The sequence below is a fragment of the Thermobia domestica genome, chromosome 17, assembly GCF_964235325.1.
Source record: "Thermobia domestica chromosome 17, izTheDome1.hap1.1, whole genome shotgun sequence".
NCBI classification, from domain to species: domain Eukaryota; kingdom Metazoa; phylum Arthropoda; class Insecta; order Zygentoma; family Lepismatidae; genus Thermobia; species Thermobia domestica.
Window position 1 is genome coordinate 180,612,872 of NC_137470.1, and position 144,179 is coordinate 180,757,050.

At 36.6% G+C, this 144,179-nt stretch overlaps 2 protein-coding genes across 2 annotated transcripts; one reads left to right on the forward strand and one right to left on the reverse strand.

The window, feature by feature from the left end:
* Positions 1-607: 607 nt before the first annotated feature.
* Positions 608-57,519, reverse strand: LOC145674526 (transmembrane protein 208). The gene is made up of 6 exons (XM_081744682.1): positions 57,287-57,519; positions 35,085-35,240; positions 28,907-29,043; positions 20,203-20,287; positions 16,210-16,376; positions 608-9,327 (listed from the first exon to the last, which is right to left on the reverse strand). Exons 1-5 carry the CDS (start codon positions 57,290-57,292, stop codon positions 16,248-16,250), a joined length of 513 nt encoding a protein of 170 aa, XP_081600808.1. The 5' UTR covers positions 57,293-57,519; the 3' UTR covers positions 608-9,327; positions 16,210-16,247.
* A 5,581-nt stretch (positions 57,520-63,100) lies between these two features.
* On the forward strand, positions 63,101-121,474 carry LOC145674528 (palmitoyltransferase ZDHHC3). Its single transcript, XM_081744684.1, has 7 exons — positions 63,101-63,255; positions 73,462-73,644; positions 88,239-88,424; positions 93,920-94,056; positions 96,598-96,682; positions 104,632-104,844; positions 110,916-121,474. Exons 2-7 carry the CDS (start codon positions 73,552-73,554, stop codon positions 111,072-111,074), a joined length of 873 nt encoding a protein of 290 aa, XP_081600810.1. The 5' UTR covers positions 63,101-63,255; positions 73,462-73,551; the 3' UTR covers positions 111,075-121,474.
* Positions 121,475-144,179: the final 22,705 nt, after the last annotated feature.

Consider the following 144,179-nt stretch of genomic DNA (forward strand, 5'->3'; position numbering starts at 1 on the left):
GGTATTGGCTTGTTTTCTTTATTCACAAAAGCATACGTGATCCTAATATTGAAATGGACGTTGTTATCTGCATATGCTTGTTTAACATTCATATGACTTGTTACCGCCTGCCGTTTTATGTTCCTCAGCGAAAAAGGCAAATGTTGCAGGGAGCAAAAATTTGTCAACTAGTACTTCCGAAATCCATGATAAATAATCATCTAACAACCAGGAAAGATTGAACTTGGTCTTGAAATACTTAGAAATTGACATGCTTGTTTTGGTAGCTAAATAGGAACACTGGATAGAACGAACTCCCGACACCACAACTGCAATACCTCTCCACTTTCGATCTTTGCTCTGTAACGCGAACAACCACGCTAAATCAGCAGGAAATTTACTACGCACTCTGCCACTCTACTGGCCAAGCGTAAAACAAATTTGGATTCGTCTCAAACTGGAATTTCAGTTGAACAGCCAAATATAGTTTACTACTACTTCTAATCAACATAAGTAACCACAACATGAGTTGAAAATATGTTTCCACGTATCCTTGAATGTACCGAATGACTACTACATTAAACTTCATGGAGAGGAAGGAAATCTGCAAACAATAAAATAAGAAAAATAACCAAATCAATATCCTTTATTTCAGCTTTTCTCTTTACATCAAACAGACGAAAAACTTTAGTTTAGAAATTCTTAAATTTTCTACAACAAGGTAATAATTTAGTCCCTATATACAACATGGGTTATTTAAAATGATTTTTATACTTTCAGTACACAGAGTGATTAAGAACATTTTTTTTTAAATATATTTACATATGAAATAATTTTAGTTGAACTACTCGTGAAGTAAATCAATTATTCACAGAGTATAGTGCAGTGACCTTAGCATATTCAATGAATATTCAAGTAGGAAATTGAAACAGAAACTGATACGCTACATAATTTATTACTGTATTTACTTATTTATTTTCGTTCTTAGTGTTACATCTCCAATAAATTCAAATTATCACACTGTCAACCTGTCGTGATTGACCACCCTGAGATTCTAAATCTCATATTATGCAGCATTTGACCAAAGTCGTTACGTCGTAACAAGTAAATAGGTCTAAAACAAAAAATATTATAACAGCAACAAAATAGACTTATTTCAACTTTTTCAACAATCAAACAACTTATCATTTTCTCTGCATACTATTCCAAACATTATGCGATGTAAATTGACCAAATAACATATAATCGTAAATACAGGTAAGCTTGTATGATTTGAGTAGCAAAGAATTTGCTAATAGCCAAACTATCAAAAAATTCAGGAACTCCCACGACGCTTTTGACACTACATATACGCAGAAATCTCGAAAAGAAAAGTGCAAATTCCCAGCGTAGATCAAAATCCATAAATGCGTAATTACAAGAAAGCTATACATTTCTAAATTCTACGTAAAGGGTATATACGTGCACTGTTAAACTACTGTACGACTACAAAAATTAATACTGTTCTGTTTAACTAATATTGAAAATTTCTCTATTAATTTACCTTCGATACTTTGTCCCCTTCCCGTGGCAATGGAATTTTCATCACGTTAGGGATTAAACGCAGTATTAAGCCACATATCAACCCCAGCGATAATTCACGATGCCCAAATACAGAGAACTTGTTGTAAGTACTAACACCGTATGAAAATTGAAAATTAAGGCGTAAAACACTAAAAATAGAAAATAATTAACAGTAATCCGTATCCAAATTATACGTAGTCATCCATATAAATGTAATCAATTTCTTTTAATAAAAAAATTGACGAGACAAAAACTGGATTTCAATTATAGGTGTTTTTATAAAACGTAGGAGACAAGCCAAAGGTTTAGTTACTGCAAAATCTGATTCCAAGCAATAGAGTAAGAGGAAGACTACAAATGCTATGGGACGCGCCCTGTGTATAATTATTGATCAATCTTTTAATAAGTTTTTACACTTCGGACTGTGTAATTCTTCTACGTCAAGCTATATTAGTCTTCCTCTGTATGTGTTTTCCGTAACATGCCAATTGACAATACTAAAACTTCGAAACTAGTATTGAATGCTTTTGACGAACGGATGATGAGTATCGTATTTTGTTATTTGGCGAACAGGAATCCATATTCAAGAAAAAGAAACAGGTTTAGATAGATCATTTATTAGAAGTATTTAATGCAGAGATGGATGATGTCACGTGATAAGAAGTGACACCAGAAAGTTCGTAAGGTTGAGCAGGGTTTGGAGGAAAAATGCCCAGGGAACATCAGATGCCCATATAAGAGGTATTTTGGGAGTACGACAGTCTCAAACTCCTTTTACCTTAAACTCATTAGCCCTGACTTCACTACTGATAACAGCCAAAGAAAACTCACCGCGGTCAGCAACAGGCTAAACAAGTTGATAATATTGCAAATTCGCCTTCAAGAATTAACCACTTCGGTAGGAGGAAAAGTAATTGTGGACGGTCTAGAGTTGCCGAAGAGTTTGCAGGCAGGAACTCGAACCCTTTCATTAAATAACACGCAGAATTCTTTAAAAAGTCAAAACAATATCGAACATTGGTAGCTGCACGTGAAACTTACCTAGTTATATTTTTCTTGTATACACAATTATTTTAACAGTTTCTGTGCGAAAGCGAAGTTTCTAAAAAACATTTCTGAAAGGATAAAAATCATTTGAACTAACCTTCGTATCACATTTGCACTAAATTTCAATCACCTTTAGTCATACGTACTTGAATATATACATACATACACACACACACACACACACACACAAATATATTCAAGCGCCCTTGCGCTTTCATCCACCTTGCAATGTAATGAATTTTATTAGAGAAAACAGAAAAAAGGAATGATTACATATACGTACATGTGTCAAAAGTATTGCATAACTGTCTCTCGATTGACTGTAGGTGGAAGAAATTGATAACTAGTGGAATCGAGCTACGATCTTCAAGGTAGTGTTTCTCATCTATGCATTCAGTTTTAATTAACCGAAAGAAATAATTATCAGGCAACATAATATAGTAACCACAGCAAGATTTTGTTAACAATATACGTTTATTTAGCCATACTTTTCTTATTCCGTCAGACAGTAATTTAGAGATGGAAGATATAAGTGGAAGTATGTTACATTGTAGGTGTTCCTGAACATTTCAAAAAAATGCTGCTGAATATCTCATAGTTTATCAAGATAAGTATGGGCTTTCGTTCGAATCTTTTTTAGTTTTAAGAACAATTAGTAAAGTAAAACTAGTAGATTCATCTATCAACTTTGGCAAGAATGATCATATGCAAGCAATCATTAACACAGTAACGGTACCTAATATATATACACCGGGTGTTAATGAACCCAGTGTCATACATCTAGAAGATGGTTCTTTAACTAATATAAATAAAATACAGAATTTGTGTCTGTCTGTCTGTGTCTGTGTGCGACCTGGGGACCAGGCGAGTGGACGAAGAGTTACCAAATTTTGGTAACGGATACCTTGATCTAGACCTGAACGAAGAGATTAAAAAAAAAATCGAAACAGTGGTGTCTCGGGGGGGGGGGGGGAGCATTTGCCGGGACATGTAAAAGTAGTAGAAAATGACCGATATTAGTGTCAAATCCATAGTTTTCGCGGTCGCTGAGATCAATTGCAACACTTCCATTAGCGGTAACTTTCAAATTCAGTTACCACTGTATGTGGTCCAGAGGTCACCTGCGGGGGAGGGGTTACCAAGACATGTAAAAATAATCCAAAATGTTCGATATTAGTGTCAAATCATAGTTTTCGCGATCGCTGAGATGAATGGTGATATTTACACTTTCGTTGACTTCCAAATATAGCCCCTATCGGCTGGGGGTCAGAGGCGTTTTTTTTTTTTATTTATTCGAACCAGGGGATCTCAGGGACGTTTACCGGAATATGTAAAAGTAGTACAAAATGACCGATATCTTTTCTTTCGTTGTTCAGTTTGTTTACATAGATATTTTATCTCACCCATGCGAAGAATGGATATTTCAGATACTGTCAAATAAATGGGAAAAGTTCTTTAAAAAAGCATGTGCTGGAAAACACCACTTTTCCAAGTTATAAACCGCCGAGAATGCGAAACATCACGAATTACAACGCCCTGGTTTGAAAATTACGAGAATTCTCGCAAGCAGTTCAAAGAATTATATAATAACTATATACGCTCCATCTAAAAATCCATGTTTCACAATCCTACGGTATCGACGCAAACGAATTGTATTAAGTAAGCTGGGGAACGGGGGATACACTTTTTAAGTACTAATTGAGTACCCGTTGCGAGGGTATCAGAGGATTATGAAGCATGAATACAGTAGAATCCTTAAACTTGGCATTCGATAAACCGACAGTCAGGCTAACTCGGTCACAACCTGGCAAGGCGATAAAACCCCGCGCAGACTCGTTTTAAGGTAATTGCCGGGTACTTTTCTGAGGCCTGTCTTATAAGATAAATTACTCTACACTGTGTATCCATTAATTTTCATTTTCACGTATAGTAAAGGCTTTATGGCTTCATAAAGTACGCACTTTTCTTTTGTTTAAGGGTAATTGGGCAGTTTATTCTCTGTTCTATTCTCAAACAACCAATGCATATACAAGTACAGTACTGTATTTTCTGAGGAAATACTCGTACTTATTCTTTTTTAACCCTATTCCCGATAACCTGGCATTTTCACAAACTCGGCTACCCTTCGGTTCACATTAGGCCGAGCTTTCAGTACCCAACTGTATTTAGATAGAGAGAATACTAATAACAGTGTAATTCCTTTAACTGTTTTTTAGAAGTTCCACAATTTTTAAGCAAGGGTGTTTTAAAAGGTGATGTTTCGCATTTTCGGCGATTAATGATTCTAAAACGAGGAATTTTCCGACCGATGTTTATTAAAATTCTTTTCTTTCATTAGATAAAGGAATCACTCTTAAATTTATGACACAGTTCATGAACACCAAGTATACATATACATATTAAAGAAACCATAGAAAATTTGTACTTGAAGTACAAAGCATACTTGGCAAGAAGCAAGAAATTCTTGAGGTTCTACATAGAAATTAAATGGAAATCTTGTAAGAAAATTTGTCATTGGCTACATTAATTTTAATAATAATTGAAATGAAATCTTTAGCTTTACGTCCCACGATTATGCAGGCTAGGCTAAAGAAGACGCTGATGATGAGAAATGAATGAAATGAAGAAAGTGGCAGGAAACGAGAGAATCCGTGTAGACGACGTTTGTTCACCGCAAAACTCACTTGACGCGAGCCCGGATCGAACCAGAGACCCCAGAGGTGAACGCTCTACCACTGAGCCAGCGCAGCCCTTTTAATAATTGATTTATGTACACGAATTAACTCACATGTGTCGAAGTATTTTTTCATCCTCTCAAGGAATTTAGTTCTCCCTATTTAACAAGACTGTTACAGACGTTTAACTTGAAAGACGAACCACAGATTACAAGCGTAAATTTACTGTCATAGCTACGTTTCCTAGTCATAAATATTAATTCTCTTAAACAGCTCCTTAAATAACACTAAGAACAGTACAATTCAACTTGTATAGATGCCCTTGCTCTAAGTCTGATTAGTTACACTTCGACTGAAACATAAATTGTAACACAAGTTAATAGTACGTGTACTGGAAGTTACTTCTAGGTATCACAGCACACGTAAACCTCCCATCTCTTTGTGCGTGTGTACCTGTCTATAACTGACTTGTTTTTATACGATATACAGTTACTTATACGACTTATTATATATTTATTGCAATTTATCAATCTCTGTAACTTCAATAGGTTTTCTGTGCAACAAATAAGCACATTCTCCCTACAATATTCGTATGGAAGCAAGGCAATCCGGTTTAACTTTTCTACCGACAAAACTTTACACACTGGGCGTGTGAGAATTGTTTAAATTACTTCAGTTGCTGAACTGCTGTAGGAAAACAAAGGTTAATTTGCCACTTTTCAAACCAGAACGTTAGAATTTTGCAAGTGTAGCGCAAATTAGTCTTCACAGTTCATTTTTGCTGTTGTCGACATAACTGAGTCAACAGAATTCACACTTGAGCCTTAAGATGTAGCCAAAGGTCAAATATTCTCTTTCAGAAGTATACGAAAATATTGCACGCCTTTAGTTCAAAACATGTTACCAACGAATTCTGAGATGACTAAAACGTTGCTTAACTGAATTGTTAAAGACTAACAGAATACTTAAGTAGTTTCATTGCCAATAAGGCTTCAAAGAACCAAAAATGGCTTAATTATGCATGATCTTTTGATCAGGTAATACTGGTTTACAGTGTTCTTAACATTAATGCGAAAACTACTGCTCGCTCCGTTATTTGTGCTAATTACCAGCCAATCGAGAGACTAATTCTTAACAATAATACCCAGCACCATTAAAGATAAATTTGTCTTTTACAGGTCAGTAGAACGTCGAAAATCCGAACCGTTTCAAATGTATTTACATCAGCGAACATTTTGATGTATTTTATAAGGATCAGAAGAGGAGTCCAGCTATACGAAGACACACAATATAATCTAAGAAAATGCAGTACTGTATTAAACAAGTGAATCTCAAAATAAAAAATGATTCATCGACTAAAAATGATGCTACTTTAAAGCAGTACCGTAATAATAAAATTGAGCGTGCTTCTAAGATTTTATGGATCTTGTTTTCGTTTAGATATTTACAATGACTGACTTGGGATTTTCGACGCGCCGTATTTAGACGTCCAGGTTTTCGATGCTCTACTGTCTAATAATATTGCTTGGTCGCAAGTACTGGAAAGCAAATACATCCATTTGCCATTTTCTTACAGTGTAGTCTTAGTTCCGTGTGCGGATTGTTTCAATTAGGAAAACAACAAAAATACAATAGTGTTTCAATTTAACAACAAAAACTGTATACAACTTAAAAATTTGTATCACACTTTCTACAATGTTTAGTTTTATTTATTTATTTATTATGAAGAGAGCCTCCTTACTTTTTAAGTATGTAAAAGTGACCCAAAATAGCAGTTTAATTGTATGTGAAAAAAGTTTAATATTTACTTAGCATTTTGTTTTCAAAATTCACCTCCTGTTTGGCATATAGATCTCAATATCTTACAATGATGAAATTTCACTTTCACAAATCTTGATTCTTCTACCGTGCACTAAAAATTAATTTCGATGTTTCAACCTGTGTTTTCTTCAAGGCAGTGACATACGGAAGGGGAACCGCCCCTTCAATACCTGAGAAGTTATTAAGAAACTTCAGCATTAACAATTAATTCATTATTATCAAGTTAAAATTAAAAAATACGGTTTATGCATTCCATAAAACAAAATATATGATATTACATCAATATCATATATAATCCAATGATCAACAAATATCAGTGCACGGTACAAAAGCAATGACTCAAGATATTAAAAATCAAGTCCGCAGCCAAGAAATTGCAATTAGCACGATTTCGTATGCTTCACTTTCAATGATACTGTCAAAAATTAAAACACATTGTTTGGAATTTTTATTTATAATGATAATAATATAAAAACTGATGAACACAAAGACCGTATTTAACATCTTACATGTTTCATTATTTTGTTTTATACAAAGGAGAGGCCTTCAACCAAAGGAAGGGCTGAGAGATGCTTAATGAATATTGTTTGAGAATTACTGCTGCAAGTTACTCAATTTAACTTTGTGAAGAGTGTTTCGTTGCTTTGCCAATTTATGGGAAACCAACTAGAGTACTGTTTCACAACTTTCTTTTCATCCTCTAACAATTTCTTACCATGTAGCTAAAGGAATTTTGTTTAACTAGTATAGAAAATTTCGCCATATAAAAATAGTCGGGTAACGTCATTTAAGCCATACAATCCAACCAAAATTTTACGTCTGGTTCCGGACCTATCTCTAATTATCTAGCCCTTATTGATACATTTGATATACAGGGTGTTTCAAAAGTCCCTTAGCACCCCTTTTAAAATCTGTACGGATGTATTTACATTGAACTTGATGTAGCAAATCTACAATAGAGCTAGAGGCACACCTTTTGGATGATGATTCGTGGACGGACGCCATCTTGAATTTCAATTTTTCATTTAAAACGATAGGTCGGTCATGTGAAACATGACTTCAGGCTAGAATTTGCTCAGGATGTTAAATCTGAAATCAGATTTCATGTATCTTTATTTAGTCAGAAGTTATTCCTCTTTAGTTGGTGATTATTTCTCTTTTTGCAGGCGGTAGACAATGCCGTTATCAACTGAGGAACGCATCCAGATCGTCAAACCGTGGGGTGCGAGAAGTGCCCGTCCAGTAGCAGCCGATTTCAATCAGCGTCATCCACAACGTCACCCTGTGCCACATGTGGAGCACAATGTGTAACAGATAAACAATTGTCGTTGTCCATAACTTATCACGAAATGAAGATACATGAAATCCGATTTCAGATTCGGAATCCTGAGCAAATTCCAGCCTAAGGTCATGTATCACATGACCCACCTATCGTTTGAAATAATAAAAAATTCAAGATGGCGGCCGTCCGCGAATCATCATCCACAAGGTGTGCCCCTAGCCCTGTTGTATATTTCCTAGATTTCCTAAATTCAAGGTATTCAATATAAATACTTCCGTACGGATTTTGAAAGGTGTGGTAAGGGACTTTTGAAACACCCTGTATTTGCATTAACAGAGGTATTTGTTTAACGCGAGTACCTTGCATAATCCCTTACTATCACAGCTCAATTCTGATAGTTGACAGAATTTTATGAAGAACAAACGAAATATTTATATTTCTTACAAAGAATAATGATTGAGTACATCTACTACTTAAAGCAAGGAAGATGTTACACCTTATGTAGACTGCAACAAGCGTATAACTGAAATAGATGCTTAACACAGGACTCACATATCTGTATTTCTTCTATTATTACAACAAAAACAATGAAATAATTACAGCTTTTTACATTTTTTTACCTTTATAACTCTGAAGTTACAACCTTATAAACAAAAATATTGCGGACTAGATTATTTTTCAATATTCATCTAAACCTTTAACACCTGTTCTGTAATAATTACTGACAACTGCTTCACTGGGATAAGGAGGCGCTGAATAAGCTTTTATTTCAAGCATACTCTAAATATATTACAAACTTGGATTGGGCAAGTCCTGATTCTTTTTTCTATATCAGACAATATTCTTCCGAATTGGAACGAAGAATGCAAGCGATTTTCTTCTGCTTTGCTTCGACGATGGAAGCTCTTAAAATCACACGTTAATCTCTTGAACACTTATATAATAGTCACAGCATACGATCTGCAAAATTCAAAAGATATCTGTTTTATTTTAAGTATTAGAGAATACATAAAAACTCACACTTATGTTAATAAATAAATATATAGTGGAACTGTGTATGTTGGCCACCATTAGTTCCATTGCAAAGTGGCCAACTAACAGAAAATGTATTATTTTTAAAACTAAAGCTATTATAAACAGTATCTCAAAAAGAACGCCGGATTCGAAAAGCCCGTTATTTTTAGTTTTAGTTGTTGGTAACACTATTTTTTCATGATATCTTATCAGTGATCATTGAGGTTATGTTTTGATACTGTGTTTTTGCTTTCCAGGTCAGTGTTTGTCGAGTATCGTCCTGGAAAGATACAATGCAGAACAGAGAGTGTTGATTGTTAAAACTCACTACAAGAATGGTTAAAGTTTCGCGGAAACTGTTCGGAAACTCCGTACGATTCTTGAACAAAACAATTCACCAAATGAATCCTATGTTCGTTGGTTGATCAAGAAATTTAAACAAACCGATTCAACAGTAGATATCAAAAGCCCTGGACTCCTTCGAAGTGGCCGGAGTGAGACAAATGTTGTTGCTGTGCGTGATTGTTACTGTGAACCCGGGAAAATCATGTCGCCGGTGTGCTCAAGAAATGCGCATGTGTCCAGCAACAATGCACAGAACCTTAACAAAAGATTTGCACTTACACCCGCACAGAGTTCAGTTAACACAGGAACTTAAACCAGCAGATCATGGAAAACGGCGGCAGTTTGTGCAATGGATCCTGGAAAAGGGACGAGAGGGCTATGGTGTCACAACGCGTATCATTTTCTCAGATGAAGCTCTCTTCCATTCAAACGGCTTTGTTGAACAAGCATAACTGCAGAATATGGAGAGAAGAGAACCCAGGAGTAATTCACGAAAAAGACACACATTTTCGGCGAGTTACGGCTTGGTGTAGGATTTGGAGTGACGGCTTAATCGGTCCTTACTTTTTTGAAGATGAACAAGGAGAGGCTGTCACACTGAATGGAGTTCATTTTCGAACGATGCTCACTGCTTCCCTTTTGGCCCGGTTTGGATCAAAATGAACATTGACAATTTATGGTTCCAACAAGACAGTGCAATTGCCACACTTCAGGAGAGACAATCGCTTTGCTGCGTGAAAAGTTCCCGGACAGATTAATCTCGTAACGAGGAGGCCAAACTTACCCACTTCGTTTTTGTGACTTCCTATGGGTACGCTAAATCACGAGTTAACCAGAACAGACCCTGTAATCTGTTGGAACTGAAACAAGAAATTCGACGTGTCCTCGACGAAGTTGATGGGGAAATGTGTGAGCGGGTGGTGGTTAATTTCATGGACTGAGCGATCGCATGCAAAGCGAACTGGTGTCATATGCCCGATATTGTCTTTTAAGTTTAAGCCTGGACATCTCCTGAAGAGAATGGCGTGTTTTGTTTCCTTCTTTCAAATAAATAAATTCGACTTATAAGAGTTTCAAATCCAGTGTTTTTTAAGACAACCTTTACGTGCGCTTTTATTACAACATCTAAATTATTACTAATTATTATTATTATTTATAAGTTAGGTTATATTTTATAAACAATATATGGTAAATTATTTCCAAAATATAATTGTTTCGAATACTCGAATAACGAATGTTCGAAGAATCCAATTTTAACAACACTAGTCTAAACCGATACGAGAAAGCATAACTTTATTCATCACTAATGCCAATTACCCGCTTCGCTGGGTTAAAATAAGTAAAGCCTACATAAATAAAAATGAAAGTGAAGTGGAACTCTATATATATTGTAAAACTTTGTCCCATATAGGTATAGGTATAGCGTTAATAAAAAAGAGTGTCCGGAATCGAGTCCCACTACCGGCTTTTATTATAAAATTTACACTACAAAAAGTATTTTTACAAAATAATGTACAAACAATCTCTTCAAGTTGCAAGGTTAGTTACAGGTAGTCTTTGACCGTAAGGTCGCAGACAGGATCTCTACAGAGCCTCGTGGCAAGCAGAGGGATGGTTAAGTGGCCAACAGAGTTTCGTAACAGGCTAAGCGGCTGAGGTTAGGATTCCCAGACAAAGCCTCGTAGCAGGCTAAGCCAGGAGATGGGACAGGCGTAGTCCCGTAGCAGACTAGAGGCCTTGAGTTAGGTTACTCCTATTGTTCCGTGGCAAACAGTAGGAGGGACACCAGAGGACTGGTATAGAATTGCCGTCGTCCAGCTAATTTATAGAGTTCCTTGGGTGGCGGTGGCGCTGCTGCTTCGTTGTTATCGTCTGCTCCACGGGAGGGGACAGAAGCCCGTCGTCTGCAGGTGATAGAAAATCCATCTGGGGTGTGGAATACTCTTGCTAAACCATGTGGTGGTGTTTGTAAACAGTGGCGTGAAGAGTTGTTTACACACATCATCACGTGGGACATTACAATATTATATAATATTCCTCTCCTCATCCTTCCCAAGTTACGGGGATGAGTTTGAATTTAAACGGCATCGGAAGTGTCACTGTTCCCACCGACCCCTAATCTATGGATTCGATACTAACATCGGTCATTTTCGATCATTTTTAAATATCTCCACCTCCCCTACGTTGCACCGTCAAAGTGAACAGATAAAAACACTTCAAGGCGCGAACCTCATCTGTGTTGAAAATTTGATTGAGATCGGACGGGCGGTTTAACAGTTAAGTCAAAAACACAGTCACTTCCATTTTTATTTATATAGATTGGAAGAAACCAATTCAAAAAAGGCTAGTCTTTTCAAATTCACGGAAGTGTTGACCTTCCAGTCAACATACTAGGAGGCAAGGGCACCGATCCTGGGGTGGCCGAGGGGGCCCGGGTCCCCCTAAAGCTCATGTGGGCCCCCTATTCTATATTTCAATATACAATATTTGGCATAATTTAAGTGCAATTTGTTTTTAAATCTTCATACATATACCTTCTGCATCTGAATGCTCCCCCCCTCCCAAATTTAAAGACTTCGGCGCCCTTGCTAGGAAGATGATCTAAAGGATCGCTGCAAGTCAACACGACTTATGAAACGCTTAAAATACAGATTTTGTTTCCTAGAAGCATCTTTGTAATTTTTACAGAATAAACAACGTCGCTTGATGACACCAATCTTTGTAATGTGGTAGCTCAGCATCAGGTGTTGAATTTGTATTTCGCACCCACTTCATAATCTTTTTATCTCTGTATTTTCCAGGTTCACCTAAACATAATACAAGAATATTAACACCCACCACGTGCTGAATGTTAGCCATCTTTGCCACCGTTTAGAACGATACACCCGAATTCATCGGGAGCCACCGATTGGATCAATATAAGGAGACGGTCAACCAATACAGCAATGCTGGAAGAAGGTCGAATTCTGCAACTTTGTGAGAAGACACTGTGAACATCCTGTAGTCACCCCATGGACTGACATTGACCCGGAAAGAGGAGATCATGAAGATGACTTTGCACCAACGAGTTAATCCAAGGCTCTCGCAGACCGACTTCTAGCGGGAAAACGAAACGGAGGACCGACGGGGAGCTTTGGAGAGGAGCAAGCGTTTTAGGACTTAGACATATTCATATCACGAACTTTAAATGTGCTAGACTTGGTGCGAGTGAGCTGTCTGATGTGAACGTACTGTTACGGGATGCGAACCAAGGATCACCTGGGACAGTTTTTTTTTATTCATGCTGGGAGTTCAATCTTTATATGGCAGAAGCCAAGCATTCACTTACTGGGAGCCTAGCAGCCGCAGAGTTCGTCGCCTCTGGATGTCATTAACATAGTTCATTTACTCATTGTAGCCTCAACGTTATAGAAAGTCAACGTTTGCTTTTCTGTTTGTTTAGCACAAGAAAGCTATCGTAATTAGTCAACATTTTGTAATAAACATTGGTAGTTACCTTCCCTCAACCTTTGTCCAAACTTCGCTTTCGTGAACACACTCACATACGTCAAGTCAATGTTTGTTTTTGATAACTTCAGTCACTTCTCCAAGTTTTGTGTCTTGCTAGCTCTCACAGTCGTGTCAACGTCTGGGCAATTATCCGTTGCGTACAGCCACCTTATGGTTATTGACGTATCTAGGAAGTACCGACCCAGGAAATGTTTGTTTCCTAACAAATTGAGCTTTGCCTTTCTCCTGATTTTCGAGATGGATTTGCAGCTATCGTCAGCTCTAACTGCATCAGGAAATACGGACTTTGTCTATTCTGGGTTCATGACCACCACCAGATGATGTAGTGGGTGTGATGATATACTATCAATTGAGGTCAAAGGGATAGCCGGAACAAAACGGGTCGAGAAGTGACGAACACGGTCTTTTGCTTTTGGTCGTGTGTTGGGTCCTGTTAGAAGACGCTTCGCTATTATTGCAGGATAAGTCTGCCGTCGCTATCAGTGAAAGTGAGAAAGACGACCATGTATCTTCATCGTATGGGGTAAGACTGATCCACGATAAGTTGTAATCCTAGTACTTTCATCTCCTCTTAATATCTGTTTGCTACCAATAGTATCTATTACAAATCATGAGTCTCATTTCTAGTACTCATTGCTAAAAACCTATATAAAATTTGGTTATAACTTCATCTCTTATTTGATGCTTTTGTGACGCCCAGTAGCACCCACTGACACTCTGTGTACCTTTACACTACTAATACAGTGAAGGAATATGGGCTACTATAACCTACACCTCCCCTGCTGTCAGCGAATTGTAGTATATCAAGAACGAGCAATGTTTCATATAAAAATAGGTTAAATACGCTACACTATCCATTTTTTACGATTAACCTTGATTTAGTGGTACATTTATTATTTGAAATTTCTCAATCTGTGTGTTTATTTTGATGCATTTATGATTGATGACATATCAATATTTAGTAGCTTTTCATAAACATAGAGTCGCTTTACAATGGATGTCATTCTTTATAACCTTGGTGTTGCATAAAGACGAAGAAAGAAACTAATCGGATGACAGTGAGATTCTTTTGAGAACATCACTCGTTGCCATTAGTTATCTCCCCATCCGACATGTTCCTATCGCCATATATATCATTTACGTTTCTGGCGAGCAGTTACAAACATCACAAATATCATCAGCTTTCTGGTATAGTCTCGCTTTGTTTACTCGTCTGTAAACAGATTCACAGGTAACTGCCCTCCTGTGGGATACAAAAGATAGTTTAGTTTTAGAGAGTACGAGTGACGACAGTTATAAGATAGAAACGGGTCATGTGCTGCTAATGCCTTCCTCCGAAGGCCTCTCTGCATAACGTCTACTAACAATAGGAACTGAATGAGTTGAGTTGAGTTGATTTTAGTTTAGCGTCCCTTCCAGCAGCGAGGCTATATGAGACGTGGACCTACTGATTAACGTGGAATCCAAACCACATGAGCTCCCGCCGGGAATCGAACCCGGGTCTCCCACGCCAAGGGCGCGTACGCTAACCGCTTAGCCACGGAGGAGCTGAATGAGAATTGAATAAAATTGAAGAGTAGGAATTGAATAAAACACGAATTGAACTAGTATCGAACACGTTAGTTTTAGTAATACTATAAAACTATTGTTCATTGTTAATAGAATACTCAACAAGCAAAACTTATATTGCATTATAAAAAGAGTAACAATTTGTGATTTCATATATGCAAATAAGAAAGTAGCGTATTCTTAAGAGTTATAGCCTGCAGATAATTACAAGTAGTCCAAAAAGTAACATGTTGCCCAGTTTGAAATTTTGGTGCCAAAGGCACTTACAAAGCTGCCCAACCGGCCACACTGGCTGGAGGTGCAATTTCTATAGTTTTTCACCACATTGTAATAGATTTAGTCTGATGTTTGTGATTGCTTCAAGAAAAACAGGTTATCTGTTTGAAATGAATCTTGGAACAGAGTTCCAGCCTCAAGGTTTTTATAATGATTAACGGGCATACCTAAGGAGGCAGGGCACTTCGAAATTTATACCAAATATAGAGTATGTTATGGGTTTTTTAAAATTATACTTTCATATTATAATTTTAAGATGTGTACTAGCTGAACCTGCGCTCTCTATACTGTCCATCATTCACATATGAGCATGAATCTTCTTGTCACTCTTCACAACATCTGTACATGTCCCTTTACAGACACAAGTGAAACATGTCTTGATAAAAATCGGGGAAGGATACCATTAAAGGCGAGATTTTTTTCGATTATTTTTTCAATATTTCGCACCGTTTGCAAGATTGAGCCTACTTCCTGTTGGAGTTTCTAATTCATGTATAATCAGTGTTTTCTTTCTTCTTGTATGCAGTATGTAGTAAGCAAATACATTACACACAAACTATTTGCTGAGCAAAACAATATATTAACATAAAAAAACTACATACGTGTGACAGTTTAGCCAACTAACAGTTTGGCTTCTCGAGATAGTGTCTGATGAAGCCAAAGTGTTAGTTGGCTAAACTGTCACACGTATGTAGTTTTTTAATGTTAATATATTGTTTTGCTCAGCAAATAGTTTGTGTTTAATTATATACCAAGCAAAGCTTCTACTTATGGAAAATACATTACATACACAATTAATTATAATGTCAGTGATATAAGGTGTTCATTGAGCGAACACTCCAAATAATAAAGATTCATCTTAGACTGGAGAAATGCTTATCCTTCATTTTTCATTATTATTTGGCCATGAAACAAACGCCTGAGAGACATGCAATTATGTGGTATTGTACTATACAACCCGTAGGATATGATGCTTTACTTTAAAAATAAATAAATAAAAGTAGTACCTACTTGAAAAAGAAATTACAAATCCAGAGAAGGAACTCTTCGACAGGGAGAACGTGGGAGTAAATTTAAAGTTTCGATAATGTCTATTGATGATGGAACATAAAATGCAAATTGACTCACCTTTCACGCACGCATAAAAACCCTGAGAAAAAATAGAGTCAAAGTTGAGACTTCCTCATTTTCCTCTCCATTTTCTTCTGTTTCTTTTCATCTACTTCTGGGGCCGGCTGGAATATCCACGGCGCTAACAGGTTTACCCACAGCAACCAGAATCCTCGAATAGGAGCCTAATTAGGATAAAAAATAGTTACAACAGTTCAGATTGTCTAAAACGTATTGAGCTTTTGGAGATCAAAAGTTAGAACACATTTACTGTAACTTGAAAATACCATCTACAAGTTTTTTTTTTTTTTTTTTTTTTTTTTTTTTTTTTTTTTTATGTCCCAATACTTATGCGCTCACAGAGAGGAAACGAAACGACGCACGTGCCGGACAAGCAATGAGAGTTAGTCTGATCATTGACCTTCAGTAATACAGGCACGTTACGCACACACCACAGTCATGGGTCGTCCAGTGTCGAAAAGAAATGTGAGGTATCGAAGCAGTTTGTTCGCGTGTGTTTGTTGTATGTCTTTAAAGTGGGTCTGTCAGCTGCCATATCAAGTCACCGCGTATGCCAAGTATTTGGGGAGAATGCCGTGAACGAAGTCACCGCTAAGCATTGGTTCCAGAAATTCCGTTCGGAAGATGCGAGTCTTTCAGATGAACCTCGTAGTGGACGACCACATGTGTTCAATAATGAGGACCTGAAAGCAGCAATCGAGGAGGGCAGCAGTCTAACCTGTGATAACGTGCAGAAAGGTTCCATGTTTCCCCGAAACAGTCAGACTGCACCTACACGGAATAGGAAAGTCATACAAGTTAAGCAAGTGGGTACCCTACATATTGTCAGCGGCAACATATAGGGATAACGAGTAACAGCCTGTTTGTTCTTGTTCACTCGGCACCTGAACACATTATCTTTGAACGCCTGCTCACTGGTGACAAAAAGTGGGTCCTCTATGACACTCCTAAGCATACCAGACATTAGCTGTCTGCACGTAACCCTGTTCCTCATACCTCAAGACCACCTCTGCACCCGCGAAAGGTTATGCTCTCTGTATGGTGGAATTGTCGTCAAGTGGTGCATTATGAGCTCCTTCCACCTTGTCAGACCATCAATGCTGACCTTTAGTCCCAGAAGTTGTAAACGTTTCGCCATGAATTGCGGCAGAATATGTCGGCATTGGTAAATGCAAGGGTGTGCTGTTCCTGCACGACAATGCGAAGCTACATGTAACAAAGAGGATCCGGGAGACACTTCAGCAAGTTGCCTGGGAGAGAGTGTGCCATACACCATATTCATCGAACCTGGCACCAGAAAATTAACACCTGTTTTATTCCCTTAACGATCACCTACGTGGGAGATTGCAGCTTCAGGAACGTTGCCAAAAGGTATTGGATGCTGATGCAGATAACTTCGAAATCTAAAAGTACATACTGTCCACTGTATTGCTCTTTGTTTATCACTGCTCTAGAACGGCAAGAACTTTTTTGGTTACCTTGTAGAAACAGCATTGCATGACCTGCTAGTTTACAACACCAGCATATTTCTGTCGCTATAGAACTACGACACTTTCTGCTCAAATAATTGTGACACGCGGCTTTCACACTTGTATTCTGAAACTAACAACATAATTCAAGGAGTTCTTCAGAGATCGAAACATGTGATAATTTTGACAGTACCAGGTCCGAGAGATACGGCGGATGCACTAAAACTTCCCAGCTAAATTTTTTCCATTTCTGACAGCTCGCTAAACACGTATACGGTCTGGCGTTGTCAGTGTAATATATTACACCCTTTCTGTTGAGCAGCTCTGGTCATTTGAGTTACTAGGTGTGTTCACGCTATTGTCAATAGTACATGTCTAAGTCTATTGTTCTGTCCGGCTGCAGCAGCTTCTGGTGCACTATGCTCTTCCAATTCCAACGAGCACACAGCGTAACATTACTGGCCGTCAGTCAGGCCTTTCTTTTAGCTTCGACCGCGATCTATTTCTCACATTGTTCTCGTAACTTATCCACTTTTGATCAACTGTTTCAGAAATGGCTCGAGTTTGTTACGATTCAGCAGAGATTCGCAGTTAGAAATTCGAACGAGTAAATATTTGGGAGTCAGATCATGTGGTACCCAATCACCGAGCTTCTTTCTGTAGCCAGCTTTCTTTAAATTGTTTAACACTGTTTCGCGATATCACAACTGTTTATATGCAGGTCTTGTTCGACTTCTGCAAGAATATCATCATCTTTTGCTGTGATTCGTCGCTTACTACCATGAGCATCTTGAACATCAAAACTTCCAGAACGAAAGCGACTGACCCACCTTTTGGCTGTTACTTTTGATAACGCGCTTTGCCCATAGACAGCACACATTTCTTTACGGATTTGCGTCTTTATAGAATTAAAATTGTAAAATGTACCAGAATTTTGCAGAAAATTCATTCATCTTCACCATGCAATACCTAATTATACACAATTTCAACACTTTTGAACATTTTCTAGCTCCAACTCTCATCTGTCAAATGACGTTACATCTGACCGCTGCGACACAAGTACCCTGAAATTTTGGACACTAACCCCATCTCATACGCACAAGGCTCAATAATTTTAGACTACATAATATTTCTTAAGAATACACGAATACTGAAAATCTTGTTACATTATCACATTTCCAAATATACGAGGAAAGTTCAAAAAGTTCCGTTTGGAAATTATCCTAGTTGACCCCAAACTCGTATTTGTGACGCATAGTATCAAAAGCCTTCAAATCCATCTTTCTTTAAATACCGAAATTGAGTTATATGTCATTTGTTATATGTTTGATCTAAAGGAATTTCATGCAAACAATATTTTGTTTGAAAGCTCGGTATATTATACTAAAAAACTAGCTCAAATATGGGACTTTGTACGTGTATATTATGGAGATTCAGTACACGTTTTGCAAATTACTCGATACTAAGCTAAATGTATCGGATTTTGATAATAAGCGCCTCACTTATTCTTTACAGTATTCATTCCATATTACTTAGTCTTCAAATAAATTTTGCAACATTTCCTTTGATTTTTTTTTCCAACAATGACTGTATAACAAAAGCAAAATAAGATTTAGGCCTTCCTCGCTGGTCTAGTACCTAACGTGCATGTCGGGTTCAATTTCTGGTGGGAGAGTATCGAATACACTACAGTGATTTTACTTTAACTTATGTAGAACTCACTAACGTCAAAGGAGGTAAATACAAATAAACTACCAATCAGGTAAAATTTGGAAATGCAATGATTATGTCACGAATCTGAAGTAGTCTGTCATATCTTAAAGCTGAAAACTCATGATTATGTCACGAGTCTGACAGCCACTGTATATCTTTGATCTTGCTCTAAGTGACTTTCATGTCTTCTTACACCTCAAAGAATTCCTGTTTGGTAGATAGTGATGAGCAACTGCAAGCCGTTGTCATACATTGGTATGACATCGAATACGAAAGTTGGTCCCATCATGTCACAAGTGTCTGAGTTCCGGTGGTGAATAATAGGTTGAAAAATAGTGTATTATTATTATTATTATTATTATTATTATTATTATTATTATTATTATTATTAACAGGTGCACATTCAATGCAAATTCAGAGAGTGAATAAATGCGACTGGGGCTGGAATCAACTGCTTTGACAACACGGCATTTATTTGAAGGAATACCTAATAGGAATAACGGAAAACAGGTAATAAAACATGCACCACATTTTCGACACTATTTATCATTTATCACAGTATCAGCAGTACAGTCTACAAATTTTAAGAATTTTAGCATGACTAATAAAAACTCACCAATAACCATAAAAACAGATCATTTATCAGTTTCAGCGGTACACAGTCTACAATTTTTTTTTAAAGTAGCACGACTAGTAAATACTCACCAACAACTATAAAAAACAGATCATTTATCACAGTTTCAGCGGTACGCAGTCTACAAATTAAAAAAAAAAAAAAAAAAAAATAGCATGACTAGTAAATACTCACCAATAACCATAAAAACCAGAAGTAGTTGGAAATAAGCGACAAAAGTTGGCAGCCAGCAGTAAGAATAATTAGATCTTTAACGTGTCTGAAAGAAAGGATAAAAGTATCAATTAAAATTCCTAAAGTAAGAACTAATATATATATAAAGTATAACAAACATAGATGAGGGCTCTGGTCACATTACACGTTAGATATTCAACATTTCGCAGCGCCGCACAGTGTGTTATTTTATCAATCCAAGGGCATTTAACTGGAAAAATTGAAGTCCGTGAAAAAACGTGATATTTAGTAGATTATAAAACAAGGTTCCTATGACGAAGAATATCAATAAGAATTGTTATTATCTGCGACAGGGAAGTCGCATAACGGCCGCAAATTCAACCAAAGTAACTCGTGGTGTGTAGCGTTGAAAATGACAGTCAGAAACTAAAGGTATTATCTCCAAATATTGCACTGTGTTTGAAGTGTCATTGTTTTGTGTTTTTGAACTAAGTTCCATACGTACGTCTATCAGTGTCTTGCGTCTGTGAACCTTCAGTAATAACATCTGACCGATAACAATGTCATCATGTCTTATTTAACATTCTCATTAATGTAGTGTAGATTGGAAGTCTCTTATACAGTCGTATACAGACGTCAGACTGATTTTAGTCCATGCACTAGGATGTGTACTAAAATAATATGAAGAAAAATTCTGCGCATATTTGCGCTTCTAATAATTATATATTTTATTTAAAACTGGTGTCTTCAATCTCCCGGCAAGCAATATTTGATGTTTGGTCGCGTCACCGGAAAACTGAGCGTTTTGAGGGTTATGAACTTGTTTCGAAAATAGTCAGTGTGAAACACCTTTCTGACGATGCTGAAAATAATTTAAAGGTATTTGTAAGAAGCCTATGTCAGAAAGTTGAGTACAGGCGGGACAAATCTTATCGTCATCGTGAACGATTCCTTACATCAAATGCAGACTGGTTATGTGGAAACATAAGTTTACCAGACACTGTTCTAAAGCTACTAGCTTTTCCATCCACTGACAAACCATCTGCTACGTCCGGAAGGCCATCCAAGGCATTCAGTGAGTGTTGCGAGAAAACCAAAAAAAGGAAGTTCACAGACTTCATCGCAACAAATAGCTTATAGCAGATATCCACTACTGCGGAAATGAAGCTTCACGAAGAGGACAAAAAGGATTCTGCAACCATAGTGAAAGAACTATCAGAAGCGTCACCTCGTCGAGGAACCAGTATAAAAAAGATGCGTAGTTCAATGTCTAATGAGGAAAATAAAAGAAGAGTATATCTGCATATCAAGCTCTGGCACTCATTGTTGATGCAAATATTTCAACTCAACAATGCATTATGTTAGGAGGTTCATGGAATGCATACAGCACATTGCATATAGATTAGATGTAAAAGTGTGGTGAGTAATAGTTCCCGAAATGAAAAATAAATTAGCCAGTAGGAAAAAGTGTATTCAAAAGAAAGATTTCGAAATGAGATGGGCCTTTTGGTTGATATGCCTACACAACAGGAAGGACATATCAATGAAGGTAATACAGCGCGAAGGTTTTTGAGAAATGCTGAACTGTCTGCTGACATTACAGGTGTTAATGTTGATCCCATTGAACATTTTCATGTAACTTTAGAATGCATCAATTGCAGTTTTCCCATTAACGCAGATGCTTTCGAGAAGTATGCAGCAGCAACTAGACATTTGTACTTACTAGAGTATGCATAGTATCACATACCAAGTAGCATGCATAAGATTTTGTGGCATGGGAAAATTGTTATTGCCTCTTGTATTTTTCCGATTCTCCAACTTTCGGAAGAAGCACAAGACGCAAGGAACAAAGACACTAGAAAATATCGAGAAAACTTTACACGAAAAAGCTCACGTGTGGATACCAACACAGATCTCATTCATGGACTCTTGATATCCTCTGATCCGTTAACAGCTAGTTTCAGACGCAAGCTTCGAAAGAAGGCCGGCCATATAACGCGTGAAGTTCTTTCGTTACTTTCATTGCCTGCTTTGAATACCGATGACGTTTCCTTAGATAATGTGATTCTGAGGGCACATAAGCATACTTTGTTTCTGACTATTTCCTAACAGCCATTTTAGTGCTTTTTTTTTGTTTATATTCCTTGTTGTGAATACATTATATGTTGTTTTGTGCATTGTAGGACAGAACTGTCAATAATTGAGATGCCAATATTGCAGTTATCTTTACTTATGTTAAATCATTATGTATAGGCTTTTGTTTCACATTCTAATAAATGTCGATAAGGCGTGTCAGTTTACATTTTGTCAGGTATATATACCTAAGATATATCATTCTCAATTCCTTTGAGCATATTTTATTAACGTGTGCTGCAGAATAGAGGGAGAGGGTGCAAAAGTCACATAACATAAGCTAAGGCAATCTTCTAATTTTGTATTCTCTTGATTCGTTAGGTGACAATGATCCCTCAAAACATCAGCTTCAATTCTTGCAAATATTTAGTATCTTTACATGTGTTTGGTAACTTTTTAACATTTTACATTCTAACTGTGTATGCTAATATGTTGGTATTCACAAATGTAGTTCATACGTTTTTATTAACAAAACCCGATCATTCAAACACGTTTATGTTTCGAGTTGAAAATTGCCCCCTCCCCCTACTAGCCTCTCACATGACACCCCTGATGTCAATAGTTACTGGTTTATATTCTCCGACCAAGAAATCGCCCACCAATCACATTTCACGCATATTGGTTCCGCAACTAGCTCTTCAACAATTTCATCCCGCTAGAATGGATATTTATCACACTGTGCGCCGGGCCCGTGGTGACTCAGTGGTTGAGCGGTCAGCTCAGGTGCTTTGGGTGTATGGATGAATCTCAGCTCCCAGCAAGTGGGCTTTCTGGTGGGAAAACACAGTGTGCGTGGAAGTTCTGTGGGTTATGCAGTTTCCTCCCACTTTCGTCACTGCACCATTATCATCCGTCTCATCATCATCATTTCTCTTAGTCACGGTGCATGATGTGCAGCGTTAAACTACCGTACAGATACAAATAAAATTCAACACTAACCTTAAATTACTTCTGACCGCAGAACCTCATGCATTTACATTGACTCTCTCGGGACTTTTTATGGTAGTCCACATACATTGTACCATATAATGGTGCTTTTCTTTAGTTTTAAAATCTTACTGCTATTTTCTTGTAAAAGGGTCGACTAAGAGTCGTTGTTTGCTCACCAAGTGAAAGAACGTCAAAGATATACTAAAGCTCAAGAGTAAAAATTTGCGGCTGCCCGGAGATTGAACAGGAGTCATGCCGGTTTCTAATGAATTTGCTACCGCTATATCCTTTCACCTCCAACATTACACACGTCTTCACTGTTTGTGTTGGGATTCAGCTATTCAGACCACATGGACTGAAGCACAACTTGTGTTTGGACAACCATGTGTCTATATTACCCTTGTTGCTTTTTAACATTGTGACCGTATGAATACACTACCTAAAGTGTAATTCAAGCCACTGCTGAATGGAACGCAGGACTAAGCATAAAGAAGGCAGATTCGTTAGCCAGTTGACAACAAAAGATGCAATATATGTATTAATTGATACCTATAATGAGTGTGAAATATGAGTAGACTAAATAACCGCATTTTCCAACAATATATTCTACAAGTGCACATTCAATGTAGTTCAAGTGGTTAAGAAAATGCGGCAGGTATGAAGAACTGTATAGAAAAATGGTTACTACACCGGCATCATTGATGGTTTGTTGATTTAGGGGTTAGTGTCCCGTTCAGCAGCGAGGATATGAGACGCGGGCCTACACCTTAACGTGGGGTCCGCCGCCGGGAACTGAACCTGGGACTTCCGCGCCGATACATCAGTATAGTAAGCTGAACGCTTGGTTCGTTATTCCGTTCAGGCTTTAAGATTTCACTCTGTATTTTATTTGAAATCTGATTTGCTGTTAAAATATCTTCCCGTTAAAATATATTTGCATCCCTTACTATAAATATAGCTGTGGTAATATAGCTGGTGGGGTGTCTACTTAGCAACAAGACGATCTGGGTTCAATTCCTGATGGGGTCGCTTGACGGGATTTATTTCTCATTCTATGATTGTTCTAATGCGGTCCAGTGGTTCAACCAGCCTTTATGAAATGCGTATCAGGGGAACCTTCAGAAGTAAAGGCAGGCTAAGTATGATGATGAATGCCAGTACGTACCGAAGTCAAGGAAGCCTTGTCCCGAACAGATGGTACAAATTCAACTTTATTACATAATAGAATCACGTGATTCAGTAGGAATACCACAAATTTTTTAAACACTTCCTTATTCTAATCTCACTTTTCCACCAACATATCTCTTCCCTTTTCTATCTACAGTAGCTGTGTGAGAACAAATAAGAGCATATTCGTGAGCTTGGAAAACTTCTATCCTCGTATTTGTTAACATTTAAATATCACTCCTCGATCAGAATTACTCCACGAGCCGCCATTATTGCTATTCTGAATCGTCTCCGTATTTTGTTCCAGATACCTACTTCTGTGTTAAAAACTTGAACCTGAGCTCTTTTGGTAGATAAGCGGTTAATGTACCTGCCTTTGGCGTGGGAGATCCAGGTTCGATTCTCGGCGGGAGGTCATGTAGTTCAAATTCCACGTTAATCAGTAGGTCCACGTCTCATATAGCATCGCTGCTGAAAGGAACGTTAAACTCAAAACTTCACTTCAAAACTTGAACATCAAAATCTCTGTTGAATTGCGATTTTCTTTTTATTCAAATAACAGTGAAGAAATTAAAATTGCTGAGCCAAATCCTTTACAAAGTTACTTTTGCTACACTCTTTTGATGAAAAAAAAAGGGGGGGAGAAAAGAATGAATGGTAGACTGATCTTTCGATTCTCAATAATAAAAACTAACTAACTAACTCTACGGCCTATGGAACCCGGAGGTTCAATGCCGCGTTCACAAACACTGTCCATTGACTTCTGTTCTTAGCCAACTGGATCCAGTTTCTACTTTGTATTCCTATCTCTGCGACATCCATCTTAATATTGTCCTCCCATCTACGCCTAGGTCTTCCTAATGGTCGTTTTCCGATTGGTCTTCCAGTCAAGACTTTGAAAGCGTTTCTACTTTCTTCCATTCTAGCTACATGACCTGCCCACCTAAGCCTCCTAGACTTGACGACCCTAACAATGTTCGGTAAACCATATAAATTATGTAGTTCCTCGTTATGAAGTTTCCGCCATTCCCCATTCCCGTTCCTCTTGGGTCCGAATATTTGCCTCAGGATCTTGTTCTCAAATACTTTCTGTCTATGTTCTTCTCTCAGAGTAAGCGAACCTGTTACGCAACCATACAGAACAACAGGCATGATTATCGTTTTATATATTTTAATCTTCAGATTCCTCGACGACACGAGATTTAGAACTGAATAATAACACGAATTCCCTGCTTTCAGTCGACATTTAATTTCTTCGTGAATATGGTTTTTGTCTGTTAATCTTGATCCCAGATATTTGAAAATATCTACTCTATCAAAAGTGTTATTTGATATTTTAACGCATCCATAATTTCGATTCTCGATTGTAATATTTTTAACTATCCATGGGTAACCTATTACACGCCTTGTGACTTAAGGTTAGTAACCCCTTTCCGGATCTGCCCCTTGCTGTCCCGCCAACGAGTACTTTCAAGAGATCTGAACTTACCCACTGGTTAAGACATTAAAGAACTTTTCCCGGATCGCTCTCTGGTCTCACTAATGAAATGAGCATAAAGTACCGCGAGGTTCGGATGTCTCGTCTCGAAATTCTCTCGGACATTCAGATGATCGCTCAGACCACGACACACAAAAATGTCATTCACACATGCAACGAAAACACATTAAATAAAATAATACTATGCTTATTTATTAAATGCACTATGTGTAAAAAAATTATGAAGAGGAAAAGCAATCACAACACTATACACTGATATGGAGGTAGACACTTAGCTATCTCCACAAACATAAAACCACACTTCACATTTTACAATGTTATAGGCCTATATATATATATATATATATATAGATATATATATATATATATATGAAATATATTTGAAGGTTCATCACAAATACTTTTCTCACACCACTAACTAATGCATATGGGGGTTAGCACTGTGGGATAACACTAAGGGTAATCCCACGACGTAAGTTCCTGACTACTGCGAGAAGAATCCGCAAAACGCTGACAGTAGTATCCAGCAGAAGAAACACAGGTAGTCGCAATGTATAATTTAGAGCATTGGTAGGACCCGTTTACTAATTATACGCACTGGGTCAGTGGACCTGAGACTTCACTAAATGGGGGCTAGCCGCTGTGCAAGTCCTTGGGCGGCTACTAGACGTATGCCCCTTTACTTAATTCTATAGCGAATCCAACGAACATGTTGGCTGTATCGACACGCGGAGAAAACTCTTATAGTTGAGGTGGTCCAGGTGCGAACTGGATTGACCGACTGGTCAATTTTGGAAGTTCATTTCAAAATGTGATCAAGTTAAACCAATTGTGTGGAGATGAAAATTAAATGTTGAAAGAATTTATTTAATTGACAGTTCACTGGCCACAATGTAGAAGGAAAGTACGATAACTTTTTCGTGAGAACTTCTAGAAAAAAAGCGGCTCAACAATATTGATAGGCGAGTCTGGCTAGATTGCAGCTGTCCATGCTAGTATGTTCATAAGTAATTGAAGAAAACACTTAATTTAATTCCAAATAACTATAGAGCGTAGTCTTTGCATATTAATGAGTAAGGAAGAAACGCTATAGTATCCACGTAGTAGAAATACGAGTTTCACACATATAGCACACCAAATGAATGTGGTCTTTGTTACTCACCTAAATCTTCTCACCGCAAAGCAACGTTTCATATATATGTATTGGTGAACGATGAAAGACTCTTTTTTTCTAATTCGCGGGAAAGAAATCGGTTTGTTAGCAGTTCAGGTCCTGGTATCCAATTTCTTTCCATCGAATAAAGAAATTATTTGCGTCGCACAAATAAAGTATAAATCGAAGAATGGTTTCTCTTTCCAAAATATACAGAGCGTCCACAAAAATTACTTATATAACCTGGTGACGGTTATAGGTTGACAGACCTGAAGTTAGTGTTATACATAATTTGAGCTTAGTATGGATGGGATTGGGATTAGGTATTTCCTTTGGCACCAAGGCTATATAAGACGTGGATCCACAGCTTAACATGGGATTCGACCACATGATCTCCAGACGAGAATCGAATCCGGATCTCCCTAATCAAAAACGCTGAGCTTGGTATGGGAATTCCCTTCATCACTTCTATATATTGCTCATGGCAAGTACTGTAATCTCATCTCTGAAGGCGCGTGATGTATTGGTTAAGAAATTTGTTATGCACGACGTAACCCGATGTAACAAATTTTGTAAAATGCTTTCCCTGTTAAGTGTTAATTTTGGTTATGAATAATAAAAATTTTATTTCTGCCTGCTGGTGCAACTTTTTTGCGCATTTTACTACTCTGAACAAGAAAATTTTCCCAATGATTCTCTTTGTTCGCTGCTACTGCCCGAGCGTGAAAGTACCCTGGGATAAGTGTTACTTCATGGTTAAGTATCTAACGCCAATGCTGTCTGGTGTTCGATCCTCATTGGAGTGCCTACGTTTATACAGGGGCTGGAAGAAGGACCTGATAGCTTACAAATTGGAATTCTGACTATACTTGATTATTTCACAAAATGATACATTTTGATACGTTCTTAGGTCTGTGAGCTGTATTTAAGCACTGTAAGGATTGGTTCTCCTTTTCTTTAAATCACTACTGCGCAGATATGATTGCTGAGATTGACTGTAATATCGTAGTTAGCTCAAATCATTTCAGTTGCCATGAAGCGTTGGTAAGGAGATCATCAGTCATTTATTTTGGGGACATTTCTTTATCAATAATAATGATAATAATAATAAATGTGATAGTGATTGTTACTTAGCGTGCATCGCAAGCAATTCGACACTTATTTGAATCACAGTGTTTCAAGCCAAAATGCATTCTTGTTGTGAGTTAAGAACATTCGGGAAACAGCTCGCGCCGTAAAGAAGAGACTTTCAGAACAAGAGCGTACCGTTAGACAATGGAAAAGAATGTATTAACAAAAGGGGGAAATCATTTGAAAGTGAAATGACATTTTTCAGTTTAACATCCTACGCGTATGCCCTTTAGGCTAAGGAAGACGAATGACTAAGGCAAGTGAATGATGATGAAAGAGTTAGTGGAATGAGAATGTGGGAGGAAAACGGGAGTACACCGAGAAAACTCAAGGATACGATATTGTCCAGCACAAAGTAACTGGCCAGGGATCAAACCAAGGACCCAACGCACCAGAGGTAAGCGCTTTACCACTGAGCCACGGTGATCCCAGAGAAATCATTTGAAAAATATAATTTATAAAAAAGTAGGAGCGGTATGTCTGATGAAGCCAAAGTGGATAGTTGGCGAAACTGTTACACGCTAATATATATATATTTTACAGCAAACGTATTGTTTTGTTCAGCGGGTAGCTTAAATCAAATTTACGTACACTACAAACAAAGCTTGGGCAATGGATATCATGTTTTGCATTTTACAGACGATATTTCTCTTTATTTTACTGAATGGAAGCAATATATTAAAGATACTTACTCGGCAATCCCTCCTTCCATATTCAGGTCCACTCCGCTGTCAAAAAGCTGCCCTGAATCTGTATATGTGGCTTTTGCCATATACGCCATAAACTGATAACTTCCTATATACGCTGCTGAAGACAGGATGAACAAGATCTGAAAATAAGCAACACTTATCATCAATATATCCAATAAAATTACAGACAACAACATTTACATGAGCAGAACGACAATGTCTTATACAGGTAATAGATAAATAAAAATACATATTCACCACTCCATACGTCTGTGCGGAAGAAACAAAGAAAGACAACCACGAAAATTGTTAAAAATTATTCAGTAGTATTCTTCTGAAGTGCTGCCAAAATGTCTTGAGCCGTGGCAAAAATGCGAACTAAAGCTCGCCCTCGACACATCCACACGTTGAGCCAATAAAGGTTCAGCTGTTGCTAAGCGAGAGAGCTTTAGCGAAAGGGAGTGGAATTCCTTCAGTCGATAGCAGCGCTCGGAACGGAAGACTAGATGTCAAGTCAATGTGGTACATTTATAGCTGCTCAGAACGCGCCTCGTGATTGATCAATCTGCACTGTGAGTGGACTATGACTTTTTAAGTCTTGTTTCCGTTCACAAATTTGAAACATGTTTGATCTTATCTATGATTTAAATTTCCACTATCTGAATTTAGGTGTTTTTTTTTTTTTTTTAATTTTAATACTATAGCTAAAAAAAAAACTTTCTAAATTGTTTTCTGTTTCGTGTAACACTTGACGTTTAATATCGAGCTGATTTTCTTTAAAACGTTTTGATAGTTCTGGGGCGCTTAACATCTCCGATATACACTTTTAATCTAATTCATTTTTTTTTAAACAATGGTAATTTTTTCACAATTATCAATAAACTCGTAAACGTCACTATGATCTCAAGCTTCATTAAAATAGTTTTATTTTTTTATATAGTAAGCTAAATAATTCGCTATGTTCCTCCCGGATTTACAAGGTCCGTTAACACTACATGAATTAGAAACACATTTGTCTTCATTTCTACTAGTTTATAGTAATCACAAGCACCTATCCTAATTTGGTTATTAAATTTCTTTCCAAATTTGGTTTAATTTGGTATATATACTATACAAGGGGAAGTCAAAGTTGTAACTATATACTACTACAATATAGGTACACATTTAGTCAATCGCCCTCAAAGTTGGCACATTCGAAACACACACACACACACTTTCTCCATTGCACCTGGCATAGATGGGAACACCGCGGAAATCCTTCTTTCGGTATCTACCGAAGTTCAGACGTTGCGTTGGTTTTTGATCTCTTCTACGGTGGCGAAACGGGTACCTTCCAGGTCTATTTTTTAGCTTTGGGAAAACACAAACATCAGAGAAAGCTAAACTGTTTTTTAGGCTATCAAAGTCTCTGAAGCAGATTTCCCCAATTTGCACATCAACTTGATGTTTGTGTTGTTGTTCGAACTGCGACATTGTTGGCAACTGATCGCCACATATTACACTGGTCAACAAATTTTCACTTTTTATTTTTTACAGAAACGAAAGTAGACAATCTTTATAGATTTCGAGGCGCTGAACACGAATATTACACTTAAAATTAGCTGGTAGCTCAGGGTTGCCAGTAAATGTGGAATTTACCTAAAAAATTCATGTTTTTCACATTTATTTTGTTAGGTTTTACTCAGGAACGCATAATTACGTCCCTATTTATCGTTGCGGAATGTGTTATACCTCTTTCTATTCGCCAATGACCGTACGTTCTGAAAATTTAACAATCGTTCCGGTAACCGGTACCGTTGGGAAATTATATACCCATATATTCGAAAATACCCCTTTTTCCGAGGAAAATCCGATTTTATTTTTTTACTGGCAACCCTGCAATAGTAAAATTATAATTTATATTTGAAAAGTAACCTGTCAATATTAGGAATGTTTTCTGCAAATGTCGTCATGATCGAAGCGAGCCGAACTGTGAAAAAAATATTATCCCTTCTACCGAAATGCCGAAATTTTTTATACCTTTACATGTACATTAAAAATGTAATATTGACTTCCGTATGCCGAACAGAACTATAGAACAATACATTCAGACAATGTAACTATCATTTCGGTAGTCTGTACTGGGGTGGGGGATTTTATGTACTGAAATATTGCACGAAGAATTCCCTTTCTGCAAAATTCCGACTTCTTTCTGCGTACAGCTGGCAATCCTGCAATAAATAACTGCACTGGCAATCCTCGGATAAATATAATCATAAATATATGTTGATAGCAACAATTTATTTTCTATTCACACCCACACAAAAAAATGTTGTTCCCATGGAATGACCGTATTGTCAAGAAATTTCGAAGGGGTAAATGTCACACGTACTTAGGGAACAAATGAATTGCGTTGTTGTTATAATAGCAATATACAAAGAAGTGTAACAACGGTTTTGCTGCCGTCGTTAAGCAAGTTGTACTTGTTGGATCTGGCAAAAATGCGTAACGCTCACTCATGTGCCCACGATCCAATCACCTGATCATTCGACAGGCTGAAACTTGTTGGCGGCGTGCGTGTGTGTGTCCGCGCTCTCTTTTACTGTACTGTAATGTGTCTTGGTTGAGAGGTGGTTCGTGGTGAATGTATATACAGTAAAGTATTTGAATTAAACTGTGAGTGTTTGTGTTATTTGAACGAGTGTCGGTTTTCATGAAAATGCCCCGCACCTGCAAGAACAATCCTAATAACTTTTGTTACATTTGTGCAGACGCTATTTGTGGTAATAGAAGGCGACCACTTACTGATGCAGTAAGGAAAGCCTATTCATTGTATTTCGGTTGTCGAGTGGGAGACCAAGACAAATCTTGGGCTCCACACGTGTGTTGTACTTCGTGTTCTTCCGTATTAAATGCTTGGATGCATGGGAAAAACGTCTGCATGAAGTTTGGCGTGCCTGCTATTTAGCGTGAACCCACAAATCATGTGTCTGATTGCTATTTTTGTATGACACCGCCCTTGAAGAAAGGAATCAATACCAAAAGGAAGAGAAATATCGAATACCCTGACATCCCATCTGTAATTCGCCCTGTGCCTCATGGACAAGGACTGCCAGTTTCTGTTCCCCCAAACGCAACAACATCAAGCAGTGATAGCGAGAATGGTGATCCTAGACATACAGCCGAAGAAGTGCATCCATCCACCAGTGTTGTTGATCCTTCATTTACGCCATCTTCATCCAGCGAAACACACAAAATCACACAACGTGAACTCAGTGATCTGATTAGAGATTTAGACCTCCCGAAGTGTAAAGCTGAAGTGTTAGCCTCACGACTGCAGCAGTGGAATCTTCTAGCTGAAACAGTGCGAGTGTCAGTTTTTCAGGATCGCCAGAAAGAACTTGAGAACTATTTCAGTACTGAAGGTGATATTACATTCTGCAGTGATGTTGAAGGTTTGTTTCATGACCTACATATTTAACACAAACCGGATGAGTGGAGACTATTCATAGATGGTTCCAAAACAAGCCTGAAGGGTGTACTGTTACATAATAATAACGAAAGACCGTCCATCCCTGTCGCATATGCTGCTTTAGCGAAAGAAACGTACACTACGTTGAAATCTGTTCTACGCGTCATTAGTTACAATCAGCATGAATGGCTAGTATGTGGAGATTTCAAAGTAATTTCGATTTTGTTTGGTTTGCAAGGAGGTTATACTAAGTATTGTTGTTATATATGTGAGTGGGACAGTCGCGCAAGAGATAAATACTATACACAAAACGAGTGGCCTTTAAGAACAGCTCCGATTCCTGGCTCAAAAATTATTGTCAATGAACCTCTAGTAAACCCTCAGAAAATTGTTCTCCCACCACTGCATATTAAGTTGGGACTTATGACAGCGTTTGTAAAGGCGGTGAACACGAATGAAGCAGCATTCGGATAGTTGTGCATGAAGTTTCCACGATTAAGTACAGAGAAGATCAAACAGGGAATATTCATTGGTCCACAGATACGCCAGCTCCTAAATGACCCTGACTTTGAGGCCACTCTAACCCCTGATCAGCTGCATGCGTTGCGTTGTTTCCGTAATTTGACCACATTGTTCTTGGGGAAACAAGAGAGCCGACAATTACAGGGACCTTGTGGATGAATTAATTCATGCTTATCAAAACATTGGCTGCAACACGACACTGAAAATGCACTTTCTTCACTCACACCTCGATGTCTTCCCAGAGAACTGTGGTGCTTTCAGTGATGAACACGGCGAGTGATTTCACTGGGATATTTCTCTCATGGAACATCGATACACGGGTCGGTGGACAGCTGCAATGTTGGCTGACTTTTGCTGGACGCTACAGAGGGATGCTTCAGACACAACCTACAAGAGAAAGGCAAAGAAACGGCGCAATTCATTGAAGGTGAGTGCATTCATTTATCCTAGGCCATAAATTTGTGTACAATTTACTTTTGTGCAGCAATAACGAAGGTCCGAGGACCAATTTATTTTTTTTGGCAAAAATGTAGTAGACCAATTTATTTTTTTGGCCAAAAATGTAATAGACAGGGGAAATTTGCGGTATTTCAGTTCAAAGGATAATATTTATTCTCAGTTCGGTCTTCTTGATGGCACATAATGTTATCAGTCTTAGAATAACTTTTCCAGCATTCTTTCCAGTTATTTATTGCAGCATTACCAGCTGTAGGCAGAAAAAAGTCGGAACTTTGCAGAAGGGGAATTTTTTGTGCAATATTTCAGTACATAAAATCCCCCACCCCAGTACAGACTACCGAAATGATAGTTACATTGTCTGAATGTATTGTCCTATAGTTCTGTTCGGCATACGGAAGTCAATATTACATTTTTAATGTACATGTTGTAAAGGTATGTAAAATTTTGGCATTTCGGTAGAAGGGATAATATTTTTTTTCACAGTTCGGCTCGCTTCGATCATGACGACATTTGCAGAAAACATTCCCAATATTGACAGGTTACTTTTCAAATATAAATTATAATTTTACTATTGCAGGGTTGCCAGTAAAAAAAAATAAAAAAATCGGATTTTCCTCTTAAAAAAAGGGATATTTTCGAATATATGGGTATACAATTTCCCAACGGTACCGGTTACCGGAATGATTGTTAAATTTTCAGAAAGTACGGTCATCGACGAATAGAAAGAGGTATAACACATTCCGCAACGATAAATAGGGACGTAATTATACGTTCCTGAGTAAAACCTAACAAAATAAATGTGAAAAACATGAATTTTTAGGTATATTCCACATTTACTGGCAACCCTGAACTACCAGCTAATTTTAAGTGTGATATTCGTGTTCAGCGCTTCGAAATCTATAAAGATTGGCTACTTTCGTTTCTGTAAAAATCCACTGTAGACCAGTGTTATTAAAAGAAAAATCTTTTGTGAAGTCCAGGATTAACTATACCTATGATAAAAAATAAAATAAGCAATCAGCAACACCAGGCACGTACGCAGAAATTTATTTCAGGAGGTTTCCGAAGCTTTTTGGGAGGCTGAAATCAAATATGAACATACATTATATTAAAATATGTAAAATCATACGTAAAATTAGACTAAATTTAGAGAAAAGTTGGGATTTCCTGGGAAGTCTGGACCCCAAGAACCCACACCCTGCGTCCGTCCCTGACAGAGACATTATGAAACATTTCATTGATGTTGTTTGCTTTCTGGGCAAACAAGAGAGGCTTTCAAGGGGTCATAATAAGAGTACAGATTCTTCAAACAAAGGAAATTAACTGTTAATTTGTAAATTATAGCTTTGGACAATTGATCAAAGCACAAAGTTTATTAATATCACTCATGTAACTATTTCGGTAATGTAACATCGTCTTCATAAGACACGTTATGGAAGCTGGACTAGCTGATGTCAAGAACTGTTACATGTTGTTATAATTTAGATAAAAGAGACTAAGAAGTTTTATACCATTCCGAGGCGGCTCGTGAAGGAAGTCACACTAACGCTTGAAACTATGGGAATAAAGATTTACCTATTACATTACTTCTTGTATGCAACAATTAGTACATAAATGAAGTTTTCTTGTCTTGGTTTCAAGAAAGAAAAAAAACTAATTTTTACCGCTGTGACGTTTTTCACGAGATGCCTCTGATACCATTGCTTACCCAAAGTAAAATTTTACCACATGCCACAGGAAAATACTTACTACATTTTGCATATTAAACGTATCGGACAGCAAGCACATGATGGCCAAGAAAATTCCGTTTGCCCCTAAGATCATGTTTCGATAGAAGCTTAACGTTGCATTGTTCTCCTCAACAATTTGTTTTTGTCCTTTCGTTAATTGTTTTCCCTTTTGTGGCTGAAACAAAAAAGACAGTATAAAACAATATGATTACAATAATCACTGTAAAGGTTAAATAAAAAAAAAAAAAAATACAAAGAAACAAAGTAAGAACAGGTATCATTAAATATGCCTTTCAACAGGTTCTAAGACTAATGATTTTTTGAAGGTTTGAGCCTGGAAATGTTTCTTCCATGTTTTCTCGAGCTTCACCTTTCTCTGTTAACCACTTAACGTAAAGGACGAGTATACTCGTCCTTTTTATTTTTATCGAAAACTTAAGACGACGACTATACTCGTCTGAGCTTCTGTTGACCCGTTCTCCTTTTAAAAGGTTGAATATACACGTTTTCTAATGTTTCTTTATGTTTCCACCAGATAATGCTGCTGAAGAAATCATTTACTCATCTCATTGTTGAGTCGTCAACAATGAACCCTATCACCACCATTTATAATGTTCTTATGTGAATAATGTAATAAAGTAATAAAAAAATTACATTAAAAATGGAACAACTTTTGGTTGAAAATCTGTACGTTAAGAGGTTAACTCCCAACATTTTCTTCTATTTTTCAAATTATCGATCAGTTGTTGTTCTTCCTATTCCTCGCTTTCCTTCCATCTTTCCTTCTATAGTAGTATGAAGAACACAATTTCTTCGTAACATCTGTCCAATCCAATTGGTCTTCCTACGAAAGTTGCTGGCTAAAACCGTTTTCTTCTCTCCTATCCTTTTTAAAACATCTTCGTTTGTTGCTCTCTCTCTCTGTCCACTTTGTCTTCTCCATCTTTCCCCAACACGACATTTTGAAACTCTCTAAATATTCCTTCTAAGAACTCGTATAGAACAAAATCTCGTGTCTGAAACATCGTTGCCCAAAATCGCGCGGGACATAATCCCGTTTGGGTAAAATCTCGCTGGCTGAAATCTCGGTAGGATATTACGTGATCATAGCCATTTATTCAGTGCAAAATGTTCAACACAGAACTTTTAAAGAAGGATGACGGGATTAACCCCGTTAACCTCCACATACTTTAACCCAACACACTGAGGTTGATTGGGAAGAACCAACTATACATATATATGGATCGTATTGTATTAAAATCCAATATAACTTTTAAGTTCGGGTGGGATTGAGGTTATTTCATTCTTCTCAGAGTTCACGCCTTTAAGAAGAGCCTGAAAGAAAATATACTCCCTGTTGCGAGAAAATCCAATAATCAATAAATTTAGTCTGGATTTCAAGAAATCTTCCCTTTTTCAACCCCTTTGACTGATTTCAGTTGCGAGGAATGGAGATGATATAGAAGCCCTAAATAAAAATATACACTACATCGTATCAAAATATAAGATATTTTACGTGTACTATGCTTCAAAATTGTATTTATTGGATCAAAAGATCCAATATATTTCAGGCAAAAATTTTCTTGTAGACTTTATATCTGGAGAACTACGATAGTATAGCCAAACCCAAACTAACAATTTTACTCAGCATGATGTGCTTATTCCGCAAAAAGATACGAAAACTAGAGGCCGTTCAAAAAAAATTGTGGGCCCTGATCCAAAAAAATTAATATATTTCATCCAATCAAACATTTTCTTGTACGCCCTATATTTTGAGAACTACATATAGTGTAGCCAAACTAAGACTAACAATTTACACAGTATGAAGTGCTTATTCCGTAAAAAAAGAAGAAAACTCGATTTAGGAGCCGTTACTAACTTTTGTGGCCCCTGATCCAAAAACTAATTATTGGCCAAGATCGCAATCTTTTGATGCGTTTTTTTTTTTTTTTTCATCATTCCTAAAATTCTTGTTATACTATGTATATTTCTAAATTGCAACATGGGGTGTATTTTCGCCTTATAACCCTATATTCTTGAAGGATATGATCAATAAACACTAACCTTTAAGACTGGAAGAGAACACATACCAAATTTTAATTAAAACGAATACATCGAAACTTTATTCGACTCCTGTTTAATCGACTTTGGCGTTCGTTTGTCCGAATATTCCTGCGAGAATCCTAAACCGTTCGTAAACAAATTTGACATGGTGATTTGAGAATGCGGTTGTAATGCCCCACACGTTATGTGATGGCATTCCAACTCTGATCGTTTATTTATTCATTATTCTTATGATTTTGTTGTTCTTATTCAAAAATGAAATCTTTGAAGTTTTACGTCCCACGGTTATGCCGTTTAGGCTAAAGGAGACGGTGATGATAAGTAATGAATGAAATGGTGGAATCAAGAAAGTGGGAGGAAACGGGAGAACCCCGAGAAAACCCACGCACACGGTGTTTGTCCACCACAAAGCTCACTTGGCGGGGGCTGGGATCGAACCCGGGACCCCAAGCACCGGAGGTGAACGCTCTACCACTGAGCCACCGCGGCCCTTGTTCTTATTCATTCTGTTAATTATTCAATAATTTGTCGTCAATTTTATTTTGCATTTCAACGCAAAACATATATTGGCTAAATGGTACAATTTCTGCACCTCTAAATTTCTTCGTGAAAAGAAAAGGAAGTCATCTTATATACTAAAAAATGGTTGCTAAGTGAGAAGTTAAATGATATTCTTAAGAGTGTTAATTATGAGAAATATGGAGTTTAAAACTATGCAGCGTTAATTTTTCGAACCCACTCCGGGTTCTCATAAGTAATGTATCTTCCGATATTCGTATCAATAGTCTAAATTAATTATAGCCTCGTCAAAATTCCCTGTTAACTTATACTATGTTGTTTGTGCATTGGCTATTCAAATGGTATCAGTTCCAATGGAAGAAGGAAGTCGTTAATGTAATGTTGCAAAAGAGTGGTTTTCGTACTACATACTATTTCGAAGGTTGCATGTCGATTGGGGATTACGTCGGAAGGAGACTTATTTACATACTTCTGCTTGGAATAGGTTGACGTGGTATTACATACGTATTTGATTTATTAGAAATATGGAGTTTAAAACTATGCAGCGTTAATTAGTAGACCCCCTCCGGGTTCTCACACGCAATTTTCGATGACCGTCTTTATGTACTAAAACTGTTGAAGCATAATCAAAATTTCTAGTGGAAACAATGTTATCTACTCTTTGAATATCTGATGGCTGTTTACAACATTTAGGATCTGGACTGTTGATTAGGGTGGGCCGAAAACGGCCGAAAAAAATTTTTTTTAGAAAATTAATATTGAGTACCGTGCAAAAGTTGTATAATGTTATATTATGTTTCCTCACCAAAACAGAGCCGGATTAAAATATATTTAACCGGGCCCCGGGGGCCCCAAAGAACGTTAATTTTGAAAAAAAAAAAAAGTAGCCAGCAATGAAAACATTACTAAAATATATTTTTTGGAAAGTTAAGTTTGAGTACCATGCAAAAGTTGTATAATATTACGTTATGTTTCTTCACCAAAATAGAGCCGGATAAAAAGATATTTAACCGGGCCCCGGGGGCCCGAAAGAACGCTAATTTTGAAAAAAAAAAGTAGCCAGCAATGAAAATATTATTAAAATATATTTTTAGAAAGTTAAGTTTCAGTACCGTGCAAAAGTTGTATAATGTTATATTATGTTTCCTCACCAAAACAGCCGGGATAAAAGATATTTAACCGGGCCCCGGGGGCCCTAAAGAACGTTAATTTTGAAAAAAAAGTTGTGAATAGTGAAAATATTATTGAAATATATTTTTTTAGAAAGTTAAGTTTGAGTACCGTGCAAAATTTATAATGTCATGTTTCCTCACCAAAACAGAGCCGGATAAAAAGATATTTAACCGGGCCCCGGGAGCCCAAAAGAACGTTAATGCTGAAAAAATATGGTTGTGAGTAGTGAAAATATTGAAATATTTGTTTTCAGGAAATTAAGTTTGAGTACCGTGCAAAAGTTGTATAATGCTATGTTTCTTCCCCAAAACAGAGGCAGAAAAAATATTTCAGCAGGCCCTGCGGGTCCGAAAAGTGTTATTATTATTATTTTAAATATAAACACCATTATTTTAAGTATGTATAGAAAATTGGTTAAGATTCCTAATACTTTAACTTGACCCCAGGATTTTAAATGTTCTGATCTGATGTGCAGCTCTTCGCCTGATTGGTGTTTAGTAGATATAATAGTACGGACAAAATACATAAGGTAAGGTTGAAAAATTGACCAACAAACACCAAACCAGCGCAGAACTCACCACGTGGAGGTGGCTACACAGCGAGTTCCTCCCACCCACCCTCCTCTTACTTAAAGCTCCTTAGTGGAATCTTGGAACAAAATATTGAGATTTATGTTCGAAGCTTGGTAGATACAGTTTTGCTCGAATATAACCGTCTCGTGCAACACTCCCGCATACTTCTGAAGAAGATTCTGTTACTACCTTTACACACCTCTCCAAAGCCTGTGTGTGGAAGGGGAACGTGACAAACTGAAACCTCCTCTTGTCCACAATCATTTCGGTTGGTTCTTCTATTGATACGATAGCCGAAATTGGAGGTTTCGTTACTATTACTTCTGACCAATCGGTCAAATCGATACAATCCGCATATTCTTGAGTGCTTTGCCTATTGCAATTGTCAATTAGAACCATAGTTTGGTATTTTCGGCCATCAAAATAGAGACCCTTAAAATTAGTAGCTTTAAACTGTAGACGGTTTCTTTTTTCTTTTTTGCTAGTTTCGTACGGATTTTGTTTTTATCTACTACCTTGTCTTAGTTTTGTTCAGTAAATTCATATCTTCTAAAACAGCGGATACAATTTTAGCAGCCGACCTATTCGATATACCTGTTAAATCTTTTGCGGTACTCATTTGTTTAGGGCTCACTATTGTTTATTTAGGTTTACTTTAGATTTTATTCTCCAAATGATTGCTCCATGCGAACTCTTCATCCTCTGAATTCGGGGTGGAAGCGCTTAATGTATGTTCCAAGTACGGGATTGAGGCTAACGATTGTAACCCTCTTGTAATTGGTACCGTAGCATCATAATCGATCTGTGTGTCATGCTTTCTTTTGAGCCTATGGGTTTCTGCTTCATTTACATTCAACTCGTCATTTGTCTCTGATTTCTCTGATCTAATATGAGCTCCCAGTCCAAAAGCGGTATATAATTTGATTTACCACACTTACAGGTTAATCTATCGCAGCATTTGCAAGAGAAAATATCACATAACTTCTGAGCACCGTTCTTAAATTTCTTTAATTTGACTCTTAATGGGGGATATCTCATTTCTTAATGGGGTTAATGATCGTTTTGCATTTTGAGTTGTAATTCAAAATCATATGCTTAATTCGAAGTCAAGACAATACAGGAAGAGAGACTCGCAGCTATATTGTTTCTAGTTTATTTGAATTCAGCAATGTAAGCGCCGCCTTTGGAAAGCCAGTGTTATGTATTTTGCATCCAGATGCGAGAAAGTGATATTCTCTTAAAGTTTGAGAGTTCTGAGCTGGGCTCAACACAAAGGTTTTTCGTGTGTTAATATGGTAGTTATGAAAGTTAGTTAAGCTCTTAATAGTTATTTGCGTATATTGAAACCATGTATTTCATGTTTTATGTATTAATAGTATTGTCTGGTAAAATGTTATTACCGGTATTACCTAAAACCATTTTATTTGATCAAAAAATTGGAAACTTTAGGGCCACGGGGGCCCGGTTAAATATTGTTTTAAAATCAACATATTTGATATGGCTTCATTTCGTACCAATGCACAACTTTTGATAACTACTCAATCCTGAATATCTGAAAAAAAATTTTTCGGCCCACCCTACTGTTGATGCCACACAAAGCTATGAATATTTTACTAGGATATGGGATATATGTAAGTCTAATATTAATAATCATGTTTGAGAAATTAAAATCCGTAGAATGATTTGGATTACAAGGTTTATTGAAATGTGGAACTAGGCGTATTCCAAGTATGTTATACATGTGAAGAATATAGAAACGTAGAGAAATTGAATTATTAAAGAAGAAATAAGAAAAATAAATGCACATTTATTATTGATATAATAGTACAAAGTATATTTCATTTTAGTAAAGATAAAATATTTAATTAAATACAAATATAAAGAAGTATAGTTATAAAAGCTCGAAATACGCCTAAGAAACTAAAAGATGCAAAAGAGTACTGTTTATCCACATATTTCCTATTGCAATTAGGAATCATTCTTCAGGATAGTCAACACACACAAAAGTTAACTATGGAATACCTTCAGATAATAAACTATATTTAAAACTCCAATTATTAATAATACTAACATATACCTAGAGATACTTGCTTAAAACATCTAAGAATATATCAACTTGAATTAGACCGTCGTCCAGTTACATTATAATTTAGATGGATCATTGGAAAACAGCTACATCCTGAAGGAAAAGGAAATAAGTTCAATATGTAAACGCAGATAATATATGTCTTGATAATATCTTTGCATGTGATTTTATGTATGTATTATTTATGTGAATGTTCTGTACTCATTTGTTTTGTTTCAGATTATTGTTTTGTAATAATATCTTGAATTGTGAACTGTTTGTTGGTCATTGTAATATTATAATTGTATCTAGGCATATTCTGATTATTCCTTGTTCGATTTTTTGGGTACAGACTCTCCCCATTCCGCATCTGGAAGCGTTTGTGTTTTCTTGCTTGGGGTGTCATCCTAAGCTGGCGACTCGGGTCGTTCACGTCGCCTTCGTGAGTGCTTCCGTGTTCACACAGGGTGACGTGTTCTATTCTTTTCCGTTGCGTTGATTTGACTACTTAGCCCACTCTTCATCTTCTGCTGCTGTGAAGAAAGTCTGTTCTTTAATGATAATAGAAGATGCATCGAAAGAAGAACATGTGACTACATCGCAGTGGTGGTGACGAAGGAGAGGAGCGTGTCACGGTCTGAGTGTAATCAGGTGTCCGAGATCCCGACCGGACTTACCATTGAGGAATAATCACCAGAAAACAAGATGCCCATAGACTTAATCTTGGAAAAGCATCTGGCGCGCAAATTCTCATTACAAACAATGGAAAATAGAATTGTCAGCATTAGAAATAGGGCGAAGTCCTTTTCGTTTTGTTCTGCGAACACAATTTTTCAAAGCCGTTAGGCTTTTTTGCTGATATGCCACATTCAACTATTTACATGTCGTGTTCGTTCACGAAAACAATTGATACTCTAAAAAATATTATGAATAATCAATAACGGTCAATCGCTGAGCTTCAAATTTGTAATTATTTAATATTTATTTATGTATTTATTTTAAGCTTTCAAGCGATAATAGGAGAGAAAGTACGATGATCGTGAAAAAAAAGTCGAATTCAACGGATTTACACGGTTCATGATTCTTACAAACCGAAAAACTGTTTTTTCGAGGTCTGTTCGCTTTGATGTATGTTCACCTAAAGACCATACTGTTCAACGTATCCACATTAAATTTTCAACTTAAGTTATTAATATTATTATTATTATTATTATTATTATTATTATTATTATTATTATTATTATTATTATTATTATTATTATTATGGGATTCTCCAGAGAACTTTTTCGAATTTTCTTTCTACCTCTAAAAATAAGGGTAATTTACTGATGGATAAAAATAAAAGAAATTGCAATTTTCTCGGAAATGGCTCTAATGATTTTTTTTTTTCATAAATCAATATTTTATGAACAGCCCTTGAGAGAAATCCTGAAAGGGTAGCTTACTTTTGGATGTGGCTTTTCCTCAGAAAATTTTCGCCAAAACGACCAAGACAATTCTGCTCGTATTTCATTGATAAATCAGGGCCGGCCTTACGAGGTGCGGCGCCCGATTAGAAACATTCTGCGGGGCTCCAGGTTCACAACTAACTTGCACCAAGGACTGTAGAACCGTATATATATATCAGGGCGCAAAATTTCAAAGTCAGACGCACTCGCCAATCCAAAAATGACAGACGCCAATATCTCTCACGTACAAATTATAATAAGTCCTCTATCCTTCCCCCCCCCCCCCCCCGGCTTGCTTTTGGTTTGACAAGGAAAAAGATTACATCAGGGCATAACCTTTCAAAACCAGACAAATAGTGTCAGTGTAATCAATTTTGAATTGGACAATTCACACACATATTAAAAAATTATCTTACCTTAAGACTACAGGTTTGTGTAACGCTCTCTCTGCACTGAAGTATTGGTTGACGATTATGGTTTTCGAATCAAAGTCCTTAAATGAAAGGGCGATTGATGGAAATTGTCAGCAAATCATCCAGCGTGTCAGTCTTAAGTGAATTTCTGTAGTAGTCTTAACTCTGTTAAGACTGCTGAAGCCTGTCTCACATGAAGCAATACTTAGAGGTAAAACTACACAAAATGTGACAAAGATGAAGCAAATTGGGGAATCTCGTAGTGAAGTTTTCATTGCAATTGTTTTTTTTTTTTTTTTTTGTGTGTGTGTGTGTCTGATTCAACGTCAATGAAAAAAAAAAAAAAAAAAACAAACGTTTACATTCTTCCCACTCTGCTAAGATAACGTCCACTTTTTCAATGTATAAATCTGGTTGCAAGTACTTAAAGAGCAGTTTTATGTCTTCCACACCAAATTCAAGGATTTGTCCTCAGTGACAATTATTTTCATGCGAAACATAAACTGCGCAGCACTGTGAGTTTAGACAGAAACCATTCCTACTGAACACTGGTCGCCAGCTCTAAATTTCTAGTCGCCAATGGCGACCTGGCGACCGGAAATTTTGCGCCCTGATATATATAGATATAGATATATATAAATATAAAACTCTCTGCTGGTCTAGTGGTTACATCCGTTTCCCTTTATAACGTTTTACCATCTGCAAAATGTTCTGGTGAAAAAGCTCCCTCTGTTCATTGCTTATAGCAGCTAATTTTTCAGAGAAATAACTCAAATGGAAATGCAGACAGTGAATGAATTTTAAAATACATATTTCACCCTTGTGAATCGCAATTTTTCAAGGTTCTCTACCAATATTTCACAGTTTTCCTCTCTTATAAGTAAACCTATCGATGTCGAAATCTAGTTTCTTGACCAAACTTGGCAGAGAAGTGTGGAATATCAAGAAGTGATCGGAAGCAAAATTTAAAGTACTTCTATCTATTAAGACTAAGCGGTTAGCGTACGTGCCTTTGACGTGGGTGGCTCGGGTTCGATTCCCGGCGGGAGCTCATGGGGTTCGGATTCCACGTTAATCAGTAGGTCCACGTCTCATATAGCCTCGCTGCTGAACGGGACGTTAAACTCAAAATCAACTCAACTCATTCTATCTATAAAGACGGCCGCAGTGGACAAAAACCTGGTTGACCAAAATAAGCCATAATAAAGTGTTTCAAGTTTCAAAATTTCATTTTATTTGTAAAACGGGTAAAGGGATAAAAACAAAAACACATTAACGGAAACCGGTAGGAAGTAGATATCTACTTGAGGGTATACTTATCATGGTCGCCATCTTGAAGTTGCCTATCTTGTATCTCGCTCTACTTTTTTTTTCTTTTTTTTAATAGGAAGGAGTTCATATAGTATATCAAGTTGGGCTAGAATTTTACGAGAAATACAATGGTGAAGTCTATGTTTCCATAAGTTTATAGTTGTAAGAGATAATGAAATGCAGATTGATATGAATTTGTTGGTTGAAAGATTTCTTAACAGCTGTATGTTTTTGAAAAGATTTCTATTCAGGTAAACCTAAACCTCTGTACGTTAGTGAGAACATTGTACAGGGCTACTTATGAAAGGTATAATCAGCTTGAAATCATTACCGACTGCAGACAAAATGAAATGGTGATGAGACGATCACAAACCTTAAGGAACTGAAGGAAAATGGATGACATATTTTCCATTTGACTATTTGAGTTAGAAGACAAACATTCAAACCAGCCACCTGTTTAGTACGCACTAGTATATATATATTCCGTTTTCCTGACTTCATTAAAAAAAAAAAAAAAAAAATCTACGAGTATTTTCGCAGGAGAAGGCAAAGTTTGTCCTCTGGTTTTGTATTTTTAATATACCTACAATAAGGAAAGAATATGCATGGAAGTCGCACTGAGGATGATTTATTTGATAACATCTCGGTTTTCACGGTAGTATCACATGACATAATCAGTAAAAATGCCAGGAAGTTTTACTTAGTGGAGTGTTAAAAATGAGAGAGGGTGTGCACCCAGAATAATGATACACATTTTTACACAAAGTCAAAGAAGACAATATTTTTACGCCCAGGGGTGTATATAAGGGAATTTGGGGGATTGTTGGGGTGGGCAGAATACTCCCTGGACATAATATCTATTTTTACAACGGAAGTTATAAACATAAAAAAAAAAAAACTAAAGAAACTACTGCAGCATTAAATTCAGAAAATATTTACTTATGCCAGGAAACTCAATATAAACTATTCATTTACTTGTTAGGGAGAGACCAGCCCTCCTTTGTGAAGTCCACGGCTGTACCTGTATTGCAATATGTTGTTGTGTGTACTTGACAACCGAGAGTACCAGAGCCATCTTAACGGTAGCATAGTTACTTGGTTGAGGGCTCACAAGCATTGGGGAACCCGGCGAGCAGAATGGCATGTATTAGGGGCAAAATTTAGTAATAGGGACCACAACATACTTGTTTGCTCTAGGGCTTAATATGCTGTTCAAACTTCACTGAAGAGTAGATTAGACTGGAGACTGGACAGTAGAGTAGACGGCACTAGCGCGGGGCCCGATTGGGAGCAATCGGTCCAATCGGCTTAAAGCCGGCCTTGATATAAATGTTCCGTTAACAATCCTACAATTTGATATAAATAATTTTTCCTTAAAAATAAAGCTTTGGAAACAAATATACTTTAACTGTTAGGTTGGGTCAATGATAATAGTGTCATAAATAAACATGTTTATGCCTAATTGTTGTTTTCATGTATTAGCGTTGTTTCAAATTTGTACCTAATTAATAACACATTTCTGTATTTAGTCTTTTAAAAATGATCACCTGTTTATAGGTATGATCTTCATTTCACAAGGTGTTCAAGTTGTGTTCTTAAAATGTACCTTCAAAATGTATCTGACGAAGCCATTGATAAATTACCGAAACTGTAATAAGTTATCTATACTATTGTACAGGTGAAATACGAGCACCTAAAATAATAATAATAATAAATATTTGACATTTACGGGGGCACGGGGGCTCAGTAGTAGAGCACTTACCTGTGGTGCGTGGGGTCCCTGGTTCGACCCCAGGCCAAGTAAGTTTGTGGTGGATAACATAGTGTCCATGGGTTTTCTCTAAGTATTCCCGTTTCCTCCTACTTTCTTCCATTATCATTCTCTTGCCTTAGTCATCGTCTCCCTTATCCTAAAGGGCATAACGTGGGACGTTAAATTCAAAAATTTCATGTCATTTGACATTTTTCAGTCAAAGACTGAGCATTTAACTGCTATGTATACAATATTTATTATGCCTAATGTATTGATTTTGAGTTTTCTGCATAACTTCGGAACAAAAGCTTGAACACATTAATACTTCACACGCTCGCACAGCAGGCCAAGGTTTACAACAATGCGTAATTTCGATTAAATCGGATGATTTGAGTTGATATTTTTTCTTTCTTTCTTTTTTTTTTTTTTCCTCGAAAGTGTGACTTAAAATTCGACCGCTCATAGCTTGGGGACCGAAAGCCTGCACAACATACTATTTTCAACGAAGCGGGCTGTGTGAAAGATAGAAATAGGAAGGGAGAAAATAGAACAGGTGACCAGTTTTCGATACCTCTGTAGTATTATTTGTGACTATATGAAGTATGAACGTGAAATAGAAGGAAGGATAGGAATGGCGAAAGAAGCCTTTATTAGGAAGAAAATACTATTCTGTGGGACCTTGAATCGAGTTGAGAAAAAGACTCATAAAATGCTTTGTGCGGAGTATTGTTCTGTATGGTTCAGAAACATGAACATTACACAAAAATGATGAAAACAACTGGAAACTTTTGAAATGTGGGAGTAGAGAAGAATGGAGAGAATTAGTTGAGTCGAGCGGAAAATAAATGAAAGGGTCTTGGAAATGGTGGGGTAGAAAAGAACAATTTTAGATATTATTAAGAAGAGGAACGAAAACAGGTTTTAAGAAGGAATTGTATCATGAGGAACGCGGTACAGGGGGTGATGGCAGGAAAGAGAGGAAGGGTCAAAGAAGACTACAATTGTTGACGATATGAAAACAGAAAAATCGTAATTGAAGACGACGACGTTAGCGTAAAACCGTGGAGTACGGAAGCTTCTCAGTTGCAGCAAGTGACCTGCCAATAATGGCAGAATACCTATAATGATGATGATATCCCGCATGTCCACTTTTGGGTCGTAGAACATCAGCAATGCGGTTTGGCATGAAAGTAATGAAGCCTTGGTAGGTGACGGGGGGCATTGCGCACCACATCTGCAGACATCAAAGTCATTTAATTCCTGTATACTCGTTGAGGGGAGATTCAGAAACCACAATTATGAACTGTGGAAGTTACCTAAGAGCGGATGTGGATAGTGACCACAACTTAAATCATGATGTTGGTTGAGTGAGTTAAAATTTAAGTTAAAAAAAATACAGACAAGCTAAAGAACAAAGAAATTCACGAGTTACACGAGAAAGACATTAAATAAGATAGCACAAGACCGAAAAAGGAAAAAAAAATGAAATGAAATCTTTGAGTTTTACGTCCCACGTTTATGCCGGTTAGGCTAAAGGAAACGGTGATGATGAGTAATGAATGAAATGGTGGAATGAAGAAAGTGGGAGGAAACGGGAGAACCCCGAGAAGATTTTAACCGAGAGACTACGAGCGACAAGTAGAGAAGATCATGAAGTTTCAGCTAAACATTAAGGCTGACATATTAAGAACACTTCACATATCAAACCATAATAGTTACAGACCATATTTTTACCATCCTAATTCTGCTGGACTTTTATATTAAATTTCATTTTTTTTTTCAATGGTAATTGATCAGCTACCTTCCTTTAAAGCTACATTTTAAATCAAGATTTCATGTATTTATTTTCAGCATTTGAATGATATGATCGTTCAAGTTTCCAGCTTTTGATTACTGGTGGTGGAGAAAACATCGCGAACAAATTAGTGCAACTGACTATTTACATTTTCAAGTTGCCTTTAATATTTACATACGTTACTATAAACAGGAACGAAACATGTTTGAATTGATGCTTTTTTTTTCTGTAGTACCTTCCAGCTCTACATATTCGGATTTTATTAAGAATTGGTCAGATGGTTTGGCGTAAAGTAATTTTAATCTGTTACATTTATTATGCAACGTAATACAAGGGAAGAAAAGGGGGCTCATTTTTATAATATCCAAATTTCTCTATTGGGTTCAGAAAGTGCATAATGTGGAAGATTTGCTTAAGATCGAGGTGATGTGAAGTTTGGAATGTAAAAATTTAACTAAAGGAAAATAATACGTCTTTCAGTGTTTTCGAAAATTCCTCTAGAGGCAAACTGAATTTCGTCTCTAAAACACTTAAGCTCCGCTCTCTTCGTTTAGAATGTGGAAAAAATGAAATGAAATCTTTGAGTTTTACGTCCCACGGTTATGCCGGTTAGGCTAAAGGAGACGGTGATAATGAGAAATGAATGAAATGGTGGAATGAAGAAAGTGGGAGGAAACGGGAGAACCCCGAGAAAACCCACGCACACGGTGTTTGTCCACCACAAAGTTCACTTGGCGGGGGCTGGGATCGAACCCGGGACCCCAAGCACCAGAGGTGAACGCTCTACCACTGAGCCACCGCGGCCCCCGTTTAGAATGTGGAAATTTGCTTAAGCTGAAGGTATAAAATACGGCATACAAATTCTTAATTCTGTTAATTAGGGAGCAACGTACTCTGCAAACAAAATGTATCCCAAAAACGGCTTAGGTGAAGAAGGCAATTGAAGAAAAGAGCGATGAAAGCATACCTGCGTAGTATGAACTTGTATGAATGTAAGGCATGAGCACTAGGAAAACAGGGAAATCGGAGAATAGGGACTTTCGAAATGTAGTGCTGTATGGTGAAGTTATGCTTGAATAGAAGGAAAAACTAACAGTGTGGAGATTGGAAGGGGAGTCAGACAAGGACGTAGTATGTCGACACAATTATTCAACATTTACAGTGAATGTTTAATGAAGGAAGCATCAATTGGAATTGGAGATTTCAAGATCAGAGGGCAGATCATTAACAAGATCAAGTATGCAGTTGACACGGTTATTATAGCAGGAACCGAAAAACTACAGGAGATGACGAAGAAAATAGTTGACACTGGGAAACTACGTGGAATGAAAATCAAGATCGAAAAATCGAAAGTCATGAGAATATCACGTAGAAACGCTTCCTTACGGACCAGAGTAGAACAATGAAAGATTGAAGAAGTTCATAATTTCAATTACCTGGGAAGTATTTTTACGAAAGATGCTTACTGCACCAAAAAGATGAGGTCAAGAATTACCATAGCCAAAAAGCATTCAACAAGAAAAGATCACTCTTAATTAGCTGCCTTAATATTGGACTGTATGGTTCAGAGAGTTAGACATTACATAAGTTAAAAACAAATATTTAGAGAGCTTCGAAATGTGGTATTGGAGGAAGATGGAGAAGATAAAATGGACATAGAGGATGTTTTCAAACGTATAAGAGAGAAGAGGATGCTTTTAGTCAGTCCTTCGTAGGAAGGCCAATTGGATTGGACACATCTTGTGAAGAGGTTGTTGTCTTCATACCGTCATAGATGGAAAGCAATGAATAATAATAATAATAATAATACGAACATAACTGATCCATAATTCAAAGAATAGAATAAAATATTGGGAATAAAAAGAGGAAGCTGAAGATCGAGAAACGTGGGAGAAACATTTCCATTACCAAACCTTTAAAAACTCATTAGTCCCAAGCCTGCCAAAAGAGAGAATACTTAATAATAATATGGAGACGTTAAAAATTACAAGGTGAATAAGATATCAAATGAAAGAATATTGAAAATAGAAGAGGGGAGTAAAGAAATGAGTATAACAAAGAAAAGAGAGAGACTGATTGCATATATGAGGCATGGAAGAATGCCCCTGTTAGCTATGGACGGAATAGAAGAAGGAAAAATACCTTGAGGGCTACGATTGAAATACGGTGGGAAGGGGGCTGAGAAGCTCCTGGCTTTGTTTCCTTCAAATTGAAGTAGACAAATAAAATTGTTGACATATGAAAGCCTTATATCTTAATATGTATCTGTGTTAAAATCAACTGAATCCTAATTGTACATTAGTCATTGCAGGCAGAAGGTGAGATAAAAGAGGCACGGGGAAGTTTTACGTCGTCAGCTGAGGACCTTTATGAAGTTCTTTTGGCTAAATGGAAAGTCTGCCAAGGAAATTCATATGGAGATGTGCCAAACACTGGGAAGAAATGTTCTTCATACAGCTATGTAAAAACCTGGGTATCACGTTTTAAGCTTGGCCACTTCACGGTAAAGATGAGCCCCACCAGCGGACGGCCGTCAACTTCAACAACCAGCAAACATGCGATGCTATCCATGTGCTGATTCCTGAGGACCGTCGAATATCGCCAAAAAGATTCTCCAGATACTGGACATCTCCAGGGGAGCCAGTTGCTTATATTATTACCACAGTCCTAAATATGCGCAAGCTTTCAGCGAAATGGGCCGAAACTTTTCAGTACAGATCAAAAGAAGGAGCGTGTCCAAAGCCACTTTGGCCCATTTTGAAAAGGCAGAAGACTTTTTGACTACACTAGTGACAGAAGAGAAAACCTAGCTCCATACTTGGGTGGTGCCATGACAAAACGAACTAACTACATTTGTGTTGAGATAGTGACATTTTGTGAACTGAGGGTTTTATCATGCCAGAATGAACCAAGTTTCTAGCTTGTTTAGTTTACCAAGGGATGAAGTAAGTTGTTGTGATGAGTGGATTCCATGGCGTGAAAATCTCACAAAACGGATCATGATGTTGCATGATAATGCACCCGTACACAAGTGCAATGTTGTTGCTGCCACCCTGGGATTCTAATTGGTCCACCACCCACCTTATTCCCACGACCTGGCCCCTTCTGACGATTTTCCATTTCCCAACCAGAAAAAAAACTTGAAGAGTCACTGTCTTGAGGACATTTCTGACGTCACACAGGCTGCTCAGAGCTGATTTGAGGGAAATCACGAATGCCTATGGTGTATGTGGTCGCGGGTTCAATTCCAGGTGAGAGAACAAAAATTACCATCATAGAATTTCATTAATCATTCGTCGTTTACCCTAAAGGCCATAACAGTGGAACGTTAAGAGCCTGACTTACTGAAAATAATGCAAAATTTAAACAATAGTTCTATTTAGTTGGCAATAAACAAAACAGTTTTATTATACAGTTATTAAAATTAAATAATAATGTTATTTAAAAAGTAGGTCATACCAAAACAACATGATACGTAATCAAATACAGTTGAGTTCGTTCCTCTAGTCGCTACTTTATCTAAGATTTTGGGGAAAATGTTATTTTGGCCACATTGTAATTTCTATAGATGGCAGCACTGAAAATTCTTCAGGTTTATATTTTCTATTGTAGAATAATGATTGTGGTAAGTTGTATTTCATTATCTCCTTTCACTTATGAAGCAAAAGAAAAATGGCACCTCTTCATTATTTTTAGTAAGTCAGACTCTTAAGCTTGCTTTTTTTTTTTTTTTTTTTTTTTTAATGTTTTCGAAAATTCATCTTTTGAATGGGGAAGAAAGTCAATTTTTACAGTATTCAAATTTCTGGCTTTATATTTATTACAGCTTACTATTCCCGTGCCAAGAAACAGGAACTTCTGCTATTTAGGAATACATAACTTCTGCTTTGGTCATATGTTCAACGAACTGAAAGAGTTCGTTACTGAATTCTCTCATTGTGTGTGTCTCTCTGTCTGCTATTTGCGATTCTTCAATTTTGAGCCCTCCATTCAATAGGCATCAAAAACTATCTGAGAATGTGATGGAATTTTTCGGGTCACACTTACCGTCCTCGAGAGATTGGCCAAAAAATGGCCGATTTCCGGAGATTTAAGGAGCCATATCTCGGGAACCGTAAGTCATAGAAAGATTATATTGATGTTAATCAATACCTAAAAGGATGATAAATATTTTGGTACCAAATAATAACCGGTTGCCACTGTCCAGTGCTTTGACCAGTGGCCACCAATAAATATCGGTATCAACATTTTTACCATCCTCTAAGATATTGATTTACACCAATAACATCTCTCTACGACTTACCGTTCCCGTGACATTGGCCAAAAATAGTTCCGATTTCAGGAGGTTTAAGAAGCCCTATCTCGGGAACTGTAAGTCATAGATAGATCGTATTAGTGTTGATCAATACCTAAGAGGTTGGTTAACATTTTGGTACCAAATAATAACCGGTAACCACTGATCAACTTGCTACTGGCCACTGTTCACCAGATATTGGCCAAAATGTTCGAATTTCGGGAGATTTAAGGATCCATATCTCGGGAACCGTAAGGCATAGAGAGATGGTATTTTGCGAGAAACAGAAGTTGTGGATAAAAAGATTTACTTTCACATGTAGGAACAATCGCAGTTATCCTACCCGCTCCCTCTCCATTTTTTTAAAGTTCGTTCTGGGAATGTTCTTGCAGCATTGCCAACTGGTTCTATTTATACTCAGTTATAAACCCAGAGCTAGTAGAAACTTATCTATACAAACACAAAATTTGATAATTTTAATGTTGCCCATTTAGTTTTCATTTAGGAGAATAAAGTAAAAAATCCAAAACCCTTGTTCCACCAAATTTTCTACAAGGGCTTTGTGTCAACCTTGTGCTTAAATTTTTCTATTGTACAAGGTCACATGAACAAAGCTGTTGTTGTATTAAGATATTAAGAAGAAAATATTAAAGACTTACATCAGTAGAAAGATTCAAACGTATGGGACTAACTATAGTAAGATTCAATTTATTATGCTCCAACACACAATGCTTTGTATCATACAATATATCTTTAAAATATAATCACGAAAAACTGTGAATACTTTCACATTAAAAAAAATACAGAAAAATAATGACATTTTAGAATTACAATTTCCTTAATGACAAAGAACAAATTAACTTAATGAACGAAACCTTTTAGAAGGTAATAATAAACTTTGGTAAACAGTAAAAAGCACCATGCATTTAGAAGTTTCAATTTCGTCCGGTAGATGTCAACACCGGAGGACGTTTGCTGCCATCTAACGACGAGAAGTGTAACTTCTACTACTTTTGCAGAAAGAAATATAATTCGAAAATTTATTTATTTATTTATTTAACAATCAGCAGATAGAGTCTAGAGGCAATTTGTGAAGTAACGGACGGTCGTAAAATGTTAACGGATTGATTCTGTTAACGAAATCAATCGAGATAATTACCCTAGTTATCTACCGAGTGAAAAGAATTTAAGATTCACTTCAGTGTGGAGTAACGGACGGACGGACGAAATCACATTACAATATTTTAAGTCTCAGCTGCGTGATAGGGAGTACGGGGTCTCAGTGGTAGAGTACTTACCTCTGGTGCGTGATGTCCGTGGTTCGATCCCTGGCCAAGTTTGTGGTGGACAACATCGTGTTCGTAGGTTTTCTCGGAGTGCTCCCGTTTCCTCCCAATAATTTTTATAGAGGTACTTGGTGACTACTTCAAATTATGTACCCATAGCCAAATTCTCTGTATAAAAATTGTTGCGTGAGTACCTTAGCATTGAGAAACATGTATTTTTGGATAGCGCACGTATTAGTTCCTAAGTGAAGTCTTGACCCGAGTACCGTAGCTCCCATAGCTTTGGAGATATGGGCCTTTAAAGTTATTTATTATTATTATTATTATTATTTTCATTTTCTCGGCAGCAGCCTAATAGCTCCGAAAGAAAGAATTTGTGAACCCAGGTTGATCTATACTTTTTGACTTATCTTGGTGCCAGGAATCACCTCCCAAATGTTGTCGCTGCTGTTTGGAATTGACAAGGAGTCAAGAAAAGCGTGCTGAAAAATACTGGAGTCACTGAACATTTTCGACTGTACTTGTAAACAATTTGAATTGCATAGCTGTCTATTTAGACTGAGCTACTTACTTGCCTAAAATGGGACCTTCATATTTGAAAAGAGCGACTCCAATTAAGTAGGAAAGCCTCAAAAGAATATATATGCGCCATATATATATGCGAAGTATCAAAACTTGACACAATCGTACAACCCTTAAATAATACAAACGCACCATTCTTAGTGTTAAGTACATACATATTCTTCGTGTAAATTTACATCTGATAATGGTCGAGAGGTCATGTATTTTAGCACATGTATATATTCAGAAACAATCCACGCAATCTCCATCACAGCATACCCCAACGTCAGACGATTTTGTGTAAGAACTTGACTTCTGGACCCTATTTCAAGGCATATATAAACAGCTCTGGCCATTTATACTAAAACAATAAACTAATCTCTGAGCAAAGTAAACCAATTTATTATTATAAACTAATATCTTCTGATAGTTTTATCGATTAACCACTTGCCTTCGTAAGACACTATGACTTACGTGGGAATTAACGGAGAGACATCTAAAGTCTGACTGGCAGCTAACAGTCACTCACCTTGCAAAACCAAAACAAATACATCTGGTAAATATCTCCTCTGCTCAGAGTTGATTTTAATGTCCCTTTCAGCAGCAAGGCTATACGAGACCTTGGATTCTGATTCTGTATACCTGAGAAGCGGACATAAAAATGATGACTCGTCTAGGAAATTAGTCAAGAGTAAGTTGGGTCAGTAGTGCGTTTACTGTGGGCCAAAAACACTACACCTCTGACATTCATAGGCAATTTGTGGAGGTAAATGCGGAGGGCGAAATTTCGAAGCAACATGCAGGGAAGTAGTGTCGTGGCTTTAAAGAAAGACGGTCCAATATTGTTAATGACAACCCTGGATACAACGGTACACTCAGTATTTCAACCACTGACGTTACGCTTGGAACGACTAGAGCACCCCCTTCTACAGTCCTGATCTAGCCCCAGTGACTTTCACCTTTTCCCTGTTCTAAAGCAGAAAGTGGCTGGCCGCCATTTATCTAGCATATAATTATCAAAACTGCTGCCTCACAGTGGTTATGAGAACTTGCGGATTTCTATGTGAATTGTATAGAAACCTTTTTCTGCCGTTGTGATAAGCTGTTAATCAAAAACTATGATTACATCGAGAACTAGTGTTCAGTGCCCTCTATCATCAGGTATGTTGATCTTCCAGCTATATCTTATTTTCAATCATCCCTCGTACAACCTTAGTATTATTATGTTTTGTAAATTCACTTGTTACTTCTAATTATTACGTATATGTGTATCCAGTTTAAGCAGGGGTGGGGGAAGGAGAGAAGAGAGATACTAACTAGGTTACAAGAAGTCTTTAGATGTCTCTTAGTATTTGACATTCTGTTAATTCCAATGTAAGCCATAGTGTCTGATAAAGCCGAGTGGTTAATTAACGAAAGTGTGACCATATATTAGTTTTATAATAATAAATTGATGTCCTTTGCAAGTAATTAGTTTATTTTTAATTATAGTACCACTCTCGCACGTTTCCCCTGTCAGCACACGGTCAATTTTAGGTACACCACTCGAAATATTTTTTCAAAAACTAAAATTCTTTCACTAATTCCATTTTTATTGTCCTCCCAAACATTTGTGCCGGGTGATATGACAACATCCCACCTAGCACAGATGAAATTCAACGGGACAACCAGAACCAAATGTTGAAAAATTACAAACCCCTCACAATTTCCGTATAAATACGGTGTCTCGATACATATATATTATAAAAGATTCAGCGGAAAAACACAAAATAAAATTTGCTAGGTGGTTAAAAAAAGCACGAATGTTGTATAACCGAGTCAGGATACGGCAAAGCTGGTAGGCTCGTGCGATAGCGCAGGTCTGCTTCCAAAGACAGCAGGCGCGTGAACGGCGGTGGTTAAGCACGTAAGTAAGGGTAGTAACAAGGTGTCGGCTATCGCGGTGATACAAGTCCCAAAGAGCTTGTATTCGTTTCATACTAGTAACACTACACCTGTAAACATACAATACACTTTGGTATTTATTCCGAAGTTGGTCGTCCGCTTGGTTTTCGACAACAGCTAGTAAGGAAGTTCAATAATCATAAATTTTGTAGGACTGCTTTAAAAGGGTATAGGTAGCAGATTACAATAGGGCAGGGTACAGTAGAGTAAGGTAGGGTCGGGTTAACTTAGGGAACATTTGACCTATTTTATTAAAATGTAATTTCTTGTCTCTGCGTGAGAATATCAAATGACGCGTCTCCTTACACTTGCAGCCATGTTCAAAATACAAATGCTTTCCCACAATCGCACCATGCGAACCTTGCGCGAAGTAGTTCCTTCTGTTTGCCAGATAGTTCCATGTTTATAAACAGTTATATATATATATATATATATATATATATATATATATAACAACTTCCGCTCTCTTTACATACCGTATATAAGCACACAAACGAGCAAATTATCCATTTCTTTTCAGTATATTTTCTAAATTTTGCTAGAAACTGACGGCCAACTTTGGGACTTAAACTATACACTTTTGTACGGTACACTGTGCAGAAATACTCCGCCAGCGCCAAATATCTAACATTGTCATCTTTCACATGCACTCACTTTCATTTTAGCCGTCGCAAAGCACTCATAATAATTTTACATCAACAATACTACACTTGCAAACACAAAATCAACTATATTACTTATTATTTAATTCTGCCGCTTCCAGAAATTTTCCCTTATAAACATGTCTTGAAGTATTGAATTTTACCTGTAAATTTTTCCGTATGCATAAACATGACCAGTACCTAAGAAACCTCTTATAATAGCATAAATGGTTATGAATCAATTGCACTAAATGAAGAGAAAAATAAAAATAATATTTACTTTTGTATAATATTGACGCTATCTATTGCAAGATTCGTTGTTTAATGGCAATAAATAAAAATCTATTCTATCCTATTCTATTCAAAATATCAAGATACTTACTGCCATACTCAATTAGTAATGATTTTAAATACTTCAGCTGGAATAAAATACTAATATTGTGGCTCCCTGTGCCACAACCTGAGAACAGTCGACTTAAATATCGCAACTCAATTTTACATGATTAAGCAAAATACGGTTGTAATGTTGTCATCACACGTTTTTCACATACATATGTAGTCTACTAGCAGACGAGCAAGTTTTCCAATACACTCACCACGTTGGAATCACAGACTACTCCTAAATTTCACTCTACAGTGTGACGGTAACCATGGTTAATTTATCTTTCCAGAAGAGATTCAAATATTCCTTACGTCTTTACATGCAGAAGATAAATTTAAGATTAAAATTTATTAGCCTATTTCTCATATAAACAAAAAGATTAAGAAGAAGGGAGAAAATTTATATATAAAAAGTGAAACGCATATTTCTTATGAAACTTTTACACGGTCAATGAAAGCTTGAATGAGACCATTCAATACAATGGGTGATATCAATAAAACGGAGAAATTACTAATTATTCCCAATTTTGTAGCAGTTACTCGCATTGGTATCAATAAAAAGAGAACTGAGCACTACTCGTCTCGGCTGACCTCGAAGAACCCCCACCCTTTTGGAGTAAACACACCTCTATTCTCGAGCCGAGTAAAAATCAAATACTCCTCTGTGATGCTAGTAACTTCTCCAAATGTGTGGAGCAAGCTAAATAGGTGACTCCGTGAGAAATATGGCAGAGTGTATGAGTTTTTCTACGTTTTGCTACGTAGAAAAACTTATTAACTGCATAGAAATGTTGCAAATGGAGATTACAAAAGACATTATAGGTTCATGAAAGAAAACGTAGAGTGATTAGCGCAACATTTTTTTTTTTTAGGAGAATCAATCGAAATTTGGGGTGGTGCACTACGTAATGAAGAAAAGATGCCGGGTTTCTTGTGTTACGTGAGTGATCCCGGATTCCAAGTCGGAATGTCAGGGGATTCTGGTGTGGCTCAAAGTACTGTCTATGGCTACTACAAGTGTAATGGATGCGATTATTGTGAAATCTGAAAATTGATTGTTTCCGGAAGTGTGCGATATGTGCAAACAGCAAAGGCAGAGTGGCAAGAACAATATACATTTCCGGGTGCTATCGGAGGACTTGACTATACACACGTGGCAATTAAGAAACCTAGTATTTTGGAGACGAATACCCTAATAGGAAGAGCTTCTTCGTGGCTAAGCAGTTAGCGTTCATGCCTTTGGCATGAGAGAACCGCGTTCGATTCCCAGCGGGAGCTCATGTAGTTCGGACTCCACGTTAATCAGTGGGTCCCGTCTCATATAACATCGCTACTGAAAAGGACGTTAAACTCAAAATTAACTCAACTCATCAATGATAGGAAAGGGTTATACATGAGAATGTATTTTTTATGTAAAGGTGAAAGAGGACACGTATGGTGTGGAAAACGCAATCAGATGGACGTGCTTTATGACGTGACTGGCTGGACATGTTCTAAAAGGAAACAAAGGAGGCAAGTGTCTGATTTCGTTCTTAAAGCCAAATAATCTACAAAGACCTTGGACAAAGCGTGATATGCGTTTGTCGTGTTAATATTGATATTGCAGGATTCGTATCAACATCCATCAGCTCTAATAGGTTCGTTCTCATGGTTTCCGTGTTACTTTCTTGTTTCCCGTTTTTTTCTTTTTTCTTTTTGTTTATGTTTTATTCTCGCTCGAATATTAAAGATTCTCTTTTGGATTTGTGTCAGTCGTAGATGTATTTGATATTTCGTTGCATTTCACTGTAACTGCCTTTCAAAGCTTCGGCTTTCCTTCGTTTACTTTCTGGTAGCTGTGACTTTGAAAGTACCACTGGAAACTCTTTTATAATAACCAGAAATGCACTTTGAATGAAACTGTCGTTGCCCGTTCCATGGCGTTTAGGATACTACGCCATACGTTAAAAACAACGAAATGACCGCGCGAAGGATGGGAGAAATGAGTAATCACTTCTTTTATTGATACAACTCGCTGCTACACGCAGAGGAAACGCGAGTGAACGTTCATAAATGTGGAGCAGTCTACAACTGAGTAGTGGCTTGTTTTATTGATACGAAATTGAGGGAGAAGATTACTCCAAGTGCAGTTACTCTGATTCTCGAGCAGGACTTCTCAGAAGTAGTTACTTATTTTTATTGATATCACCCAATACTTCAGATTTACACGTTCAGAGGAATACAGTTCAAGACACTTGAACAAGAGTCTCGAATGAATCTGAAGCTTCTTCTACACGATCATAGGACTATTAGACAGTGTTTTATATACTTGTTGGTAGGTAGCAGTTCAAAATAAGTGTTCGGAAATATGCAAACATGTAAAAGGGAACCTGAGTATTGAATTAGTTCAGGCTTACGAATGAATAGCTACAATACTATTGTGTGTTTCAGATGTAAAGCATCACGGGCAATAGCCAATGGTGCGCGATATTCCGCGCGGTGTTGCCGGATCATGGAATCCCCTTTCCCTTCTCGCTCTTCCTCCAGTTGAGATTATGACACATACATTGGCAACATTATTCGCAATGTAAACATACTGTTCCAGCAAACTCAAGAATTTTGACTGTGCATCCTAGAAGTATATATAGCAATTAAATTACTTACCTATTAACTTTTCCAGTGGATATGCTAAACACTCGTCATCTTCACTATCGTCTATGTCAGTTAATATTTCGTCATTGTCTGAATCTGAGTCTTGTAAATTTATTATCATGGGCTAAAAAAATTGTAAACACAAAAAATAATTCTTCGAGCCTGATTTCGTAGCACTTTATTTTTTTAAAAAGAAAACTCCGCACTTGTACTCGGTTTGCTTAAATACATTGTCAACTATAATTTTGGAGAAAAAACGAACTACCACGAAAGAAAGTAACTCAGACACTGATGAATTCTGTTTGTGCTAGAAGAGAAGTTACGTTCCTACACAACTAGCCCCTTTGTTTCCTTCTCAGTTTTCATAACAAATAACAGTCTTGTGCTTGGTCTAGGTTACACAAAAACAATCCGTCTGATTCCTAAGCAAGTCCATATGATCGATTTGTTTTGGGTTACGATAATTTACGACACCATTCAGACGCCTGGTGCTTTTGAATCCCTGCTGGCGGAGGAAAGAGGAAATAAGTGGTCGCATATATGTAAGGTAGTGAAACGAAAAGGGAAAAAACATACTGCGTTTTTTCTCTCAAATAAGGAAGAATTTATCCCGACGTAAATTTCAAAACAATATTACGAACTTCCCATACTTTGTTCTTACGATATTAGGCATATGATATATATATATTAATGAATCAGATTCCAAAGGCGTGTAGCCACGGGGGAGAAGGGGGCCCTGTCTTTCCAAACTATTTCCAACTCCAAAATGAGGTTCATCTGGTATATGTTTAATAAACTTATTTAATAGTTAATGCAAATGAGGGACGTTTATAATAAAATATGAAAATTAAAAAAAAATCAGACATCATCAATACGGTTTCTCTACCTAATTAAAACAACTAAAATTAACCATATGCTTTATATTCTCATTTCCCTAACTGGGAGCACACCGTATGAAGTCTATTAGATTATTGCATAATAATGTCTGAGTTGATATTTTTTCGAGTTTTTTACTTTACTATTTTAACCCATATAAATACAAAGTCAGATACACAGACTGCTATAAACATCATTTGTTTTCTTATGAATAGCTTATTGATTCATCTACAATCCGGTTTTGAACTCAGTACTGTCAAGATCCGTCTTTTGATAAGGTAGCATCGTGAAAATAAACATGTGTATAGTATGTATGGTGAGTTAAAATGCTTTCATATTCTGAAAGAGATCATGTGTTCTGTTTTAAATGTGTGAAAAGCGTTCCTCCCCCTGAAAGTAATGTTCCCCTAGAACAACCTGCTGGTTACGCCCATGATTATTCTGTAATAAAAGTTGAGTTCTATTTCTAAATTGAAGAAAAATCCACTGGAAATTAGACGCGGGACTCATCGCTCGTTTTACTAATTGTTTTATATGGAAACCTTTAAAAGCGTGTATCATAACAACCAGTTGACATAAAAAGATGTAGTTTTCACGTATGTGTTCGTAATTCTTGGGTGTAATAACAAAATCACACCCAAAAATAATTCTCAAATTGTATCCAAAAATTGTGGATTAATACCACGAACCAAAGGGAGAGTATTCTTTTTTTGTGCTAGTCGTGATCATGCCCTTCCTCTTAAAAATAATCTGCACCCATAAACACAAACCTCAAGATAAGAAACACTTTGTAAAATACTATGAGTGAACTCGTGATCAAATGATTGCATATGTTATCAGGACCTTGAAGTTTGCATTCATATAATAATCTGAAAGTAACTATTTTGACATGTGTCAGGAAAATAACAACCCAGAACGAACGTATGACATTAACAAATATAAATGAGTCAGTTGATAGCTTAACATAGTATGCGGTAAAGTAAGGCTAGTGTTAGACGGAAGCAATTATTGTATCAAAAATCGTATCATTGATCACCTATCATGTAAATTAGCAAATGCCACAGTATTTCCCATGCCATGGTATATCCTATGGCATTTCTTGTCAGTAGAACCTGCTTTATTTCGTAGTATTTTCTCCAGCATTTTTGGTCCGATTGCTACGCCTTCTTTTATTAAAAGGAAGCGAAAGATTTTGTGCCAAATATCCTGGCTCTTTGTTTTCTATGGGAAATTGAATTGTAGTAAAGAAAAATGAGTTGGAGTAGATATGCTATTATTGTGCTGATTGAAAAATATGAGTAGCATCCTTGTTTGTACAAAGTTAAAAATCCTTTGTATCCTAATAAGCAAATGCGGCAATGGGCTTTAGTAGATATAGCAGGCTCTTTTTTAGTTTCTGAGGTATAATTGCTGTCTTCTCCAGTGATTTGTTTACAACGTCACGACAAGATTCTTATCAAAATGCTACCGTGTAAAAGAACCACATACTTTTGATGCAATAAAATATTATACGAGATTTTTGGCAGCACATCTACTACGAGAAATGTTTCCGGCTAAGCCTGGACTAAGACATGAAATAAAAGAAGGAAATTGGTAGTGGAAAGGTGCAGAGAGAAGAAGTAATTAGTAAAAGTTCCAGTCAAAGATACATTAACTGTGATGTCACAAGCACTTTAAGAGCATACTCAACATTACTGACGCTCCTCCTCCGTAAGGACGCTCCCCCTCGTTAGCGCTCGGATCCCCTGCTGCGCTACTGTCCTGACTCGGTTAGCTAGCATTTGTGGTCTTTAATGGGCGTCTAGCACAAGTTGGTTTGTGTTTTCTTCTCATCCCTCCTAAAGTGAGTGTGCATCAATTAATGAAACTCCTTCCTTAAGAAACACTATATAATTTAGATTTATGCCACTCACTGAAAAAACAACACGTTTATTGTAAAAAGTATTAATCTGTAACAAGTTCCCCAAGTATTCATTTTTAGCTTCATCAGACACCCTCTTAGGTTGGAAGAGTGCGTTTTCCGCTACTAGAAGTTTACATTTCATTAATGTAAGTATACTCCATCAATTGAAATACCACGTTATTTCATTTATCTTATGAGTCGAAATCAGGCAAATCCGGTTTATTTATGCCATCCATCCTTTTATATTTTACTTTCGCAGTTTTACTGCATGTTTTTAATCAACTCTCTTTTTTTAAAATCAGTTTCTGCATAAAACATTTTCTGTGATATGGTCGACATAGCTCACTAACTGCGGGCTAACAGAAATTTATTTTTAATCGTTGAAGAAGAAGAAGTATGTGGAGCGAATAGGTTAGGATAGCACGTATTCAAGATAGTGTTTACTAAATGGTGTCGGTGGTTTGTTGATAAATATAACTATGTAACATGTAAACAATGCAAAATGTTACTATAAAAACAAAATAAAATTCGAACTGACGTGTTGAGCAGTACATTAAAAGGTAAATGAACTTTTATTAAATATTTAATGTAAATTAAGTAGAAGGTAAGGTGATGCGTGTAGGGATTAGTGGTATCACTTGGTTTTCGTCAAAATTATTGAAAATTGTTAAATTTTCTAATATAGTTGCAATATTTGTTATGTTAGTCATACATGTTAGGCACCTGTATAGGAATATTAAAAACACATTTCTGAAAAATAACGCCACGTAATTTGGTACTAAGTAGAACAATTTTCGTTCCACGCAATGATCACCTGGAATGCAATTGTAAATATTACATTCTACATTATAGTTTACTGTCATTTCATATGCGATCATATTAGTGAACAATAGAACCAATCTGTGACTTTCTCGCTTTGCAGTAAAAAAATTTTGACACAACTGGTTTACTTGTGATGTTAACACAATTATGAGTAATATTTATTTCGATGTACGGTACTCTTGAGTAGTACATAACGTAAGGGATGAATGACTTCACTCATTGAAGAAGATAATACGATGATTTCATCCAAAAGAATAAATTAGTTATTCATAATTGTAACTTTAATTAAATAAGTGATATTAGGATTAGTTGTGTTAGAATTACAAGCTACTTGCACTTAACAAATTTCAGAGAAACTGATGTAAAACTCATCCCGCTGGTCTAATGGCTGATGCGCCTCTGATGCATCTATTCGTAGGCTAGATTTTTGGTTCGAGAGTTTCGAAATTTGGGCGTATTACCGTGATTACGATTCTCCTTAAACTGTAGGTCCTCGCCTCAGATTGCCTCGGTGGCCCGGGTTTGATTCCCGGAGGGAGCTCATGTGGCTCAAATCCCACATTAAGCTGTAGGCTCGCGTCTCGTATAGCATCGCTGCTGAAAAGGATGCTGAATCCCAGTTTTATCAATGAGATCATATTATCTGGTTCAAGGAAAAGTGGAATCTCTTGATTGCTTTGACTAAATCAGCTCAGTCAACATGCCACTATTGATTTCAAGTCTTGTATTTATATTTTCGGATGGAATTTAGTATCTCCCCCAACTCCTTAATTTGTCTATTTTGGGTAGAGAACAGAACCCAACCAACCACTGCGGGGCTTGTAACCCTTTCCTACTACTACTATTACTCCTTCTACTCCTACTACCACTTATACTATGAATTCATATAGTAAAGCTGCACGCTTATATGTACAAGATTGGGGGAGATACTAAATATCAGCCATAATTTCTTATGCCATTTATTTTATATAATATTTTAGGACTTCGTGCAGCAAAGTAGATAAGGATAGGTTAAGATAGATTAGTGTAGGCTAAGGTAGTTTAATTCAGGTTAGGTTTGGTTAGTTTAGTTTCCGTTAGGTTCAGTATTCTTGTACCTACTCTGTAGTACTTAATCCCATTTTAACTTTAGTTCCACGATTATATGTTACAACCAAACTCTTATTGTGAATCGAATCTGAAATTGGCTACACAAATGAGGAATTGTCAACCATTGGGCTGCTGGAAATATGTTCTTTCTTCATAAAGTACCGGTAAAGGTGAAATGACTTTTACGCCCTGCGGTTATGCCGACTAGGCTAAAGGAGACGGTGATCATGAGAAATGAACGAAATGCTGGAATGAACAAAGTGGGAGGAAACGGGAGAAACCCGAGACACGCACATGGTGTTTGTCCACCACAAAGCTCAGTTGGCGCCAGTTGGGATAGAAACAGGGACCCCACTCACTAGAGGTGGACGCTCTACCACAGCCAACGCGACACCCTAAAGTAAAGTTAAACCATTGGATTAGTACAATTATCGTTGTTTTTGGAATGCATTATGATGTCAATTTTTTATCGTACCAAATCATGTATACAATATTGTATTATTTATTTCACTTCGTAGACAAAAATAATGTAAATTTGTACACAATTTTAAAGGGTTCAAATATTGTATAATAAATTAATTTTATTTTTATAGATGACTGTTGTACCCATTTTGCAAGGGATTTGCAGTGGTCGACGCACATTATACGCAACGTGTATAGGTATATTTGAGAGGGAACATGAGAAACATTTATGTGAACAATGAGTATTAACCATTTCCTTCATTTAGAAGCTATATATATACAGGGTGGGCCATTTTAATTAATCCACGGAAATATCTGAAAAATGATAAAACATAGAAGAAATGTTTCAAGTACACGTTATATATTGCTAAGGGGGAAACCCAATTCCGCCAAAAGTACCCCTCCCCGCCCCCCGTAAATGGGGGTAACGGGGGGTAACGTTGAAATGTCAAATGGGAACATGGGTCGAATAATATCTCGTTCGAAAGGTCTTGGAAAACTAAGTAACGCTGTACCAAAAGATGTTCCATATTGTGCACCGGTTTCAAAATGACCGCCATAATATGGTTCGGAAACTCCAGTACCCGTAGTGTGAAAACCATGGAAGGTAAATGAATGGAACAAAATTGAAATACGTAAATATCATAGGGCATATCGAACGGTGTGATTTCTGTGATCCCAGTGGGCTCCCTAAAGGGATCTTGGGGGCTAACTTCAAAATTTCAAATAGTAACATGAGTCGAGTGGTACCTCGTTCGATAAATCTTGCAAAATCTAACATATTGCAGGAGAAAACGATTGATGTGAAATGGCAGTGTTCTCAAAAGGCCGCCGAAACATAGTATCCGTGTCAGAGAAAAGGTTTAGTACCCGTAGTATGAAAGCGATTGGAGATAAATCAACAAAAGAAAAACTGGAGTAGCTAACTGACGTAAGGCACATCGAGAGGTGTTGTCGGGGTGACTCCAAGGGCCAACTGAAAGGTATCCGGGGCCAACTTGAAAATTTCAAATAGCAGCTTGAAGCGAGTAACATCACGTTACATAGACAAATTAATATCAAACAGCTTCCGTAAGAAAATTTTCGACATGAGACACCGTTTTCAAAATGATCGCAAAGACATGGTGACTGTGTCTAAGAAAACGTCTAGTGCCCATAGTATGAATACGGTTAGACATAAATAAAAATAACGAAAATTAAATAGGAAAACCACGGAGGCGTTCCAAGGCTCGAGAATAATACAACAGAGATAAAAATATTAGAGTAAAATTGCCATAATGTATATAGAGAAATCCAAGTGATGCAAAATAATCTCTCCCTGCGCTCTGTATGTGAGTGGGGTGGAAAGTAAAGTGAAAGTTCAAACGAGAACTCTACTTTAATTCGTAAATTAAGGCTAACCTTACAAATAGGTATGGTGTGGTTGAAACATTTGTTTGTAAGGATGACGCTGTAGTGACTAAAAAAAGAGAAACTTTTATGCAATGCGTGCTGGTTATTCAGAAAGCATTTCGGGGATATACGTACACACCGTTTCGTCCCTCAAGCTCACAATATGACATGAATGCTAATAGTTAATCAAAATGTAACTGTGGCCATCCGCGTTAACTTAGTGCACCAATTTTCTATGCATGAAGTCTGCCTTCCAAACAGCATTGGGTAGGTCAAGCGTACGCCCGAACCGTTGTCCGGTCGGACATTGAAATTTTGAAGTTAGCCCACAAGACCCCTTCAGAGAGGCCACTGGGATCACAGGGATTACATCATTCGATATGCCCTATAATATTTACGTATTTCAATTTTGTTCCATTCATTTACCTTCCATGGTTTTCATACTACGGGTACTGGAGTTTCCGAACCATATCATTGCGGCCATTTTGAAACTGGTGCACAATATGGAACATCTCTTGGTACAGCGTTACTTAGTTTTCCAAGACCTTTCGAACGAGGTATTACTCGACCCATGTTCCCATTTGACATTTCAAAGTTACCCCCCGTTACCCCCATTTACGGGGGGCGGGGAGGGGTACTTTTGGCGGAATTGGTTTTCCCCCTTAGCAATATATAACGTGCACTTCAAAAATTTCTTCTATGTTTTATCATTTTTCAGATATTTCCGTGGATTAATTAAAATGGCCCACCCTGTATATATGGCTTTCAACACATTTCCACTATGGAGTTTTCCCTATTAACTATATTAGGTTAGTCATGATAAGCCTTGTACGATTAATTAATTAGTGATTTACAGCATTTTTTTTTCTGGAGTAATGACAGCTTTGCTTTTATAAATTCATTGTATTAGGAATATACTCTTCAAATTCGAATGCCGGTATAACAAGCAGCTCTATCTTGATACCCGTTGATGCAGGGAGACGGGCAAGTTCTTCAAGTAACCATTTTCATAATCTATCACGCAGGGCGCAAAATTTCAAAGTCAGACGCACTCGCCAATCCAAAAATGTTGGTCGCTAATACCTCTCACGTACAGACTATGAGAGTCCCCACCCCTCACCGGTCTTTGGTTTGACATAGAAAGAGATTACATCAGGGCATAAAATTTCAAAACCAGACAACTGGATTCAGAATAATCAATTTTGAATTGGACAATTCATGTACTTGTTAAGAAATATCTTACGTTAAGACTGTACGTTTGTGTAACGCTCTCTCTCTGCACTGAAGTATCAGTTGTCGATTGCAGTTTTCGGATCAAAGTCCTTAAGTGAAGGATCATTGATGGAAATTGTCAGCAAATCATCGAGTGTGTCAGTCTTCAGTGAATTCCTGTAGGAAGTCTTAACTCTGTTGAAACTGCACAAAATGTGACAATTGGAAGCAAATTTGGAAATCTCGCAATGAAATTTCCACTGTAAGTCTTTTTCAGTGTGTGATTGAACGTCAGTGCAGAAAACAGCCATTGGAGGCAAACTATTTTGATTGAGGGTGGAAAAAGAGGGGCGAATTACAACGTTGTGAAGACTTCACTTTTCATGTTTTCTCTCATTCAGTGACATTTATTTTCATGTGAAACAGAAACTGTGCAGCCATGTGAGTTTAGGCAGAAATCATTCCTAGTGAACACTTATTGCTAGCTCTAAATTTCTGGTCGCCAATGGCGACCTGGCGACCGGAATTTTGCACCATGTATCACCAGATAGATTATTTCATTTATACCGTTTACCAAACATTGTTAGGATCATCAAATCTAGGAGCCTGAGCTGTACCCAGAATGGAAGAAAGTAGTTTCAAGTTTTAACTGGAAAACGACCATTAGGAAGACCTAGACGCAGCTGGGAGGACAATATTAAGGTGAATCTCACAGAAATAATAATGAAAGGTAGAAACTGGATCCAGTTGGCTATGGATAGAAGTCAGTGGAGAGCTTTTGTGAAAACGTCATTGAACTTCCGTGTCCCGTAGGCCATAGCATTACTTAGATTATTCCCACAAACTTCGATGTAATGTCTCGATTACTTTTGCGAAACTCAAGACACTCACCTCTCCCAGCAGTGAACTACAACCTTACAAGTACCGGTAATAGTTCGAATTTTCTACTAGATTCCGTCACTAGTAATACAAATTCCGCTTTTGCATTGTAAGTTTTATCGTTAATAATTTATATTCTTGTCAACCTTTCTTCCAGTCAGCAGTGATATGATTATTAATTATCGCTAATAATGCATCATGTTTTATTAATTACTAACAGCGTTCACCCCGCTTCGCTGCGGTCACCCCGGAACGCAATAAACTTTGTTACTTAGATAATTTTTACTTTTTCGCTTTCAAGTGATATGATAAAAACCATAGAAGATTGCAGTAAATGTTAACATTATATCGCCTGTCATTTATGTTAACCCGCCCCGCTTCGCTGCGGTCACCCCCGAACGCAATAAACTTTGTTACTTAGATAATTTTTACTTTTTCGCTTTCAAGTGATATGATAAAAACCATTATAACGCCTGTCATTTATGTTAACCCGCCGAGTGACACGGTCATGCGGGTTGCATATAAATACGTTTATTTTTATACCTATGATGAACTAACAAAGGATTTGTACGTTATGGACACTTGAATGGTCAATTATCTCAAGACACTGGTAATTGAAAATTAAAGTGATATGATAAAAACCATCTAGGGTCCAAATCCTAATAACCCCCCAAAAATAAAAGAAATTGGTTCAGCCGTATTAGCGTGATGAGGGAACAAAGGATTTGTGCGTTCTCTTTTATATATAAGATGATAATCTGTCCTAAGCAAAATGCAGTTTTATAAAACATGAATTGTATTAGTCTGTGCAAAGTTTTGATTAACTGGAATATTTCACAAACCGTACAATAGTTAGTTTTGCAACCCGTGAAGAGTGTAAACGATCATCAGCTTACCAAGTTAATAATATAGATTTGATTTGATTTTTAAGTTTAACGTCTTTTTCAGCAAGGAGGCTATATGAGACGAGACCTACTGATTAAGTGGAATCCGTATCACATGAGCTACCGCCGGGAATCGAACCCGGGTGCACCACGCCAAAGGCGACACTAATATCGGTCATTTTCCATTACTTTTACATGTCCCGATATACTCCCCCCCTTGAGACCCCCTGGTTCCAATTTTGAAAGAAAGAAAAAAAAAAAAAACAGGAAACTCTTTGTCTTGGTCTGGAGCCTGGACCAAGGTACCCGTGACCAAGATTTGGTAACTCGGTCCACTCGTCTGGTACCCAGGCCACACACAGACACAAACAAACTTTATTTTATTTATGTTTGATTTTAAGCAATGTTTACACATAAAGAACACCATAATACATTAGAATATTAGGTGGTGTTACTAGGTAAAGAAAAATTAAAAAAAAAAAAAAAAAAGAATCTACTTCACATTTGATAAGGTATGTACACACGGAAAAGAAAGTATTTGAGAGTTAACAAATTTTCTTTTGCCAATAACTCGGGAACTAATGAATTAATTTAGATCTTTTTGTTGTTATCCTTAGAATAGTTGTAAGTTAACAACTTGCCAAAGTCGGTACTCTAATAGGTTAATTTATTGTTGAGTTATTAGGAAAAGAAATTTTATCAACTTGAAGAATACTTTCTTTCGTGACTGCACAGTGCAGTTCAATCAATCCATTACTTTACCAAGATCATCGATTCTTGTACATGATCTATGTGTGTGAGAGAGCTTTTGTCAGCTCCGCACGTTTTCGTTGTATTATTATTATTATTATAAGTATTCTGCTTTTGGCAGGCCCTGGATCTAATGAGTTTTTATTTTCCTTTGTCTTTTCAATTTAAGATTTAAACCTGGAAACGTTTCTTCCACGTTTCTCGATCTTCAGGTTCTTATTTCAACTCCCAGTGTTTTTTTCTTCTTCCTATTCCTCGCTTTCCTTCCGTCTTTCCTTCTATGACGGTATAAAAGACAATTTAATTTCTTCGCAAGATCGATCAAATCCAATTGGTCTTTGTACGAAGGATGGTGGCTAGAAGCGTCCTGTTCTCTCTATCCGCTCCAAGACATTTTCGTTTGTTACTCTCTCTCTGTCCATTTTATCTTTTCCATCTTTCTCCAACACCCCATTTCGAAGCTCTCCAAATATTTCCTCTCTAACTTCCGTAATGTCTAACTCTCTGAACCTACAGTCCAATGCTCCATATATAGCAATTGACCAACTTCTTCTTAAGTCCAATATTAAGGCTGCTAGTTAAGAGTGATCTTTTCTTGTTGATTTTTTTTTTTTTTTTTTTTTTTTTTTTTTTTTTTTTTTGCTATGGCAATTTTTGACTTGATCTCTTTGGTGCAGTAAGTGTCTCGTTAAAATACTTCCAGAAATTCTCTTTGTTCTACTCTGACTTGTGACGCCGCTTTTCGACTTGATATTCTCATAACTTTCCAGGAATGTTACAATACACGGTGTACAATGTGTACCATATACATTTTTTTAGTTGCTTTCCTCACTGGAAATTTTAATATTTGAGAAGTTTTTATCGTAGTAAGCAGGAAAAGGGGCAATCTTTATTGGGGTAACAAGATTCAACGGAGCCCAACAGTGCATATTTTGTTTTCCAGACCCAGAAATCTACATAGTTTTTATGTATTTTTATTTGAAGTTCAGCTTCCAATTGTGCACCGAGGCTATACCAGATACAGACATACAGATGCGAGATGGGAACCACACGCTCTGACGTAGCCCGTAGTTCGATGCAAGGTATGAGATATAGGTAGATAGCGTTGTGTCTGTGGGTTTTGTTGAGATATTTTCATCATGCTCTGTTTGTTATCATTCACATGTAATTATAATCTGTTTCTTTTAGACCTTAGAGCGCAACTGATGGACGTTAAGCTATAAATTTGTTTTCCACGTTAGTTTCAACCGGAAATTGAACCCACAAGACAGGAAACGCTACGTTCTGTAAAGATAAATACCGCAGAATTTTAAGTATTGTAAATTCCGGGTTCCTACTGGTCAGGAAAACTCAGGGAAGATGGTGCAACTCAGGGAAATTTTATAAAATATATCACAATATTGCGAGTGGTGATTATATTCAATGAGAAAAAGCGGAAGGGCTATTACTCACTGCAAAAAATATTTAGCAGAATTTTCTTCTACATGCAACAGGTAGCGGTTTCGGAAGATGCAACTTCCTTCATCAGCCTTTGGTAGACTTTAAAAAGGATAAAAAAAACATGAAGGATGGTTAAAAGGTTAGGATATGTAAAAAACAAATCTTCTGTCAAACATTAAAGCACACGGGAATAGAGACTCACTGACATTGTACACTGCTGTTCACTGTTTGATGTTCTTTCTTTCCAAAGGTATGTAGTGAAAAGATTACTCTAAATAATATTTATTTCTCCTCTGTCCAGGTTAATAAGTAAGGGCCTTTCTTTGTGAATATAATATGATTGTTTAATTTTTCGTTCTGTTGCTGTTTTTTTTCTTTTTAAATTTTACGATTTGGTGGCTATAATCTGGAAGATGCGTTGCTAGACCGGATAAATGTTGCGGATTTCGAGGTACGAACGTGCTCAGTTATTCTAGTATAAATGTTCCTTTTTGTTTGACCTATATACATTTTATCACACTCACATTTCACCCGATAGACGCCACTGCTTCGTAAAGAGTCAGGAAAAATGCTTTAAAATTGGTTATGTATTTATCTATAGATTTTGGAGGAACTTCTGAAATTTTGATGTTGTGTCTTTGCAGAATCTTCTTGATTTTTGCTGAAAAATGTGGAACCAAAGGGGCACCAATCCATCTGTCAGTTACGGCATCTGTTGTTGGTTGATGGTGGGTGCCGACGATCTCTTATTGTACCTGTTTGTACCATTTTAACAATAAAGATTTTTGGAGACCATTTTCCTATCCAATTTGTAATGAAAACTGTATTTCCTTGTTGAAATCGTCAGAGATGTCTGAAAGTAAAAGAGCTCTCCTAAAAAAGTTTTTCCAAACATTTAATTTCTGAAGCCACGAATGTGATGATTTGGAGTTGATATATTTTGTACCAGCAGAAGGTTTGCGGATACCGAAGTAACAAATTTATTGTTATGTCTTTTAATGGTAAGGTCAAGAAAGTTAAGAGCACCATTTTCTTCAAGTTCCTTCGTAAATTTTATTCTAGGGTGAATTCGATTAAACTCATCGAATAGTTTATTTAATTCTTGAGGGTCCTTGTACAAAATCAAGGTATCAAGTAGACGTGTTAAACAATAAAATCTAAGACTTGTACCAAGAGGTGTTCCATTCCGGCATATACCGAGATCCTTTAAACGGAGTTTAGTCTGTGATTGGATTTTTCATGGAAAGAGAATACAAGTATTAGTTGGAAAATGTTTAATTATATGTTAACGGTGCGTGTGTAGGTGATTCAATTATGATCCTAATATTCCACGTAGTGCCTTACTGAGCAGCGCATTATGAGCAAAGACTAGCCTCTGATGTGGTTAGTGGCTCAGTGGTAGACCAGTTACCTCTGGTGCGTGTGCGGTCCCTGGTTCGATCTCCAGCATATAAATTTGTGGTAGACAATATCGTGTTTGTGGGTTTTCTCGGGGTTCTCCAGTTTCCTCCAACCTTCTCATTCTACCAATTTTTCCATCATCGTTCACTTGCCTTAATCATCCGTCTCCCTTAGCCAATCGTGGGACGTTAAACAGAAATATTTCATCTAATTTTTGCGTTATTCTCGTGTATAACCCTTGGCGTTAAACTGAATTATAAAAAGAAAAATGCAGTGCACTGCAAAATTATAACAAAGATTTGTTAACATCAGTAAAAGACGATTTTTTCGCGTTCGTGAAGCTTAATTCTAGTTCTAGTCTAATTTGCTAATAATTCTATGCCAGTTATTTGACGTGTGTGATGATATTTTCTTTGTTTTTCCTTCTTTTCCCAGGTGTAACTCTGAAAGAGTTAGAGGATGATGCGAATCCACTTGCTTCGCAAAGCATTGTAAAGGGGGAAAAAGCGGACAACATTCGAAAGTATGTATCGTGAAATGGATTTTGAATACACTGATTGCCGCCGAGAATCTGATCTTCACAACCGTTGCTGCAATGGATTTATTTGGTGTATAAAAGTAAGTATAAAAGGTAGGAGAAGAAGAAGTCACTGTCGAAAATGGCTTCCACTATTGAATTCCAGTGTAAATACATGGAAAGTTTTATTTCCTAGTTTTGTTAAAATTGTAACAAAATTTAAGTTGAGAAATAGATTGGGAATTTGACGCCTTTCCAATTTTATTAGAGGGAAGTCACATTGATCAATGTTCACAGTGTTTGTAATTTCAAACATGCACGAACAAATAGGAAAGTCGTGCTGTTGGGTTGTTGCAGTGATAATAATGAAAACTTACCAACAGTCGTATCAAAATTGAGAGGACGGCTGTTATGGTTATTACTTTTCTGGGAATTTCAGTTATTCAAAATAATGTCGCATGAAGAAGTGGAAAATGTATTTTGTTTATTAACGATGTTACAGTTACGACTGCTACAGCCAATCTACTCATCCTAACAAAAGCACTTAAGTTCGTCGCTATATCCCCTATGTGTTGAGTAAATATTGCAATGTTTTCGCTAGAGTCTAATAAAATAGTCCGGGATTTAAGTCTTTCACCTATATATTTATAAAAATATATCTCTATAATTAAAAACTTTTTTTCTAATACAGTACAAGAATTTCAGGAATGACCCAAAAGATGGATCAAAAGATTGCGATCTTGGCCAATAATAAGATTTCAGATCAAGGGCCACGAAGTTTTTGAACTGCTCGTGAATCGAGTTTTCGTTTTATTATTATTATCACTGGCGTCTCTGGCATGTAAAATTTGGAGGGGGGGGGGGCATCGAAGAAAGTTTATTTGTTATTCTGTCGTTAGTAAATAAATTAAATTAGAATGAAATATTGAATGTTTTGTACTTCAAAATATTGGGGGGGGGGGGACGCGACCCTCTCGTCCCCCCGCCAAAGACGCCTATGATTATTATTATTATTACAAAATAAGCACATCATAGTGAGTTAAGTGGTAGTTTGCAATTGGCTACACTATATGTAGTTCTCCAGATATAAGGCCCACAAGAAAATTTTTACCTGAAATATGTTGGATCTTTTGATCCAAAAAATGTTTCGCGCTGTTTAATGAATTCTCAGCACACAGTAGTGGCTTCGGAAATATAGATACAATCATCTTAGGTTAAATAGGAATCCCTTCGTTCATTGCAACCTCAGGGTAGGTGATTACAAGGAGTCTTCTTTGTCCAGTGTGACCTTGAGAAGTAGGACTCCTCTGTAGCTCAATTCAGCCTTCAGAGATAAGGTTTAAAAGGATATTTCCATAGCCCAAGGGGCGATACGTGAGGAGAAGGTCACCATTCTTTAGTTTCCTTCCGAACCAACTTCATGATTTCCTGGTGTTCTTTTTCCATCCTCTGCTAGTGACAATGTTTGTACACAATAGCACGTAGTTGTGAATGAAGCATGTGTTTATAGAAGTTGCTTACACTTCCCATTATTATTAAGTATTCTGCCTTTCGCCAGGTTCTGGGGCTGAAGAGTTTTTTCAATTTTAGATTTAGGCCTGGAAACGTTTCTTCCACGTTTTTCGATCTTCTGCTTCCTCTCTTAACTTCCAATATTTTCTTCTGTTTCTCAAATCATCGATCAGTTGTGTTCTTCTTCTTCCTATTCCTTGCTTTCTTTCCATCTTTCCTTCTATGGCGGTATAAAGAAGATAATTTCTTCGCAACATGTGTCCAATCCAATTGGCCTTCCTACAAGGGATGCTGGCTACAAGTGTCCTCTTCTCTCCTTTCCGTTTTAAAACATCTTTGTTTGTTGCTCTCTCTACCCATTTTATCTTCTCCATTTTCCTTCAACATCACATTTCGAAGCTCTTTAAATATTTCTTCTGTAACTTCCGTAATGTTCAAGTCTCTGAACCATACAGCCCAATGCTCCATATATAGCACTTGACCAACTTATTCCTTAGTCCAATATTAAGCCTGTTAGTTAAGAGTGATCTTTTCTTGTTGAATGCTTCTTTGGTTATTTCAATTCTTGACCTGATCTCTTTGGTGCAGTAAGCGTCTCTTGTCAAAATAACCCCCATACCAGGAAAAAAAGAATAATCCCCAAGATTATTATTATTAATCCCCAAAACATTGCAATATAATTTCTTCCCTATTACGGCCGAAAATAGTCAATCTTGGTCACAACGACAGGACGTGATTATTTTGAGGATAGAAGTTGTCAGGGAATATATTATACTGCTCTGAAAAAATAATCTAGATAAGCACTGTTCGGTAGAATTGGGGGTTAGGTGTTCAGGCTGTTATGTTTATTTTTGTTTTGTAAATTACTGATACCGTGGGTTCCTGTCACCACGGCATGACGCGTCCTCAGGTTGCGGATCGAGGAGAAGGCCTCTAGATATAGAGGTTAGCTGCGAATATACTGAATAAGCAGTCGCGGACAGACGACTAGGAGTGGTCCTCCAGCTTGGGGGTTTCGGTAGAGCTAACAACCTCATCCTGTAAAAAAAAAAAAAAAAAAAAAAAAAAAAAAAAAAAAAAAAAAAAAAAAAAAGCACTTGTTCAGAAATATTCACAAAAGCATCGGGCAAGGACTGATAACTTGGCACGACCTCAGCAAAAGAAAATGAACATGAGATTTGGAACATGGAATATTAGAAGTCCTTATAGGGCAGGCGCGTTAAAATCCGTAGCGAGTGAGTTAGAGAAATACAGGATGGACCTAGTAGGAGTTCAGGAAGTTCGGTGGAAAGGAAATGGATCTGTGAATTCCGGAAATTTTACGTTCTTTTACGGGGAAGGAAATAAAAATCACCAGTTAGGAACAGGGTTTTTCGCTCACAAACGGATATTACCAACAATTAAACGGGTTGAATTTGTTACTGACAGACTTTCTTTTATTACTCTTAAGAGACGGAGGTGTAATATTATTGTTTTAAATGCACATGCCCCAACTGAATATAAGGATGACAATATAAAAGACAGTTTTTACGAAGAAGTAGAACGGATATTTGACCAACTCCCGCGATACCATATGAAAATTCTATTAGGGGATTTTAATGTGAAGGTAGGACGAGAGGATATTTTCAAACCGATTATAGGGAACGAAAGTCTGCATAAGGAAAGTAACGACAACGGTGTTAGACTTGTGAACTTTGCAACATCCAAAAACCTAATCGTGAAGAGTACAAAATTCCCACATCGCGACGTTCATAAATACACTTGGACATCACCAGACGGAAAAACACATAATCAAATTGATCACGTTTTAGTAGATAGAAGAAGGCAATCTAGCATAATTGATGTCCGGTCGTTTAGAGGGGCTGATTGTGACACTGATCACTACCTGGTAGCAGCGATAATACGACAGAGATTATCGTTCAATAAAGGTAATATTCATTGTCCGAAAACGGAGAGATTCAATTTAAAGAACTTAGAAGAGAGCCAGGTAAGAGAGGAATACCAGATTGAAGTTTCGAATAGATTCTCGGCTTTAGAAGATTCGGAGTGCACTAGTGTTGAAGATACCTGGATTGAAATTAGAGATAGAATTAAAATTTCAGCAAAAGAAAGATTTGACACACGGAAATACGTAGGAACAAACCTTGGTTCAACCAGGAATGCATTAAACTAACAGAGAAGAGAAATCAGGCTAAATTACGCTGGCCACAAAATCCGAATGAAATAACTATACAACATTTCGCAGATATCAGGCGGGAAACTTCCAAAACTTTTAGAACAAAGAAGCGCGATTTTTTGAAAGCTAAAATTAAGAAGCTTGAAGATAATAGTAAAAATAAAAACATCCGGTACATTTATAAGGGGATCAGCGAATTTAAGAAAGGTTATCAACCTCGTGCTTATATATTAAAGAAATCTGACGGTACTGTTCTCACTAATACGTATAGCATCTTAAATAGATGGTAAGATTTCTTTGACGATTTGCTTAACACGCAACCAAAAACTAGTGTGCGTGGAGAAAAGGAGATACACACCGCAGAACCGTATATTCCAGAACCCAACCGAATAGAAGTAGAAACCGCTATAAAGAAATTAAAGAAACACAAATCTCCGGGTGTAGATGAAATTCCGGCTGAGTTAATTTTAGCTGGAGGCGAAAAATTGTGGAACAAGATACACAAACTCATTCTCCTTATCTGGAACAAGGAAGAATTGCCACAAGAGTGGAAAGAGTCAATCATTGTTCCAATTCACAAGAAAGGCGACAAAACTGACTGTAATAATTATCGAGGCATTTCCCTTCTGTCAACATCCTATAAAATCCTTTCAAATATTCTATTAGCAAGATTGACCCCATACGCAGATGAAATTATTGGAGATTATCAGTGCGGATTTAGGCGAAATCGATCAACTATCGACCAAATATTTACGATTCGCCAAATACTCGAAAAAAAAGTGGGAATACAATATCCCGGTACATCAACTATTTATTGATTTTAGAAAGGCGTACGACTTGGTTAGGAGAGAAACATTATACAACGTTCTTACCGAACTTGGAATACAGAGAAATCTAATTAGATTAATTAAGATATGTTTAAATGAATCCCAAAGTAAAGTCCGGGTAGGAAAATTTTTGTCCACAAGCTTTCACGTCGAAAATGGCCTGAAACAAGGAGATGCGTTGTCGCCATTATTATTTAACTTTGTTCTGGAATACGCTATAAGGAAAATCAAAGATAGCAACCAGGGCCTAGAGTTGAACGGTATTCACCAGGTTATGGCATATGCTGATGATGTAAATTTAATAGGGCATGATAGGAGAATAATAGAAAGAAATGCAGAGATCTTATTAAACGCTTGCAGGAACATGGGTTGAGAAGTAAATGCAGAGAAAACTAAATAAATGGAAATGCGTCGGGACCGTAATACAGCAAATTATGGATGCGCTAAAATATTAAATAATACTTTTGATAAAGATGATTGTTTCAAATATCTAGGATCAATATTAACAGAGGAAAATCATATTCACGAAGAAATTAAATATCGATTAAAAGCAGGGGATTCGTGTTATTATTCGGTTCAAAATCTCTTGTCGTCGCGAATTCTGTCGAAGAATTCGAAGCTTAAAATATATAAAACGATAATCATGCCTCTTGTTCTGTATGGTTGCGAAATATGGTCGCTTACTCTGAGGGAAGAACATAGACTGAAAGTAGTTGAGAACAAGATCCTGAGAAGAATATTCGGACCCAAGAAAACAAGATCCTGAGAAGAATATTCGGACCCAAGAGAAACGGGAATGGGGAATGGCGGAAACATCATAACGAGGAACTACATAATTTATACGGTTTACCCAACATTGTTAGAATCGTCAAGTCTAGGAGGCGTAGGTGGGCGGGTCATGTAGCTAGAATGGAAGAAAGTAGAAACGCTTTCAAAGTCTTGACTGGAAGACCAATCGGAAAACTACCATTAGGAAGACCTAGGCGCAGATGGGAGGACAATATTAAGATGGATCTCGCAGAGATTGGCATACAAATTAGAAACTGGATGCAGGTAGCTAAGGATAGAAGTCAGTGGAGAGTTTTTGTGAACGCGGCATTGAACCTCCGGGTTCCATAGGCCATAGAGTTAGTTAGTTAAATTACTGATATGTAACAGCGGTGTAGAAGTATAAATTACCAAAATGTTATTACTTAAAATTGGTATTTATTTAGTTCGTCTTATGTATCAAATATATTACTGCAACGCCTATCTTCTAAGTTAACGGTTTTGTTTTTAACTACAACTATACAAATGATTCCATATCGACTTGAACCCTTTATCTTGACCTTTAAGGTTGGTTTAAAGAAAGAAGTTTTGCCGGTAGATGTCACTACAGTCTTCGTCTCTTTGTCATGTATTTTTTACCTTTCGCGAAAATTCGCGATTTCTCTTACAAATTTCAAACTACAGACTTCAGATTTTTAGAGAAGGTACTTCATAACATATCGATATTTAAGGATCCGTGCCGATGTTTTTTTTTTTTTATTTAGAATTTTCTTCATTGTTGAATCAGTATATTGTTAAAGATTTGGGTATGCAGTTTCAACAATAAAGAAAATTCTAAATAAAAAATCGGCACGTATTGTTGCCTTCGATAGGTCATGAAGTTCCTTCTGTAAAAGTTTGAAGCCTGTATTTTGAAATTTGTAAGAGAAAACGTGAATTTTCTGAAAGGTAAAAAATGCATGAGAAAGGTGCGAGGACTGTAGTGACATCTATCGGCAAAACTTGTCCCTTTAAACCAACCTTAAGAAAACCTCAGGTAATTCTTAAATAAACTTTCATTGAAAAGATCCTCTAATTACTGGAGCATAACCACAATATACAGGGTGTCCATCAAGTCCGTCGCCAATCCATGTATCGTCAAAACGACTGCGAATATGAGCAAACGCAAAAACACGTCCGTCATTATTTTAAGGAGCTTGAAGTTTGAGCTATAAAAGGTCCATCCCAGACACCCCCATATAAGGGAACGTGGGGTCAACTTGAAAATTTCAAGTGGCAAAGGGGTTCGAGTAATATATCGTTGAAAAGGTTTCGACAAGAGAAATGTTTTGCTGAAAATTTTAAGATCCTATGTTGACCCCGTCCAAAATGGCGGGGATTCAGATTTCGTGGCCATTAAGTCCATTGCTAACCTGTGTATCTGCGAAACGACTGCGAGTATGAGAAAACGAAAATACACGTCCATCATTATTTTAAGGGGTTGGAATTGTGTGCTATAAAAGTTCCACCCCAGACACTCCAAATAGGAGTACATGGGTAAAGTTGAATGTTTCAAATGGGAAAGATGGTGGAGTAGTTTGAACGGGCTATACAATTAAGACCTTTTGCTGTAAGTTCTGAATTTGCTAGGTTGCCGACATTTAAATTGGCGGTGAAATCAAATTTTGGGGTGAAGTCCTTTGATGATTTTTAGATATGTATGAGTAGTGATTTTTTTTTTTTTTTTTTTTTTTCATAAAGGTAGGATGTAAGTATCGTAAATACGATTTAAAAATCGAGAAAATGATGAACAGAGATACTTTGTTTCTGTGCATGTTGCCAATAGTTTTCTAAACGGAGGCCAATTTTACTGTATTTCCATGAGAGTAAGGTTTTAAGAAATGGTATTTCAAAAGTGGGAATAAAGAGTTGCGAAAATATGGACATCAGAAGGAGGGATGGCTACTACCGGAGTGTAGAGAAGTGGTAAACACTATAAGATAAACTTGGTTTTCGATATGTATGACTACGTAGTTTCGTTGATTGCAGGGCTCATAGCGAGTCACTTTAAAAAAAAAAACTAAAAGTTTCTTTTTTCAAGTTTGTCACTAAAAGTTACTTTTTTTTGGGAGGTAAAGTGACTTTTTCGTGTGATTTATGTTTTGCATTGGCAGTTTTCTAAGACAAATAGTATAAAAATAAATGGAGAAAGGTAGAAACTTGCTACTCATTACTCTTCTGAAAGCTTCAATACTTGCTGCCACATTGAAACAGTCAGCTTTATTCTCACTTCAGCTTTTATTCTTTTTAAAGCACAGTAGATGCTTAAGTTCTCAAGGTGGGGTTGAGAACCCTTCTCTGTCTATTTTTTCTTCTATCATAATAGTCTTTTAGTTTTGTCTCGTAATAGTTAACGCTCCGCTCAACGTTGTGTGTGTGTGTGTGTTTGTGTGGTTCATCATGTTCGTCTTGTGTTATGCTTCTTGTATGTTCTTCTTAAGAGTAGCTGATCAATTTGAATATTTCACGTTTTTGAGAACTCTTAATGCGAAGTTAAATATAATGTCTGGGATGAAGAAATTCGGAAATAGGCCAGAACTGGTTCCACTTAACCAGAAGCTTCTTACATCTGCTAAGTCTACTTACCGTAACTGCAAAGCATACTTAGAAAACTTAAGAAAAGAAGATGCTCAAAAAGAAGAAGTAAAGAAGAAAAGATGAAACAAAACAGCAAACAAAGAGAGAGAGGATTGAGAAATTGACAAAGGAAAAAAAGAGGCCTGATGAGATTTTGGTCACTTTTTGATCACTTTTTCGTGTGCTATTGGTCACTTTTCAACTATTTACAAGAGACCAGACCACTATGAGCCCTGTGATTGAAGATTAAACAACCCGCATAGTCCCAAATTACCTTAAAATTATTCCCGTTACATTGACGTGAAACAACCTTTGTATAAAAATCGTAATGGGTCACTTGTTCGTTCTGAGATTTGCCTCTAGTCGCACCAGGCGAAACAAAGTTGACCAGAACCTATGTTCTTCCTCCGATTGAGTAATCGGCCAGGCAAGTTTAAGACCAACAATTTTTCTGCTACTTCATCAGCTCCCGGCGTAAGCATGTGCAATTTTATAGCTTCCTTCTAGGTGTATGTGTGTATATGGTACTTTGTTTCTTCGTAACTACTGGTCGAGTCTGTACTATATTTGGTGGACAAGTAGCTCATACCAAAACATTTTTTTTTTTTAAAAAAAAAAAAAAGTACTATATTTGGTGGTCGGGCTCTGCGAGAGACAAACTCGGCTCGGCTCGGCTCGCCTCGCCTTTTATGTTGTACTTTATTTCTCGGTAACTACTCATCGGATCTGAACGAAATTCAATGAGCAAGTATTCCATTATCTAACATATAAACATCACTGTATTTGGTGGTCGGGTTTGGCCAGGACAGGCTCGGCTCGACAATAGAGACTGTGTTGCAGAGCTTTGCACTCCTGGAATTTCGTTCACCGGTGTCTTTCTTTCGTTTTCTTACTATTACTACTATTACTACTACTACCCCACCCCCTCCCGTGGTCTATCTCATGAAGCATCTAGCGAAAGCGCTTATAGTGTATATACTTTAGCGTGTTTAAGTTTTTTTTTTTTTTTTTTCGTTTTACTATCAAGCAACGATAGAAGAGGAGGAAATATAGTGATATGAAAAAAAAAAAAAAAAAAAGCTAATTCGAGGTTTCAACTGATTTACATGCTTCATTCCCCGTACGTGCCGAAAAAGGGATGTTGGATGTCTATCCTTGCATTCGTTCGTCCTAATATAAATATGTTCAGCCACTGTTGAATGTACCCGCGACTAATTTTAAACTTAAGATTTTTATAAAATTCTCTGCACAGAGCTTCCGAATTTTCATTCTACCCACAAAATTAGTTTTACTGGAGGATGAAAATGAAAAATTGGTATTTCCTCGGTTATATTTCATGCATTAATATTTCATGTGAGATCTCTTTACTGTAATATGAAGCATTTATATGGAAAAAATCCAGAAGGGGCAGTTTACTCTTGGGGTGAGTTGTTTCTGCACGATTTTCCCAATAAAGACTTAGGTGATTTTCTGTTCATATTTTATTAAAAACCTGACAATGTGGCATAATTCGTTTGTTTTAGTGAAAAAATCCATAAGGAGATTTTATATTCGGACGTTTATCCAAAAATGACGATTTCTTCATATTTGATTAATAACATGTAATTCTGCGTAAATTATTTTTTATGAAAATATCCACAAGGGGTAGTTTGATTTCGGGGGTGAGTTTTCTTCAGCTGTATAATTGCCAACCTAAGACAGGCAAGATGAAATAGATGGGTATTACAGGTTTAGGGGAAGGGACAGTTCTTGAGGTTGCGACCTCCAAAAGTTCGTCCCCCGATTACTAATTCACCATTCCTCTTTTAAAAGAATCATCTCCGGGAACCGAACTTGTGTCCACAGATAAAAACGGCTCATTAACATCTGTGTGCACCCAGGAGGAATAGCATAATTGAATTAAACAGAAAAATCAAATAAAAAACGAGCCCCCCAAAATATCTCTCCAAGCAATGAACCGAATCCGGTTTAGAAGCACCAGATTCAAACAAAAACTTCAATACACCAAAACAGCAATCAAATAGGTAGATCAAAAAAACCTTAATGAGGAAGTTAATAATATGAAAGGATTACGCCCAAGGATTAACTTATAATAAAACTTTATTCATAGTAATAAATAAATAATAATAATAATAATAATTAAAAAAAAAAAACTCGCATCGTTCATTTCGAAGAAAGAATCCAGCCCTTTATAGAAGAGAACCATTGAACACGCATATCTCCCCAAAATTGGCCGAAGGATGCTAAACAAACTATTTCAACGAAAAAATTGGGTAAGTCTAACTTCGCCTCCTACGTGAGGTGTCAAACGGGACTTGAACCCATAGCCTCTCCTCCCACTAAAGGAGTAGCGTGGCCCCGAAGCCAGCTATTAAAAAAAAAAAAAAAAAAAAAAAAAAAAAAAAAAAAAAAAAAAAAAAAAAAAAACGGTTCAGCGACTTAATTCGCTTCCCCCTTCACACAACCCTCTTGCTGTGTGGTACAGTTTAAGACCAACAATTTCCGTAGCCCCCCAGACTCTCTTCCTCTTAAGAGAGTTGTGGTCTGAAATTATGTCAAAAACTAAACTTTTAGCATCGCGGCGATACAGCCCTCTTGCTGTACCAAGTCAATCTCTAGCCGCCTCTTCGGCTAAGAATCTGAGAATTCCAGAAAAGAGATCCCGTCCCCTCTTTGGACAGAAATCCTAACCATCTACCTCTTTAGACGGTCGAGCTGAAATCCTCCCCCACCTATAATTCTCCTGCTCTTATATAGACGATACAACCAACGGTCACCAGACAGACGCTTGGTTTAAAAATTTTAAAATTAACGAACAAAAAATATCAACGGGCAAGATAGCGTTGGTTTCTGGCTCTCTCCTAAGTGAGCTGTTTTAAAAAAAAAAAAAAAAATCCTGTTGGGAAGAAGGAAACTGCATGTTAGTTAACAAGCCATAGAAACAAAATCACACAAAGACAAAAATAAAAATATAGATTATATGAAATGTAATAATAATTTTACCCGGCCGGGATTTCTCTCTAAAACTATATTAACTGATAATACAATACACAAGAATAATTAAACAAGGTAATATATACAAATATAAATAGCAGCTCCCTAAGTGAGCTGTTTAAAAAAAAAAAAAAAAAAAATCCTGTTGGGAAGAAGGAAACTGCATGTTAGTTAACAAGCCATAGAAACAAAATCACACAAAGACAAAAATAAAAATATAGATTATATGAAATGTAATAATAATTTTACCCGGCCGGGATTTCTCTCTAAAACTATATTAACTGATAATACAATACACAAGAATAATTAAACAAGGTAATATATACAAATATAAATAGCAGCTCCCAAAGAGGGGGCTGCAAGGTAAGGTTTCCGATCTTAAGTTTCTGTTAACAATCTTACGAAGAAATTTCAGTTCAGAGTTATTTCTGCCCGGAGTCTGGATATTAAGATATCCCACAGTTCCTCCTTACTCAATATTCGAAGTGAGGGAACACGAAAGCGTACTGTATCAATAAAGAAATTGAGAACAGACTCAAGTCTAGAGAGATTTGTAGTTGCGGCCATGGCCCATACGGGAGACCAGTATTCGATCTTGGGCGCTATTACAGTTTATAGAAGGTTGCTAATAATGTCACAGTGCGTAGTTCAGTGAATCGGTAAAGAAGCCCCAACATACGCATTGTAATTCTTAAGTATTGAGGAGATGTGGTCAAAGAACTTGAGTTTCAAATCAAAGATGATGCAGTTATTACTGAAACATTTATCAGTGAAATACCAACAAAAACGTAGGAGTTTTCGAAAGAAACTTCGGAAAAAAAACTCATCCCCAAAATACTGATATTTTCATAATAAATTATTAACACAACATTATAGATTATTAATAGAATACTTTTTTTATAAATTATGAAGAAAATCGTCAGTCGATTTTGACAAAACGTCCGAAAAGGAAACCACACTCGAAGAGTAAACTACCCCTTGTTGATTGCTTCATAAGAAATAATTTATTGTGTATGTGAGGGTATTAACGAAATATTTCTTTACGAAATATGAACAAAGTCGCTTCAGTCTTTCTTAGGAAAATTTTGAGCTGATTTTGAGTTTAATGTCCCGTTCAGCAGCGACGCTATATCAGACGTGGACCTACTGATTAACGTGGAATCCGAACCACATGAGCTCCTGCCGGGAATTGAACCAGAGTCTCCCACGCCAAAAGCGCGTACGCCAGCCGCTTAGCCTGGAAAGATCTCTGTTAGGAAAATTGTACGGAAAAAACTCACCCCAAAAAGTTACATTTTCAGAACAAACTAAGTATCCCATATTGTCAAGTTACTAACCACGTATTTATTTATGAAACATGAACAATATTGCTTGAGTTGTATTTAAGAAAATCGTTCTAAAACAGCCCAGCTCTAATAGAAACTACCCCTTTTGAGTTTTTCTCAACAGAAATGACATACTACAGTATAGGGTTGTTGATGTAATATTGAGGCATGAAATTTAAACAAAATTGTTAGAGCCGTTTTCGAGAAAATAACAATTCTCAATTTTTATCCTTCTGTAAACTACTCAATATTGCGGGTAGGAAAAAGTTCGAAAAACGCCCCTAGGGAGTCTTATAAAAAGTCTTAAGTTTAAAATTTGGTGCGGATACGTTGAATGTATGCCCTGTAGACGAGTGAAGACTTTTATATCGGAGACGAACGGACGGAGGGACACACATCAAAAAAGTCACTTTTTCGGTATGTAGAGGCCATGAAACGTGTAAATCCGTTTTAACCTTGAATTCGTTAACTTTTTTTTTTTTCGTTACCACCACCATACTTTCTAATCTCCTATTGTCAGCGGAAAGTAAAAATGGAATCTTTATTTGAACGTCCCACGATTACCTAGGTATGTCCTTTCGGCTAAAGGAGACGTATGACTAACAAAGAGAATGATTATGGAAAAATTGTTGGGATTAGAACATGGAAGGAAACGGGAGAATCCAGTGAAAATCCATGGACATGATGTTGTCCACCACAACTTCGTATGGCCTGGGATCGAACCAGGGACCCCTAGCACCGAAGATGAGCGTTTTACCAAAAATATACCGAAAAACATTGTTTTATATATGTCTACTAGCAGATTCCCCGTTCTTCGCACGGGAGGAATACGTTTCATTTTGAACATTAAGTACTATTGGGGGGTGAATTTGGATTTAAATTTCATCGGAAGTGTTACTGTTCATCTCAGTAACTATGAATTCGATACTAATATCGGTCATTTTCGATCATTTTTTAATATCTCCCCCTCCCTTAAGTTGCACCGTCAAAGTGAAATGATGAAAAACATGCCAGACCCGAACCTCATCTATGTTGAAAGTTTGATCGAGATCGGCCGGCTGGTTCAAAAGAATTATTAAGTCATAAACATAGTGGGTATCATTTATATATGTGCTCCTTCTCTGTCATTATTACTTTGCTGATACCGTAAATGTTTGAAATGTACTGCAACTTCCAGTTTTAGTATTGATCCTGGCTTAGGACGAGCGACAAGATATAGCGAGAAAATAGTTTTTGACATGTATTTAGTGTCCCAAAAATACGAGTGTTGTCCAAAAAACCACTCACGTTCCGACGGGATGCCACTAGGGGCGGGGCAAGCGGCACCATTTTATTCATGGACTTCTGTCCGTTTAGTGCACATTCAGCTGTGGACGTGTGAAGTTCGTGTTGCTTCTGATCCGTTCGCAATAGATTGTTAACGTGAGTGCTCTTTTTGAAACTGTTGCCAGTTGTGAAGTGTGGTCAGTCATACGAATTTTGTTAGCCAAAAGCACTAAACTAATTATGACATTCATTGATCACGATGTTCACCATGAAGACCGAAGTGCATGACCGAGCATTATGACAGATGAACTGGTCGCAAAAGTCAATGACAAGATCCATGAAAATCGCTGTTATACGATAATGAAACTGTCATTTGACGTTTGTTGCATGCCTTTTTAACTAAACGAGAAATTTTGGTAGGCAGCTGCGGATTTAGGCTTCTCAGTGTTGTGTTTAAATCAAATATGGCCATTTAATAAAAAAATAAATTTTATTACTTTTAACAAAATAAAAATAAAATAAAGGGTCCTTGTAAATACTAAAAATTATCAATCCACATAACCGAAAATGTAACTGTGACAATTCTTGTATTTATAATATCACTATTGTTAATCTAAGCCACATAATCTAACAAATCTTTACTTATCCACATGATACTGGAATTTACACTCCCCAAAATAATACAAGATCGATTCCATTTGAAGTAATTTTCATCACTAAACGTAACTTTACCGGTATTCAATACACTAATTTACATATTTTTCTCCCAAATTATTCACTTCATTTATGCTTTACACTGCAATTTCTTTAGAACAAGTCTAGGTTGTGTCAGATACATAATTTATACAGGTTCGCAAAGTCGGATTAAACAGACTAAGTAGACGTGTGGTTAACGATTCACAGTCTGAGGAAACGTTTCGCTTGTTTTTTCGCCCTGCCAGGCTGTGACCGAGTTATCTGGACTGCAAGGTTATCGAGTGTTGTAAAACATTGCAGAGGTCGCGAAGAGCAGATCAGAGACATTTTCAAGTGACCAAATATCTAGAGGTATAGAATTTGGTGCAAAAATATTCTATTTACAGTGTAGTATAATTATTAATTAGGATAGTTTTTATTTCATCGATTTCAGCACTTTTTACCACCAATAATCCTAGCCTAATATTTATATATTACTATATTATATATTTTCTTTTGTTTTGTGTACATTGCAGGATATCTGCGGCATCATTTGTGCGATTTTGACCTGGTTTCTTATATTATACGCTGAGTTTGTGGTGATGTACGTTATGCTGCTTCCGAGTGTTTACCCCTTTTATAGTTCCGTGAACACAGTCATTTTCCAGACATTCGCCTTTTTGGCGTTTGTTTCACATCTGAGGACCATGTTTACAGACCCGGTAAGTAAAGGGGGTGAGCTAAGTTGTGTATACTACTATTTAACTAGTTATTTGCATTAGTAGGCCTTATTCATATTACATACAAGTCCGAAAATTATTTTTAAGTTCAAGCTTCGGTACATGAAGAAATTTCCCATGTTATTTAAATGGACATTCTTTTAAGACCTATAATCTCATATTTTAGGTACTTGGAATTAGAATAAAAACTTGAAATTCGGTATGTTTGTACGTTTTCGTTATCGTTACCTAAGTAAATGATCAAAAATAAAAATTTCCAACTTTAGAGTGGTTGTACGGGAAACTGAAAAATCTTGTCGTGTTATTTATATGACACATCTTCTACACCCCAAAAATGTTTAGGTACTTCCAGCAGTATTAAAGTAATGAAATTGGCATGATTGTGGCCTTCCAGGAGTAACCCACACGAAAATTGCCAAAAGTGAATATTTTTAATTTTTAAGGGGTCTAAAGGGGGATGAAGAAATTCCCATGTTATTTAAATGGGCGTTGTCTTGGGATACTGTTGGATATATGAAATACAAAAAGAAACTTGAAATTTGGTAGAATTGTTGGTTTAAGAGGTGCGAGGACGTAGACCGAGTAAACGCAGAGGTCTGGGGGCGATTTCCCCAGCTGGGGAAATTCAGGAAATGTTAAGAGCACATGCACGAAATTCACTATTAATGCAGAGGCTGATACATAACAAACGCAAGGTCGTAGGCCGAGAAAACGCGGGGATCTGAGGGCGGAGTCCCCAGCTAACCAAAGGCTAGTTTATCTATAAAATAATCCTAACTATTTACAAAACTACATGAAGTCACTCAGTCACAGACATAAAATAACGGGTACTTCCAGTTTACGTGGAAAGTTGAAATTTGGCATGATTGTAGCTTTCCTGGACTAACCCACAGGAAAATTGCCAAAAGCGAATATTTTTAATTTTTAGAGGGTCTGAAGCGGCGATGAAGAAATTCCCTATGTTTTTTAAATTGGCCTGTTTTGACCTATAATTTCATATTTTAGGTGCTTGGAATTGGAATAGAAACTTGAAATTCGGTATGGGTGTACATATTCGTTACCATTACTTAAGTAAGTTAGGAATTTTTTTAAAAAAATCTAACTGTAGAGTGGTTTTATGGGAAACTGAAAAATCTTTCCCATTAGTTATATGGAACACCTTTTACACACCAAAATAATTGGGCACTTGCTGTAGGGCTACAATGATTTAATTTGATATGATTGTAGCTACCGTACAAAGAGTGAAAAAGCGACCGATTGGATAGGGACTCGAACCCGGGAGCTCCGGCATACCGTGCCGATGCGTTATCCACTACGCACCCAGTCCGCTTTCCAGAACTGCTACTCACTCTCTCACTCTCGAGGTCGGTGCTCTCCACTCGAACCACGTGGGTTGTACCACAGACCCCTGCTGTGATTAGACAATCCCTGTGCCCTGTGTATATGGACAGTATTCTTGTGTCTTAATTGAATTGAATGAATAACCCTTGTTGTTGCTGAGGCTATATGAAGTGGAAACTGTTGCTAAAAGTGGGATCCGAACTTAAGTTTAGTACTCCTTATTGAAAATGAGGCTCCGCGTAGCGTTGCCGCTTACGCTCTCGCCTTTAGTGCGAGCGGTCCCGAGTTCGATCCCCGGTGGGGACGCTCGGTCGTGAAAGTTTAACACGTTTTTCAACCCATCCATCGTGAGCGAGGTTTTCCTCAGTAACACAAGGCCAGGATGGTGTCCCAGGTCGCTTCTTTCTCTTCCGATTCTGTCATCCTCCCCAGGGCATTGTGATCGCCGAGGGATGTCATCTCTTCTACGTGACGGGCTCACATGGCCATAGCTGTCGAAAGCCCAGAAATCAAATTCGTAATGGAAATAGAATTCAAGATCCCCTACATGGAAGGAATGCTTCTTAGCCGCTTGACCATTAAATGATTCAATTATGCTTCTGACTTACCTTGTTTGCTCTCATATTAAGTGATACATTGTGGTGACTTTTTCTCGCAGCAGTTTCAAGGCATAAAAGGCTAAAAAAATTATTAGAAATACGATTAGATTACAGGGATGTTTCTTCTATGCTCATGCTTAAGGGCCACTTACAGTTTTAACTGATCAGTCCAACTGAGTTAGAAACCGACTTAACCGATCGTACGATACACTGAACTGATAGTGTGTGGAGTGCCGTCAGTTAATTGAGTTCAGTCCTTCAGTTCCTTCAGTTTAATCAGGTGTTGTGTGGAGTACACTTCTAAGTTTCTTGAAATATAAAAACTTTGGAACGTACACTTCCTTACCTAGAGTCACTGATTTCTTGAATTCATTCACTTTCCGCAGTTCCTTCCTAAATGCCGACCGTAGGTTTTTATTTTATTTTATTTTATTTATTTATTTATTTATTTATTTATTTATTTTATAACAGTATTGTGTATCGCCTGAGATTACAACTCTTTTAATTTTGTAACACATGATATGCCACCCCTCTTTTAGACCTATTCGCGTAATGCATATGTTGCATGTCCTAAAGTCCGGGATATGCACGGTAGGTTTCAATAAAAGTCAACAATGCTTCACTTTTACTAGATGTGATGATGGCAGGTTCTGAACTGAGAGGACTGAACTGTGACAACTGTGCGTTTCTTTCAGTTAGTAGCACAGTTATCGTAGCAAAAGGTGGTCCGTTTGTTCAGTCCAAAATAACTGTTCTTCAGTCCAAATAACTGTATAAAGAACTGACTGAACTGAACGAATTCTTTCAGTTCGCACAGCTTTTCCTTCATTTCTGACGTCACGATGAGGTTTTCCTTCAGTTAAACTGATATTCTATGCGCACTGTTATGTGTTAATCTTTTAAATGTGTTTTCAGTGTTCGAGAAAAAATAAAGAAAAGAAGACCTGCTATTGAATTATAAGATTAGACCTTTGATTCAACTTAAAGAGAAATACTTATTTACAAAATTTATCTTTCACTTAGGTTTATTTTTGGTTTCAAATTTTATTTTAATGGTTAATTGCCAAAGATTGGGTGTTAGCATGCGGGCTCATGATTTGTCTCGCCAGTTTTTGTTTTGTTCAGTTTTGGTTTACACTTATTACAATTTAACATTTTCTTTAAATATAGTATTCGGTATGTAAACTCATGAACTGCTTTTCTTTTAATTTGTTTTAACTTCTATTTCTTCTTTCTCCGTGGCGGGTTTGTGACACAAGTTTTCGGTGAATCAATTTGTATAGAATAGAAAGTCGCGTAGTAATTTGACGATTGGTAGGATCGTTATGCCCCTCCCATATATGGATAAGTGCTATTCGGTGCTCGAGCACAGCTTGCAGAATTTAGGGGCTGGCAAAATTTTGGATTTTTTTTAAAGATTCACAATAAAGTAAAATCTAAAACTTACAACCCGCAGAGTCCCGTGCAAGCGCGAGAAAATATGTTAATGTGGTTAATTCACTCTAACTACAGTAGTTATCAATTAACTAGCGTAGCCTATTTAATTATTTTTAAAAAGTCATCCTCTCCCACCCCCACTCCAAAGGGTGAGGATGAACTTGAACATAATGAAAACTGATACCGTTAAACTCAGTGATCTCGCCCCTTCCCTGGGGAGTGGAGTATGACTTTGAAGTTGAATTGGATTAAAACTGTCACTATTCATCTCAGCGAACCCAAAAACTATTAATTCAACTCTGTTATTGGTCATTTCCGGTAATTTTTAAAATGCCCTTTTATTTGGGTAATTTAATATCATGAGATAACGCATACAGGAGAAAATCAATTTTTTACAAATAGTTTAGGAATTTTTTTTTTTTTTTTTAATTGTTCAAGTAACCTAAAATATAAAAATAGAAAATGCATACAGAGAAAAAAAGTTTATTTGCAAATACTTTGGAAATAGTTTCTCTTATTCGTTCGAGTAACATAAAAACATATGAAAGAGTCTACACTCATTCTATAAACTAATATAATTTTTTACGTAAAGAGTTTTGTATCATATAATGCTTTTTACTAAACTCATTATAATCTGTAATTATCTGATAAGTTCAAAATAAACAATGTCAAAAACACTGCCTAGTCGTTTTTAATTCCATATTTTACTATAATAGTGATAAGAGTAAATATTTAAGAAATTCAATCATAATTCAAGTGAAATATAAAACTGACAACGATTGATTAAGAATTAATATAATACATTTTCTCCGGACAGTAAATTAAAACCTACAATAATAAAGTACGTGCCAGTATTGAGAGAATGTGTCCCCAATGGATGAGTGGTTAAGCTCGTTGCCTTGTACTCAAGGGATCTCGGGTTTGATTCCCGGTGGGGACACAAGTGGTTCGGATCCTAAGTTAAGCTGTAGGTCCCATCCTTAGTATGTCATCATCATCCCATGGAAGGCAATGGCAAACTACCGAGGCTTCACCGTGTCCAGGGACCTTCGGGTCAAAACACCTACCTTCGGACAGAACACCACATCATAATTATCATTGACAGAATTAAGCGATTTAAAATAACGCTGTAACTTTCATAAATCGTAATACCTAAGCTGTTACTCAACAAGAGCTGGTATGTTTGAAAAGTCACGGCTTGTTTCCCTGTTTGAAACAAGTTTGTGCGTGGGGGGGGGGGGGGGGGAGATTACTTAGATCACAAGGGCGCACGACATATAAATACGAGCCTGCATATACCCAGGTCCGTATTTATATATTTTGTGCCCCTGTGCTCTAAATAGTGACTGTTTTAATTCAATTTCAAGATCAATTCCACTCTTCAGGAAGGGGACGAGATTTTAAATGTAATCGAAAACTACAGATATTAATGTTGAATTCACAGTTTTCGATGTCGCTGAGCTTAACGGTATCAGTTTTCATTATGTTCAAGTTCATCCTCACCCCGTGGGGTGAGGTGGGCAGGATGACTTTTTAAAAATAATCAGATAAGCTAGTTAATTAGTAACTACTGTAATTAGAGCGAATATTAACATATTTTCTCGCGCTTGCTCAGGACTTTGCGGGTTGCTACTTTTACTTTATTGTGAATCTTTTAAAAAGTCCAAAATTTTGCCGCCCCTAAATTCTGCCGCCCTATACTTGAGCCAGAATAGCACTTACCTAAATACGGGCCTGCATATACCGTATATCAAATTTGATAATGCATGCAGAAACTCAGCAAATATTTATTTTTAAGAATAATTTTACGAAGTTGCTTTAGTTTGTGGTGCTTTTGTTTGTAGTAGTTTGTTATTGTACAGATAAAATTACCTCTTTTCTGTTAACTTTCTTTTTATTTGTTTTCATTTAACCTATATTTTCTGTAAAAAGAAAAAAGAAGAAAAATAAGTCGACGCTTTCAGTTGAAATATCATTTCAAAGCACTAGAGCAAGTCTCACATATTTGTTTTTTCTCTTTGATAATTAAAACTGAACAAAATTGTTTCTCTGCAGATTAGTAAACGTATGTTTGAATAGCACGTTGTGTTTTCTTTTCAGGGTGCTGTTCCGAAGGGCAACGCCACGAAAGAAATGATCCAACGAATGGGTTTAAGAGAGGGTCAAGTGATATTCAAATGCCCGAAATGTTGCAGTATAAAGCCTGAGAGGGCACATCATTGTTCTGTTTGCCAAAGGTAAATACAACATTTTTTTTTTTCTTTACTAGGATTAATGTGTAAGTTCAAACTCCATCTCATCTTAACAGGACCGCGGTGGCTCAGTGGTAGAGCGTTCACCTCTGGTGCTTGGGGTCCCGTTTTCGATCCCAGCCCCCGCCAAGTGAACTTTGTGGTGGACAAACACCGTGTGCGTGGGTTTTCTCGGGGTTCTCCCGTTTCCTCGCACTTTCTTCATTCCACCATTTCATCCTTCACTCATCATCACCGTCTCTTTTAGCCTAACTGGCATAACCGTGGGACGTAAAAGTCAAAGATTTCATTTCCATCTCATCTTTACATAGTAGTAAAACGGTAGTGACATTCAATGTGATGTTGTGCAGGGCGACGTTGCCTTTAATAGTAGTTACAAGTTGTGATAAAAAAATATGGTGAATGATTTTTTAGCAGCAACTACTGACGCTACGATCATTTGATGTAATTTGTCCTATAGTCTGATCTGTTGAGACAGGCAGTGTCAAGTTGGAACACGTTCAGAGTTCTTAGTCAGCGTCCAGAGCCGCTAGAGTGAGATTGTATTTACCGTGTCTGCCATGCATCAACAACGCTTGAAAATTATGTTCTGTTTCAAGTTGGGGAAAATAAAGTGCTAAAGAAATTCATGAAGTGTTGAAATTGATGTATGGCGATAATGCTGTAACTCTGAAGACGGGAGGAAACGGGAGAACCCCGAGGAAATCCACGCACACGGTGTTTGTCCACCACAAAGTCCACTTGACAGGAGCAGGGTTTGAACCCGGGACCCCATGCACTATGAGCGATTTAGAAGCGGAGATGAGTCGGTAGAAGACGAGCAAGTTCGGAACGTGCATTAACCTCAAAACAGAAGAAAAAGTTCGAAAAGTAGGAAAAATTGTTCGTTCAAACAGTTTTATATAAATTGACCTATATTATACAACAATATATTTGAAGACCAGTGGCGTATTTAGGATTTTGTTTCCGGGAGGCTATGTATAACATGGGGAAGCGGGGGAGGGGGAATTGCCCACCTGAGTTTGACAATTAAACATATTTTAATCGGTTGTCTACTAATATATTATGAAGAAACGTGAAACTCGTATGTCGGTGGAGGACCCCATCCCAGGTAAATCTGAAATGACGTTCCTGCAAACACACGTTGAATATTTTTAATCTCATTTCAACTTAACTTATTTCACTTTAGAAAAAAAAAAATGGCAATATCCAGATTTATCTGTGTACGTTTTTACCTGAAAGAAAATGTTAAGTTGAAGCTGAAATATACTGATTGTAAGCAAGAATTACAGACTGGTAAACGTTTTGTGATATGATACACACAAAAATAAAGCAGTGAATCTAACCTTTTATTCTGTTCATAGAAGAAAAAAAAAGCATCTTCTTGGCCTACCTAATTTCCCGGGCTACTTATTCTCCTCTCCCCCTCCCGTCCTGATTTTCTTTAATTCAAACATTTACCGTTGTTTATAACTAAACGATGTAAATGTTCCTTTGCTATAATAACTAAAGTCCCGTTGTGTTGATATCCGTGCAAATTGTTGTGGAATACCAGTTTAGCTTATCAGCTCCCCTTAGTTTGGTGTTACTGACGACGGCCGACTTGAATCACAATTAACAATGGTCGAAAATATGATAGGAGAAACGAAAGAAAGTAACAACCAAGAAAACAGAAACAGAAGAATAGAATGGACGAAAGAAAAAAAAGAACGCAGTTCTTACATGGAATGAAATTTGACAAATACAGTATCATTTCTGAACAAAGAACATACGAAAATGGAAAGTTAATGAAATTCTTACAAATGGTAAGAAGGATTATTGTTGTACGTAGAATGCTAAAAACTACAAATTTATTTCGCGGGGGAGGGGGGGATTGAGCCCGATAGCCTCCCTAAATAGGTCACTGGCAGTGTGATAATATAGAGCTTTATCCTTCAATACCAGTATATATTTGTCGGACTGCCCTGGCACTAATAAATAGTAATTGAAGAGCTCATCCGTGGCTAAGCGGTTAGCATACGCGCCTTTGGCGTGGGAGACCCGGGTTCGCTTCCCGGTGGGAGCTCATGTGGTTCGGATTCCACGCTAAGCAGTAGGTTCACATCTCATATAGCCTCGCAGCTGAAAGGGACGTTAAACTCAAAATCAACTCAATAATAATTGAAGACCTCAGTGCGAAAAGGGGCTACCTCCGCTTGCCGATTTGATTTACAATTGAAACAAAACTGTTAAAACGCAATTGCTTTTCATGTAGCCTCCAAACATTTTGTAAAGAAATGTGATATTATAGAGGTAAAATATTTCTTTGCAAAAAAATTTGGAGGCTAAAAGTAGAGTAAATAGATTTCTAATAATAATTTGTTTCAATCCTGAACCAAATGTAAAATTGGAGCTGTCTTCTTGCACCGACGTCTTCAATTACAAACTTTGTATTAAGATTGTATGTGCGACAGAAAATGTAATGTTTCATTTTTTAAAATTAAAAAAAAAAATCATTTTTAGTATGTTGTTTTAATTTTGTTGCAGGTGCATACGAAAAATGGACCACCATTGCCCTTGGGTGAATAATTGTGTAGGTGAAAACAATCAAAAGTACTTCGTTTTGTTTACTGTAAGTAATTCTGTTTGCGTGTGCTTTGTTTTTTAAGTTCTTTGTTTTATTTTAGATCATTAAGAAAACCTGAGTTGTACTGTCCATGTATTTCATTATTACAAATCAAATTTAAGCAGTCTCAGCCTTCCATAAGACTAAAGTATAGTCATTAAGCATATCGGGGTCGTTCAATAAGTCCAAAGAAAAATCCGAAAGTTGACACTCATAGTATCGAAAAAAGTTAGCTTTTAGTAACCATCATTCCTCACTAGACTGTTGCTCAAGTTTCAGCTATCTGTCACGTGCTTTCATTGTTTTAGTGTTTTAGTCCATTGAAGAAACAAACTTGTGTTTATTTAGAAAAATGGAAAGAAATGAGTTTCGTGCGGTTATTAAACACTTCTTTTTAAACGGCTGAGCACCGAAAGATATCAAAGCCGAGTTGGATGAACTTCATGGCACTATCTTCCTGTGTTTGCGACTGTTTACAATTGGGTAAATGTGTTTAAAACGTGCCTGTACATCCACAAATGATGAACATCGTTCGGGACGTCCAGCGGAAGTGACTTAGTCCGAAATGATTGACAAAATCCATGATATGGTTTTGAGTGATCGACGAATCAAAGTGCGCGAAATAATTGAGGCGACAGGTATATCACAAGGTACAGTGTTTTCAATTTTGCACGAAAAACTGGGTTTGAAAAAATCTCAGCAAGATGGGTGCCGCGTTTGCTCTCAGTGGAGAATAAACACAGTGGTGTGATCGATTCGGAGGTTGAAGAGGGCACGGTGGCTCAGTGGTAGAGCGTTCACCTCCGGTGCTTGGGGTCCCTGGTTTGATCCCAGCTCGCGCCGTGTGGACTTTGTGGTGGACAAACACCGTGCTCGTGGGTTTTGTCGGGGTTCTCCCATTTCCCCCCACTTCACTCATTTCTCATTATTACGGTCTCCTTTAGCTTAACCGGCATAATCGTGGGACATTAAACTTAAAGATTTGATTCGATTCGGAGGTTGGTTTGGCACGTTTTCGTAGCAATCTCGACTAGTTTCTTCGTCGATATATAACAGTGGACGAGACATGAAGACATGGACGAAACTCCAGAAACAAAGGAACAATCGAAACATTGGGTTTTTAAAGGCGATTCACCTCCGAAGAAAGCGAAGACGGTGAAATCGGCCGACAAGGTAATGGCACAGTTTGATAACTATAACCATTTTTTTAGAAAATAAAATCTTCCAGACCTTTCTCTCAGTTAGCTGCGATCGGCTTTTCGGATTGCTGTCTTTAACCTGTTTCTGTCTTGTGTCGTATCTTCTTCTAAGACTTTTTCCCAGTTAACTGGGGTCGGCTTTTCGGATCGCTGTCCTCCACCTGTTTCAATTTTGTGTCATATCTTCTTGTAAGACTTTTTCCCAGTTAACTGGGGTCGGCTTTTCGGATCGCTGTCCTCCACCTGTTTCAATCTTGTGTCATATCTTCTTCTAAGACTCTTTCCCAATTAAGTGGGGTCGGCTACTCGGATCGCTGTCCTCCACCTGTTTCAATCTTGTGTTATATCTTCTTCTAAGACTCTTTCCCAGTTAAGTGGGGTCGGCTTCTCGGATCGCTGTCCTCCACCTGTTTCAATCTTGTGTTATATCTTCTTCTAAGACTTTTTCCCAGTTAACTGGTGTCGGCTTTTCGGATCGCTGTCCTCCACCTGTTTCAATCTTGTGTCATATACGCTGTGACACCACACTGCACCATATCTTTCTTAACACAATCTCCCCACTTCTTCTCGGGCTTGTTTCCTACTTACTTCTATATCATCCACTCTGTGAGCTACGTATTCCATAGATCTTCTTCTTACATGCCCAAACTATCTCAGTCTACTTTCTTGCAGCTTTTCTACAACTGGTCTTAGCTTTACTGTTCCCCGTGTAATTTCAGTCTTAATTTTGTCCCTCTGCGTCACTTCACCACAGTATCTTCATCCCCACAACATGCAACTTCTGTTCCTTTCTCTTCTCCGTCGTCCAACATTCTGCTCCGTATAATAAGGCAGATCTCAGTACTGTTTTGTAAACTTTTCCTTTAAGGCGTATCAGTACCCTACGGTCACACAACACTCCTGGCACTGAAGAAAAAGAAGAATACATACACAATTTTTTCCTAATTGGAAAGTAAGCAGAATTCTTCATAGTAATTAAATCATGACAAACATCTTGTGGTGTCTGTTGCTGATTAATCATGTGATCGAAGATATAAAAGAATTAAAATATGCTTTTATGTTGGACATTGAGGAAAGCTGAAATATCCAAGCTGGAAGCATTTGAAATGTGGTGTTGGCGCAGAATGCTGCGGATATCATGGAACGAAAGGAAAAGGAATGAAGACGTCCGCATGTCATTGACCGAAAGGAAAAGGAATGAAGACGTACTAAAGGAAGCTAATGAGGGACGACAGACCATGAAGATAATAGGAAAAAAAACAAACAGCTTGCTTGGCCATCTTATTTAGTACTCTGGCTGGATTACCGTGTTGATAGAGAGAAAAGCAGAAGGAAAATCAAGAAGAGGAAGACTAAGGGATAGAATATCTAAATGCAGTTATGAAGAAGATACCTTATCAGAGTATAAAACAGCTCTCCTAAAGGAGAGAAAAGTTTTAAATTTTCCATGTTGCCCATCAACCTATGGTTGAGGTAAACAAGAAGAAGAATGTTTCAAACGATGTGCTGTTCGAAACACAAGAAGAAGGTGGTTCGAATCTAAAAATGATAGAATTTTTTGAATCACACCATCGTTTGTGGTCCAAATAAGTAAGGCGTTCTATGTTAAATGAAAAATTAACGTGTTCAATTCAGTAGCTTTTCGAGAGTAACGTGCACATTATGCGAAGAAACCTAGAATACTTAGAATCCGTTTTAGAACAATGTTGTATTGCTTATGTAGTAAGGACCGAAGGAAATAGCCTACTGAACTGGTAACATTGCTTTTTCATATGTACTAATGATATTGTAATTTTTCATAATACGTAAATTGAAAATACAATTTGGCAACACTGAACTTAGCGAGGGTTCCGTTGTTGTTTGATGGTTGTACAAGACCACTTCATGAGAAGTTTCAAGTAGATATTAATCTATATATATAAAAAAGAACGCACAAATCCTTTGTGAACTCATCACGCTAATACGGCTGAACCAATTTCTTTCATTTTTGGGGGGTTGTTAGGATTTGGACCCTAGATGGTTTTTATCATATCACTTTAATTTTTAATTACCAGTGTCTTGAGATAATTGACCATTCAAGTGTCCATACGTACAAATCCTTTGTTATTAGTTCATCATAGGTAAAAATAAACGTATTTATATGCAACCCGCATGACCATGTGACTCGGCGGGTTAACATAAATGACAGGCGCTATAATGTTAACATTTACTGCAATTTGAAAGCGAAAAAGTAAAAATTATCTAAGTAACAAAGTTTATTGCGTTCCGGGGTGACCGCAGCGAAGCGGGGCGGGTTAACATAAATGACAGGCGATATAATGTTAACATTTACTGCAATCCGCATGAACGTGTCACTCGGCGGGTTAACATAAATGACAGGCGCTATAATGTTAACATTTACTGCAATTTGAAAGCGAAAAAGTAAAAATTATCTAAGTAACAAAGTTTATTGCGTTCCGGGGTGACCGCAGCGAAGCGGGGTGAACGCTGCTAGTCTTATATATAAAAGAGAACGCACAAATCCTTTGTTCCCTCATCACGCTAATACGGCTGAACCAATTTCTTTCATTTTTGGGGGGTTATTAGGATTTGGACCCTAGATGGTTTTTATCATATCACTTTAATTTTTAATTACCAGTGTCTTGAGATAATTGACCATTCAAGTGTCCATAACGTACAAATCCTTTGTTAGTTCATCATAGGTAAAAATAAACGTATTTATATGCAACCCGCATGACCGTGTCACTCGGCGGGTTAACATAAATGACAGGCGATATAATGTTAACATTTACTGCAATCTACTATGGTTTTTATCATATCACTTGAAAGCGAAAAAGTAAAAATTATCTAAGTAACAAAGTTTATTGCGTTCCGGGGTGACCGCAGCGAAGCGGGGCGGGTTAACATAAATGACAGGCGATATAATGTTAACATTTACTGCAATCTTCTATGGTTTTTATCATATCACTTGAAAGCGAAAAAGTAAAAATTATCTAAGTAACAAAGTTTATTGCGTTCCGGGGTGACCGCAGCGAAGCGGGGTGAACGCTGCTAGTATTCTAATATACCTTCAAGTTAAAAATAGCAAATTTAGAATTGGGTAATAATTATTGTTACGTGCACTTTTCACTCTAACACAATTTTATATAGGAACGTTTAGAATTGTTATGCCCCCACATAATAGTTTTTTTTTTTTTTAAATACGTTACTTAATAAACACACGTTACTTCGTATATAAATTGGGAAGTTCCATTTATGTTGAAGCCAGAAGCATGTGAAGATTTTACTGCAAAATATAATTTAAGACTCTATGGTCCTTGAAAATGGGTACTCGTCAAGGTACTAAATATCAGAAATTATTTTAGCTAATAGGAATACAGAAAGGTTAGTACAAGTTTTGCTAGCATGATACCTAAGAATTGATGAGATTTAATTCTTCAACTGTTATTACTAAATGAACTATAGAATGCATGTTTAGTAATAAAATACTATTCTTGAACTTACCTAAGCACTCGTATTGCTAACTTACTCGTATACGTTTTAATGACTACTTGTTGTTGTCCTCAGTACGGGTCCATTAAAGTTTTTTTTTTTTTTTTTTTTCATTGATTCTGGGATTCCCTTTGACGTTAAATTTCTCTGTAGGGAAAAAAAAAGAAAACCTGATGGATTGTTGACTTGTTGTACTTCAGCACTACAGGGGCCACGGTGGCTCAGTACTAGAGCGTTTACCTCTGGTGCTTGGAGTCACTGGTTCGATCCTAGCTCGCGCCAAGTGGGCTTTGTGATGGACAAACACCGTAAGGTTTCTCGATGTTCTCCCACTTTCTTCATTCCACCATTTCATTCATTTCTCATCATCAGCGTCTCTTTTAGCCGTTTGCAGGGCATAACCGTGAGAGGTAAAACTGAAAGATTTCATATCATTTTTCAGTACAACAAAAGTAAGCCTCCTTTGGAACTTACAAGTTTATACGTGTGCACAGTTAGGTTCAAAATTAATACTTCTTATTATGAGCTATTGTTTGAGCAAAATCATTCAGGTAAAACGTTGAAATTTGAATTAGCGCTTCTGCTTTTAGAATTGTGCAGCTTTGAACGACCATAGGGATATTCCATATATATACGTTAAAGAAAATAAAAATAAACATGTATTTGTACCACATTTTCCATCAGTGCAAATCATTTAATGAAATTCAAACAGTGAAAAATTCAACAGAATCGAAAATCGAATACGGGTTGGTATCTTACCGTAGTGGTGTGCCAACTGTTATGTTACTCAGTCTGTTCCCCAACTAGCCACATACACCCGCTCTGGAGTTCGTCGCTTAGTCATTCAGATCACTTGGACTGTATCATGACACAGTTTTTGAACAACCCAATGCCTATGTTAATAAACGCCAGTAACACTTAAGTTAGTCTATGTATTGTCATACAGGATCCGGGAAAAAGACCTCCCGTATTTAGAGAGGGCGCTTTTTGAGTTGTGGTTATACGGCGGTGAGGGGGATGTCGATCGGTAGCGGTACGTGTCATTTTCAGTTGTCGCAATGGCGTGGCGCGGTGAACATCGTACATTTGTTGTAGAAAAGTATAGGTGCCTTCCATTTCAACTCAGGCAAAAAAAATATAAAATTGTACCATCACCATCTCAGATATTCTTGAAACATTTTTTTTATAGCAACTAGACATGTTTTTGAGAAACCCATACTTTTTTGTTTTGTCGAAAAAAATTTTCCCGCCAAGTAATGGGCCATCAAAGGCGAGGAGTACAATTTATGAATTGTAGAAGACATGGAAAATGCGCCGTAAGAACACCAGAAAATGTGGCGCGTGTAAGAGCGTCCACCCAGCAATCTTCAAACCTTGAGCACATAAACATGCAGCTGCTCTGAGATTGTCTGTTATTGTCGCTACTCTCACATGATCGAGACCTTCCTCTGACCTAAGTTACACCAGTTTGTTGGGGACCATGAACAGGGAGAAATCTGGTTCCAAAAGATTGAGCCACATCTCACACTTCGCGGCGTTCTCAAGCAATTTTGAGAGAGCTGTTTCCTGGACGTCTTCTCTCTTTGCGAGGAGACATCGCGTGGCCCTCAAGGTCACCCGATTTATCACCTTGTGATTTTTTCTTTGGGAATACTTAAAGGCGCAAGCGTACAAACATCGCCCAACAACCTTGCAAGCGCTCAAGGAGGCAATCACCCAGGCAGTGGCTACCATTCCACCAGAAATGACACAAAGAATTATGAACAGCTTTCGGGAAAGACTTCGTCAATGTGTCAACAAGGGAGGAAGCCATTTGTGTCGGACATAATTTTTAAAACCAAGTAATGTAAAATGTATACTTTTCACAAATAAAAGTATTTTTCTGTACCTTTGTTTGTTTATAACTGCCTTTTGAAATACGGGAAGTCTTTTTGCCGGACCCTGTATGTCTAGCGTAGACACTGGGTTATTTATGTACAACCAAGAGTTGTAATACGGGCCATGTGATCTGAATGGTTGTCAACCAACCCGATCTATACGTGTATGTTTGGCTGATCAGGGAACGTGGAAAGCATAGTGACTTTTATCGTTCCAACACGGTATGCTTGTGACCTGGAGTCGCTTCTCTGTCCAGTCATTGAGCACTCTCGTGACTATGAGAGTAGCGTGCGCACAGGGCCGGCTCTACCATATGTAAAACATGTGCATTTGCACTTGGTAGCAAGTTTTGAGGGGCGGCAAAATCTGTCATAACTATATAATTTAAAATAAATGTTTCTTGTTGGAAACACACTTCACGATGATGGTAGTTAAACTTACTAAGCTGACTTTCTATTTTAATATTACATTCATAAATCATGTTTAGATCGCATTAGTTTAAGGTCACACGGACAGTGCTAAAACAAATAGTAAAACAGATCCCAGCATGAATTGCTTGATTGTTGTCAAATATAAGAACACATTTCTCGAACACTAGCGAACATCTGTTTCATTTAGTTAAGTTATCACTGTTTTGATATGAAAACTAGTCTTGTCTTTGTCACAAACAAGTTCCTTATCATTGAAGGTGGAAACATTTTTTTTTAGCAAACGTAGAAGGAAAATCAAGAAATAAAGATAAAAAAACTAGTTGCACTGGAATTGGAAACTGATATATTGAGGTTGAAGCTCGATATTGAATTCTATAAATAGCATTACCATCTTTCCTCTGCAGATGTGCTTGCTTTATCTTTCACTAACATAATATATTATAATTTAAAGAAAAAAACGGATACAATGAGATTGTGTTTGTAGTGCTTAGACCTTTCTGAGTGCGAGTGCACTTACCCTCCCCTTAGTTGTTCATGATGATGTAGCATACTAAAATTGTGGCTTTTAAGATTTGTTCTTTCTGAAAAGCGAGGGAAGGGGGAGGGAGGTATGAGGCAAATTATGCCATTGCTAAGGCTGTCCCTGCGTGCGCGTCTTTAGCGCGGTACACTTGGTGTTCGATTACGAATGGGTGCTCATATGGTTGGGATCTGACATCAAGTTTCATGCCGTATATTACCTCCATGTTGAAAGCGAATTAGGCATTTCCTAAATTCCAAACCAACCAATCGGTTGTTTCGCTCTTTTAATTTAATTGAATTCGCACCTATAGATGATTTCGTGTGAAAAAATACATTGTTTCCTTCATCTCTCAGATACTAGTGACAGTTGGTGCTAGTGTGAAATAAATTTCATGATTTTTTTTAACTATTCCTTTTGCTTTTCTCATTTCAGTTTTATATTGCTGTGATATCAGTGCACGCATTGTTCCTTGCTGTCAACCACTTTATAATATGCATCCGTCATGAATGGAAAGATTGTTCATCATTTTCCCCACCAGCGACGGTTGTTCTTCTTCTGTTTCTCATATTCGAGGCGCTTCTATTTGCCATTTTCACGGCAGTGATGTTAGGAACTCAACTTCAAGCTATTTGGAATGATGAAACAGTAAGTAATGTCTGATTTTCTTGATTTCTCATTGTATAAGCTGTCCTGCTGTTCATTGATATCGGAAAATTGTTTAGTTGATAAGCGAGTTTTTTTTTTTTTTAAGTAAGTCTTCTTGGGTTATTGATGGCCGACGTTTCGAGTGCAGACATTGCATTCATCATCAGGGATTGTGATAAAGTTGAGTTGAGTTGATTTTAGTTTAGCGTCCCGTTCAGCTGCGAGGCTATATGAGACGTGGACCTACTGATTAACGTGGAATCCGAACCACATGAACTCCGGCCGGGAATCAAACCCGGGTCTCCCACTCCAAAGGCGCGTACGTTAACCGCTTAGCCACGAAGGAGGTCGGATTGTGATAAAGAGACCGGGGATGTGGACATGTATTACAGATACAAGAGCTCGGAAGAGAAACGGCTTTTTTGAAAGAAAGAAAAAAAGGTTGGCTTTTTCTGCTTCGCTTTTTTACTTGGGAAATTTTGGGCTTTCTTTCAAAATTTTGCTTTAAATTTATAAAGCAGACTTTGTTTTGCTTCTCTACTACACAAAAATTCATTTAATTAATGGTTGATGTAGTTAATAATACGAAACTTCGAAAATAAACCATGAATTTCGAAAAGATTTTTCAAACAATTTTAATTCTTAACATATGAATTCCAAAGAATTGGCCAATGTGCGTTATAATTTCTTAACCTCTTGCATACAAAAGGAACTTTTTTATTATTATTATTTTTTTAAATGATACACAAATAACTAGCACAATTATATGTAGTATTTTTACTTCAAAATATCACACACCCTCTTTCTGATACGAAATAAAGTAAAACACGAGAAAATATATTTATATGATAGTCTTAATGGCTGCACATCAAGAGCTTCGTTTCGGGTGGTTCTATACATTCTTTAAATTTTTTTCACTTAAGTTTTAACTTTCATATACATTAAATGAATATTTCCAACAAATTTTTCACTCATTGATAACATACGTAATAATCTGTTACCACCTATCAGGTGGTTCGGACCTGCAAAACCGGTAAAGTTCCGAATTCTGTAACGCACTGACTATTCCTTAAGCTTGTTCAGAATCGGGAACGTACCGAATTTTCTGTTCATGGATCATATGCGTAATAGTTCATCCGAGCGTGTGGTTTCCTAGGCTCTTAATGGCTGCACATCAAGAGCTTCGTTTCGGGTGGTTCTATACATTCTTTAAATTTTTTCACTTAAGTTTTAACTTTCATATACATTAAATGAATATTTCCAACAAATTTTTCACTCATTGATAACATACGTAATAATCTGTTACCACCTATCAGGTGGTTCGGACCTGCAAAACCGGTAAAGTTCCGAATTCTGTAATGCACTGACTATTCCTTAAGCTTGTTCAGAATCGGGAACGTACCGAATTTTCTGCTCATGGATCATATGCGTAATAGTTCATCCGAGCGTGTGGTTTCCTAGGCTCTTAATGGCTGCACATCAAGAGCTTCGTTTCGGGTGGTTCTATACATTCTTTAAATTTTTTCACTTAAGTTTTAACTTTCATATACATTAAATGAATATTTCCAACAAATTTTTCACTCATTGATAACATACGTAATAATCTGTTACCACCTATCAGGTGGTTCGGACCTGCAAAACCGGTAAAGTTCCGAATTCTGTAACGCACTGACTATTCCTTAAGCTTGTTCAGAATCGGGAACGCACCGAATTTTCTGTTCATGGATCATATGCGTAATAGTTCATCCGAGCGTGTGGTTTCCTAGGCTCTAGAATATATAACCACCATCACGGTTTACCCAGTCCTGAAGGTTTCTGAATTTTTAACAAGAGGAATTCAACATATCATTACGAAATTCTCTCTTTTTATTAAAAGAAGGTCTATGGAATATATTTAAGAAGAGTGGAAAGAATCAATCACTGTTCAAATTCACTAGAAAGCCGACAAAACTGATTGTAATAATTATCGTGGCATTTCTCTTCTGTCAGTATCCTATAAACTTCTCCCAAACATTCTATTAACAAAATTGACCCCATACACAGAATAAATTATTGGAGATTATCAGTGTGGATTTAGGCGAAATTGATCAGCTATCGACCAGATATTTACCATTCGACAAATGCTCAAGGGAATATATTACTCAGTACATCAACTATTTATTGATTTTAGAAAGGCTTACGACTCTGTTAGGAGGGAAACATTGTACAACATTCTTACAGTATTTGGAGTACCGAGAAAGCTAGTTAGATTAATTAAAATGTGTTTAAATGAATCCCAGAGTAAAGTTCGAGTAAAAAAAATTCTTGTCCATGGGCTTCCACGTCGAGAATGGTCTGAAACAAGGAGATATGTTATAGCCATTATTATTCAGCTTTGTTCCGGAGTACTCTATAAGAAAAATCAAAGAAATCAATCAGGCCCTAGAGCTGAAAGAAATTTACTAGGTTATGGCATATGCTGATAATGTAAATTTAATAAGGAGTGATAGGAGAACAATAGAAAGAAATGCAAAGGTCTTATTAAACGCTTACAGGGACATGGGTTTAGAAGTAAATGCAGAGAAAACTAAATACATGGAAGTTCACCGGGATCTTAATACGGTAAATTATGGATGCGTTAAAATATCAAATAATACTTTCGACAAATTGGATACTTTTAAATATCTAGGATCAATATTACCAGACCAAAATCATATCTACGAAGAAATTAAATGTCGACTGAAAGCAGGAAATTCGTGTTATTATTCAGTTTAAAATATTTTGTCGTCGCGAATTCTGTCGAGGAATTTAAAGCTTAAAATATATAAAACGAAAATCATACCTGTTGTTCTGTATGGTTGTGAAACATGGTCACTTACGCTGAGGGAAGAACGCAGACTGAAAGTATTTGAGAACAAGATCCTGAGACGAATATTCGAACCTAAGAGGAATGGGAATGGGGAATGGCGGAAACTTCATAACGAGGAACGCATAATTTATACGCTTTACCAAACATTGTTAGAGTCATCAAGTCTAGGAGGATCAGGTGGGCAGATCATATAATCAGAGTGGAAGAAGGAAGGAACACTTTCAAAGTTCTAGCTGGAAATCCAATCGGAAAACGACCAGTAGGAAGACCTAGGCGCAGATGGGTGCGCAATATTAAGATGGATCTCGCAGAAATAGGAATTCAGAGTAGAAACTGGATCGAATTTTTTGACAAGTCAAGAACGCAGCTTTTTAAACCTTCGGATTCCGTAGGCCATAGAGAGAAAGATTCATTTAAGCACAACTACACAACAAACACGATTGAGTGGTTAACTTTTGCACTTCTATCGGGAAGTCCGGGATTCAACCCCACATTCGACGATTTTGACAAAAGTTTTTCTTAATTCCATCTATGAATGTAGAGATAATGCGTGTACTGTGAGTCCTGGGCGAATTCCCTTCTTATTGTTTTTAAATCGGTTACTAATTACCAGCGGTGATGGATTTGCGAAGGGGGTTAGGTTGAAGATGTCTTTCGAATTGAAGCCTGTAGCCCGAAACTACGGTACTTCTAAAACAAACGAAATATTAGTTATGCCTTTACTCATAAACTTCAAGCTCCCCTCAAATAAAAATTAGGAATCTTTAGAAAAACTAAACATTAATAAGAAAAATCCCTCCCAAAATACTTTTATAAATTCGCCACTGATTATCATTATAAAATGGTCTTCAAGGTTGTATCCGGAAGATTATTGCTAAATCGTTGCACAGCTACAGTAAAACAGAAATTTGGAAGTACGCTCTGACAGATATATTGAAAAACGTAGGCTCTGATAGATATATTGAAAAACTTAAGTTTAACTATGTGCTAGAAGCTAGAGTACTGAGCTCTAAGAAATGAAACACGAATGATTAAAAATGAAATGATCTAGAGAAGAAAAAATGTCGATAACTCAGAAGTTGAAATAAAAATAAATAGCGTCTAAAATTGCCCTCAAATACAACGTAATTTATGTTACTTTAATTTAAAAAACATGTTCTCCATCCATCATGATAGTAAATTCCAGAGCGAAATATGCTATTTGGGTCATGAGATCTTATTTAACTGTAGAGTATACTATAAGAAGGTTATTTTGATAGAAAAATCATGAAATCGAACAAAGCGAAAATTTCCAAAATTCCAGCTTTTTTTTTTCCCAAAAAAAGCCTGCTTTGTATGTGCAAAAAACCATCGATTCTAAAAACCTTGATTCCCATTAACACGTTGGTACGGTGAAGTATGCTCGTGTATCTACTTGTGGTGTACAAACCGTGTGCGTGGATTTTCTCAGAGTTCTCCCGTTTCCTCTGTAACGTGCGTTCAGTATTGACTTTCAACCACCGCAACGTCACTGGTTGAGGAGGAATGAAATATCTATCCCCATCCACATTTAATTTTCTGTCATTAATTAAAGAGCAGCCAAATCTGAAATAGCAAGTACATATTACTCTATTATTCAGTCCATTTAATATGGTGAAATGAGAAAGCAAAAATTCTAATTAATGCTTTTTAATATAAACATTTCTCAAAATTTGCAACAAATAACAGAACTAAAACTGGTTTCAAATACAAACGAACAAACAAACCTTTCAATTTTAATTCTGTAATTGTAAACTATATCTTCAGATACTAGTAACAATTAAAATATTCGACTTCGAGCTGACCAAAGTTAAGCAAGTTCTATTAGGATACACGTTCAATCATGATTTTTGAACCATCGTAGAATTCGTTTGAGCAGCCTATTTAACCACTTATTCAAGAAAATTATGTAAGCATGTAAACTCACCCAATACAATTATATCTGGTATCTACCACGTTAAACAATTATTTGACGAGTTTCACACACATGAAACAATTCTTTTAACGTAACTGCTTTTACACAAAACTTCATATGCACTATTCATTAACTCAACATTACAAAACTTTTATTATTATTATTATTATTATTATTATTATTATTATTATTATTATTATTATTATTATTATTATTATTATTATTATTATTATTATTTTCGATCAGTTTGATTTCAGCTTATAACGCGAGACGAAGATTTCGAATAGATGTAGTTTTATATTTTGCCACCTCGGTGCTGTATTCAGAACTCCCTGACATATGTACACTCATGTTCAAAATAATTGTCGAATATCTATACCTGTCTTCTTGTAACAATATAATTTGATTTTACAGGGTACTTTTAATATTGATACTTATGTTTATTATCGGGAAATATGTATTTGCGGTAAATTTCATAGGAAAAGAATTATAAATATGTAAATTAGAATGAGTAAAACAAAATGTTGCTAAATGGACAAAAAAGTTTTATTTTCGTTTTATTGTTCTTATTTACTGCTCTTTTGACATGAAATTTGCCACAAACATGTCTTTGTTGATTATACACATACTAACATTGTAAGAAATACCAAGCGAATTTATTATCAAATTATATTCCTACAACAACATATTTATAGACATGCGGCAATAGTTTTGGACATGAGTGTACAATTCTACTCGCTTATTTTTTTTAACAACTCATTACACCTCCCACTTACACCACAATTGCATTCATTTCTCATTATTATCGTCTTCTTTAGCCTAGTCGACATAACGTGGGACGTAAAACACAAAAATTTTCACTCAGTTTTTCGTGTATCTACGTCTGTCCTTACAGTAAATATATGATGGGCTCGAGAAAATGAACCCTAAAAACACAAGTGCTAGTTTTGCTTAAATCATTCCGAATACTCCGAAAATTTCCTTTTTACCATTTTCTTTAGTTACCATATGGAAAATTATGCTGAATCCTAGGACAATTAAAATATAAACTTCAGGGTGTCTTAGAAAATCAAAATAAGTGTCGATACATCATAGAAGCTCCCCCCCCCCTCCCACTTATGGATCAAAGAAAGAAGTGTTAAGATTTCGATGAGTTAAAAGTATTGTAAGAGCAAGAGACCTGTTTGATAGCCTTGTGCAAACAGTTTCCATTTTAAATTAATTAGTTTATATGATTTTCTATCAAACAATTCGAAAATGTAATGTAATTTTTGTTTCGATATTTTCCAGGGTATTGAACAATTGAAAAAGGAAGAAGCAAGATGGGTTAAAAAATCCAGATGGAAAAGTATCCAGGCTGTTTTCGGAAGGTTTTCGTTGGCATGGTTCTCACCGTTTACAAGTCCCCCTTTAAAAAGTAAAATGGAAAGTTACTTGTACTCGGTTTAATTTGTGACGGATCTGCAGGGTAAATTTCTGTGTAAAATACGGGACATCCATTACAAGAGCTTGATAGGAAGAAACACTTTTGTTTCTTGCCTGTGATCAACAACCAAAAATTGAGAGTTTGTAAACTAAACACATTTTCTGTTTACTGGATCTTTTTTGTTTCTCAAGAAGGCAGTAAAAATGACGTGGTGTGTAATTTTCATCTCAGGCTTTTATGTAAATTGATAACGCCATAAGGAGAGCAATTTTGACGAATTATTCTTACGCCATAGCTTATACAAAGAAGAGAATACTACATTTATATTAAACTAGACCCTTTTACGCATTTCACTCACAAGGGAAGTTCGGCAGAAAGCACTCGCCTGCAGAGAAACTAAGCATGCCGTGTGAAGGACCAATTAATGCTGATTACAAGCTAATAAAATTTCTTTACGGTTAAGAACTGTTTGAGAGATTCCACTTGGAAGTTTATATGTAAAATTGAGTATATGCGCACTTAAAGGCGTTAAATACATTATTAACAACGAATATTGACATACGAATTGAAATCTTCGGATATAACAGAAAAAAAAAAAAAAGAAAAAAACTTTTGCAATAACTAACGGGTTTGTTAGTTAAAATTAGTCATTATACTGTTCACAATAATGATAGGTTAGAGATGAAAATTGATCACTGTCCTATGAAGAAATAACGCAGGCAAAAGACTTCCTTGAACTATGAACATTTTATTTGTGCAATTGCGTTGCATCCGTCTACGAGAACAGTTCGCATAATCAAAGCGAAAAAGCGAATTCGGCAGGTGATTCAAATCGTATATAATTTGTTCGGTAACCTACCTTGTGGAATGCAAACTGAAACAGTCCAGTGTATTGCGATGATCGGAACTGATTCATTAGCATGGACACGAACGAACTTTATTTGATTATTTCGTTGGTACATCATAACATCCGGATGAAGAAGTTTCATGCTATGTGCAAATCGTGTGCAATCGTGCATTTAACGGTGAATCTCTCCAACAGTTCTCAACCGCACAGGAATTTTATTAGCTTGTTGTAATCAGTATGAATTGATCTTTCAAATGCCATGCTTAGTTTCTCTGCAGGCAAGTGCTTTCTCCCGAACTTCCCTTGTCAGACTTGAGTCGATAGAAAGAGTTCATGCATGTGACAAAACAATTTGTTTTCGGAATGTGAGGTAAAATGGGAGAAAAATTTAGTTTACCCCTGACTGGGTTACCGAATGAGCAAATGTTAACGAACTTGGAAGACTAAAACACTGAAGTGACTTTTGCCCAAAATCTCATCGTACGGTACTTAATATTTCAATAACATGTTCGAAGCACGATGAAAATTTTTCAGTTTTTTTCGGAACTTTTCATTTTTCTTGTTCAAAATTATTGTACTCTTTTCGTAGTTATTGTTTTCAGGACAAGAAATTTCGTTTTTTGGTTTACAAATGCGTAAGGAGATCTGAATGCTATATCTCAATATGAGTAGACTCTGGACTATTTTTGTGCGTGGTGGATTGCATTTAAAAATACAGATAGAGCGAACGAATGGCTACGTGATATGGTTCTCCTTATTTCCCTATACAGGGTGTCTCAAAAGTCCCCAGACATAGGGAAACTTTGTTATTTATCAGAGTTACAATAAAATGTTAGAAGGGAAACCGTCTCCAAATATAATGTTTTCAATCTAAAGTGAAGACATTTTTTTAAATCGTTCGAGCTGTTTGGGCTGTTTACTCTTTGTGCCGCCTGTGTTAAATGAAAATTCAATGTTGGCATTTACCTGGGGCTGGGGGAGGAAAGGACGGGACGGGAGGTGGCCAATTTTTGTGAGAGTACGGTGAATGGGGTCATGTTTGAAGTGAGGGTTGGCCATCGACACTTTAGCATAACAGACAGTAACTTCATTCACTTATATTGCGGATCTAGGTAAATAGCAATGTTTCATTTTCATTTAACATTGGGTGCACAAAGAGTGTACAACCCAAACGGCTCATCAGATTTAAAAAAAATTCCTTCACTTTAAATTGAAAACATCATATTTGGAGACGATTTTCCCTCTTTGTTGTAGCTCTGATAGTAACAGAGTTACCCTATGCCCGGGGACTTTTGAGACACCCTTTATATTTTATCCAACGTGTCACATCTTTGATACGACTGAATTATTTTATTTCCTTATTTTGTCTCACATTTTCGAGTTATATACTGTATCATGACCCTTTCCATCATTTTTCTGAATTTGAGTACAATACGCAGAAGGGTTTCATTGAATTCGTCTGACGTAATCGTTTTTTAAAGAAAAATGAGTGTAAAAAATGCATAAGAATGTATAATTATTATTTCAGTTAAGAAGCTCTCTTTTCAAGGTAAAAATAAAAACTATATATATATATATATATATATATATATATAATTTTTCACAAACAAATGAATTTGAGGTTTATGTAATAATTGTTTTGTCCTGTTGCGGAGATAGTGAAAAAAAATGTGATATGGTATATATTATTACCAGGTATTGCACACTCATGTGGACCTGTTCACGTGTAGTGAATTTTTATTGCCTTGTTCATTTTGACAGAATTATTTGTACTATTTTTGAGGTATGAATTTGGAATCAAGAGTTTATCATGGACTTTTCCCTTTTTTAATGGAACATGATGTTTTGGGAGCACTTTATGAATCACACTCTTCCTTCGAAGATTTATCTTCTGTCATATTGTATACTGTGTACTGGATGTCCTATCTTGTAAAATAAATAAAACAAGGTGTGCATGGTTGCGTGAATGTCTTTTGTTAAAATAAACGTGAGACCAATCAGATGATGAACAAAAGGGCAAAATTGAAGCCTGATCTATTGCTCATGTTATCAGTATTGATGTGTTCACTTTTAACCTATATCTATCTCGTGTATTTTTTTTTTCTTAATAATGTGTGGAGACAGGAGTAGGTGCGTTGGGAATTGCATTTGCAAAGACTCAGTGATTGGATTTCAATTCTGTGCGATACTATGAAATGCGAGCGCATATATAAATCTATTGTGTTCTATGTCTAATGAGATATTACTTTAGCTGAATAAATGTCAGTGAGATTGTCTATTTTATTCTGTGCAATTGTGTGCTGAAAACATTGTGACAAACAATAACAAATATGCATGTGGTATATCTGTAGCTACGCAGATTTTGATGGGGTTTGAAGAAAATTTAATTTTCGCATTTGATGCGTGTGAGAGTATTATATATCCTTAAAGAGTTTTCAGTAGGATATGTATTTTTATAGCGTTTATAATTAATTGTTGAACTTTTTGTAAGTCCTGGATTGTACTTTTGTCTGTTGTGAGTTTCTCTGTCATGTGCTTTGGTTGACTAAGTGCGTATTTTTCAATTACCTTGAAAAATCAAAGAAAAAGTATGCAAGATCACTTATAAATTAATACTAGGGTTGAGTAAGGACAACCTTGCTTTCAATGAATCAAGTCAGAAGGTATCTCATTTGTTTATATTAAAATTATAAATTTTGCTTTAAAGTTATTTATATTTTTGCTTTTAAAGTTGTTAATTTTTTAATCTTTATCAGACTTTTTGAATATAACTTTTCATACAAAATATGTGGAATAGTGTTTAGACTTTGTCTCTGGACAAATCTAAGTTAATATATCTACCAATAAGAAATCAGTTCTGTGCAGACCGTACAGTTTCTGATAACATCTGGCAATCCTTAACGTAATTATTCGTTAACTATCGCACTTTAAGACTATTAGGTATGCTATTGAATTAATGAAGCTTTATTAGCTAGAATGAAGGTAAGTTTCGAATAATTCGTTCAATTTCAGTTAGATTTTTCTTGATGTAGGGACAACGTAAGCCTCTGTATAATACTGAAAACAGTGTTTCAGTTGATAATTCAGTCGTTGATTTATGTATGAGGTCACTAAATCTAGGTAGCAAAATCCAAAATTATACGCTATTGAATTCAAACGTTATTAGTTTTTTATGTGAGCGCTGATTTGTCCAAGGACAACCGGAGTTGTGATACAGTCCATTTGGTGTAAAACTATGAGTGCCAACCTCAAGAATGAATAGTATATGGCTTTTCAGAAAGTGAACTTGATAGCGTAGTGGTTATTGCACCGACATGATAAGGCAGAGATCCTAATTCGATTCCTGGCTCAGTCCTGCATTTGCTCGTTCTTTGAATTTGCTCTTGGGGAGGTAGTGTATAAAGAAAATCGGTTATATAATAATCCATACCATTTCAGTTTAAACCAGCAAAAATGGAGTACAGTGAAACCTCTACTAACGGACACCTCTATAAAGCGGACACCTCCCGTAACGGACATATTTTGTAATCCCCAAACACTGCAATAGGAAAAAACATGTTGGCAAACCTCTCTAAAGCGGACACTCTCTAGTACGGACACGGACAGTCTTTTCTGTGTTTTATAGGTATTATTTACCTCCGTATTACGGACACTTTCTCTAGAAACAAGTTGAAAAGTACTGTAAAAATACAGCTTTAGTAATTCATACATGTGTCACCAAGGAAGTAGTGCGACAACATTTTGCCTCCTCAATTGTTTGCTCAGTAACCCAGATGAAGCTTCTCCGTTTAACAACACTCTTATGTTTTTTGCTTGCATTCCACTCCCACCCAAGCTGTTTTAGATACAAAAGTGATTGGCAGTTGCCCGCCTTTTGGGATGACACATTATTCTACTGTCCCGCTGGAATCTCTAACCAAGCAGAAGAATTTTTCGTTATTTTTTGCCTGCCGGTACGCATATTGTCTCAAAAAAGACACTAATGGAGTGCAATTTACCCACAAATTAAAGCAACATACTGAAAACCTACTAAGTAGTGATAAATGTAAAGTGCAGAGAACTACAACATATTATTTGCATGTTGTGCCTAGAACATAAAGAATTGGATGGCGAAGGATAATGCAGGTACAGTAACATTTTGGTAATATTCGTGAATACATGATTCATGCATTTTTTTTTCTAATTGCATATTACCCTATTTATTGAAACCTCTTTAAGGCGGACACCTCTCTATAGCGGACAATTTTTAATTCCCCACGGCTGTCCGCTTTAGAGAGGTTTCACTGTACTTTAATTATTTATTGTAATCTGAGTGAAAGACAACATGGATTGATGTAAGCTAAAATCTCATTTCGGAAGTTCAGTTATTTTCACTATATTGGGATGTACACAATTGGCGAACACACATGTATAACTAAGGGGCTGGTAAGATTCGATGCCCATTTGATTTAAATGCTCAAATAAAGTACTTACTGTAAGATTCTTTGCAAAGAATGTGTAACTAGATATCCAATCATTAGCCACAGCATTCAACTGAATTAGTTTTTAGAAAGGATAAAGAGCCGATTTACAGACCAGAACAGTAACCTTTTCAAATGTAAAATCTTCGTCTCTAATGCTGAATCCGTCTCTTTGGCGCTACCATCACTTTTGCTGAGTACTGTCTTGTACGATTTCTATCTGTATCTTCCGTTTTCTGACTTATAACCAATTTACAACTTTCGGCAATACCTGTAAAAGTAACGAACTGATGGTCGTAGCTAACGACCAAAAGCTTGGTGGTGCTTTATTTCAAATGAACTTTAAGTGAGTTTTCTTCAGTATATTTTGCAACGTGCCCGTAATGCTCTTACTATGAAGAAATTTAATCGGTGAGGACAAGAGCAGTGCCAATTCAAAACTAGATTTTTTTGATTATTGCTGTAACAGTTTGATGTTGATGTCAAAACACTACGTAACTGAAATATGTGAACATAGTAGGGACTCTAAGATACACTTTGGCAGAATTGGAATTAATATTAGTTATTCCACATAGCATCATAACTATTTTGAGGCAATACTGCTCTTCTTCACAGAGTTCAGTTAGTGTGCAAAGATTTTGAGAGAGTTGAAGGGAAAAGTAGCAAATGCTGAGATCTCAAATAAAACGAATTTGTGCGCAACTAACTTTATTTTTATAGGTTAATAGGTGATTGTCGCATTTCTCCATCTAATCTTGAACGGTTTCTGTCAACAAATAGTGCTGATGTTAAAAAACATGTTATTACTATTAGATATAGTGTGTACATACTGAGTCACATGTGATTCTTTTAGCTTTAAACGATTTAAAAATGCGAATCCCTGTCACATTCAACAACAAAAAATAATTGTCATGCCAGTAGAAAAATGACTGTGTTAAAAATCGAAATAGCATTTTTAAATTGTGAGAAAGTAACTTTTACTGATTCAAAATTACATGAATTTTACGAAAAGGCCCTGTTTAGAAATGGAACCGTATAGTCTGTTTAGAACTGGAACTGTGAGTGATAAGTGGTACGGTGTACTTTTTTTTTTTTTCTTTTTATTTCCCTGGGTGGCAACTTGTTTGAAGTTCTTCCATTTTTAATAATACATATAACAGGTGTAGCAACGTTTACAGAAACGTAGACACCCACTTAATACTTTCAGAAATAAAATACCGAGTCTTTATAATGATAAAATGCTGTTAAGACTGTCTCTGTAATGTAACCGTCTTTGTTCACTTGATCTCTTATTTTTCGTATTCTTTGTAACAGTGTAAGAAAATTCATACTGTATACATGGTGTCTCAAAAGTCCCCTGGCATAGGGTAACTTTTTTATTATCAGAGTTACCACAAAATGTAAGAGGAAAAATCATCTCCAAATATGATGTTTTCAACCTAAACTGAAGGATTTTTTTTTTTTTTTTTTTTTTTTTAATCTGACTAGCCGTTTGGGCTGTACACTCTTTATTCGCCCAATGTTAAATGAAAATGAAACGTGGCCTATACCTGGACCCACAACATAAGTGAATGAAGTTACTGTCTGTTATGCTAACATGTCGATGGCAAACCCCCATTTCAAACAGTAACTTCATGGAATTCCTCATCAACTTTACTTCATTTATGTTGTGGGTCCAGGTAAATGGCAACGTTGCACTTTCATTTAACATTGGACGCATAAAGAACGTACAGCACAAACGGCTCGTCCGATTAAAAATAATAATAATAATAATAATAATAATAATAATAATAATAAATAAAATCCTTTACTTTAGATTGAAAATATCACATTTGGATACGGTTTTTCCTCTTACATTTTGTTGTAACGCTGATAACAACAGTTACCCTATGTCAGGGGACTTTTGAGACACATGGTCTTCATAAATTGTTGTTTATTTTGTTAAATTCATTAAGTCCTCCATGTGCACTTTTCTTCAAATGACGAATTAGAAATGTAGATTTAGTATAGAATGGTAATATTATATTTTTGATTTTGTGTTTGTACAGTTTATACTTTGTTTTTAGACATGAGTTCTCAATTAATTGTACACTTGCATACTATTTCTGTTGTCATTACTTAATCTAAAATGTTAGCTGAAGTGTAAGTGGTTGAAAATTATTTTTAAATGTTCGATAATTGTTTTTGTGATTATTGTTGTATTCTTTACTTTACGTGAAAAACTAGCTTCGAAGCAAAGAGTTCTACAATGAAATTTTCTTTCTAATTTTGGCGTTTTAGATTCACCGATATGGGTGCATCTGAACTTGGTTTTCAATATAAGTCTCAGAATGAGTTCTAGAGTTTACATCAGATATTTGGTATGATGAATTCCGTTTAAAATTGTGCGTTTACTCAACCTTGATTTTTACGGTATAACATGTATTTAGCTATTGAAATAGGAACAGACATGCGAGGGCAAGTTTGATTTGAGCCAGTTTTGTGTAAAATTATGAGTTTACTAAATCCAGATTTGTACAGCATAAAAGTCATTGTTTATCTTGTGAAAATATTATTAGGACTAGAAATGCAAGGATAAACAGACGTAATAGAATTTTCTTGAGAAGAAATTTTGTTTCTTAAGAAACGATAATAATTCTCTTACTTGTTTTTGATACTGTAATATACAACTGGATCTCATACATGAAAAGATAGCGTCCGTAATTATATATGGAAGCATTTCATTGCTTTTTTTTTTTTTTTTGGGGTTCTATGTTTATAATAGGAATTCCGCACTTTATATACGATTCTATTGAATATCTCGATAATTAATACGTGTAGTCACTATTTGATATTTTAATTGAGAAGGCAATTTACATGTTCCACTCGACAATGTAATGGGGATTCAACAAGCTAACATGAGACTTCGTTTTGGATATAATCCATGACAAAAGCTCATCCATGGTTTTTGGCTGATTCTTTTAAAAGAATTGATCGATTCGAGAACGGTTTTTGGTAATTAAACACGATCACATTTGTTGATTTATTAAAATAAAATTTATCTATTCACTCGGAAATTGACGAAGTAATACGTATGAGATAAATGTGTGCTTTTGCTGGCGACAGTACTTGATACAAGTTATAGGAAAGCCCTGCTAAGCCTCTCTGTAATATCTTAAAATGGACAAAGGATATATTGTTTATATGACCATATCGAATAAAAACGTGCTTTTGGTAGCTTAAGAAGAATCAATATAGTCCTGGTTTTCTCTAAGTCGTCCAAACATTTCTTATATATTTTTTTAATGCTATTCCAGTTAATGGGAGCACGGCTTTGTAAAACGTACGGAAGAAACATGAATAATGATTTCGAAAGATTAACTTAAGAAGTCGCAGTATATGTGGATCTTAACTGTATCATGCGTGTAACGCGAGAATATCTCATACAAAGTCTACACTTGTAGGCACATAAGAACGTACTGTTTAAACATGGAAGCGATAATATGCAGTGCTGTACCGAAGTCGTAATCCTTAATTATCTAAGTATACGAAAGATGTCCAAACAGTGTCCGATTCGTTCCAGTGAGCTGTTTGAAGTAACGTACTGGCAGTGGTGATATTGTCCGAGAACAGTGCTAAAGTATGGTGAAACTGACTGATGTCATGTTTAAATATCAAAGAAAATTAAAAAAAAAAAGCAATTTAAATTACCTGACATGGGAAGGAATAAAACATTAGGAATTCCTGATCTTCAATTCCTCATATTTCTAAATTGTAGGAAATAGAACATAACTAATTTTTTTGCAAGAGTGTGAGTTAATCAGATGTGATGTAATATGTCAGAAATGCGTCGAGCATATGACAGTGACAAAGAGAAATGAGCCTGTTCATGGCTTAACATTTTAATGCAATACATTGAGACTAGAAATGAAAGAAAGAAATTACATCGTAGTAGTGAAAGGATGCAGAAGAAAGAAGAAAGGATTGGTGAAAATTCAATTGGAAAGTGGGTTAGTTGTGATGTCATATGGCTGGTTCCAGTTAATAACCGGCTAAGTTGACTTTGTTTTGAAAATTGAGATTTTACAGGTGTAAGCTTCTTTTGGTGAGTTCTACATTGTGTAGAAGCGGCTATGGCGAATTCATAAAATTCAAAATTATCAGGTAACTTGTAAAATTTACCTTTAAGCTGCTATCCTGTAAAATTTACTTTTCCCGACTTTGCCGGCTATTCATTGAAACCAGCCATATGTAGTTTGCGCTCATACCCATCATCACTGACACGCCTTCATCCTAAGGACGAACCCTCTCGTTGACGTTTGGGCCACCTTGCTGCTTTCCTGCCCTGGCTCGTGTAAATAGCATTCGTGCTTTTTAACGGCCACCTAACATAAGTTGGTTTGTGTTTCTAAGTTGCTTCGTGTTTTATACTCAGCCTCCTAAAGTGACTCTGCACCCATTAATGTAACTTCCCTTAAGAAACACTATCTAAAGCATCAAGAGTGCATTTCCTTCTAAGAGAAGTTCGCACTTCATGAATATAAGTATGTCCCTATAAAATGCAATAGCACTTTTTTACAATTACTACCAGCTCTGGTCGAAACGACATTCTCCGTTTACATACAAAAGACGTATCTGAGAAATTGATTTGACTTTAAGTGTTAATTCTCGAGATATTAGTGAGTAGGTTCACAGTTGTAACTGCAGCTAAGGTAATATAAAAATATAAGGATACTTTCGTGCGGAGTATTTTGTGTATAATTTTTTTCAGTAGTTATTTGAAGATGAATGTTAAGATGCATTACTTCCCGTCTTGGAAACTAACGATACCTGATATTATCTTCATATATCATCTTAAGGGACGAATGAGCGTATGTATGTTTGTATGAGCAATATATTTTTTAAAAGAATACCCATGTGTATGTGTCTATAAATAAGATGTAAACTTTATTTAATGTTTTGTTGCAGAACTGTGTATCTACTGAGTCATGCTATGCAAGGAACAATTGTATCAAATATAAGACTGGTGCTACTATTCAATGTTGATATCTACTATATGTCATTCTAGTGTTTATATGATTCAACTTTTAAACTGTGACGTACTAAAGAAAAGCAAATAAAAATTCATTGTATACTTTGTGTGCTTGTGTTATCTATACTGTATGTACTGGTCTCCCTCGTCCTTCCTTTGTGGTGGACAAACACCTTGTGCGTGGGTTCCCTCGGGGTTCTCCCGTTTCATCCCACTTTCTTCCACCATTTCATTCATTTCTCATAATCACCGTCTCCTTTAGTGTAGCCGGCATAACCGTGGGACGTAAAACTCAAAAATTTCATTTCATTTTTCCCTCGTCCTTCATTGTTCTTATTTTTTTTTTTTTTTAACAGCTTGACTGCCAAGACCAGATTCTATGTGGCCAAATAATAAAAAATTGCGAAAATTAATTAACATGGTTGTCCCATTTTGACGTCATTGTTACAAGCGCTGGTTGCTTTCTAAGGCCAAGTTACGAGTATCGTGTAACATTCTGGAGCCAAAAGATTATTTTTTACCATGTTAACAACTGACATATGAAACCCATATGCGGGTATCGCGGCTTGAAACAACTAGTAGGGTGAGACAAAACTGGGTATCACGGCCTCACGAATGACAGTACTTGAGACCCAATTTTAGATCTCATGGCAGTTAACAAACCTCTTTTTTGACACTGTATTTGCAACATAGTTATTCAGCTCTTCATAACGTACCGCAAACTGTGGTTACTTGGAAACTCGGGGGCTCTTTGGAAAACTGATATATATATATATATATATATATATATATATATTTTGTTACATGTTATAATAATGAGGAATTATGACAGATATGTCGTTTTCTTCCAAACCAATGAAAGGCAGACACCTAAAAGAGACAATAGGGATGGTCATAAGTGCAGTGTCTTATTTATAGACTGGTATAAAATTCTCACAGCAATTCATATTGTTTTGTGTTTTTTTAAAGTTTCTGTAAATTGTCCCTGTGTTTCCATAATGAAAAGTGATTTTTACTTGGTTGTGCTAAATGTCATTGCTTTCAGAAGTTTCCTAATCAGACGAATTTAATTTTACATTCCCGCTTCCTTTCTGGGACAATCTGTGGTCATTTTTTCTATTTCCTTCCGTTTTTCTACTAAAAATGATATTCATCAGGGGATAGATAACGATATTATTGAAGTTTTGCCTGAACCTACCTACAACTGCAGAGAACAAGTTGTTTTTCCATATGGCTTTACAACAAAGAATTTCAATATGTGAATTTCTACCAGTAGGGTCTAGTTCGGCATTTATTTTTTGTTCTTATCGTACTGTGTTATATTATTATTATAACAGTACCACATGATATTTTTGCAAAGAGTTAACGTAAAAGTACACTTGTAAAAATGGTACCACGTAATTTTGTAAACCAATGCAAGGCAATTACTGATCTGATATACACATAGAGTTCATAAAATTATGTAGGACATTTTTTTTTTTTAACAAGCCTCAAGAGCTTATGCGTGTATTGGCATTTACCAAAATTTCCCTTGCATATTGAGAACATTTAAAAAAAATGGTTCTGTAGACCTTCAAGAAGGCCAGCTTATCATTGTAGTTAGCTTAGATTCGTTCAACAATTTATTGTGTTAACTAAAAGGTTGTGGAAGAAAAGTCTCTTTTCTTTTTTAAAACAGCCTAGGAACACATTAATATGAAAGAAAAATAGGTATGTTGCATTTCAATCTTTTCAAGAAAGTGTGATCTTGCAAGTGGCTTCTTCCAAATAGCCCCATCTTTCGCACAGCTCTTACCGCTATGAAAAGACATATTTTTCAAGTATCCCCAAAAGCGGGACTACTTGGAAACAGCACATTCTGGCGGCTGGAAGGTTTCAGTCTCAGTAAAATTTTGTTATGACTGCAGGAAAAGATAACTTCGCCTAAGCTCGAGAAACATCACAAGAAAAAGAAAAATTAATTGCAACAAATAACAAGGGGTGTTATTAAAAAAAAAAAAAAAAAAAGAAGAAGCTTTGCAAGTAACCCCAGTTTACAGTATTTTTTTATGCATCAAATGAACGTTTAATACCAGGTTTGTCCATGTAATTTTGTTCTTAATGGCAATTAGAGATTTTTTCCCCGGAAATTTAACTAACATGGCTATGAAACAACTGAGAGGTGGAAATCTAGAACACAACATATAACGTTGGGGAGAGTTCAGCGAGCTGTATACGAAATGGAAAGAATTTGTGCAGAATGAATAAGAAATTGCAAGAAGGGCCGCAATGGCTCAGGGCGTGTGGTCCCTAGTTCGATTTGCGCTCACACCAAGTGAACTTTGTGGTTGACAAACACCGTATGCGTGGGTTTTCTTGGGGTTGTCTCGTTTCCTCCCACTTTTTTAATTCCACCATTTTATTCATTTCTCATTATCACCATCTCATTTAGCCTTCACGGCATACACGTGGGAGGTGAAAACAAGGATTTTTGAACGAATTGCGAGAAAAAGGCAAAATGTGTACGCGTGAGAAAAGTAGACGAAGTAAGAGTAACAGCTACTCTTTTGGTCCTGTGGGCGAGTGGTAAAGGCAGTCAACTACGGAGTGTGGGGTCGCGGGTTCTAATCCCACTTCTCCGATTTTTTTATTATTATTTTTTAGTTGAAATAGTTTTGCATACTAGCTGATAGCTATTAACCAACGAAGCAAATAGCATGTTCGGGAAACGAATTTGGTACTGTTGTTAAACAGCCAACTGACCGCGTGCAAGGAGTTCGACCGACCGTTGCTAGTGTTGTGTGTAATGCATGCTTTTTGCCTCCTATATTTTGTTTTCGTTCGGCATGTCCATTATTAAACGTAATTTTCTCAGTATTTGTTCCTATAGCTTCACGATCCCTATGTTCTTACATATGTAGGGCATAAGACTTTTTGTATTCCCATTAGCACGCCGGTGTATGTCAGCGTATTTTCACCTTCTCACAATAATTACTGATTTCCAGTTCGATGGATACACGCTGTAATTTCATCAATGATCTTTCCCAGAAAAAAAAAAAAAAAAAACAATGAGTGATAGTCGACGGTGAGATTTGAACGCACGACCCCACGCTCCAAAGTTGACTGGAGTAGATTCGTGGCATCTTTTCGCCCATATTAATGAGGCAGTTTGGCGATATTTTGACATGGTAGCACTTGGTAATACACGGCCGGTTGACAGTGTGAAAAATGGATACACCCTTTTACGCATACTAATGACACATAATGTATGCAGGTGCGGCCGGAGGTTGTATATGGGAAGAGAATGTCACGTATAATAAATGTTTTCCGCTTGAAGATATGTTAATGTGACAAGCAGGATATATATAAAAGACCTTTCGGAAATAAAATATGCAGATCACACACGTAGAACAATTTAATTCATTAATATGCAGCACATGTAACGCGGCAGCTGCTGCTGGAGAACATTCTAGAAATATGATCGTCGGAATGGGATATCACGTGATGGATGAAGCATATTAAATAGCCAGTGGTTTTAGTGAAAAGGAGTTATAGATTGGTTTTAAAGCATGGATTCAATGAAACCGTTGGATCTTAGTACAAGAGGTGAAAGTGATCTCGCAGAATCATCATCTTTGCCGGGGACATTCCAACCGGTGGTGAGCCCGCAACCTCCACCACTGGGAACAGAAGTTACCCCGACCAACTTGGATGTATTACCGGGAACAGAATTTTCATCCCAACCGCTGGAGAGCCCGCAATCTCCGCCACTGGAAACAGAAGTTACCCCGGCCAACTTGGATGTATTACCGGGAACAGAATTTTTATCCCACCCGGTGGTGAGCCCGCACTTTCCGCCACTGGAAACAGAAGTTACTCCGTTTAACTTGGATGTATTACCGGGAACAGAATTTTTATCCCACCCGGTGGTGAGCCCGCAATCTCCGCCACTGGAAACAGAAGTTTTCCCGTTACTTGATGTGGATCATGAAATAGAAGAATATCCCCCTACACCTTCACCAACAGTGAGTAATTCCCCAGTGGAGAATTGGGAGTTGGAAGAATTTTTGAATTTGCCATGTGAGTGTACTGTGGAACGTACATCATTGGATTGTATAAAAGACTGTATAATATACTGGAAACCAGACGATATATGTATTTGTTTTGCTTGCGGGTTCGGAGACGGCAGTCAATGGACACATGATTGTTTGGTGTTGGATACGGAATCTCTTGAACGGAAAGCTATAGATGCTGTAACGAAATTTGAAGTTCGTGAAGAATTATTATCAATTTACAGAAAAAAGCATGGACAGCCTTTTGCGATGATATGGAATTTCATTGAACGTTTCCGAGATCTTGTGTGGGACTTTGAATATAGACCCATTCTATTAAAAATTTTACTAGAAAAAGATTATGGGAAATACGTGGACATATGGTAAATTGTGTATTGTTTGATTTCCTTTTATTAGTAATCATGTATTGTGATAGTGAGAATTGTGGACAAAACATTAGTGAAAGTTGTGTGTTAGAAAGGATAACTGTATACTTACGCTCAAATGGAATAAGTGGTATGCAGCATAATCCTGGAACTTTTCTTGAAAAGCACTTGTTGAATGATGAGACTTTAGTAGAACTCTTTGAAATTTTTCATGAACGGCATCGTGAAATTTCAATCACAAACTTTATGTTAAAAACTGGTGAATGTTTAAAAAATACTGAATTTATTGGACAACTTATTCCAGTTGTCATGGAACGTTCGTGTGAAATTTCAGTTTGCCATAAAATGTATATTGTAGACATACAGGGATTTAAGATTTCCCCGAATGAATTTGTGATACGTGAATTTTGTCTTACTGCGTGTGATGATACTTTAAATTTTCATTGTTTAGTAAAAGTACCATGTGAATTTAACGATTTACCAATAGGTTGCCAAAAACAAATCGATTGGCTTACAAACCACTTGCATGGCTTGTCATGGTCTAGTAAGACTGGCTATCTCGTATCACATATTCGGAATATTATGTATGATTTTTGTGCACCAGATGCAACTTTCCTTTGTAAAGGTGGGGAAAAATCCATTTGGATAAAGAAAATCTTTGCGTTAGCAAACGTTGTGGATCTGGAAAGAAAAGGTTGTCCACCATTAGCAGAATTACAAGGTACCGTTTGTAATGAAATTTGTTCATTTCATAAGCAAGTAGAATCAAAATCGGCATGTGCATATCGAAATGCACAACAATTGAATTATTGGTGGAAAAATGAACGATCCACAACCCTTACTAAGGGCATAGCAAGTTTAATGTTTTCATTGTAATCTTAAAACTATGGTAAGGAAGATATATTTTATGGAGAAATAAAAATATAAAAGTTTAAAAAATTGGTATTTATTTATTTCTAAAAATCTACAAACATCTACTTTTTTTCTACATGTTTTTTGACAAGCTTATCATTCTTTTTTAATTGTTTATGATTAAACATTGCAATACATTTGTCAAATGAAACACCACGTATCATATAATACAGAAAATATAATACAAAATATCCACACATGATAGAATTATTATCTTGAACTTGTACAGTATTTACAAAATAGAGTTTACAATTCCTTTGTAGGAACTGTTGAATTAGTTTAGGCACACCCTGTGCCAGAGAATCAAAATAGTATCCATGTTTATTGTTATTGATATAGATCGCTACCCAATGGCTACCAGGTAAATCAGACTTGTCCAAATTAATAATCAGTCCTACAGGGTGTTGAACAAGTATAGGTAAACGATCAATGGGATAAATTCCAGTCACATTTGCAGCGGTAATACAGTCCTTTAGTAACACTTGTAATAATTGATCACTATACATGTTTATTAGTCTATTTCATCCTTACTTTCCTCCTCTTGTTTTATTTTGGATGGAACATACGTTGCACTATTTGGATTTACGTATAAAACATAACCATAGACTTTTAAGTATTCGGCATATAATAAAGCTTCACGCACACAACACTTAAATTGTCCAAATCTATGTTTTAAATAAGCACAAGAGTAAACATGAAATCCCAAGGAAGACGCTTTTGGGCACTGTAAATCTTCTAAATTCACAACAGTCCGTTCCAATAGTTGCTGCAGATAGTCCTGACGTGTTTTACCATAAGTATACAAGGTACAGGTATTAGCACAATATTGTTTCAATATAGTAGGTAACAATGAGTAATCTACATCGCCATTGTACCAGTCAATACCATAATCATGTTGTACTAGATGTTTATTCGAAAGTATGAGCGGCACACGTAATTCATGTAATGGATATGGTGGTTTAAAAATCCAGCTTTGTACAAAGGGGATATCAGGATTTACAATTGCAAGTTCCTTAATAATAATATGATCATCATTATCGTTGAACGCGGAGAAGTGAACAATAACCCTCATGGCACTCAAATGACGAAATTTTACATTGTATGATCAGTATATACATTCCTGTCTTTATCGATTTGAATGAGAGAGTCAAATTGAGCGTACACAATACATGTAATGGAATTTTGTAGAGGTTGAGAAAATGACAATTTTAAATTGACAGGGGAATCACGTATGACATCCCACGTAGAATCATCTAATGTTCCTGTTGGAGATAGAATGAACGGGTACAAAGTGTATCCATGTCGAAATTCTTCACGGGAAATTGTATGTGAATGATCTTGATAATATATACCGGTACCGGAAAACAGAGTGGAATATGTTTGAACATATAACCCATTTTCAAAATTAGGAGTGAGGGGTGTCGGTGGAAATGATTTTGAACCAACTTGTAATTGCAGTTTGTTAACGTTAAAATGTTGAAATTCAAAAGGATTTACATGTGGTTGACCATTAAATGCAGCGTTTGATACAAAACCTATAACAACACCTTTTGGTACTTTACCCAAAAATAAATTATCGAGATTATATGAACTTACTTCTGCGGGAATGGTATAGGTACGAGTTTCAACACGAGTAAGAGGTATGCTGGCCGGAATGTGTTCCATGCCAGCATTGATTTGCATAGCTAAGTCGGTAGCAATATCTAGACGCCGCACGTGAAGTGTTACGTCTTCAAGTTTGACTTTATATGCTGTATTTTCAGCAGACATTAAACAAAACGTATCTTTTGTACGATGTAATTTTACACGTAAGCTTACTTTATTAGGAAGCATACATCCCACACCGGCAATATCAGCATGGATACGGCCATACATATCGAATGATGCACTATTTCTAACATACTGGGCACGATTTGTAAATCCAGTATTTGCATTACCTAATACATTAAATTGGTTTGCAGTATCTTTATACCATAAGCCCCCAGTTAAATGGGTTCGAGCGGCATCACTACCATAATTTAATAATGTTTCGATATAAGCACGGTACGGATATGAACCAGATGATGAACTAATTAATTTATCATTTAATAAAACATCAACTTGACTAAATAACGAATGAAGAAAATTATTTACAGGTGCAACAATATCCGCCGCAACTAAATTTGTATTATCGTTTTTTGTAATTTTACATTTTACATAGAGATACAAGTATGCAGTGTGAATAAAATCACCAGTTTCACCAGGTACAACAAATTCAATTGGTCCTTCTGACGATAAAGTAGAAACCGGACGATATTCAACAGTGGAAGATGACTCAATAGCAGTTTGAGTCATTGGAATAGTAAACAAATCAAGTTCACTTGTACAACATTCAGGACTACTTCCACTGAGTAAAGCCATGATTAACTAAATATATCACCGGAATATTTTCGATTACGTTTGACCGGAGGGCCGAATTGTACAATAGCAGGAGCCTTACGTTTTCGTGGACGTCTCTTACCACTACCGGTTAACAACTGACTAAGTTTATTTGCAGCTTTAGTTTTTAATGTTTCTCCAGCTTCTTCTACGCGAGCACGAACGGATTCTTTAAATGGACGGTCTTCTAGTACATCACCTGCAACTTGTATACCGGTTTGTAACGCTTGCCGGCCTACAGCTTTGGCACCTTGTTTTAATAAAGGCAATGCAAAACGAAATAAACCTTTAAAGAAACTACCAATCCCATGACCCCGTTGATAAACTGGACCTGAAAAGAAGGGAAGGCCACGTCCCCGCTGATAATACGTATGTTGCTTTTTCATTTTCCAGGAGAACGTTTAAAATGAAGTGTCACTGTCAATGTCCCGGAACGAAATGGTAAATTTCGTCCTGCGTGGTCCTTTAGTAGTATTTCAACACTGTTAAAGCAAAATTTAGAGAGTGGTATATAGTGAATATCTTGATATCGTAACGTTTGAACTTTTCCATAAGTCATATTGCCAACAGTTGCAATACGTAGTAAGGGAGCTTGCGTATCTCCCACCAATTGATATTCAATAAGATCAGTATACACAAAAATTTGAAAAGGATATCCAATATCTAAGTATGGTTGTTTAAATCCCTGTTTTTGAATAATGAGATCATTTTTTTCATGAAAACCTAGTTGTATAGCCAAAGTAGGTGAAAGTGTTATAAATTCAACGTTTGGTTCAGAAGTAACATGAATAATATTGGAAGCGTTAAATCGTATAAATTCTGAAACTTTATTTAATTCTTCCAGTATGTGTTCAATGTTTGCATAATATCCAGGAGTAATTTTACTTTTCATAATTTCATGACCTTCTAATTTGTACCAAACGATATTTTCATCTTCGGTGACATTATGACACGTTAAAGGAATATGTATTTCACTTAATCCGACACACCAATCCGTATCTGTTAAACGTACAGTATTTTTCAAATTATTAATGAAATGGGTTGGACTATTTTTAGGATAAACATCTGTACTTGCATTTGAAACCAGTGTAATGTAGAAACTGTCTTCGATGCTTTCAGAAATCATTTTCGTTTAAAGTGAAGTGTCAAGTTCGAAGTTCCAAAACGAAATGGTAAGTTTATACCGAGTTCATCTTTTAAGTTTACTTCTATCGTATCAAAATATTTCTTTTCAACTTTCACGTACTGCGGGTTATGAAATAAAATATTTTTGATTCGTCCATACCGCTCGTAAAATATACTAATTTTACGAAGTAAAGGTCCAATTTCTTCTTGTTGTTTTACAATATCCACACATACGTTAACTTCTGTTGGAATATTATAATCAAGGTTACAGGGATATTTTCCCTGAGGAGCCAGAAATTGTTCCCTATGTTGATCTTTTATATACACCACTGAATTATAAAAATTTGAATTTTCATTCATAAAACCGAGTATATGTTGTAAACCTTTTGTTATGTCTAGAATACACCGATCACGTGACCGGAAGGAATGTTGAATATACACTTGATTCTTAAAATAATTATATTTTATTATACGTACTTTTTCGGGAATTAGATTTAAGATGGCTTTAATGGATGCATAATATCCCTCCGTTACTTTAACAGGATATCGAATATATTCACCATCAATAAATGTATCGATTGTAATTTGTTCACCCGGACCAACATTATAAAAACTCCACGGTATATTAATTTGTGTTAAGCCCACAACCCACTCTCCGTCCGTTAAATCTATGGCCCTTGCAAGTTTTACTCGAAATGAGGATGTTGTATTATCAAAAAGTGTACTACTTGCATTGGAAGGTAACGTCACGTAAAAACCGTGTTTCAATGACGAATTCATTATGCAGACTGAATACTAGATACTCGAATCCACGAATTCATACTTTCTGGGTATCCTAACCATTTTACGAAAACCCACCCCTTCTTACGTTGAAGAACTTTTTCAATTAAATAGTTCTTGTTTGAGCTTAGAAATATTTTTTGTAATTCTTCAGCATAAAATATTCCTTTAATTTCATCACCATTCCAGTCTTTTAATTTATAAGTTACAGGATTTGATTTTATACATTTATCAACTAGAAATATTTCTCGAGACCAATTTGGCAAATATCCTTTTTCAAGCTTATGTTTATATTTAGTAATACGAACATAATCTCCTGCTTGAAATTTACAAGTTAATTTCTTCTTATGTACAGTCTTTCCGTACAGCGTATTCCACACTTGATTGATATTTGAATCATTTACTTCTGCGGGTGCCATTTTAATAGTTGAATGATAACTATGATTATAATTGTGTACAATTTGATCCAACACATCAATGTACCGATACGTATTTTCTGCAGTAAAATAACGATATATTTTACTTTTAATGGTACGAATTACTCTTTCTACTAACGCACATTTCATTTCCGAATGTACACTATAATGATTAATCCCAAAATCTTTAAACACTTTCTTTACATGGCGATTATAAAATTCTGACCCTAAATCAATTTGAACGTGAACCAGTAATGGCACTTGGTTTAAAATTGAAGTTATTGCATTAGCCATTTCAGGCCCTTTCTTTGTTTTCACAGGAATGCAATACAAGTACCGTGAAAAAATGTCAATTGCACATAAAATATAGCGATATCCGTCATTATACTTTGCAATATTTTGCATGTCCGCCAAATCGCATTGTAATGTTTCATTAGGACCACTAACATAATATTGTTTCCGTGGAAATGTTTTTCGTATTGGAGCGTGCATTGTATATGCATCTTGTGATGCTAACCATTTTTTAATTTTCTCTCGGGATAATTTTGTTTTACGTTCTAATGTACTAACACTGGATAAAGATGCAGGATCTGAATACTTGTAATAGATTTTTGATAATTTTGTCATTTCTTATTTACATTTTATATTCTTTCCAATACCGAAATACGTTAGCTGCAATTGCGGGAGATACTGCAGTCGAAGAAGAATGCCGTTTTCGAATTTTACTGCCAGTCACTTTCGGGGTTGTAAAAGCAGGTGAAGGCGGTCCTGGTGTACGTGAACTAATAAATTCCCGAGGAACATTAATATCATCCAATAACGTTTTAAATGGCTGTAATCCTACTGGTTGTGTTGAATATTTCCGTGTACGAACGACATCATTTACTAAATCGATAATATTGGAACCGGGAATGATATTTCCATTGATAGCTACTGTACCTGTTTGATCCCACGAGATTTTCTGTGAATTAATGAGTTGTTTAAGTAATAAATCCGTTTTCCTTCGAAGTGTTTTTGGTACTGATTGTAATATGTCGGGTACAAGAGTTAAAATACCACTATCTGTACGACTACTTGCATTTTCTGAGTCAACAATGGGTAAGGCAATAGGATTTTCCGGTGTGGGACCCGATTTATAATGTAAATATTGATGTAATACTTGCTGATACAATTTCCATTTTTGTTCTCTACTCAAATCTGTACGATGTAAGATTTCGCTCATATCTTTATCTAGTCTTGATTGATGTGCTTCATGCGTCTTTAAATTAGATTGTATTCTATGAAGTGCATTTTCTGGAACTAATAGCATTTTACGTAATTCCGACATGTTATCTTCCAAAAATTGTTGAGGCTAAGGCACCAATGAGTGGTCCGAGAATTAATGGAAGTAATGCACCACCTTTCTGTAGTAATAATTTCTTTTTCTTTTTAAGAGAAAGTTTTGAGGAGAGAGCACGTAAGATCTTCTTATGTCTACGGAGCCTTTGCTTCTGAATTAATGATATGGGGATATTTCCTTTTATAGTATTTTTTGCTACTTGTGATATGGTACGAATCAAATCACCCGGTGCGTTTTGAAGAATAACTTTCCGATCGGATGGCTTGCATTTCGCAAGCGTGCAGAGCGTATTATAATGATGTTTTACCTTCAACATCTTGATGCTAACTAAACATAAAACGGTGTGGCCGCGTTTTTAACACTACTGTACACATGCATTATTTCTCCGGGAAATATATTTGTTCTCAGTCGTAGGGCATCATGTGTTTGTTGTGTAAGATCAAACAATAAATACGTGTGTGGTTTTTGTGTAATTTCCTCAAAGACATTTACGAGTTGTTTGCTTTCACGAGGCATAATTTGTCTTGCTAAATATTCAATTTGTAACTTATCACGTGGATTCTTAAATACCACTATATAATGTGCATTTAAACTAATATCTCGAGCATGCCGGTTTTTTGGAAATAAATTTTGAACAATAAATATTACGGTTAATTTCTTGTGGTGAGCGTACTTGGTAAATAATTTGGCCACATCGTCATTTGTTTCTGACATTAAATCATCTAATATGAGTAATGAATTTTCACTTATATCAAAAGTATTTATATCGGGGATTCCTTCCAGAAAACGTATTTTTGCATCAACGTCCAAGTTTGGTATAACTGCGCCATAACACCATACAATTTCTTTAAAGGAAACATTAAACATATCATTTCTTTCTTTGATTAATCGATTCACAAAGTGAGTTTTACCAGCACGGGAAGGACCAGCTATGAGAATAGTGCACGGATGTTTAAAACGTAACATCTTCGTTGCAAATGACACAATGTGATAGAAACTCTGCTTTTTATTCCTCAAAAAATGAGTCTCTGGCCAATCATTTATGAGATCTATAGCCATACGGAACAGTAACACTTCTTGGTACGTCAGTCACAATGTCAGCGTCTATTCGTCTGCGTTTACTGGTCACCATTCGATGTGTCTTTAGTTCTCTTCGAGAAAAGATGCGCAAATCTGGTTTCCGAACAATTTTGGATGGCATTTCGATTACAGTTGCCTCCCGATTCCCCGTCACTAAATCATAAAAACTATCAAAATTAATTTTATCACTTGTTCTGTGATTTAATGTTATTCCACGTATTTTATAGACATATTTCATTTCCCCACTAGCATTGCGTAAAGCGTAGGCGTAATTCTTTGCACCTAATGCTATTACTTTACGTATTTCCCAACCTTCGGGAACTTCATTTGTTAGCCCACCCAAATACAAACTTAATTTTAATGGGAGTTGCTCATCTTTTCTTTGTATAAACATGATACTGTCCGTATCGCAATAGATTACATTCTGTTCTCCAACACTTGTTAGTAGATCATACAGCCACAGTCGTGCCCATGAGGTTATAAATGCTGCCAGCACAACATTTGAAAATGCTAATGGGATATTTTCACTCTCACAGTCTTTATATTGAACAATTAAATGAGTTTCACCAACTGGTGTTACAGCTTGAATTTCATATTTAGGATCTGTTAAAATTTTTAAAAAATCCTCTGCTGTATCAACCATTGTGCACTGTGAAAGGTCTGTTCTTTGTCCCCATTTCCCGTACAGCGAATTCAAAAACAGTTTCGCTGTACTGCGCAGGCCTGGATTATATTCTATGTTCTCATAATTTAACTGTATTCCCTCATGCCTGAAATATTCTTGAATGTACTTTTCCTGCTCTTCTTTTGTAGTGCATTCTGCAGGAAATCCTGAAGCTTCTTGTTTCATTTGTAAAAAGGATTTCACATATGACCCAAATAATCCTTCACAAACATCTTTTTCCGGGATTAATAAATCAAACTCCCATATTTCATGAATTTCAATAAGCTCATATCCATTGTCTAATGCTTTGTGCAGTTCGGGGGTACAAAACGTACCGGTAATGATACGTTCAAGATCTATGTGCGTACATTCATCATCATTTTGTTCATCCATGCACGATTTACACAATCCAAAGATTAATCTTCCTCCTGTAACATAAGGGAGGATTGGAAAATATAAATCGGAGGGTGGAAGAACACTGCATTTTACAAGTCCATGAATGTTTCGCACATTGGGGAAATTGGGGCCATTGTGTACTTTAGGTACATTCACAGGCATGCCTCGTTTACACATTGTTGCGGGATAAAGGGAAGTGACATCTACGTAAACTACGTATTCGTCCTCTGCACAGTCTACATATAACTTAAAATTTTCTGTTCTACCTCCTTGATAGGCAGATTTCGGAATGAGAGGATCACGAATATGTTTGCACCGTTGTTCGAGGATCTTCTGTATATGTTTATCACGTTTTACCATTGAATCCCATTCACATTCCCAAATTTCTATTAAATTATAACCTAATTTTTTCAAATAGTTGCGGCAGTGCACTGTTTGTTCGTATCTCTTTTCAAAAGTGTTGTACGCACCATTTTCTTTGCATAAAATGCTATTTCTATTATCTTTATAACAGCTTTTACAGGAATGCCAGTAACATCCCATGAACTGATATATAGTGTTTGTTTTAGCGTCAAAACCATCGACTTTCTATCTGCCAAACCGTTCCTCCAACGCATTATTCGAAGTAACAATAGATCTCTTTGTTACATGTTCCATATACTTCAACCATTTTAATGCTTTAATGCTCTGTTGTTGAGTAAGTTGGAACCCGTTTGGAGGAATAACTGGAATTGTGTTTTCAATCAGGTGATGACACCGGTACGTCAACATTGCTAGACTAGCGATCGTCGTGCTGGAAATTGAATTGAATACCATTTGTTTTCGCTTCAATCATGGAGGTAAATTTAATTACTGCCTCCGCCAATATACGCACATCGTTCCGGCAGTACTCGAACAATTCTTTCTGAAAATCAAAAATATCACCATTCCGTAGTCTCTCTTCATGCCACAGCATAAGTTCTGCCCGGTCTGCCGTACTACGTGAGTCTGGGTCATAATAATACAATGCCGGCCATTCTCCAACATAATTTTGATGTTCCTCTGTATTAAAGAGGTATGGAAAATCTCCTTTTCTCAATTCAACATTCAATCCTAAGGTTTTCGGTAATTTGGATAATTTTACACCAAGATAAAGAAAAGTGTCCCGAAAATAAAAACGATTACTAATACTAATTTGAAATATCTTTTGACCGTGCATAAGAACATGTGGAGTTATTTTTTGTTTGTCAATAAGTGTGCGAACACAAAATAGACCATCATATCGCGAATTATTGTGAGCAAGTGCCACAATGATCTGATACTCTGGCCTTTCCATTAGCACATGTTCAATAAACGCCTCCATGGTTGTGAAAGAAAACATACGGTTCCCGGATATTTTATCTCCGCACTTGAAACATAAACTATCTACTCCTGTATTTATGCAGTGGAAACATACATTCAAACAACAACATAAATTTACGGCATGCTCCCGTTCACCTTTCTCATTTGGTGCTAATAGCATGGTTTCCACATCAAATATAATATACAAAAACCGTTCAGTGCGTTTTAGTTTACACTTTTGAACGAAACATCGATGGCCAACAGTTACGTGCACTTTACAAAGACTACAATAGTAGTCGCCGCATACATGAGGAGATTTTCTTTTTCTCACATCGTAAATTACACCACATGCGTTACACAATTTCACGTAATCACATGTGGATTTCTTTACTTTATTTAGTGTTAAATGGTTATTAAAGCAAGTGCCTTCAGCAAAGTTTCTATTACATTGTGTACAATGTACCAATTTCGCGTTAGTTTCTTTACTATGAAAATGTTCACAGTACGAACATCTCATCAGACATTGATGAGTCGTACCTGATGCATTATATCCTTCCAAGCACGAAAAGCAAAAATTCCTCTTACCCATAAATGAATTAATATTCTTAATGGGCTGGAAATGGCCCACAGTATCCCCTCTCTGATACAGAATAAATATCTTTTTTTCTGCATTTATTCCTGGGTAGCGTACCACAGGTGTTCTGGAATCTTCAGGTAATTCATATACTACAATTTGATAATTCTTTTTCACTAAATAATTTTGAAAAGCAACTACATCTTCCAAATCAAATCCCTGTTTCCGTTCAACGTACATTTTTGCATCGTTACACAATTTTTGTGCTTTATTTTCCCAGGTTTTGCGTGTAGGCAGGGTCATATTGTATAGTGCATCCTTACTCTGTTCATGTTTCGTAATCCAATATACTATGGATTTTGGCAGACAAAGAAAATCACTAGCCTTTGTGGCCACCACATGATCCTTGAAAAACATACTCATTTCTGCATACTTTCTTACCGCTGCGCGTTTAGGTATACCCTGTCCGTGTAATCCATCAACGATGTCAAACCGGAATTCTAATTGATTCCCTAAAAGAAATGATTCATTGCTATTTAATACGTTCTCCACCGTTCTAAGAACCACATCGGTATTCAAATTTTGACGTTTTCGCCATGGAACAAACACTTCTTTATTCAGGAGATCTCTGTCGGAATTTATTCTTAAACCAACAAAATTGTGGGGTCGTGTATCCCTCAGAACGGTAGAAAGCGCATAATCCATCATGGATGTAATATAATCCATGGGATTTGTAATTATATGTTGTACAGTTGGTTTTACAATAATTTCCACCCCTTTCATATTGAAACGCGGGTACTCTCTTACATTTCTCCCCACAATTTCAAACATATTACACTCTCTTTCATTTCCTCCATACCCTCGCAATGGAGGATGCTGAGAAGTTGTGGGCCGCATATCTTCTGAATAATGTGCATTATTCAGACGATCAACACGCGCATTTTCTTCCTCAATTTCTTGTAATTTTTGCCACAACATCTCTGTAAAGTCAGTTTCGGAATTTTGAATTTCTACTGGTTCATCCAAATTAATTTCATTTAATAGTGCCCAATCAATATGTAATAAGTCATCATCATCATTATGTTCTGATTGAACATTTTCTCGATTTCCCGTAAATGAAAAGAACGCGGATACACTTTTATCACTCACTCGCTCTAACTGCCCCTTCTCAGAGGCCATATAATTTAAATATGACATAAATGCCGCATCATACAGTCGATCTTCACGGAAAAATCCGTGGTCAAAAAGCTCTATAATGTTCGCTGCTGAGCGAACATTATTCAGTATGATATTTTGATTATTTTTATAATATAGGTACAAAAGCGATAGTAGATCACTTACAATTTCAGACGATCCAACATACCCTGCTGCTTGCAGGTCCACTACTTGTTGCCACGTATGTAAAACACGTTCAGCACTATCCAAGCCTCTCAGTCTTCCCTGGAAAATGGTTTCATCAATCACGTTAAATTCCTCAAAGTAAAACTCCATTTTTTCTGTAAAATACAAGACAAAAAAGTGCAATCAATATATGTATACAATGACTAAAAAAACCTGAAAACAAACAAAATTTTGAAAATAATAATAATAATAATAATAATAATAATAATAATAATAATAATAATAATAATAATAATAATAATACTTACCGAATATTAGTTTATCCCTGTTTAAGTGATAATCCAATTCAAATCCACGCCTTTCGTGCTCTCTGCTTTTTCTCGCTCCTATCACTTTCTTATTTGCTTCAGCACCTAAACAAAAGAAAAAAAACTGTAATTAGTTACCGTATTACGACTTTTCAAATTACAAAAATATGATATTCAACGTAACACCAACGTTCTCAACCATATTGGCTTTGCATGTAAGATAGCCATGGTTCGATTCCCGGTGCAGATTCTGTTAACTACCTATCCAATATAAGATTGTAAAATATACCATTTATAACTGAAAAAAGTCTACAGTGCAAGCAAGCGTACGGTTTTCCACGTGGGGCAGCTCTGGTTCGAGTTCCGGCAGTGTCATGGCTCCCTGCTCAATAAAATTTCCCATATACTTTCTAAATATCAGTTATACGTCTTACACAATTCATAGCTACATATAAGTAACAATATCTGCTAAGCAAAATGTTTGTCGTACGGCTTTTCACGTGGAAGAGCTCTGGTTCGATTCCCGGGAGCGCATTCTGCTAACTTTCTGTACAATATAATTTATATATACCTGTTATGTCATACACAATTCATAGCTACATATAAGTAACAATATCTGCTAAGCAAAATATTTACCGTACGGTTCTCCACGTGGGAGAATACTAATTCGATTCCCGGTGCAATCACTAATGTTGATTCCCTACATATTACATTATACTATATCTTAGTCAAGTTATAATTCCATAAAAGTACACCGAGTCATATCATTTTCAATGCCGGAAAATCCACAATCAATTCCCGATTAAACCAAACAGTTCCATCCCCTTATACTTCCAACAATTACAATATGTCCCTTTCCCATATAAAAATGAACAAGTATACTACAAGACAACTACAACGTTATTACTTACCAATCTTCCAATCTCTCCTAGTAGTAAAATATCTTCTTCGCAAACTTAACACTTGTTCTTGGTGCCCTCTTCTTTCTAAATGTACACATCATGCAAATGCATCGGTATTTATATGCCCTTCAATCTTTCCAGAAGTTTCGAGAGTGTTCTTTCCCCTATTCCAACAATAATAAGCTTTAAAAAAGATCTGGAAGTTTCCACTGCTTTCTTTCACTCATACCAACGATCATATTTCTAGAATGTTCTCCAGCAGCAGCTGTCGCGTTACATGTGCTGCATATTAATGAATTAAATTGTTCTACGTGTGTGATCTGCATATTTTATTTCCGAAAGGTCTTTTATATATATCCTGCTTGTCACATTAACATATCTTCAAGCGGAAAACATTTATTATACGTGACATTCTCTTCCCATATACAACCTCCGGCCGCACCTGCATACATTATGTGTCATTAGTATGCGTAAAAGGGTGTATCCATTTTTCACACTGTCAACCGGCCGTGTATTACCAAGTGCTACCATGTCAGAAATATCGACACTCATGAATATTCATTTGGGCGAGTAGTTTGTAACAAACTACTGACTGGGTTTACCAAATGACCAATACAGCAATCAATCCTCTTGCTTTCGTGTACTTTTATCACGCGTAGACATTTTCCCTCTTTTTTTTTTTTTTTCGCAATCCGTATTCATTCTGCACGAATTACTTTCCATTTAGTATGCAGCTCGCCGAACCCTCCCTAACATTATAAAGGATGTCAAATAAAGAACACAACTTTTGAAATGTCCGCCATTTCTGTTCTCGTAAGTTGGCAGCACTGAATGTTACACGATTTTGATTTGTTGTCTTTGTGGTTTAGTAGTCACGGAGCGCCGAATAGCGCACGATCGGCATCTGTTTTCTGTACGGGTAGCAATGGAGTGTTCACGACGGAATAGCATGTTATAATAGTGAAAACGTGGTGAATGATGTGCAGAGACTGTTCGCAAACTCAGATGACGATCATACGCTATACGGCGTTCTGTGACTACTAAACCACAAAGACAACAAATGAAAATCGTGTAAAATTCAGTGCTGCCAACTTACGAGAACAGAAATGGCGGACATTTCAAAAGTTGAGACACTCTTTATATTGTGTTCTAGATTTCCACCTCCCAGTTGCTTCATTCCCTTGATAAGTTCTAAACCCCAATTATATATGGCCCATAACTTGGGAACGAAAGGTCTGCAGACCATAGTGTTTCGTACCAAGTTTGCCGAGATTCACCAAAACGGCAAGTTTGGTCAAGATCGGATGAACTTCACTACTAGAAAAAATATATACTACTCTTGTAATGATTTTTTTTAATTGTTATTATTAAATGAAAGATGGGGATGGTTTATACATCCATGTTTGGGTTTAAGAGAGAGAAAATTTGTGAAAATGGGTGGTTTTTAATCTATTGTTTTTTTTTCCCTATTGGTAAGGCGCCTTATATTAAATGAGAAAGCAACGTTGACGGTTCAGCAGGTGGTTCCGTTGGGCCTTCATCATAACAACAATACAACATTGTTGGGGGAAAGGGACTCGAGGTTATCTTTTCTTTTTTCAGATATAACAATGTGCACATTCCTCTCGAGCTGGGGCGGCGGTAATTTCATCACCGGAAACTTCGTCACCGGAAAGTTCGTCACGGCAATTTCGTCACCAAAATATTGCCATATAGGTAATTTCGTCACCGAAAATTTTGTCACGATAATTTCATCACAGGTTTCTTTTAGACCATAATAGAAGTACAAAGAATGAACTCGAAAAAGTTTTTGAAGTTTTGAAGCTTTCCTTAATCTTCAACTGAAGCAAAACTATGCAGCATAATCGATAGCTTAATAAATAAAGAAGTACATATTTTAGATATCGTATTTGAGATAAGAAAAGAAAAAGGTTTCTGGTAATTCTATCACAGAAATATTATCATATAGGAAATTTTGTCACGGTTATTTTTCGCCCTTCTTGAACTAAATAGAGGGAAAGCAAATGACCAAAACAGCTTACGTTATTTTAATCAAACTTGGAAAACAATTCGGTTGGTGTTGAACTCTGCAAAATTGAAGTTCCGGGTACTCGACGTAGGAGCAAGCGCCAGTAGGAGAAAATAGTGCCAGTTTCAGAAAATGTTAAAAGCACAGGCAACATGGTGAATATATCACTATTTACAAGTATTAAGTTTCGCCAATATCAAAATTTCAGAACAGAAAATAGCAAACAAATATGGGTACATATCCAATCCGTTAATTTTCCTGCAAAGTAGACGAAAATTTGCATCGTTGTTGTACCGTTCTCTGACCTCAAACTCTTGGACCTTCCTCCATGTTAACTAAGTCATGTGAAAAGAGTGATCATTTTTAGGAGCTATTGAAGGAAGAATATTATACTTCAACTCTGAGTAAACATTGGCAAATTGTTATTGGATATATGTGAAGAAAACAAATTTATATAAATTAAGATAAACGTATAAGTATTTCTGGAAGTTCCTTTAAATATAGCCTTATGGAGCTATTGAGAAGTGAAACATGCATGGTGGACGACAACTTTTCAATGACTCCTTAAAAAAAAAAAAAAAAAAAAGTATCACGTACGTATATATTACTTGAAGTGAGACTTAATTTACTAGGTGTACACCCTAATGCAGAGCAAGACACAGAATTCATATGAAGAACTGTTTCGTGCGGTGGTGCATCAGTGCAGTGAATTAAGTGAATATCCGACCCCTGTAACTGTGATTATGGATTTCGAGATAGCGGAAATGCAGGCTCTAAAAGCAACTTTTGGAAATTCAACTCGTGTACAACATTGCTTGTTTTCACCTGACTCACTCAACGTGGAGAAAGATCCAAGAGATTGGATTCCCAGAATGGTACAAGAGCAATGAGAAATTTCGTCTATTATGCGAGAAAATGAATTGATTGGCATTTCTTCCCGCAGCAGATGTGCATCAGGAATACAAGAGGCTTCGGAGGAAGAGCTGGAACTTTCGGACTATTTTGATAGTACTTAATTCAACAAGTTGAAGAAACTATTTCAACTGTGCTACATCAAGATGCTGTGGGTCAACAACAAAAAAAAAAAAAAAAAAAAAAAAAAAGTGTTTTAGATTTTGCAGAAATGACTTCAGTCTTTGTGCATAATGTATAACACTGGAACTAAATGTTTGAAAAAAATTTTGCTTGTTGTTTCCTATCATGTTATGAATAGTAGAAAATCAACATGTAAAACACTTATTGCATTATAACAAGTTATATTTTTTTTTCTATTTTCTGTTCTGAAATTTTGAAAACTTAATATTTGTAAATAGTGATATATAAATCCATTAGCGGCCCATTTCACCTATGCTTTTAACATTTTCTGAAGCTGACATTATGTTCTTTTATTATTGTTTGTTCTTGCGTCAAGTATCCGAAACTTCGATTTTCCAAAGTCGAACACCAACTGAATTGTTTTCCAAGTTTGATTAAGATAAGATTAGCTGTTTTGGTCGTTTACCTTGTCTCTACTTAGTTCAACAAAGGTGAAAAAATGACCATGACAAAATTTCCTACATTCTAATATTTTGGTGACAAAATTACAGGTGACGAAATTACTATGTCAAAATTTCCGGTGACGAAATAACCTACATGCTAATATTTTGGTGACGAAATTACCGGTGACGAAATCACCGTGACGAAAATTCCGGTGGCGAAATTTCCGGTGACGAAATTACCTAAGTTCTCGAGCTGCATATTGAAAGGAAAACGTAACTTTTTTTAAAAAAAATATAGGGCGCCTTAGTAGTGTAGGGCTCAAATAGCTGGCGCGATTGGAAAAATCCACCATTAAAATGGAAAACTACTTATTTGTAATAACTGGAAGCACGGTTGCTCACTGGTAGAGCGCTTGTAAAATTAATTCTCGGCATTAGAAATAGGGCAAAGCTCTTTTGGTTTTGTCCTGTGAACATACTTTTCCAAAGCCATTATGATTTTCGCTGATATGCCAAACTCAACTATTTGCATATCGTGTTCGTTTACGAGACCAATTGATTCAGTAAATCATTCTATGAACAATCAATAATGGTCGATCGCATAACTTCTCAAGGTGGACGTAATGTTCGTTCATGTGAAGTTACAGCTATACTGTCGGAGTGAAGTGGCTATCACCTGTAATGAAACATCCAATTAAAACGGCTCCTTGATGTCCTTCAAAGTTAATGTCGCTACACACGTTTCGGAAATCCGCAGAAGAATAACTGTACAGTTACCGCTCTCCGGATTTCGAATTGTGTGGGATCGAGAAATATGCACTTTTTCTCTTCTAGATGGACTGTTCAGGCCGATTTGATCGAAGTGCGATTCGATTCTGAATAACTATATAGGCTTGGCCGGAGCGTTGTGAGGATTTCCTCTTCAGCAGATCGCCACACATGTTCCGGAAGTCCGAAGAGGAATAACTGCACAGTTATTCAAAATTGAATTCCGTTTCGATCAAATCGGCCTGAACAGTCCAACTAGAAGAGGAAAAGTGCGCATTTCTCGACCCCACACAATTCGAAATCCGGAGAGCAGTAACTGTACAGTTATTCTTCTGCGGATTTGTTGAACGTCTGTGGCGACCTTTAGTGATGTGGATTTAGGATTTCTGTCTGTTGCCGTCTGTAAGTATGCAGACTATTGGCGTAGCAGAGTGTAGCAAGACTATTGATACTACTGTATGTGGTAGGTGGATTCGTGCATTAAATAAGGCAAGCTGTTTTCAATACTTCATTTACTATACGTGTGTAATTTATTTATTGTCT

Coding starts and splice junctions, on each gene's coding strand:
- LOC145674526 (XM_081744682.1), bottom strand. Junction 29,044..35,084: donor CGTTTAATATGCAAAATGTA/GTAAGTATTTTC, acceptor GCTTATTTTCAG/ATCTTGTTCATCCTGTCTTC. Junction 20,288..28,906: donor ATGGAAGGAGGGATTGCCGA/GTAAGTATCTTT, acceptor CCTTTCTTTCAG/ACACGTTAAAGATCTAATTA.
- LOC145674528 (XM_081744684.1), top strand. CDS start 73,552: ATGTATCGTGAAATGGATTTTGAATACACTGATTGCCGCCGAGAATCT. Junction 73,645..88,238: donor GATTTATTTGGTGTATAAAA/GTAAGTATAAAA, acceptor TGTACATTGCAG/GATATCTGCGGCATCATTTG. Junction 94,057..96,597: donor CATTGTTCTGTTTGCCAAAG/GTAAATACAACA, acceptor ATTTTGTTGCAG/GTGCATACGAAAAATGGACC.